The sequence below is a fragment of the Salmo salar genome, chromosome ssa15 (assembly GCF_905237065.1).
Source record: "Salmo salar chromosome ssa15, Ssal_v3.1, whole genome shotgun sequence".
Classification (NCBI taxonomy): Eukaryota; Metazoa; Chordata; class Actinopteri; order Salmoniformes; family Salmonidae; genus Salmo; species Salmo salar.
In genome coordinates, this window is record NC_059456.1 from 84,117,685 (window position 1) to 84,261,863 (window position 144,179).

Consider the following 144,179-nt stretch of genomic DNA (forward strand, 5'->3'; position numbering starts at 1 on the left):
TAGGGGTTCACATACTTTTTCTAACCTACACTGTGAATATTTAAATGATGTATTCAATATAGGCAAGAAAAATACAATAATTTGTGTAGTATTAGTTTAAGCACACTATGTTTGTCTATTGTTGTGACTTAGATGAAGATCGGGTCAAATTTGATGACCAATTTATGCAGAAATCCAGGTAATTCCAAAGGTTTCACATATTTTTTCTTGCCACTATGTAAATATGATATTTCAGTTTTTATTTTGAATACATTTGCTAAAATAAAAATCAAAAACAGTTTTTGCTTCATCATTATGGGGTACTGTGTGTAGATTGACTAGGAAAAAAATACATTTTAGAATAAGGCTGTAATGTAACAAAATTTGGAAAAAAGTGAAGGGGTTAGTGTTAGGTTTAAACAAACATGGTTTCCATATGTTTGATGTGTTTGATACCATTCCATTTATTCCATTCCATACATCACAATAGTTACTTCCACCAGCCTCCTCTGGCGTGTGCGTGTGCGTGTGCGTGTGTGGGTGTGGGTGTGTGTTTTCACAGGTGTGTCTGAGATGTAGTTTGTAAGCTGCTTTTTCTGTGCAAACAGTGATATACAGACATACTGTATGAATACCATAACACTGTAGCGATCCAAAGAACCTCCAGCTGTGGTTCTGTTCTCTTGCAGATCATGGCTCGCCTCCTGCTGCCTCATCACATCTGATATGGCACCGTTGAATAGGCTGGGTAACACTATATCCAGGAAAAAGACAAACAAATATTTATGTGGTGTAAATTACTGTGGTAATTTGTGCTGGTAAGGACGGTTATTTAGAGAAAAAAAACCCCCCAAAACAAACAAAGTACACTCTATAGCAAGTGTCAAACTCATTCCACGAAGAGCCTAGTGTCTGTGGTTTTTCGCTCCACCCTTGTACTTGATTGATGAATTAAGGTCACTAATTAGTAAGTAACCCTCACCTGGTTGTCTAGGTCTTAATTGAAAGGAAAAAACAAAAACCTGCAGACATTCGACCCCGTGGAATGAGTTTGACACCCCTGCTCTATTGGCTTTATACTCCAAAATATTGAAAGGAGAGAAATATACTGTATATGTAGAGAGTTTGTGACTTTCTTAATTTTTTTCTCAAATTCACCTTAAATGGCAAAAAGTAGAAAGCTTGTATGTCAAAAATCAGTGCATATTGTAATTGCTCATTTGGTAGACAAATGTGTTGTTACCTGCCTCTTATTAAGACAATGCAGCCTGATTCATTATCCCCATTTTTAAGTGATGAGAATTCTTCGAAAAATCCCCTCAGGCCAATGGAATGTTGTCTTATTCACAAATCACAAACATTGTATAGATTATAACAAATACTGAAGGGAACACTTTTAGAAAACTCGTCCTTTCACTATGAGAAGCCATGGTTGACAGCAAAGAGTTAACTGCCACTCTTCTTAAGAGGGGAGGAAAGCTACAGATGTCATCACAGAGTTGCTCATTCACCTGTGGCTAGGCAGAACCACATTATTCATACTGTTTACATAGGGTAAAATGTCTCCTTATAAATATGACTTGAAGTCACATTGAAGCAAGTATTCCTAGGCACACACTTGCTTGGGCACACACCCTCCTCTGGCATGAATTTGTCAGTATTGTGAGAACTTTATTACAGATAAGGCTGGCCGGCAATGACCAATAACCTCGCCTTACACTCAACCAATCAAGCCAGCTGAGGACTCCCTCACAACTGTCAGAGCATCAGACAGAGCTCCGACCACCTGAACGTTTTTGAGACACGGCTCCAGGCATCCTAATGACCCTCTCTTTGACACATCACTGCCTCATGACCTGAGGGCCACCATCATCTGTTACAACCTGACGACTGCGACAGCCAACCAGAGAGGATCACTGAGGTAAAGCCTACATATTAGACTCATCCACCACCAGAGGAGCTTGGGACTTGAGCTTCTGACTGCTATCTGTATTGTGACTCACTGTGGAACGCCTCAGCACTTTGACAAGAAGACAGTCCTTTGACAGACGCTCAGACAGATATCCAGAGTGACAGTCTCAGCTCAGACAGAATCAGCAGCCTACACCCCTGACCAGGTAAGTCTACGGGCACACCTGGGCTTGGGAGAGATGTTTATCATTTTGTAATTTTTTTATTTAACCTTTTATTTAACTAGGCAAGTTAGTTAAGAACAAATGTTTATTCACAATGACAGCCTAGGAACAGTGGGTTAACTGCCTTGTTCACGGGCAGAACGACAGATTTGTACCTTTTCAGCTCGGGGATTCGATCCAGCAACCTTTCAGTTACTGGCCCAACGCTCTAACCACTAGGTGGATTTTTAATGATGAAGTGGTAGACTTGCTTGAACTATGTAAGGATGTAGAGGTGGTGATTTTGATCAGTGTGATTTAAAAGGAGTTATATTCATGAGGATAGCAAACTATGGAACCAGTTTGATAGGATGTGTTTCAGCCAGGGATTGAGACTGTTGCAGTGGACTATTGGTGTTGTAGCTACAGTACCAGGCCATTCTTTACAGAAGGGGTCACAGTTCAAGACACTGATGATGCATGTTTGAAGGAAACACTAAGTTTATATTCACTTTTTCACTCTGTTACAGTTTTTGAGCACTTACAGATTCCCTTGTTTTTACTCTTGTGTTGCAATATCAGAGGTGATTCTCTTTTTTATGGCGTTTTCATTCCCCTCAGATATAAAGTGCAGGTGATTTTCTTTCCTTTTGATGCATTGACATTTCCTGATCTTTTCTGCATCCATGGCAAGTGCACAAAACTGCTTGTTAGTAATCACTCACTAGCAACGTTTTTCATTTTTATTAACAATGCCCCAAGGGGAACCAAAGCAGTTCAACAGGTTGCCATGAGAGTTTAACCACTCTCTGCTAATGATAATGTGTGCCTGAATTCTGATTGAAAGTTTAGAAGAATACAAACACACTCCGATTTTTTTTATGCTGGTAAAGTAGCTAGATAAAGAAATAGGTGTGCATTTTAAAGTAGCCCTCCCTTTGATTAATGTGTGGGAGAATGCAATGAGTAATACATGACCAAATATCTTCATATCGACTGAATTCCTCTGATATCAGTTTACCATTGTTATCCAGCAAGGTATATTTTTGGAGCCAGTGCTTTGTTCTAAAGCAATATTTCTTTCATGTGTAGTACAATAGTCACACATGCATGCACACATACCCACAAAGGAAAACATAGAAATGGAGCATGACTGTAAGACACTTCAATAAAGGGAAAGTATTCTTTAAGTATAACAGCATGTACAAATCATTAATGTTTTAATAGTTTTGAGAATCAATTGAGATGTATTCATTCTAATGAACTATTTCATTTTCCATAGAAGATGAAAGGCCCCCATTTTACAGTATTTAGTCAATTAACTTCCCTGTAATAACTCACCAATTATGTTACACTTAGTCTTGGAAACGATAAGCCATATGATCTGACCAAACCCCTCAAGCACTAAATAGTAATAAAACCTAGCGGTGTAAAGTACTTAAGTAAAAATACTTTTAAGTACTACTTAAGTAGTTTTTGGGGTATGTGTACTTTACTTTACTATTTATATTTTTGACAACTTTTACTTTAACTCCACTACATTCCTAAAGAAAATTATGTATTTTTACCCGATACATTTTCCCTGACACCCAAAAGTACTCGTTACATTTGAATGCTTAGCAGGACAGGAAAACAGTCCAATTCATGCACTTATCAAGAGAACATCCCTGGTCATCCCAACTGCCTTTGATCTGCCGGACTCACTAAACACAAATGCTTTGTTTTTAAATGATGTCTGAGTGTTGGAGTGTACCCCTGGCTATCGGTATATAAATAAAAAAGCTAAAATATCGTGCAGTCTGGTTTGCTTATTAGAAGTAATTTGAAATTATTTTTTACTTTTACTTATGTTTTAGCAATTACATTTACTTTTGATACTTAATTATTTTTAAACCAAATCATTTTTTACTTTTACTTATGTAGTATTTTACTGGGTGACATTTTCTATGAAGGTATCTTTACTTTAACTCAAGTATGACAAGTGGTTACTTTTTCCACCACTGTAAAAACCTAAAAGTCTTTCCCATGTGATATCTGGAAGGGCAGGTATTTTAACAAGCCATGTTGTCAGCAGTAAAATTTTATTTTATGTGATATGGATTTTCTAAGATAATTGGCATGAAAACGTCTCATGGTCTTGCGTGCCTAGTCCATCACCCAAAGACAAAAGCACCTGAAAACACACACCTAGGGGTAAGTATCTCTTCCATGATAATCTCTCTCAACTCTAGTCATCTTGGGAGGAAACGCTCCTAGGCTCAAACAGCTGCACTATACTGTCGTTTGTACACCTTAGTGTCAATGGCAACAGTACAAGATACAGCATAAGTCATACATAAGGATGGTGCATTCTGGTTTTGGTGCCCAGAGGCACAGCACTTCTCAGCAGTGTAATCCCTCCCGCTACATGAGCATGGCCAGGGCAGCATTATGAGCTGTTGCGGTCACACCATGGATATGGGCTGGGTTATTCATTATCCACCTTTTATCTAATATGCCATGAGGGCAGGGACTTTCCTTTTTACAATTAAGCTCAAATCAATCTTGGTGCCTAAAAAACTTAACCCTGTCAGTGTCCACCAGCACATGAGCAACCAGCCAGACATCCTAGGCCTAAGGCCTCAGTTTATAAGTGCTGATTCAGCTGTCATTGATACAGTATTGCATGACGTTATTACTTGACATTACAATATGTCTGTTACCTCAGGGTAAGATAAGAGGGCCCCCCCACCGTAGAATTAACTGTCACTCTGGTATCCAACTGAACTGTCGTTTCACCTGCAGGGTTTCATCCTATAGGGTTACTAATAACATGACAAAAAGTCACACCACACTCAAACGTGCTACTCTACATAATGAAATGATGTTTTTATGAAAAGAGATTGTTTAATTCAACATTTTGAAGAAGGTGCCAACAGACCAAAGAAAATGTATGAAATGTCATATTTGCTTTAGGATTACTACTGTTTAAATATTTGGGCATTTGGTCATGGTTTAAATGCAGAATAAAGACAGTACTGTCTGAGAGAATATAATTCCATGTGAATTGAAGGAAAATAAAACAGTCAAACAAAGTGACTAGAAAAGTGTAAATAGAAAGTGTCACTCATGGATGGCAGTTTCTGTTCTTCATCAGATATGATTACAAAAAAAGTTTGTTCTTACACATCTCATTTACTATGTCAATATATGAACAGTTTGCCATTGAGTTCGCTATTGTCTCCAATTGAGCCTCATGAGATACCGAAATTATATTTAGGTGTATCCAGTATAAATCCCTTTATACAACATGACTGATGAAAGTCTTCCTTTGTTTTCTCCAGCACTGTTGAAGCTATGGGGAGTCCAGGCTGTGACCGCATGAGAAGCACAGTGCACCTACCCCTGATGAGTTTCAGTGATTACTCCCACAGTGGGTCTGCCCTGAGGGCCTGGGAGGAGGAGGAGGACACCAAGCCGCCCCGGGGACTGATAAGTGTGCCTAAACACACCGCTCCTGAATGCAGCCTGCAAGGGGTCTTCCTGCCCTGCTTCGACATGCTCCTCACTGAAAACAGCTCGTGGCTGTTGAAGAAGTCTGAAGCAGCGCCCCCTGTGCCCCCCTGTAAGGCCCTGGAACAGTGCCCTGTCATCAACAGCCAGGGCCTGGGGCTCCCCTCTGGGCTAGAGGGACAGGTTGAGGAATGCTGTCTGGAGCAGGTTCAGAGCATGGTGTTGGGAGAGGTACTGAAGGACATAGAGACTGCCTGCATACTGCTCAACATTACTCCAGGTAGGAAAACTGTTAAATTACCAAGCTATTGTTTGCCTATAATTTGTTACAATACCATGTTATTACCACCTTATCCTGTCCTATAAACTGTGTTACCGTTTCATATGTTAAGTTCTCCAAAAGGTATAGACCTCATGCCTCTATCAGTCTCATGGTCTATTATGTTCACTACAGTTGAGCATGTGACCTGTCACTGTCAGTAGATTGGCTGAGGATAAGGACAAAAGAGCACAGAGAAAAGAGCACCTTTCATGCACTACTTTAACAGTTGAAGTACCCCCTTATGCACTATTGGATCTTACTTACAGCAAAGCAAACAAAACAGTGAAGGTCACCATTTAGGTTGGTCTTTCTTTATGTGACACTCTGACTTTATGGCAATGCCACTGACGATAGGCTAAACTCAATGAAAGGAAGTGTCTGGGGCCTCCCCGCCCTGTGCAAATGGCTCTGTTGACAATTCATCATTTCACACACTCACCAACTCGGTACCTGTCAAAAAGAAAATAAACAAATATGAGTTCAGAAATTGCGTACAGTACAATGCACACACACACACCTCATCTCCTTCTCCTCAAAGGCTCCTTAAAGATGCACTAGCTCACATTTGAATAGGTAACCTATGCATTTGCATGAGTGCCAACCAGTGATTTATATATAGACTAGATGACTGCAGGGGTGCTGTTTTGAAGCTTCTGCGACTCCATCTTGGCACTCCCCCACCATTGTTAAGCTATAGAAATGCATTTGTTCATGTTTACATTTGTTTTTGCCACATTTATTATATTACAGACACCTTAATGCATACATTTAAATTATATTATGTCAGCTAAACATACAAATAAAACATGAAAATACAGTGGGGGAAAAAAGTATTTGATCCCCTGCTGATTTTGTACGTTTGCCCACTGATAAAGAAAGGATCAGTCTATAATTTTAATGGTAGGTTTATTTGAACAGTGAGAGACAAAATAACAACAAAAATATCCAGAAAAATGCATGTCAAAAATGTTATAAATTGATTTGCATTTTAATGAGGGAAATAAGTATTTGACCCCCTCTCAATCAGAAAGATTTCTGGCTCCCTGGCTCCCAGGTGTCTTTTATACAGGTAACGAGCTGAGATTAGGAGCATACTCTTAAAGGGAGTGCTCCTAATCTCAGCTTGTTACCTGTATAAAAGACATCTGTCCACAGAAGCAATCAATCAATCTGATTCCAAACTCTCCACCATGGCCAAGACCAAAGAGCTCTCCAAGGATGTCAGGGACAAGATTGTAGACCTACATAAGGCTGGAATGGGCTACAAGACCATCGCCAAGCAGCTTGGTGAGAAGGTGACAACATTTTGTGCGATTATTCGCAAATGGAAGAAACACAAAAGAACTGTCAATCTCCCTCGGCCTGGGGCTCCATGCAAGATCTCATCTCGTGGGGTTGCAATGATCATGAGAACGGTGAGGAATCAGCCTAGAACTACACGGGAGGATCTTGTCAATGATCTCAAGGCAGCTGGGACCATAGTCACCAAGAAAACAATTGGTAACACACTACGCCGTGAAGGACTGAAATCCTGCAGCGCCCGCAAGGTCCCCCTGCTCAAGGACAACTGGTGAAAGTGTTGTGGTCTGATGAGACCAAAATGGAGCTCTTTGGCATCAACTCAACTCGCCGTGTTTGGAGGAATGCTGCCTATGACCCCAAGAACACCATCTCCACCGTCAAACATGGAGGTGGAAACATTATGCTTTGGGGGTGTTTTTCTGCTAAGGGGACAGGACAACTTCACCGCATCATTTTGACCGGGCCATGTACTGTCAAATTTTGGGTGAGAACCTCCTTCCCTCAGCCAGGGCATTGAAAATGGGTCGTGGATGGGTATTCCAGCATGACAATGACCCAAAACACACGGCCAAGGCAACAAAGGAGTGGCTCAAGAAGAAGCACATTAAGGTCCTGGAGTGGCCTAGCCAGTCTCCAGAACTTAATCAAATCAAATCAAATGTATTTATATAGCCCTTCGTACATCAGCTGATATCTCAAAGTGCTGTACAGAACCCAGCCTAAAACCCCAAACAGCAAGCAATGCATGTGAAAGAAGCACGGTGGCTAGGAAAACTCCCTAGGAAAAACTCCCTAGAAAGGCCAAAAACCTAGGAAGAAACCTAGAGAGGAACCAGGCTATGAGGGGTGGCCAGTCCTCTTCTGGCTGTGCAGGGTGGATATTATAACAGAACATGGTCAAGATGTTAAAATGTTCATAAATGACCAGCATGGTCAAATAATAATAATCATAGTAGTTGTCGAGGGTGCAACAAGCACGTCCGGTGAACAGGTCAGGGTTCCATAGCCGCAGGCAGAACAGTTGAAACTGGAGCAGCAGCACAGCCAGGTGGACTGGGGACAGCAAGGAGTCATCATCCCAGGTAGTCCTGAGGCATGGTCCAAGGGCTCAGGTCCTCCGAGAGAAAGACAGAAAGAGAGAAAGAGAGAATTAGAGAGAGCATATTTAAATTCACACAGGACACCGGATAAGACGAGAAATACTCCAAATGTAACAGACTGACCCTAGCCCCCCGACACATAAACTACTGCAGCATAATGCCATAGAAAATCTGTGGAGGGAGCTTAAGGTTTGATTTGTCAAAACATTAGCCTCGAAACCTTAATGACTTGGAGAAGATCTGCAAAGAGGAGTGGGACAAAATCCCTCCTGAGATGTGTGCAAACCTGGTGGCCAACTAAAAGAAACGTCTGACCTCTGTGACTGCCAAAAAGGGTTTTGCCACCAAGTACTAAGTCATGTTTTGCAGAGGGGTCAAATACTTATTTCCCTCATTAAAATGCAAATCATTTTATAACATTTTTGACATGCGTTTTTCTGGTTTTTTGTTGTTATTCTGTCTCTCACTGTTCAAATAAACCTACCATTAAAATTATAGACTGATCATTTCTTTGTAAGTGGGCAAACGTACAAAATCAGCAGGGGATCAAATACTTTCCCCCCCCCACTGTATATATATACAGTTGAAGTCGGAAGTTAACATACACTTAGGTTGGAGTCATTAAAACAAGTTTTTCAACCACCCCAAATTTCTTGTTAACTATAGTTTTGGCAAGTCGGTTAGTACATCTACTTTGTGCATGACATAATTGTTGATACAACAATTTTCCAGCAATTGATTACAGACAGATTATTTCACTTATAATTCACTGTATCACAATTCCAGTGGGTCAGAAGTGTCACGTCCTGACCAGTAAAAGGGGTTGTTTGTTATTGTAGTTTGGTCAGGGTGTGGCAGGGGGTGTTTGTTTTGTGTGTTTCGAGGTTTTTGGCTTATGTTCTATATTTTCTATTTTGGTTCTAGTTTTCTATTTCTATGTTTCTTTTTCCATGTTTAGCCGAGTATGGTTTCAAATCAGAGGCAGGTGTTTTTCGTTGTCTCTGATTGGAAGCCATACTTAGGCAGCATGTTTTTTCCTTTGGGTTTGTGGGTGGTTGCTTTCTGTATAGTCTGTGTACCTTGCAGAACTGTTGATTGTTGGTTTGTTGTTTAAGTGTTCACTCTCATTAATAAATTACGAAGATGAGCACTATACCCGCTGCGTTTTGGTCACCTTTCATCAACGCTTGTGACATACATAGCATCAGCAATACAGGGTTTATATACATCATTGGTGCCAACAGTGCCATTGTATTTAACTGTATATATAACTTGCTGTGGATAAATGTTTACCATTATATTGGTCCATCATGAACAACTCATCTCCTGTGCAGACCCCATGGAGTGGAATTGTGGGAACGTCCAGAAGTGGCTGCTGTGGACAGAGCACCTGTACAGACTACCCCAGGTGGGCAAGGTGTTCCAGGAGCTCAGTGGAAAGGATCTGTGCTCCATGACAGAGGAGGACTTCAGGCAGCGCTCGATGCAGTGTGGACACCTGCTGTACGCTCATCTGGACATCTGGAGATCAGGTAGGACAACTGATAACCTTCAATGGGTCCATTTACTTGTACTGTGGTATACATAACATGGCATGTATTTCATCTTCGGTGTGAGTCATTCCATTGTAAAAGTATTGCGTGTTTTATAGCCACAAGCCGAAGGAATACCAGGCTCATTCACCATATAGATTGTGCTGTAGTTTTCAGGTATTTTCTTGTGTCGAGATAACAAATGTGTAATTCTGTTCTATGTTGTTTTTGTCACAGCTGCATGCATGAAGGAGCCCTGCACACCAGGAGATAACAGGTTACATGGTGCTGAGGAGTCGTGGCCAAAGGCAGACTCCTCCTGCTCAGGCCAGCCCATCCACCTGTGGCAGTTTCTTAGAGAGCTGCTCCTCAAGCCGCACAACTACGGACACTGCATCCGCTGGCTCAACAAGGAGAAAGGTGAGTGGGCAGGGAGAAGCCATAAGGGTGGAGTGCATGCGGGTGTATGGTGTACATTTCAGGCAACCCTCCTAGGTTTGAGGCTGAGGGTGTCCTAAAATGTACACAGTACGGGTGAGAAAAGTTTGCCATGGGAGCTGACTTGGGTTATTCAACATTGGGGCTTATTGTGCATTGGTTGCTGAAAAAGGTTAAATGTTCCATCTCTCAAAAATAGTTTTTCTTATAATCATCAGGAATCTTCAAAATAGAAGACTCGGCTTATGTGTCCAGGTTATGGGGCATCAGGAAGAACCGTCCAGCTATGAACTATGACAAGCTGAGTCGCTCTATCCGACAGTACTACAAGAAAGGCATCATCCGCAAGCCTGATGTGTCCCAGAGACTGGTCTACCAGTTTGTCCACCCTGTATGAACCTGTGGGGCAGCCAGCCAGAAGAGAAGATTAGTGTTGATGATGACTGGAGACCACTATCTAGCCAAACAGGTTTTGGCAAAAGTGTTGTTTTAGCTCCAGCAACGCAATGTATAGACTGCCTCCTGCATTGTGCACTCCTGCCTAATTCCAATATTATTAGGTAAACTGATTGGATATGGGGTTTTGTCATTTTTTATTGCCACATTGCATTAGATATGCAAAGTTTTACATTTCCAATATTTCCAATACTATTTGTCCAATATTTCATTTTCACGAAGGTCAAAAACATATGTCTGTATTCTTTTTCTCTGATTGTGACTTCACATTACTGTAACCACCATTATTGACTTTAAGGTGGTTTCTCTTTCATTTACATTACACAATGTCCCTCGGATATAAAAGCATTGGTACAGTCCATGGCATTTTGTTACAGGCCGGGTGAATATTGGAGTGAATGTGTGCAATGTGGTTACTACTGATCTGTAGTGGTATTCCCATGTATGGGGCTCTTCACGAGTCACAAGTAAGCACAGCTGTTAACCACACAGATCTGATGTTTACGTTGGTAATTTCATTTAAGAATAGAGAAATGATTTGACTCCGGTGCCCGTTCACTGGCGGAAGAATCAAGTCTAATAGGAATTTGTGAATACAGTAAACTACTGTAATATAAGCATTTCAATACCATTGCCACATTTCAAGTGCTAGAATCCATATGTAGAGACAAACACCAGTGACAGAAGCCCTGTTTATACCTGGTTCTAACATGCTGCCTTTGTCCTGATCTTGTCCACATTCTGATTGTGCCCACATTTTTAGACAAGTGAAGACGATTAAAAGAAACATTGTGATCAAATCTTATAAGTGTAAACAGGCAAGATCAGGTCAAGATCATGACGAAGGACGCGTGTTAATGGCAGGTATAAACAGGGCTAGAGATTATTGACTGAATACATACTGTACACATGTTAGAACATAATATTGAATATTTATAATGAGAGTGTGAGCAAGATGTCTTTTGTAAATATTGAGGTATAATGACCTAAAGCATACTGTATATCCTTCTATGTGTTTACATACTGAATGTGTCTAAAATAAAATGACACAATGTGTATTTTTCTGCTTTCTCATCAAGCACCCTGAGACTACAATCATAGCATATCACAATGTACAGTCAAAATCCATTCAAGAAACACACAAATGACACAAAACGTTTTGTTTGTATTCTCAACAAACTTGTTTTCCCCTTTCAAACCAATATCGCAATATTGACACCATCACAACAACTTTGATTCAGGATTTTCATTACTATCATAAGTATTATCATAATCATAATCATCTTTATGCATATTTAAATGAACCTTTTGTTACATTAAGATGAACAGGCACTACACCAGTTAGGAGATCAAATTACATCACTAACTATAAACATACATACACTGCTAATACAGGGTTTTCACGACATGAGCCGTGTCGCCCTTGTGTGCATAAGGAAGAGAAAAATCAACATAAAAAAGCATTTACATATACACTGTTTTTTACTGCCTCAACATAGTTAGGTTTCCTTTCCAACTCAACACAGTTGTACAGTTACAATATAATATAATCTTTAAATTACATCATCATATACAAATTTGACAGCGTGGGGTAACGTCACGCTCTGGTACATTGACAATTCCATTGCAATGAAATTCATACGATATGGTACCTATAACGTAATATGCTTTTCCATTGCTGTTATTTTGTTGTAACACATTTACATGTATGACACTACATTTTTCTTAGTATTCGATCACTTGCATTTTTTTCATTTTTTTCTTTACAATTACACAACTCATGATGATAAGGATGTTTGCCCCCAAAATATCTACCCGAGATGTGTGTGTGTGTGTTCCTCTGTGTGTGTGTGTTCTTCTGTGTGTGTGTGTGTGTGTGTGTGTGTGTGTGTGTGTGTGTGTGTGTGTGTGCGTGTTCCTGTGTGTGTGTTCCTCTGTGTGTGTGTGTGTGTGTGTGTGTGTGTGTGTGTGTCAGTGTGTGTTCCTCTGTGTGTGTGTGTGTGTTCCTGTGTGTGTGTGTGTGTGTGTTCCTGTGTGTGTGTGTGTGTGCGTGTGTGTGTGTGTGTGTGTGTGTGTGTGTGTGTGTGTGTGTGTGTGTGTGTGTGTGTGTGTGTGTGTGTGTGTGTGTGTGTGTGTAAACGACATAGGATATCTCGATGATATTAGTTATTTTTGCTAGGCTGGACAGCTTACACTAATACACATTACTTGTGAGCTGGTGATATGATCTCTCAACAGTGATACCAAGACCTGGTGAAGTCTCCTCTTAAGCCTTAACCTAAACACATCCTGTCGTTAGAAAATGTTCTACGACATCAAACTTGAAGAGAGACCTACTGTATAACCTCATGTTCATGAGCATTCTGCTCTCACAACATCATCGCATGTGTGATTTAAATAGCTTACCATTGGCAACAATATTTGCATCGGACAACATCTGATAAGTTAGATTTCTCAACAAGTACTGTAGTGTTTTCTGTATATTTAAGCAATAAGGCACGAGGGGGTGTGGTATATGGCCAATATACCACGGCTAAGGGCTGTTATTACGCACAACGCAACTCGCAGTGCCTGGATACAGACCTTAGCCGTGGTATATTGGCCATATATCACAAACCCCAGAGGTGCCTTATTGCTATTATAAACTGGTTACCAATGTAATTAGAACAGTATAAATAAATGTGTATTCAAAGCAGGGGCTGCATTAGGTGTGAGCATGTGAAGTATACTACTGGGAGCAATCTAAAGTAGAGTTAATTACTGTAGACAAAGAAATGATTTCTGATATACTGTGGTCACTGTTGTATGCAACTGGCCTACCTGGTTAAATAAAGGTGAAATAAAAAATAAAACAAAAATGCTCTTGTCTTCCCCCATGTGGATCGCCTATTGAATGAACACAGAAATATTCAGAGGACAGGAAGCAGTTAGTTGCATGAGTTGCATCTTGACAAGAAAATCCTTGACAGGGTTATGTGATATGTGAGTTATTGCATGGATAGAGAGAGTTTTATACATTTTCGGATTTCGGTCATTCTTTGGCCTAAGTAGGTAAATGGGCTCAAAACCACTTTTTTTCTGGTAGCGTTCTCTATGACAATGGAACAAAACATGCCTAGTTAAACACAGCATGTCTCCTTCCATGCCCCTACAATAGTACATTCATGTCCACGTTTCCATTTTAAGACAAGGATCTGCAGCATGGTACCGTCAAGATTGATGATCCTATTTTACAAGGAGACAACCATCAAACAGTAACATAGTTCAAAACCATTTTTCCTATATGCTGTTTTCCCCCTACAGCAGGAAAACAACTAAATTCACATTAAATATGCCTGAATACATCACCTGAACAATCAAATTGTCCAAAACGTTCTTGTCAGCACTGACAGATTAAATCAAAGCAAGCTGGTGATAATACCTTGCCTACTGACCCTAAAATGCAGAAGTTCCCTCACAGGTATTCTAGATATAACACAGCAATAGATCGAAATGAACAGATATTCTAAAAATACCTCGCAATTAACGGAAATGAGATGTTTGGATTCAATGGTGGTGAAAAAAATCTATCCACCCTCTCCACTTCCGGGTATGAAGGCAGACACAAGCTCATGGTGCTATTCCAATGCTGTGTCTGTGTCTAATGGTGAACTTCGGTCCTCTGCATTGGTCATATCAGGGGATTAGTTGCATCTTGTAGCCTTAATATGGCTTGAAGGTTAAGGGAATGCATGTTGCATAGCACATGCTGCTATTGCAAACCAATTGAGAAACAGAGACAAACAGATACTGTACCACTGCACAACTGGTAAAAGGGATGAGACCAAATCACAAAAGAGAAAATAATCAAATCTAGGATACATTTTGTGGTACTTTTAACACTACACAGCATTCCCAATGTAAGGAGGAGGACTGAACACACACAGCATCGAAACTGCTACACAAAACGGTGTCATATATACACAATGCAGGCTGAGTAGCTTGTTCTGGTTAAACCGGCAGGTAAATAGAATTGGGTACATTATCGTCACACTGTTATAGGAGAATATACTGCAAAAACGTTGAATCATCTGCATGATCTTTATATTGAACACAGCTACACAAATGTGTCCCTGCATTGGCTTGATGTTACAGTATGTTTGAGTGTGTGTACACTGGAATAAATGCTGCTCCTGTTTTAGTGTTTACGTCCTCCTCACTCCAAATACTGGATAAATATAATATACTACTAATATACTAAGATTTTATTTAGGCAAGACTCTGATTGGCGCATCTGTTGGGCAAGGGATGTGTTGCTCGTAAGTCTCTGGCTATGTGCAGTGCGATTGGATGAGACAGTCCGAGCTGCCTCCAATGGCATGTCCTCCTCCTTTGGGGTCATTAGATCTCCTCGACGTAATTGGCCGGGTACAGTCCCTCTCGGCCTGTATCCAGGCGACCTCTACACCAGCCTTGGTCATCTTCATCCTCAGTCTTGGTCAGTTCATCACCTGTGAAGAACATATGTACATTAGTTCTTAATCAACATGCATTCTATGCTCTTTTCCATGGTCAATAGTACATTTGGTCACCTTCATTGTTTCCTTTATCATGTCACTATTAGCAAAGATCAGGCAGGATGTGCATCATGTTGTTAGGAAGGCCCTACTAACACCATCTAACATAGGGATTTTCAGAAGACAATTGCTAATAACTAGCAGGTGCCTGTAATTGAAGGAAGTGGAATGTGGCCATCATTGACTAACCACTACTATCTTCCTCCAGGAATAGAGGAGCTTCGAAATGGGATGAACAGAGATAGCGGGACATTTCCTGTGACCTCATCTCCACCCCCCTATCAAGCCAGCCTGTTCATGATATACCATGTGATACTGATAGTGTCAGTTCCAGAGTTTGGCTTACACTGTTGGACTCAAGAATAGGCTTTAGCTGCGAATGCATTGTAGACAAATGAAGAGACATTAAAGATGGTGAAGTGTTGTCGTTGCTTACCAGCTTTGAAGGTGAGTTCATCTTGTTCCTGTCCGTCATAATCATACAGAGCACGCACTCGCACCCCGGACGCGGTCCCGGTCCCAGCACCCCCTTTCCCTGCACTGCCAGAGTCTTCCTCGAAGGAGTTACCATTTCCACCCCCGTTGGTCTCACCGCCTGAGTAGGCTGCAGGCGCATCGTCATCGGACCACTCAGTGGAGTAGGCCTGGTTCTTCTCATAGCTGCTCACACTGCAATGGAAGAGTTAGAGAAGATACAGGGGTTTGATAGGGAGAATTTAATCAAAAATACAAACATTACTGTACCGTAGACTAGAGCAACTGTTATTAACAGAGTGAATGAAATACATAAATAATCAACATCAATCCAGTTAATTATATGGAGACTGCAAAAAAAAGTCACGGCATCATGTTAGATCCCAGGGTGTATGATACAATTTAAGTAGTTGGACTAAGGTAGGTCCCGGCGTGGCAGTAGCTGGTGTGTGGCAGTAGCAGGTGTGTGGCAGTAGCTGGTGTGTGGCAGTAGCTGGTGTGTGGCAGTAGCTGGTGTGTGTGGCAGTAGCTGGTGTGTGTGGCAGTAGCTGGTGTGTAGCGGTAGATGGTTTGTGTGGCGGTAGCAGGTGTGTGTGGCGGTAGCTGGTGTGTGGCAGTAGCTGGTGTGTGTGGCAGTAGCTGGTGTGTGTGGCAGTAGCTGGTGTGTGTGGCAGTAGCTGGTGTGTGGCAGTAGCTGGTGTGTGTGGCAGTAGCTGGTGTGTGTGGCAGTAGCTGGTGTGTGTGGCAGTAGCTGGTGTGTGTGGCAGTAGCTGGTGTGTGTGGCAGTAGCAGGTGTGTGGCAGTAGCAGGTGTGTGTGGCAGTAGCTGGTGTGTGTGGCAGTAGCAGGTGTGTGTGGCAGTAGCTGGTGTGTGTGGCAGTAGCTGGTGTGTGTGGCAGTAGCTGGTGTGTGTGCAGTAGCAGGTGTGTGGCAGTAGCAGGTGTGTGGCAGTAGCAGGTGTGTGGCAGTGGTGTTTGATCAGTGTTTTGGTCCTCTCACCTGCCACGGTCACCAGGTGGTGCCACATGATCAGCGCTGATGCTGATCAATTGAAGGAAGACAGAAAAACAAATGATATGGCATCATAGGAGATATCGATATGAACCCTGGCATGTCATTGTGTGTGTGTGTGTGTGTGTGTGTGTTTGTGTCAGTAGTAGTTTGACCAGTGGAGTGGTCCTCTCACCTGCCACGGTCTCCAGGTGGTGCCACATGGTCAGTGCTGGGGGTCGGTGGGGCCCCAGCCGGCTTCTGCACCTTCTCCCTCTTAACAACAGCAGCAGTAGCATCTGGGTTGTACTCCTGGAGGTCAGAGCAGAGGATAAATACTTCTGAAAGTCTATACTGAAGCAGAGCCTCAGATCTGGCCAATGTCCTTCACTTTTCCTTTTAAATCAGAAAGTAGGCTAAATCAACAATCTTACAAATGCATGAAACTGTATTAAGAAGTCGTATCAAAAAGCAATATTTGCATCTGGGGGGAATTAATAAAAAAATACCTGAACCTTTGTTACATGTTGTAAATAATCCTGAAAAGCAAGTATATGGATGAAATGCGGAGAATATAGGCCGCATTACCTCGAACATTGGCCAGTTCATATGCATGCCAGGGCCATGGTGGTTGCTAAACCACTGCAGGTCCTCCTGTGTGTTGGCACCCAGGATGGTGCGCTCCAGTTCTCTGTACACTGTACTATAGCTGGGGAGAGGAGGACAGAGAGCACATTGTGACACGCAGAGAGAGAAGGAGCCTGTTTAATTAAGCAATAAGGCCCGATGGGGTGTGCTATATGACCAATACACCACGGCTAAGGGCTGTTCTTATGCACGACGCAACATGGAGTGCCTGGATACAGCCCTGACTGTTTTGTCATACCCATGGTATACGGTCTGATATACCACGGCTGTCAGCCAATCAGCATTCAGGGCTTGAACCACCCAGTTTTTATGAGACAATAACACATTAGGGCTGCCAGCGCCAACTGTCCAGCACTAATGGTGCTGTTTCCTGTAGAGTTTCTAGTTGTTTATGAAGCTCCACTACTCAGAACAGCGTGGAATGGTTGAAAGACAAAGCCATTCGATCAATTCATAGCATGAGGTGAAGCTACACAGAACACAGACAGTACATTTGCATTCAAATTGGCGTAGTGAGGTAGTCGCGACAGATGGGTATTATTCCACCAGAAGGTGGAGACAAAAACACAGAATAACTGACAGTCAAGCCCTACAAATGACGACATTTCATGGTGATACTGCCAAGAATTGAGGAGTAAGATGCTATAATGGACAATAAAATGGACGATTCAAATGCACCACACCACATAAAAGTTACAAGGGATTTTTCTCTTTTCACCGCTGTCACTGGGACACTGTCTGTATCTGCATAACTGTATTAGAGGGAGCTGAGACCTGGGTTTTTAGTTATTAGCTTACCATTACCCTGTCTATGGTTGATTTATGGGTTATCACCAATACTGTGGTCCAAAAGGCCCATGTTAGTACTCCACACCACACCATAAAAGCCTATACTCATCCTCCATTCAGATCATAAACCAAGACTATGCATCCAGGAAACAGCTTGAATTAACTCCTTATTCCAATCACCATGGAACCTGACTTTGTATCACATGCAATTTGGTCCACAGTCAAGAATATGACAAGAGTTCACTCTGACATGATGCAATTTGGCTGAAATGTCATTAACTGCATCCTCTGTATAATTGGTGTTGTGACTCTGAAAGACTGAAATGTGTTGAAATTAATCTATTTGAAAGGAACTGTAATGAAAGCAACATCATAAGCACATTGGAGTAAATTCCCTCTGAATGTAATATTTCAACTAATCCATAGACTCGACTAATAACATAAAGCAAAGAAGAGATCAATACTGTAATGAAGGTATTCTGACTATATTAGATACACTAATGTAGAACATCTTTTCAAGGCAGATTTGCTGTTGTGTAGATGAGTCCAAGTCGATAATATGTACATACGTATACGTACTGTACCAACTGAAATTGAAGACAGACATGTTTTTCCTCTATAACCTTTCAGTTCAAAGGCCATGTGGGAGGAAAGGTTGATGGAGATGATTTAATACAGCAGGATGGGCTACAGTATGTATGGGACGATAGAGGATAACACCAGTCACTGACCTTTGGTTCTCAGTGAGATTGAGGTGGCGTTTGATGTCCAGCAGGATCTCCTTGAGGAAGGTGAGCCTTTTGACCTCGTGCTGCTGGCACTGGTCAAACACCTGCTCCATGCTCTCCTGGTACGGGGGAGTGACAGCACTCAGCTCCGACAGAGACTTCTCATACTTCTCCTTAGCCTGGAGGATGATAAGGACAATATCAGCTCTGACAGAGACTTCTCATACTTCTCCTTAGCCTGGGGGATGATAAGGACAACACGAGGAGTTGGACACAGTGTATTTCATCCAAAAGAGGTAAGAAGAGCTATGCTACTGCAGATAGATGTAATGTATCATTCTAATCAACAACAGGCAGTGCAAACATTTCTGCTCTTTTTGTTACCAGAGCTCCATGAATAGAGTGGGAGATCCACCTTCATGGATGATTGGGGCAGCAGGTAGACTAGTGGTTAGAGCATGGGACCAGTAACCGAAAGGTTGCTGGATCGAATCCCCTTGTACAAATCTGTCGTTCTGCCCCTGAACAAGGCAGTTAACCCACTGTTCCTAGGCCGTCATTGTAAATAAGAATTTGTTCTTAACTGACTTGCCTAGTTAAATAAAATAAATGTCCTGTCTGATCACGAGAGTAATCTGCCACACTGCATTGATTCTGTTTTTCACAGCTTATTTCACTTAAGCCGCTAACAGAAACAGACTAATGTACTTAGTATACTGCAATAACACACACACCATGGTGTTAATAGCACCATATATATTTTAAAACAGATGGAATGACACTAGATTACATGGAATTTTCTCCTGTTTGATATGTAGAACGTCAAATGGCATCGTGTAAATTCAGCTCGAAGTCTTACCTTTTCATACATTTGTACAGAAAAGGTTGTCTCTCTGGACAGCTTTAAAAATAAAGTAAAAATATGTTTGATGTCTACTGTGCCCATATGAATAACCCCTATGATGTAACCGGAATGATGAGATAGATGTTCTTCTTCTCTGTTTTTGTTTTATTATTTCACTGCCATACTGTGTTCGATCTTGTCTAGCCATCTTGTCTCAAGAGGACCACAATGGAAATAAGTCCCAGACTTTATTGTGCGTTATCCTCCATGATTTTATTCACGTGCATGTATGGCTTTTTGTTTTATGTGTGCTTGTTTTTTTTTAAATGGTCAAATGAATAAACTAAACAAAAAAAAAAAAAATGTGTTGCTCTATCTTCCATTTGTTAGACCCTGAGCCTCTCTGTCTCACCTTCTGCACGTCGTGTTTGCACTTGTCTGTTTTCTCATGGAGTTTCTTCTGCTGGTCAGTTGTGACGGAGGCCTGTGTCTTCCCATCTGCCTCGCGGGTGGCGGCCAGTTTCTCCTCCTTACATGCCATGTGGTATGTTTTCTTAGCAGTCTCCATCTGTGGAAGCACATACAGAATCTTAGTATCCCTATAGATAAACTGTATAAATACTAATACATCTAAGTGACTTAATTGAGTTACTTTCACAAGGCAATGTTGTTCTCTGATGCTAAGCTTGGATGAGTGATGCAGCAAGAGTCATTATGGTACACAAAACAGAACTAACACATATGCCAATAGCTATAGTACCTAGCTGTTTGGCAGAGCAACTTGTATGTTGACTCAGATGTAGGTCAAACGGCCATTGCTTTGAAGATGGCCTCTGTAAACCCTATTAGGCCTGATTCCAGTGGGTTCCAGTCCAAGGACAACTGTGTAGTGTGCGTCACCTATCCTACACCCATACAGTACCTTTGCAGCCAGACACACTCTTCGGAAAAAAGGAGCTATCTAGAACCTTAAAGGGTTCTTCGGCTGTCCCCATAGAAGAACCCGTTGAATTCCCTTTTTCATTTCAGGTAGAACCCTTTTGGTTCCATGTAGAACCCTTTCAACAGAGGGTTCTACCTGGAACCAAAAAGGTGCTCCTATGGGGACCACATTTTTTCTAAGAGTGCAGACTGATGCACAGCCAAATGAACTAATCTAACCAGTTGTGGTCTCAGAGGTCAGTCATGAAGACAGCCAAGTGCATCAAATGCCTACTCACATATCAAATATAGTGTACCCTGTATTGGATTTAAGAATAAAGTGGTTTTCCTGTTAGAAATGCAAGTACACATGGAGGATACAACAGATCCCCTTCCCTAACCCTTCCAGTCAATTTACCTCTTTGAGCTTCTTGGCCCATGGTTTCTGGGCCTTCTTGAAGCCCTCGTCGGCCTCTTTGGCCTCCTTGAAGCCTCCGATCATCTGCTTGTGGTACGCCTCCTTCTGCCAGTTCTTCACCTTCTCCAGGTCTTCGTTGAGCAGGCCGTTCTTCACCTCCTGGTGCAGCTCACTCACCTTCTCAGCCTCGGTCATCACACCCAGCCAGGCCCTCTCCACAGTGCCATACTGGGGTCCTGGGGTTAGAGAATATCACAGGGCAACATTCAATCACAACATATAGGTGACAGAAAAATATGATGGACAATATGAACGTGACTAACTCAGTGTCAGCCCTGAGATTGGAAGGTTGGAAACTTGATCCCTGACCAAGTCATGCCAAAGATTGTAAAAAGAGACCCAATGCACCTGTGCGTGGCACTAAGCATTAAGGAGATAGATTGGGGTTAAGGCCCTGCAATAGACTAACATCCTGTCCAGGGGATGTACTTGTACATCAAGCTGCCTCATGCTACAGAAACAGGAAATAGGCTCCTGCTCCTATGAGGTGTTCCGGCTCGTGCAAGGCTACTTACATTCAATCAAACATATAGGTTTCAGAAAATATGATTGTTGTCATCTTACAGAAAACACTCACAATACAGCTGAGCAGTGAAATGAATCAAATGAATTTAATATGGGATGAAGACCTCAAAACAGACTGCAACAAAAACCACCATATGAGAAGCTTCTAATCCACACAGTAAGGTTTGGTTCATTGATTGAACCTCTCCAATCCCGAAACTGACCTTTCTCGATCAGCTGTCTCCATCTCTTGGACCAGGCGGTCAGCTGGTCACCATAGGCCTTCTCAATCTTGGCACGTTCCTGAAGGCAGCCCATGAGGTCATTGCAGAGCCGGTGGCCGTCGTCAATCCGCTTGACGGCACGCTTGTAGTTCCCCACCTGAGAATAGTGAGAGGTTAGATTAAAGGTCCAAGTTACATAAAATAGGAAAACACAAGGCTTCCCTTGAATTGACATACTGGTATCAAAGATTGAGGAGGAGGATGCAGTCATTTGCACACAAAAAATCTAAAATATGCAAGTGCAATACGCCAAATCTTTAATACCACTAAGACATTTTCAAATGGAAATAACTAATCTGATGGGCCAACATAAACTGTAAATGCATGTTCTTTCTTGAGAGAGTCAAATTAGAAATGTATTCAAATGGAGTTAAATACTACAACTCTGATGTAGTGATGAAAATTATATATTATCTATTAATACCCTTGAGTAACAAAGAATCATCTGTACTCTCTTTCATCATTCTCATACTACCTTAAGAGATGCCACCTTAAGAGATGCCACCTTAAAGACGTCATCCAGTGATTTTGGAACTATTCCTGCTGAAAAGTGATATCCCAAGAATGATGACAGTAAAGTACACACACTAAAGGGTCAAAAAATATGTTTTTAGCAAAATAGTGTTTTTTAGACACCTGCAAACTTCAAGGAGTAGGCCATTCTAGGAGTTGGTCTGATGGTGACTTTGTGATGTCATCGGCCTCCCCCCTTGCTTGAAGAAAAATAGAGGAGCGATAGAGACCAAAATAGGAAAGGCCCACCCCCCACTTGTGCCATGTCATGAGGATACCTGGACCACCTTTTGAGATGTGCCTTTTATTAAGTAAATCAGGTCTTAAATGAGGTGAAAGGGAGACTGGAATAGGACTTTATTATACGCAGTACAGAGATCTGAGGCCCCTCCCCCCTGTGCCTGCAGGGGGCGTGAGCTCATGGTGCATGACGGAGGGAGGGGGGGCTCGTGCCTGTGCATGTGTAGTTATGCAATGGCAGCGGCTTTGTGTGAGTGTGTGTGCGCTCTGTGTGTGTGTGTGTGTGTGTGTGTGTGTGTGTGTGTGTGTGTGTGTGTGTGTGTGTGTGTGTGTGTGTGTGTGTGTCTAATGGCCCGTGCATGTATGTGTGTTTGTCCCTGTGTGTGCGCACGCACGTCTGTGTGTGTGCTTGTGCACTGTGACTGCTATAATCCTGTACTCTGCTCTAATGCAGGCAGACAGATTATCAGGGATAGGACACTGACAGGACGAGGCAGAGACAGGAATGCAGCCCACAGTCACAGACCACTCTGTCCATTCAGACAGGATGGGCCCTGGGCTGGGTGGGACAGGTGTAGGGTACAGGGTACAGTGATTGCATCTGATTGCAGCAACAACAACCTGACACACACAAACTTGAGTTCTCCACTTCAGGTTATCAACAGTGTCTGTAGCCATACATTGTCCTCTATGTAAGATGAAAAACAAAGCCCCTTTGAGCAGAGTTGACAGTATATAGATGATATACAGATTTGTATTTGGTGTGTTTTTTGTCAGATATGTGCTTTTCATATCAAAACATCTAGCCCTGTGAGAGTCATTATGCTATTCACGATGTTGTGTCCAGGGCTTTCTTGGCCACATAGAGATCTATACAGGGCAGGTGCATGTGGGCTGAATGGCTCCCTCAGTGCTGCTTCTAACTGAGAGGCTCTGTCTGTCTGTGTGTCTGTGATCCTCCTCCATACGAAGACACAAAAGGGTCTCTGTGTTCAGTGAATTCATTAGCACTAATTGGATATTTTCTGTGCAACAACAACAATATCAACGCATTGGAATAAGCAACCATATTCCTATGGATCTTCGCGGAAATGAAATGACCTATTGTATCATGTTTGTTTTCTGTTGTCAATAACCTTTTCAAACAGAGAAAAGAAGATGGTGGCCAGTCATGCCTATGTTTAATGTCTCCTAAAGAGGGATTGTTGTGTGTGACTTGGCTTATAAAGGTCGATAGGATTTCCTTCATAGCCCAGAAGAACAGTATGGATGGTGTTTTCTGAAGTACCTCCCAAAAGCTGTCCATAGCGTCGTCAGCAGCAGCAGCAGATTCATCGTAGGACCCCGACATTTTCCTGGTTGTGGCAAAGCAGGCTAAACTCTAAATGTGTCAGCAGCAGAGCTGGGTTCCTCATGCACTGGAAGAGAAAGAGAGAGAGAAAGAGGAGAAAAGGAAGAAAGAGTGAGAATGCATAGATATAATTTCTACATAGTATAAAATGCAATACAGTAGAACATCCTACACTCTTAGAAAAAAAGGTGCTATCTAGAACCTAAAACTATTCTTCGGCTGTCCCTATAAGAAAACCATTTGAAGAACCCTTTTGGTTCTTTTTCGAGTGTACAACATTCATCATTTACGACATGATGTGATATGATATACAATACTTGGGCTCTCTATGGTATTCAGAAACCATATGTTTTCCATAACCACTCAATGAGCAGCACTGATGAAAGGCTTCCTTTGGAGGCTCTGAGATAGCTCTAATAATAAGGTGAAAATAGTATTCTCTCCCCATGAATACTGCTCCCTGGCCCCAGGGGAAAGAAAGGCCATTTTCCACATGCCTGTCCCAGAAACCATAGCACAGACACCACAGGGAACACAGCATCACTGTCATCATGGAGGTATGACCCTGCATTGTACTACATAGTAGATAAGCATAAAGTGTTCCTCTACCCTGACATATTCCATCTGGAAGACTGCAACACTACACACTGACTGCACACAGACATGAAGGCATACTAACACACATGCACGTGTGCAAACGCACGCAAGGCGTGAGCACATTGACACAAGCACACACATGGACACACACAGACACACACACGGGCACTCGTGCACGCATGCACACACACACACGCACAACTGGATTTCCGTTTGGAAAATGTGGCGCCAGATAACGTGACCTGGAAGATTTTAATTTACCTGCCATTTGAGAAATTTACCGGACCCATATGCATTGAGTGCATAACCCATTAGTTCGTCCATCCACAGAGCTCAGAATGATAGAAATCCCATTTAGATTATGGAAATATTTCTAACAGAACATGCAACTCATGTAATGAAGCAGCCAATAAAACGTCATTTTCAAATATTAGCCGAAATACAATTCGCGGGAAAACACCATTCTAAACAGCGCACATGATAGCGGTTCCATATGTGACATACCGGGGAATCTGAAGATGCAAGGTAGGTTGGGTTGCTATTATGACTAGGATTGTACTTTCGGATTCTGGACAACGGAAGAAAGAATGATACTAAAACCAATAGAACAGAAGAGAAATGGCAAAGCGGTGGGTCCAACAGGGAAGTAAATTGAAATACATTTGACAAAAGAATATAATTACTCCTGTCTATACTAAAATAAAGAAATAATTTAAAATACTTCACCAGAAAGGAAGACCTAGCAACAGAAGAATCATCATTAGCTTATTATGATTTATTTTGGGCTGTGGATTGTTTCAAATCACAAGCTCGTAGGCCTATGCCTATTAGGAAAAACCCAAAATTGGGCAATAGGCCAAGTTGATTATTTAGCTGTGGCTGTCAGTGAAAAGTATCTAAAATATGTCTGAAGATAATGTGTCTTGAGTATAATTTCAAATGTTGAGACAAGAAGGGAGGGGGGTGTGGCAAAGATACAGGCGAGTCTCTCTCCAGAATGGCTCAACTGTCTCTTGCCAATTCTTGCACATTCATTGTTTCATTGTGAATTGTTTGCCCTTTGATAAACATGTTTTATAAATTCCCCATTACATACAGTACCAGTCAAAAGTTTCGACACACCTACCCATTCAAGGGTTTTACTTTATTTTGACTATTTTCTACATTGTAGAATAACAATAAAGACATCAAAACTATGAAATAACACATATGGAATCATGTAATAACCAAAAAAGTGTTAAACAAATCAAAATATATTTTATATTTGAGATTCTTTAAATAGCCACCCTTTGTCTTGATGACAGATTTGCACACTCTGTGGTAGTCTCAATCCTATAGAAAATTTGTGGGCAGAACTGAAAAAGCGTGTGCGAGCAAGGAGGTCTACAACCCTGACTCAGTTACACCAGCTCTGTCAGGAGGAATGGGCCAAAATTCACCCAACTTATTGTGGGAAGCTTGTGGAAGGCTACCTGAAATGTTTGACCCAAATTAAACAATATAAAGGCAATGCTACCAAATACTAATTGAGTGTATGTAAACTTCTGACCCACTGGGAATGTGCTGAAAGAAATAAAAGCTGAAATAAATCATTCTCTCTACTATTATTCTGACATTTCACATTCTTAAAATAAAGTTGTGATCCTAACTGACCTAAAACAGAGAATTTTTACTAGAATTAAATGTCAGGAATTGTGAAAACTGAGTTTAAATGTATTTGGCTAAGGTGTATGTAAACTTCCGACTTCAACTGTATGTTATTTCATAGTTTTGATGTCTTCACTATTATTGTACAATGTAGAAAATAGTAAAAATAAAGAAAAACCCTTGAATGAGTAGGCGTGTCAACTTTTGACTGGTACTGTATGTCACCAGTTGTCACGGCCTGACCTTAGAGATCCTTTTATGTCTCTATTTTGGTTGGTCAGGGCGTGAGTTGGGGTGGGCATTCTATGTCCTTTTTCTATGTTTGGTATTTCTTTGTTTCGGCCGGGTATGGCTCTCAATCAGGGACAGCTGTATATCGTTGTTGCTGATTGGGAGCCATACTTACGCAGCCTGTTTTCCTTTGGGTTTTGTGGGTGGTTAATTTCTGTTTAGTGTTTTGTTATACCTGACAGAACGGTTTGGCTGTCATTTTCTTGTTTTGTTCAAAGTGTCTCGATTACAATTAAATATGAGCACTCAACACGCTGCGCCTTGGTCTACTCCTTCAGACAGCTGTTACACCAGTAGTAAATGTACTATTAATCCCTGTCATTTGGTTACATACATTTATGTTAATACATGTTTTAATTACAGTAATTTACCATTCTCAGAGTGTAAACATTGTTTGCAGAGTTCGCAATCTGGTAGACGTGTGAGAAACAAGTTTTGGTTTATTTCATAACCATAATTTATTAGATTTGACTTTTTTTCATTTGTCTTTTGTTTGGAGTGCTCCATGTGAGCAATGAGAATGTGTCTGTTTTCTCCTTCCTGATGATGTTGCAGGAGTACACCCACCTGAGCACACATACGAGGTCCTGGCCTGCTGTGCAGAAATGTAGGGAAATGTATATATACATTTGTTTTACATCAATTACAAATTATAACATTAAAACTATAGTTCCTCACAGTAAGCTATTTGAAAAATCTTTCCAACAATCTCCCCCTCAGTAATCCCCAATCCTCGGTGTGATATAGCAATGGAAGTTAAAGCATTTTTTTGGCTTTTTTTCCCTCCAGGTCATTTTGGCCAGCAACAGTTTTATTTATCGCCTTTTCATTTTTTTAATCGCCCAAAAGCCGGCTATTGCCGACTAATGGAAACCCTGATGCACACACTGTATATCCGTTCTCTGAAAAGTCTACAAGAAGTTATACAGCCCAGATATCAGAAGGTAAAAGAGACCAAAAAAGACATTTATTTCACATTAACATCTAGTGTAAGTTTATACAACTGTAGGTGCCCTCTAACAATGTGATTCAACTGCCAATTACTTTGTAAACCTTTCCACTTTCTAAAAAATATAGTGCTTCCTGGCTTTCCTCCAAGATTTGAGATGAATAGACGATTAGTATCTATTCCTTTGACGGCTGGTCGATGTTTCCCTGCGAATAATAAAATAGCACAGACTGGTTGGCGCTATTCTTGTATTGAGCTCTAATTGAAACCTAATCTATTTTGCTCTCCTTTCCTGTCTCAATGAACTATTTATTAGTGGCACCTCCTTCAGGCCTAGAAGTCTCCACAACTACCCAGTGCAAAATATCAAGCACATGGAGGGATACACTACATACAACAACGTTAAATGTTCCCTAAACAAGGAAGGACATGTCTTAAAGACAGAATCCTGAGCATGTGTGCCAGCCCAACAACAGCCCCAATACTTGGTTTGAAACAGAACAAGCTACATAACAAGCTTTGGTTTATTTACAAAAACATAAATGACAAAACATAAACAATGGAACAATACAATCTCGGATTTGGGTTGATCGTAGAGGAAGACGCTAAGTTAGTAAGCCATTTAGACATTATATTTTTCTCTGGTAATGCTCCCTAAGAGGACAGAAGTAAAGGTGGCATGTCTGTTCGGTCTTAGGCTGTCTTTGCCATCTAGCATCTGTGTCACAGGGAATCACCAGGTGAACTAACTTACACACTGACCATGTTCAGTAAATCCTTAGAGGGACCAACATAAGGTGAGTGTTGTGATCAGTTTGAGCCAACTTGACATATTAGTGTCTTTAACACCTTCAGATGAGGATTGGTGGAACTCAGAAGCCAAGTTGTATGCACATGATAGATAACAGCTACACATTTTCAGCCTTAATCTGTTACAAGGCCACCATAATCATGAACAGTCTACATTAAGACAGAAATTGTGTGGTTTGTGTGGTTGTGCCTGGGATTCTATAGCAGTGGTTCCTAACTCCGCTCCTCAAGTACCCCCAACAGTACACATTTTTGTTGTAGCCCTGGATAAACTCACTTGATTCAACTTAACAGGACTTGGTGATTAGTTGACAAGTTGAATCAGGTGTACTTGTCCAGGGCTACAATAAAAATGTGTGCTGTTCGGGGTACTCGAGGAGTGGAGTTGGGAAACACTTGTCTATAGGCTACTTGATATAGTATGCAATAGAGAGGCAATATAGATAGACAGTAGAGGTCGACCGATTAAGCAGAATGGCCGATTAATTAGGACCGATTTCAAGTTTTCATAACAATCGGAAATCGGTATTTTTGGACGCCGATTTGGCCGATTTAAAACATTTTTTTAGCATTTATTTTTTTAAGACCTTTATTTAACTAGGCAAGTCAGTTAAGAACACATTCTTATTTTCAATGACGGCCTAGGAACGGTGGGTTAACTGCCTTGTTCAGGGGCAGAAAGACAGATTTTTACCTTGTCAGCTCAGGGATTCAATCTTGCAACCTTACGGTTAACTAGTCCAACGCTCTAAACACCTGCTTTACATTGCACTCCACGAGGTTACGCGAATGCAGTAAGAAGCCAAGGTAAGTTGCTAGCTAGCATTAAACTTATCTTATAAAAAACAATCAATCAATCATAGTCACTAGTTAACTACACATGGTTGATGATATTACTAGTTTATCTAGCCTGTCCTGCGTTGCATATAATCGCTTAGGTACACGTTGCTCCAACCATAAACATCAATGCCTTTCTTAAAATCAATACACAAGTATATATTTTTAAACCTGCATATTTAGTTAATATTGCCTGCTAACATGAATTTCTTTTAACTAGGGAAAATGTGTCACTTCTCTTGCAAACAGAGTCAGGGTATATGCAGCAGTTTGGGCCGCCTGGCTCGTTGCGAACTTAGAAGACTATTTCTTCCTAACAAAGACAGCTGACTTCGCCAAACGGGGGATGATTTAACAAAAGCGCATTTGCGAAAAAAGCACAATCGTTGCACGACTGTACCTAACCATAAACATCAATGCCTTTCTTAAAATCAATACACAGAAGTATATATTTTTAAACCTGCATATTTAGCTAAAAGAAATCCAGGTTAGCAGGCAATATTAACCAGGTGAAATTGTGTCATTTTGCGTTCATTGCACGCAGTCAGGGTATATGCAACAGTTTGGGCCGCCTGGCTCGTTGCGAACTAATTTGCCAGAATTTTACGTAATTATGACATAACACTGAAGGTTGTGCAATGTAACAGAAATAACGTTTTGTTTTCGAGATGATAGTTTCCGGATTCGACCATATTAATGACCTAAGGCTCGTGTTTCTGTGTGTTATTATGTTATAATTAAGTCTATGATTTGATAGAGCAGTCTGACTGAGCGGTGGTAGGCAGCAGCAGGCTCGTAAGCATTCATTCAAAACAGCACTTTTGTGCGTTTTGCCAGCAGCCCTTCGCAATGCATTGCGCTGTTTATGACTTCAAGCCTATCAACTCCCAAGATGAGGCTGGTGTAACCGATGTGAAATGGCTAGCTAGTTAGCCGGGTGCGCACTAATAGCATTTCAAACGTGACTTGCTCTGAGACTTGGAGTAGTTGTTTCCCCTTGCTCTACATGGGTAACGCTGCATCGAGGGTGGCTTTCGTCGATGTGTTCCTGGTTCAAGCCCAGGTAGGAGCGAGGAGAGGGACGGAAGCTATACTGTTACACTGGCAATACTAAAGTGCCTATAAGAACATCCAATAGTCAAAGGTATATGAAATACAAATCGTATAGAGAGAAATAGTCCTATAATAACTACAACCTAAAACATCTTACCTGGGAATATTGAAGACTCATGTTAAAAGGAACCACCAGCTTTCATATGTTCTCATGTTCTGAGCAAGGAACTTAAACGTTAGCTTTTTTACATGGCACATATTGCACTTTTACTTTCTTCTCTAACACTTTGTTTTTGCATTATTTAAACCAAATTGAACATGTTTCATTATTTATTTCAGGCTAAATTGATTTTATTGATGTATTATATTAAGTTAAAATAAGTGTTCATTCAGTATTGTTGTAATTGTCATTATTACAAATAAATAAACGTTTAAAAAAATCGGGCGATTTTAATCGTCCTCCAATAATCGGTATCGGTGTTGAAAAATCATAGTCGGTCGACCTCTAATAGACAGTGTGTTTACTTCTTCAAACACATTTCTGCAGTATATGACCTCGAAGCCTTGATGATGGGCTACTCATCTCAATCGGAACCCTGGAACATTTTGTACCCTGTGTGATGAATCGTGACTAGAAGGAGCGCCGAGCAGCACAGGCAGGGCAGCTATACCATAGTTACAGGACAGCAATGTCTGCATCAGCCCCGCAGTAATACAAACACAACAGTTATCGTCACTGCGCATCACACTGTCTTGCGTAAACCCAAGGCAGTTACACTACTGGTCAAAGGTTTTAGAACACCTACTCATTCGAGGATTTTTCTTTATTTTTACTATTTTCTACATTGTAGAATAATAGTGAAGACATCAAAACTATGAAATAACACATATGGAATCATATAGTAACCAAAAAAGTTTTAATATTTTATATTTGAGATTCTTCAAATAGCCACTCTTTGCCTTGATGACATATTTGCACATATTTGCACACACATATTTGCACACTACTCATGAGCTAGTCACCTGGAATGCATTTCAATTAACAGGTGTGCCTTCTTAAAAGTTCATTTGTGGAATTTCTTTCCTTCTTGATGCGTTTGAGCCAATCAGTTGTGTTGTGACAAGGTAGGGGGATATACAGAAGATAGCCAAATTTGGTAAAAGACCAAGTCCATATTATGGCAAGAACAGCTCAAATAAGCAAGGAGAAACGACAGTCCATCATTACTTTAAGACATAAAGGTCAGTCAATATTGAACTTTTCTAGAACTCTTCACAGAGTTCAAGTAACAGACACATCTCAACATCAACTGTTCAGAGGAGACTGTGTGAGTCAGGCCTTCATGCACGAATTGCTGCAAAGACACCATTACTAAAGGACACGAATAAGAAGAAGAGACTTGCTTGGGCCAAGAAACATGAGCAATGGACATTAGACTGGTGGAAATCTGTCCTTTGGTCTGGAGTCCAAATTGGAAAGTTTTAGTTCCAACTGCCATGTCTTTGTGAAACACGGTGTGGGTGAACGGATGATCTCCGCATGTGTATATCCCACCGTAAAACACGGAGAAGGTGTCATGGTGCTTTGCTGGTGACGCTGTCAGATTTATTTAGAATTGAAGGCACACTTAACCAGCATGGCTACCACAGCATTCTGCAGCAATATGCCATCCCATCTGGATTGGGCTTAGTGGGACTATCATTTGCTTTTCAACTGGACAATGACCCAACATACCTCCAGGCTGTGTAAGGGCTATTTTACCAAGGAGAGTGATGGAGTGCTGCATCAGATGACCTGGCCTCCACAATCCCCCGACCTCAACCAAATTGAGATGGTTTTGGATGAGTTGGACTGCAGACTGAAGGAAAAGCAGCCAACCAGTGCTCAGCATATGTGAGAACTCCTTCAAGACTGTTGAAAAAGCATTCCAGGTGAAGCTGGTTGAGAGAATGCCAAGAGTGTGCAAAGCTGTCATCGAGGCAAAGGGTGGCTATTTGAAGAATCTCAAATATAAAATATATTTTGATTTGTTTTTTAACTATGTACTCTGAGAGTCGGGAAGGAAGTTCAGGGAGTGAATACAGAAGCGGACCGGTCACCCCTGCTAAGGCGCGGGAGCATGATGACCTAGAGCACCAGAAAGAGAGCATATGTGACAGTACCCCCCTCGGCACGTTCGGCTCCAGCCGCAGGACGCCAACCACAGGGACGATCCCGGGGATCCAGAGCGGACCGGTTGCCTCCGCTGTTTACTGTTTACTGTCACAGAGTTATTGCCTTGTAGTTTTATGAGCAATAAGATCTATACCAGGCATGGTCATCAGAAGTCGTGACTCAGCAAGGCATTAAATCTGTTTGATATGCTGCAGACAATGTTTCAGCCAGGGGAACCAAGACATTTCACACTTTGACCCGCTGGTCAGGTTCTCTAGATAACCTCAACCACAAGCTAGGACCCGGCCATTATTATTGGTGCGCTTCTCATTTCAGTGAAATCATAGGTCCAACTACCTGTCTGTCAGTCTGGCCCTCCAATTAGCCTCTGGATCCCTGGCTAAGAGGCATGCTGTCCTCCAGAGCCGGCTAAGCCCCTGCAAGACTCTAAAAGCTGAGCTCATGAAGAAACCCACATGGCTCTATACCGCACACTACTATAATATAGTTATAAAACCATAGTGAGGCAGTTTCTAAATGTGAATAAAGCTAGATTATGCTTTCAACATTCATTCATTTGGGTGAAGAATGTGAATGTGAAATGTCATTGTCAAACATGCTCCATTTTGCAGGCATTTCCATACATTGAATTCTATTGGATAAACACTCAACCACACCTAAACATAACTTTATACTCTTTGAATAAACTGTATAAAACCTTAGCTTTTGCATTAAGTTATTTACTGTATTTTTGTGCAAAAACAAAAAACATTTTACATTATCAACGCTAATACTGTATATTTACATGTAAACACGCTTGTGACATTGAAAGGCTAACTAAGCACACCTAACCTTCAGCAGCATTACCATTATTGTGAAATAACAAGGGAAAAACAGAACTCATACCATTCCAAAATCATCTTGTGAGACAAGCTACACGGAAGGTCACAGTCCTTTCATGCATGGTTACTGGCACAATGTTTGTTGATACTAAAGGATAATGTGGACACAAAGGTCCTCAGGCTCAGATGGTCACACAACAGAATGAGAATACATCATCCTCCGGTACTCAGGGTTGTAAAGTGGCATGTGCCACAAACAAAAGTGATCATCACTTGAGGGGATGTGTACCCCTGCACATTGAATCGGTACCGGTACCCCCTGTATATAGACTCTTCATTGTTATTTTATTGTGTTACTTTTTTTAAACTTCAGTTTATTTAGCAAATATTCTCTTACATAAAAAATACAAAATACAAAAAAGTAAGCATTTCACTGTTGTATTCGGCGCATGTGACAAATACAATTTGATTTCATTTAATTTAATTTGGGGGGTAGGGAGACATGCTGCTTAGTTATTTTGGTCAATCCGCCAGTAGATTGTCTTCCTTTGCAATGCGTGGTAAGAAGGAGATGAGAAAGACAGAGAATAGCCTAATTGATTGAAACATCAATTGATGTTCAGTATGACAGGTGTCAAATCTAAACATGAAAATAGCTATATCAAAGTTTCAATATATTGCACATAATTTTCATGTTGCTTGTGGTTTCAAGGCCACTAAATGTGCCAGTCCAAACAGATTCTACTTCTCCTTTTCAGAACAAGACTCAAAAGGTTATTTTCACTTACTGTACCTAAAACTGATACAGTAAGCTGATCTTAGTATCAAGCCTTTTCCACCATAAAAAATGATTGAGTATCTTTTGCTCAATGAGGAGAATATGCCTATAAAAATGATCCAAACAGTTCTAATAGGCTACTACGATTTCTTGACAATTTATCAAACCATATCTCTAATATAAACTTGGTGCCCATATAAAAAACACGACCAGTACACAGTCTCTCCCTCAATAACTAGAGGATAGACGATTTGACCAACTGAAGGCAAATTTAAATGACTTGGATAAGAGACATACATCCGAATGTCATATAATTGGGTCCATTAGAGTTTTGATCCAATCCTTGGGCAATTAATGAATCACCGACCGCTCTTGAAGACATAGCTTGCAGGATATTGCACTGTACAATCAACATACTAGGATCTGTCTAACAGCACAGCCAGAAGGAAATAAAGGCAAAGGTCAAAGCCATTATGGCTCAGAAATGAGCAACAATATTAATGATTTTCGCTTACCCTATTTGCACCCATGAAAACAGATTGAAGGACACTATCAAAAAGAAAAGTATATCCACAAGCCCTTGTGGGAACCATACACAGGCTACTCCCTCTTCAAGTCTTATTTTGTAGTCCAGATTTGGCTTCTGTTTGAATTCATTAGCAGGGAGAACAGTGGGCTCTGTTGAATTTCTTTGTTTTTGGCCGTCTTAGCCAGACCCAATGTGAACAAGCCAGTGTTTCTCAATGGTGGACAGATAATCCTGCAATGTTCCAATTGAATGGCTTAGAAGGGGAGGGAGGGTGAAGAAGAGGATAGGAGAAGATAGGAGGAGCAATAGAATATAAATGCATTGCAGAGAGTGTGAGAGAGAGAAGGATGCAATGAAGGAGTCTGAGATTACACTAACTACCAGGATGTGATTATGTATTGACAGGCTAGCTAGCTAAACGTGCAAGGCATCCCAAATGTGTGTGTGTGTGAGAGAGAGAGATATATTGAGGCTGTGCTCAGTGTGTGTGATTGTGTATGCAAAAAAGCAGCATGCAAACCTACTGCCTGAATACAGATGGTTTATGCTTAGATGAGGCGACTGGTGTGGAATAATGAAATAAGGAGTGGTATTGTTAAACATGATGATGTATTATCTATGACTTCGTATATTGTGTAGCATGGGAGACCATGTTCATACCTTCGTCAAAGGGCTGTTCGTCGCTCTTCTAAAGCCTTGTGAGTGAGAACCACAAAACACTTGTAAACCTATTACAGTAATCAGATTTCAGTCAGGTTCTAACTTCATTCTCTCACACCTTACCATCCCCCTTTCTGACACTTTTTAGAAATGAGGCTGATTACCAAACCAGGTAGCTTACTCAAATACGCCTGAATCCATCTTTAACTCACTCATCCAAACAATATGAATTCCATGAACACTGGTGGTTGTCTGGCACCCCAATACAACTACAGTATCTGTTATGTTCTTTCTAGAATGATCCACTCTACCTGTCATGGCTACTGTTGGACAGAAATACACTCTGAGAAGACCTTCAACTGAGAAGCTGATAGGGAGGACACTCAAGGAGAGAGAGGAGGAAAGAGGAGGAACTGGCGAGAGAAAGTGATAGGGAGGGGGAGAGTGAGGCTTCTGAAGGAGAGAGAGAGAGCGAGAGAGTGAGAGAGAGACAGCGAGGAAGGGAGGTAGGGAGATGAGACTTGGTGGAGCAGGTGCATAGAGCAATGGAAGCTGTTGTGAGAAAACAGTTGGTGAGCGGAATAGAGAGTGCCACCGGGTCAGAGTGGTAGCTAAATAGATCAGGATAGAGACGTGATTCATCTCCGGGCGTGCGGGCGCTGCGGTTACAGCGGCAGGGTGGAATAAACAGGCTGTTGAATGTTGCTAGGAGACTGACAGAGCTACAGCGCTGTGTGCACGGGCCTTGCATCATCACAGTGGAGATGAGATGAGGGTGGGAAGCTGGCCATTATCCACATTCAGGCGAAAACATAAGGGGTGGTTAGGTGGATGAGTGTCGTCAGGTGACTCTGCAATCAACTCCTATAGGGTCTCCTCATATCCATAACAGCACAGCACCTGCACTCCAGTGAAAATGAGCAGGCTATATCGGTAAAAACATCAGGCATTCAGCGGTGTGTGTAGAGGGAGGATGGGTGTTTGGAAAAGAGTGTTAGAAAGGGAGGGGCAGAGGGTGAATGTGAAGGGGGGTATTGTTGTATTTATTCAGTGGAATGTGTTCTGCAGTGGGCCCTGTGCTCTGCTCTGCTCGCTGGGCCATGGATTGTGAGAGTCAAATCAGAGCTGACATGGCCATCCAGATGGGGAGACTGCAGCAGCATCTGAAAAATAGCCTCCCTCTCCCCATGTACCGTCTCCCCTGTCACACAGACAACAGAAGATGTTCATAGCCTCCCTCTCCTCTATACCTGTACTCCTATACCCAGACAACAGAAGATGTTCATAGCCTCCCTCTCCTCTATACAGTACCTGTACTGCTATATCCAGACAACAGAAAATGTTCCTTGAAACGATTCAGGGGAAAACTGGACAACAAATGTATTTTGGGTCAAAAATATCTGTCTCTCAATCATGTACAGTTCTATGCAATGGCTGCTTACAGTAGTCTCGTGTTGCCATACCTCCAAAACCACATTGTTGTCACGCCTCCCTTTGAGGTTTGGAGAATGTTGTATTGCAAAAAATTGTTTGAATGGTCTGCTGGTACCAGCGGCACAATTTTGATTGTATGTTTCATTTCAAGACCCCTCCCTTGACACGCCCATAAAAGGGGTGCTGTAAACGTTACTGTTTTCCTGTCGGGGTAGTTGCTGCCTATGCTAGTTTCAAGTGCTAGTTTTCAAATTATAAAGTGTGGGCGACAGTCTGTGATTTAAATTTATTGAAAGTTAATTATGCTGCTAAAGCCAAACGTCACAACACGTTCTAAATCGCTCTAGCGACACTTTATTTTCCATTCACCATTCAATGTGAGCAAGACAAAGGAGCTGATCGTGGACTACAGGAAAAGGCGGGCCAAACAGGCCCCCATTAACGACGGGGCTGTAGTGGAGCGGGTTGAGAGTTTCAAGTTCCTTGGTGTCCACATCACCAATGAACTATCATGGTCCAAACACACCATGACAGTCGTGAAGGCACGACGACACCTTTTCCCCCTCAGGAGACTGAAAAGATTTGGCATGGGTCCCCAGATCCTCAAAAAGTTATACAGCTGCATCATCAAGAGCATTCTGACCAGTTGCATCACCGCCTGGTATGGTAACTGCTCTGCTGATCACACTGCTCATGTCGCGTGCGCTCGCGTTGCAAAATACATTTCCACACGTAATTCAATCATTGCACCCACGCTGCTCGCGCATGCCAACGAGCGTCTGCATTGCCAGGCGCTAAAATAGAAGTTGCTTCTATTTGTGACGCAGATTGCGCTGCAAGTCCTGCCTCTCCCATCTCCTCATTAGTTATACCCACGTGGGTGATTGAAAGACGAACTGAGGTCGGTCGTCGTCATGGTAATAGTATTAGATGCCAATCGCCATATAAAGTCCAAAGAAGAAAAAGCCTGGAAGGAGGAGAGATGACTAGAAACAATTCAGTTGACCGTTTTATGTGTGGATTAATTGTCGGAGTAGAGGACCTTGTGCATTTCAGGTAAAACAACAACTCAACGTTTATATCCCAAGACAAATTAGCTAGCAATGGCAAGCTAGCTAAATAGGACAAATTAGCTATCAACTGCAAGCTAGCTAGCTAAATTGCCATACATTTTTTATGCTTTTCGACCTGTCCCCAAATTAATATAATTGGTTCAGAGTTTTGTTTTGATATTTTAACCTGCGTGTTGTGATCGCGTTTGGTGTGGGGGGACAAAATCTATTTGCGCATGATGGCGCACGCACAAGGCCGGTTTGGGTACGGTGTAAAGTGCTACAGAGGGTAGTAACCAAATGGCCACCGGATTATTTATTATTGACAACCCCCCATTTGTTTTTTACACTGCTGCTTCTCTCTGTTTATTATCTATGCATAGTCAGTTCACCACATGTACAAATGACCTCGACTAACCTGTACCCCCACACTATATAGCCTCGTTATTGTTATTTTATTGTGTTACTTTTTAGAATTTTTTACTTTAGTTTATTTGGTAAATATTTTCTTAACTCTTTCTTGAACTGCACTGTTGGTTAAGGGCTTGTAAGTAAGCATTTCACGGTAAGGTCTACACTTGTTGTATTCGGCGCATGTGACAAAAAGTTTGCTTTGATTTTGATTTGATCCATATGGTTGCTGGCTGCGCTTTGCTACAACCAAAAATATTGTGAAGATTGTCCATTATTTCGTTTTTGTAAGAACCCAAAAAACAGAGGCAGTGGGAGAACCTATTCAAGTGAGTAAATACATTTTTTCAATAAAAAACTATGTATTATACGATAGATAGCTAGCTAGCTGGCTACAGTAGGCCACTTTGTAGGCTAACTCATCTAAGCTGCTAGCTAGCTAACTAACTAACTTTACACGCTGTTTAGCTAAGTGAATTAAATGTCATCAGCTAGCTAACTTCCTATTAGTTAGGTATCTTGATGTAATCAATGTAAATAACAAATGCAGTCTCCAAATGCATTTGTAGATAATAGCCATGGAAGAGGGTGAAATTGCAGCTCCAGCTGTCAGTAAAGGGAGAGTGTAGCCTACTGGATAAGGGAGGTCATTTTTTGGAAGGACATTTTTAAAAGATTCTCCAGTTCCAGTCCCTAGAGGGGAAAACTTTGAGCACAGAGAGATAATAGCAACATAATGTTAAGTGCTGTCTAATTTGAGTATAATGAAACCAGTTTCTTTGTGATGTTTTCTGTCCTCAGATATGGAAAGCTGTGAAAGCCTGTTTGCAAATGAAGAGAGAGGTCCCAATGAATGTCCTAAGAGACTAATGGTATATCCTAAATGCCATGGGTTATATGTGTAGGCCTACCTATGTTAGCAAATGTTGTATACAAAAATACAGTTAATCACTCACAATGTATAAACCTATTACAATTGGAGCAGGCCAACCTTGCTGGAGGTCTGCTGGGTGTGCAGGGTTCTGTTTCAGCCCAGCAATAACACACCTGATTCAACTCAAATCAAATCTAATGAGTTGATAATCAAGTGTGCTATTGCTGAGCTGGAATAGAAGTCTGCTCACCCAGTAGATTAGGGATCAGTGGAGCAAGGTTGGCCACTGCTGGTATGGAGTTTTCTATTTACCTGAAATTATGCTTTAGTAATAATAGCCTACTTGTTACTACTCAATTATCTATTGTTGTTTAGACTAAGATGTTTAATCTTTACATACAAGTTAGCTTATTTGTACATTTTGAAGTGATGAAGTGTTGATTCTTTGAAGTGAAGTGTTTATACTATTATTCAAAATGAACTAGTGTCAATGTTGATTAATCACCTATCACAATCCTGCAATAAAGAGGGGAAGGGGTTCTGTCTGTAATGGGTCCGTGTTTCTGTGTTGTGTTCTCAAATCAACATTTCCTTTTTGTCTAGTTCTAAGATCTCCAATCTGTTTTATTTGATTGTCACACTCTCTCATTATATCAACGATGTGAATCCATTTTGCAGCTTATATGGCATGCATCGCCAATGCAGCTGTAGGCCTATAGTATGACAGCATTACTGGCTTTATGGGCATCTGTCATCTGAAGCAGAGAATAGCTAAACTCACACATGTTGAGCTCTATGTTCTCAATTCAAAATGATACCAGTAGACAATGTATATGAGGCAAACCATATACCAGATGTTTTACATGCCTTTTAAGTGCTGAGAAATACAATTGTTTAGTGCAAATCCAACCCTTGTAATTTAGGTAGAGTATGAAAATAAGGAGATGACAATTAGGCTACAGGAGATGAGCATTACAAGGCATTAACATTTTATGAGGTTCATTTTTTTAAATTCATTACAATAATGTCGCTTGCAAAATGATTGCAGTTGTTCCCATAGATACTGTAGACAGTACATGGTGTCTCTATGTATCACTGTCTCTGGATAAGCTAGAGACACAGCTAACCTTCTAGGTCAATAATATGCTGTTTTTATTCACATTTTGTTGGCTTTATAATCGTGAGAGAAATTGAACTAGCTATTAAGCTATACCTAGGTAGCTAACAAGGTCAGCAGACTTTTCTCAAAACTAACCTGTGTTGGTCCAAGAAAGTGCATTCGGAAAGTATTCAGACCCCATGACTTTTTACACAATTTGTTATATTACAGCCTTATTCTAAAATGTATTTCATTTTCCTCATCAATCTACACACAATACCACATAATGACAATGCAAAAACTGTTTTTTAGAAATGTTTGCAAATGTATTAAAAAAAACTATTCAGACCCTTTACTCAGTACTTTGTTAAAGCACCTTGGGCAGCATTGAGTCTTCTTGGGTATGCCACTACAATCTTGGCACACCTGTATTTGGGGAGTTTCTCCCATTATTCTCTGCAGATCCTCTCAAGCTCTGTCAGGTTGGTTGGGAATGTTGCTGTACAGCTTTTTTCAGGTCTCTCCAGAGATGTTCGATCTGGTTCAAGTCCGGGCTCTGGCTGGGCCACTCAAGGACATTCAGAGACTTGTCCAGAAGCCACTCCTGCGTTGTCTCGGCTGTGTGCTAGGGTCGTTATCCTGTTGATTGGTGGAGTGCTGCAGAGATGGTAGTCCTTCTGGAAGGTTCTCCCATCTCCACAGAGGAACTCTGGAGCTCTATCAAATTGACCATCGGGTTCTTGGTCACCTCCCTGACCGAGGCCTTTCTCCCCCAATTGCTCAGTTTCGCCAGGCAGCCAGCTCTAGGAAGAGTCTTGGTGGTTCCAAACTTCTTTAATTTAAGAATGATGGAAGCCACTGTGTTCTGCAATGCTGCAGAAATGTGTTGGTACCCTTCCCCAGAACTTACGTAAATGTAATATTTCAGTTTTTAATTGTTTATAAATTAGCAAAAATGTCTAAACCTGTTTTTGCTTTGTCCATATTGGGTATAATAAAATGACCCCGGAAGAAATGGAAGCACTTTTACAGGCGCCCAACCAATTGTGCTATTATGTATTTTTTTTTGCGTTATTTGTAACTTATTTTGTAAGAGCTTCTGGATATCAGGACAGCGATCACTCACCTCGGATTAGACGAAGATTTTTTCTACAACAAAAACGATGCACAAGACATTCTCCAAACACCCCACAGGACCGACATCCCGTTATTTGCAAGAGGAAGCGACGCAGGTACAGAGGACAAAGAGCCGGATGCCTGGTCAGGACCCGGAGAAGGTGACTGGGAAAGCTGCCGTTACCGTCAATACTACTCGCCAACGAGCAATCATTGGACAATAAATTACACGAGGTACGATCACGAATATCCTACTATCCTATCCTACTACTATCCACGACTATCCTACCAACGGGACATCAAAAACTGTAATATCCTATGTTTCACTGAATGACGACATGGATATTCAGCTAGCGGGATATACGCTGCACCGGTAAGCTAGAACAGCACACTCCGATAAGACGGGGGGGGGTCTGTGCATATTTGTAAACAACAGCTGGTGCAAGAAATCTATGGAAGTCTCTAGATTTTGCTCGCCTGAAGTAGAGTATATTGTGATAAATTGCAGGCCACACTACTTGCCTAGAAAGTTTCATGCAGGAAATCAGTTCTACCAAATTTCTATCAACATGTTAAATGTGCAACCAGAGGGAAAAATATTCTAGATCACCTGTACTCCACACACAGAGACGCGTACAAAGCTCTTCTCCGCCCTCCATTTGGTAAATCCGACCACAACTCTATCCTCCTGATTCCTACTTACAAGCAAAAATTAAAGCAGGAAGCACCAGTGACTCGGTCTTATAAAAAAGTGGTCAGATGCTAAACTACAGGACAGTTTTGCTATCACACACTGGAACATGTTCCGGGATTCTTCCGATGGCATTGAGGAGTACACCACATCAGTCACTGGCTTTATCAATAAGTGCATCGAGGACGTTGTCCCCACAGTGACAGGTACATACCACAACCAGAAGCCATGGATTACAGGCAACATTCGCACTGAGCTATAGGGTAGAGCTGCCGCTTTCAAGGTGCGGGACTCTAACCCGGAAGCTTACAAGAAATCCTGCTATGCCCTGCGACGAACCATCAAACAGGAAAAGCGTCAATACAGGGCTAAGAATGAATCATACTACACCGGCTCCGACCCTCGTCTTATGTGGCAGGGCTTGCAAACTATTACAGACTACAAAGGGAAGCACAGCTGCGAGCTGCCCAGTGACACGAGCGTACCAGACGAGCTAAATCACTTCTATGCTCGCTTCGAGGCAAGCAACACTGAGGCATGCATGAGAGCATCAGCTGTTCCAGATGACTGTGTGATCACACTCCGTAGCCGACGTGAGTAAGACCTTTAAATAGGTCAACATACACAAGGCTGCGGGGCCAGATGGATTACCAGGACGTGTGCTCCGGGCATGTGCTGACCAACTGGCAGCTGTCTTCACTGACATTTTCAACATGTCCCTGTCTGAGTCTGTAATACCAACATGTTTCAAGCAGACCACCATAGTCCCTGTGCTCAAGAACACAAAGGCAACCTGCCTAAATGACTACAGACCCGTAGCACTCACGTCCATAGCCATGAAGTGCTTTGAAAGGTTGGTAATGGCTCACATCAACACCATTATCCCAGAAACCCTAGACCCACTCCAATTTGCATACCGCCCAAACAGATCCACCGATGATGCAATCTCTATTGCACTCCACACTGCCCTTTCCCACCTGGACAAAATAAGCACTTATGTGAGAATGCTATTCATTGACTACAGCTCAGCGTTCAACACCATAGTACCCTCAAAGCTCATCACTAAGCTAAGGATCCTGGGACTTAACACCTCCCTCTGCAACTGGATCCTGGACTTCCTGACGGGCCGCCCCCAGGTGGTGAGGGTAGGTAGCAACACATCTGCCACACTGATCCTCAACACTGGAGCTCCACAGGGGTGCGTGCTCAGTCCCCTCCTGTACTCCCTGTTCACCCACGACTGCATGGCCAGGCACGACTCCAACGCCATCATTAAGTTTGCAGATGACATAACAGTGGTAGGCCTGATCACAGACAACGACGAGACAGCCTATAGGGAGGAGGTCAGAGATCTGGCCGTGTGGTGCCAGAATAACAACCTATCCCTCAATGTAACCAAGACTAAGGAGATAATTGTGAACTAAAGGAAAAGGAGGACCGAGCACGCCCCCATTCTCATTGACGGGGCTGTAGTGGAGCAGGTTGAGAGCTTCAAGTTCCTCGGTGTCCACATCAACAACAAACTAGAATGGTCCAAACACACCAAGACAGTTGTGAAGAGGGCACGACAAAGCCTATTCCCCTCAGGAAATTAAAACGATTTGGCATGGGTCCTGAGATCCTCAAAAGGTTCTACAGCTGCAACATCGAGAACATCCTGACTGGTTGCATCACTGCCTGGTATGGCAATTGCACGGCCTCTGACCGCAAGGCACTACAGAGGGTAGTGCGTATGGCCCAGTACATCACTGGGGCTAAGCTGCCTGCCATCCAGGACCTCTACACCAGGCGGTGTCAGAGGAAGGCCCTAAAAATGGTCAAAGACCCCAGCCACCCCAGTCTTAGACTGTTCTCTCTACTACTGCATGGCAAGCGGTACCGGAGTGCCAAGTCTAGGACAAAAAGCCTTCTCAACAGTTTTTACCCCCAAGCCATAAGACTCCTGAACAGGTAATCAAATGGCTACCCAGACTATTTGCATTGTGTGCCCCCCCCATCCTCCCCAAACCCTCTTATTACGCTGCTGCTACTCTCTGTTTATCATATATGCATAGTCACTTTAACTATACATTCATGTACATACTACCTCAATTGGGCCGACCAACCAGTGCTCCCGCACATTGGCTAACCAGGCTATCTGCATTGTGTCCCGCCAACCCCTCTTTTACACTACTGCTACTCTCTGTTCATCATATATGCATAGTCACTTTAACCATATCTACATGTACATACTACCTCAATCAGCCTGACTAACCGGTGTCTGTATGTAGCCTCGCTACGTTTATAGCCTCGCTACTCTATATAGCCTGTCTTTTTACTGTTGTTTTATTTCTTTACATACCTATTGTTCACCTAACACCTTTTTTGCGCTATTGATTAGAGTCTGTAAGTAAGCATTTCACTGTAAGGTCTACACCTGTTGTATTCGGCGCACTTGACAAATAAACTTTGATTTGATTTGATTGTGTGTAGATTGATGAGGACATTTTTTAACCAATTTTAGAATAAGGCTGTAATGTAACAACATTTGGAAAAAGTCGAGGGGAATACTTTCCAAATGCACTGTATATTCTATTTGTTGAGATTGACAGTCTATTTATTGTGCTATTGGTTGTGTGGAGCATTGGCACACAAACCTATTGGTGGATTTTTTTGGCATATATTTTATATACTTATAAATATGGCATCAAAATGTTGAAAATCTAATTTTTCCCAAGCCGATTATTGTCTGATTGTAGTGTAGGCCTCAATGAAACAGGCAGGGAGAGTAAGCTCGTTCGTTGTGGTCAGTGAACCCTCAACCTTCTGGCCCGTAGCCCTGAGGGGCATTGACTTTACCACAAAAGCATGTTGAATTGGCAAAGTCGATATCCACGTTTATAAACACAAGATCGCTACAGTTATTGTCATTTGTGGTCATAAACATTATTTTGAGTTAATTCTATGAAGGGGAAGGGTGTGCTCATTTTTTACAGTACAAGGGGAGAGTCATGTGAAAATACTTTTTATCTTGGGGAGGGGGATGCACTTTTTTGACACCTTCAATTGGGCCAGTCCCTATGACACCTTCAATTGGGCCAGTCCTTATGACACCTTCAATTGGACCAGTCCCTATGACACCTTCAATTGGACCAGTCCCTATGACACCTTCAATTGGACCAGTCCCTATGACACCTTCAATTGGGCCAGTCCTTATGACACCTTCAATTGGACCAGTCCCTATGACACCTTCAAATGGGCCAGTCCCTATGACACCTTCAATTGGGCCAGTCCCTATGACACCTTCAATTGGACCAGTCCCTATGACACCTTCAATTGGACCAGTCCCTATGACACCTTCAATTGGACCAGTCCCTATGACACCTTCAATTTCTAACTTTCTCTAATCTGGTGCACACCTTCAGAGCTCCGCCCAAGCAAGGCATTTCATTGGTTTGACGTGTTGCGAGGTGTCACTGATTTACATCGGGTTCCGACCCATCTTTTTAGCTGATTTCTGCCATGGAAGTTCCCAGCAATATAAGGAGGGAGAAACGTCATATGAGGACGACGATGTCAAATGTCCTCTCAGAGACAAGGGAATAAAGAGAGGGAATGAAGAGAGGGAATGAAGGGGCTGCAGCACTGAGTGAGATATAAGTTCTACAGGCTGCTCTTTGGAAGCTCTTTCAAGAAAGGACTGGATCATTGACTGGAAGCAAACCTAATCCAAGGCAGAATCTGAGCAGTATTGAGCATAATGTGAATGCACTGCAGTTTGTGTGCGTGGGATGCATTCCTCCTCGTGTGAGTGGGAGGGAAACCAGTATGGTGCAGAAATGCATGTGGGCGGGACTGCGCTATACACCATCACAATGATCATAATGAACTCAGCCAGAGTGATTCAGTACAAATACACCAGTAACCATTGCATTCACATTGCCCCTAAATGTCTACTCAGATCTGGCCTTAACAAACAGACACACAGATGTAATACATCCTGCTCATACAACTAATCTCTGTCATCATGTATACACACACCCTCTCTCTCGCTAACTCACATAGGAAAAACAAATGAATTACCATTAGTAAATATTTGATTTTTCTCTTTCGTTACTGCAAAATATTAAAACATGTTTTAAAGCTGCCTAAGTTGTCTGTCTGCACAGAGCAGTCTGGCTGGATGGGATCACTATTTGGGGAGACAAACGTGTGACTCAGTCCTCTGATTCAGAGGTGGCCTACAGTACAGTCGTGGCCAAAGGTTTTGAGAATGACAAATATTAATTTTCACGAAGTCTGCTGTCTCAGTTTGTATGATGGCAATTTGCATATACTTCAGAATGTTATGAAGAGTGATCAGATGAATTGCAATTAATTGCAAAGTCCCTCTTCACCATGCAAATGAACTGAATCCCCCAAAAACATTTCCACTGCATTTCAGCCCTGCCACAAAAGGACCAGCTGACATCATGTCAGTGATTCCCTCGTTAACACAGGTGTGAGTGTTGACGAGGACAAGGCTGGAGATCATTCTGTCATGCTGATTGAGTTCAACAGACCCGAAGCTTCAAAAGGAGGGTGGTGCTTGGAATCATTGTTCTTCCTCTGCAATCATGGTTACCTGCAAGGAAACATGTGCCGTCATCATTGCTTTGCACAAAAAGGGCTTCACAGGCAAGGATATTGCTGCCAGTAAGATTGCACCTAAATCAACCATTTATCGGATCATCAAGAACTTCAAGGAGAGCAGTTCAATTGTTGTGAAGAAGGCTTCAGGGCACCCAAGAAAGTCCAGCAAGCGCCAGGACCGTCTCCTAAAGTTGATTCAGCTGTGGGATCGGGGCACCACCAGTGACCTGGTGTCAAGAAGGGCAGCGAAGAAGCCACTTCTCTCCAGGAAAAACATCAGGGACAGACTGATATTCTGCAAATGGTACAAGGATTGGACTGCTGAGGACTGGGTAAAGTCATTTTCTCTGATGAATCTCCTTTCTGATTGTTTGGGGCATCCGGAAAAAAACTTGTCCGGAGAAGACAAGGTGAGCGCTACCATCAGTCCTGTGTCATGCCAACAGTAAAGCATCCTGAGACCATTTATGTGTGGGGTTGCTTCTCATCCAAGGGAGTGGGCTCACTCACAATTTTGCCTAAGAACACAGCCATGAATAAAGAATGGTACCAACACATCCTCCGAGAGCAACTTCTCTCAACCATCCAGGAACAGTTTGGTGATGAACAATGTCTTTTCCAGCATGATGGAGCACCTTGCCATAAGGCAAAAGTGCCAGGAAACGTGGCCAGGAAACTCCCCAGACCTTAATCCCATTGAGAACTTGTGGTCAATCCTCAAGAGGTGGGTGGACAAACAAAACCCCACAAATTCTGACAAACTCCAAGCATTGATTATGCAAGAATGGGATACCATCAGTCAGGATGTGGCCCAGAAGTTAATTGACAGCATGCCAGGGCGGATTGCAGAGGTCTTGAAAAAGAAGGGTCAACACTGCAAATATTGACTCTTTGCATCAACTTCATGTAATTGTCAATAAAAGCTTTTGACACTTATGAAATGTTTGTAATTATACTTCAGTATTCCATAGTAACATCTGACAAAAATATCTAAAGACATTGAAGCAGCAAACTTTGTGGAAATTAATATTTGTGCCATTCTCAAAACTTTTGGCCACGACTGTAGATAACAGAGCTCTAGGGCTTGCTGCAGGGCCAGGTCTTCTGCCTCTCCATCTCTCTCTGGATGGTGGAGGAACAAAACCACCACACCCAGCCCCCTCACATCTTTCCCTGCTTCCCTCCCCATTACGATGAGCTCTCATGCTAGATATTTCATCCTAGCCTGCCCAGCCCAGGCCCAGCATTCCGTTAGAGTACAGCAGGAACAGCTGCTGATGTCCTTGCTCCAGCAGGCAAGAGCCACTGACCTGGTCACATGGGACAAGCTTAGCCTGGTCAGTATTGGGCTCTGTGGTCTTGTTAAGATTCCAGGGACAGACAGATTTGGCCCTCTGTCCCTGTCAAAAGACTCTCTGCCTTTCTTTCTCATTATGTCTTTCTTTTCTTTCTCCTTAGAAGATGAAGATGGGTAAAGCAGATTCAACCCATGTTCTCAGGGGGACTTGATTAATTTCCCACCTTCACACCACATACTAAATCACTCCTGTCAAATCAACAAGAGTCAATACACAGTGTCAACAAAGAGCTGATCCAGCCCTGAGCATGGTACTGAGAACAAACACAGCTACAGGATGAGTATAATAGCCACAGTAAATGTCTATATGCTACAAGACAGGCCAGAGCCAAGTAGACTAGCCATGCAGCAAAGCCAAAACCTTGCCATAATGTTAGAATAGCAATATCGGAATATATCCCTCACGACGCCAGGACAGCGGAGTCAATCACCACCTTCCGGAGTCACCTGAAACCCCACCTCTTTAAGGAATACCTGGGATAGGATAAAGTAATCCTTCTAACCCCCCCTTGAAGATTTAGATGCACTATTGTAAAGTGGTTGTTCCACTGGATATTATAAGGTGAATGCACCAATTTGTAAGTCGCTCTGGATAAGAGCGTCTGCTAAATGACTTAAATGTAAATGTAAATGGAATAAGCAGCTTTGAGTTTTTTTATGTGATTTTATTAGGATCCCCATTAGCCGACGCCAATGGCAACAGATAGTCTTACTTGGATCTGACGCGTAACAAAAAAGACATTACAGACAAAAGCCTTCACAATTTACATGCATTTATGAAACTTAGCAGAAGCTCTTATCCAGGAGAAATTAGAGGTAAGTGCCTTGGTCAATGGCACAGGCAGATTTTTTTACCTAGTCGGCTCGGGGATTCAAACCAGCGACCTTTCGGTTACTGGCCCAACACTCTTAACCGCTAGGCTACCTGCCGCCCTAGCATCTGGGCCAACGCGGGAACAATGAGCTACTTCTCTGGAGCAATATAGACATACTATCATTCCCTGTTAAACATTGAACGCCGTACACCTTAGTGTGATGTTTTATGTGGAAAATGATTTTGTTAATTCATGAGCTACAAGATACCATTTTCTATTAGAATGTTATATTTAAGTACCATTGCATACTCCATAATCCCTGAGGGGCCATTGACTGACTGGTCCGTTGTGAAAAAGCTCTTAAAAGAAAAGGAGAAAAAAAAAAGAGAATGTACATAAAATAACTCACAGTCAGTCTATCTTGGAGCTGTAAGATGGAGGAATGTCACAATTACAACATGAAGAGATCAAAGTCAAGGTATACTGAACATTGTTCCATTCAATGTAATTGAGAGATTAATAGAGCTTAATGCAAGGTTTGAATAGCAGTTTTCTATCAAGAGCCTCAGAATTTACAGGTATGAATTCCCTGTGCACATACTGCATTACACATTTCTTTCTGTCTTGAAAGTCCTCACTGCACACACTGCATTATGATTAGCATTCATTTTCATTACAAAGCTTCAAGGAGAGCAAAATGTTGATGCAAATTTAGAGCAGAGTACAATGGAGCAGCGTGGTTTTCATTATTCTGTTGGCGGCTCTGTTGCTGGCTGTGTGTGCAATTTAAGGACTGCATGTCCCCAATATTACAGAAGCATTATTAAGCAGCCACTGTGTAGCATCATACTCATATTCTACAGCCCTGTCCAGGTAACAGAGAGAAAGAAAGACAGAGAGAAAGAAAAAGAGAGAGGTGTTGAATGGATAGTGTGCAGATCCCCAGGCTTGGCACTGCTGATATCGCACAGTAGGCAAGCTTTGTTCAAGGCACAAATTGCAGAGTGCACATACGTTGGACACACACACACACACACACACACCCTTAGCACATGTGACTCCTAGTCCTGATTTAACACACCCCTGTCCAGATAGTGCTGCTGCAATGCTTATGTAACCCACAAGCCTCCTGGTGACATTGAGTGTGGTAAAGAGATAAACCCATGGAGGGAGGGAAGAGAGTAGGATGGAGAGCCGAGGAGGATAAAGAGAGAGGAGGAGGAAGACTGAGATATTTTAAATGGTTTTAAAGGAAGGGAAGAAAATGAGCTGCACCAAAGATGATCTCGCCTCTTCCTCTTTGGCTGCACTGTACAGGAAGCAGCAACGGCTGTCCGCTCCACCACTTCCTTCTAACTGGGAGAGAGATAGTGAATGTGGACAGGGCTCTCATGGCCCTTCGCACCGGTCCAGGTTTTCCCAGAGCCGGGGCTGAGATACAGAGACAGAGGGAGCAGGGAAAGGAGTGAAAGGAAGGAGGCGATAGTAAATCTGTGAGCGGAGCTCTTCAAACACCAGCCTTCTTCTTCCTTCTCTACGTTTAACTGCCTGTCGCTCCCCAGAATACTGATGGGGGCTCTTCAAAGGCACGGTAAATACTGCCAAAGTGTGTGTGTGTGTATATTTACATTTACATTACATTTAAGTCATTTAGCAGACGCTCTTATCCAGAGCGACTTACAAAATGGTGCATTCACCTTATGATATCCAGTGGAACAACCACTTTACAATAGTGCATCTAAATATTTTAAGGGGGGGGTTAGAAGGATTACTTTATCCTATCCTAGGTATTCCTTAAAGAGGTGGGGTTTCAGGTGTCTCCGGAAGGTGGTGATTGACTCCGCTGTCCTGGCGTCGTGAGGGAGCTTGTTCCACCATTGGGGTGCCAGAGCAGCGAACAGTTTTGACTGGGCTGAGCGGGAACTGTGCTTCCTCAGAGGTAGGGGGGCCAGCAGGCCAGTGGTGGATGAACGCAGTGCCCTTGTTTGGGTGTAGGGCCTGATCAGAGCCTGAAGGTATGGAGGTGCCGTTCCCTTCACAGCTCCGTAGGCAATCACCATGGTCTTGTAGCGGATGCGAGCTTCAACTGGAAGCCAGTGGAGAGAGCGGAGCGGGGTGACGTGAGAGAACTTGGGAAGGTTGAACACCAGACGGGCTGCGGCGTTCTGGATGAGTTGTAGGGGTTTAATGGCACAGGCAGGGAGCCCAGCCAACAGCGAGTTGCAGTAATCCAGACGGGAGATGACAAGTGCCTGGATTAGGACCTGCGCCGCTTCCTGTGTGAGGCAGGGTCGTACTCTGCGAATGTTGTAGAGCATGAACCTACAGGATCGGGTCACCGCCTTGATGTTAGTGGAGAACGACAGGGTGTTGTCCAGGATCACGCCAAGGTTCTTAGCACTCTGGGAGGATGACACAAGGGAGTTGTCAACCGTGATGGCGAGATCATGGAACGGGCAGTCCTTCCCCGGGAGGAAGAGCAGCTCCGTCTTGCCGAGGTTCAGCTTGAGCTGGTGATCCGTCATCCACACTGATATGTCTGACAGACATGCAGAGATGTGATTCGCCGCCTGGTTATCAGAAGGGGGAAAGGAGAAGATTAATTGTGTGTCGTCTGCATAGCAATGATAGGAGAGACCATGTGAGGATATGACAGAGCCAAGTGACTTGGTGTATAGCGAGAATAGGAGAGGGCCTAGAACAGAGCCCTGGGGGACACCAGTGGTGAGAGCGCATGGTGCGGAGACAGATTCTCGCCACGCCACCTGGTAGGAGCGACCTGTCAGGTAGGACGCAATCCAAGCGTGGGCCGCGCCGGAGATGCCCAACTCGGAGAGGGTGGAGAGGAGGATCTGATGGTTCACAGTATATATATATGTGTGTGTGTGATTCGTTTAACATGGCTGAATTAGGATTTTCATTCATTCTAAGTGAGACAGCTTCAATAGTGAATTTCTCCATTTTGTTCTCAGAGTTCCCACCTTCTCTCAAATGTTCCCCTGGCTTCAATAGGTCTTAATAACCTGAATACATGTCTGTAATAAGAGGATATAGAGAATCTAAAAATGTTTGTGGAATAGCATACATGATGGATGGTTAACAGCGCTGAGGTGCAAATTGACGTTGTGATAACCAAGCAGAGACATTACATACCTTGACATGCTCTCACAATAATCCCATGTTAATCTAGAATTATCACAGACACGGTATGTCAACGGAGTCCCTGCCCATCTTCCAAAAACATCTGAGACCCTACTTATTCAAAGAGTATCTTAAAAAAGACATCTCAGTCTTAGCCCCCCTTCTTCTTTTCCTACTGGCACTGACTTTGCTGATTACTTCTTTATTGAGGAAAAATGTGCTTACTACGACTGTGATATGTGGTTGTCTCACCTAGCTGTTAGATTAATGCACTAACTGTAACTTGCTCTGGATAAGTGTGTCTGCTAAACAACTAAAATGTAAAAATAACTCAATGTAAATGGAGGGTAAAAATAAAACGGCAGAAGCCCTAATTCAATTTTTGTAAATATTTTTCTTTTCTTTCTTTTACTTTTCTAATTTGTTAATTCGTTTTTTTTTTCAGAAGGACTAATGATGACTGACATTAATCTACATGCTATCTAACACCATGTTTAAACTACTGACAATCTACATGCTAACTACCGATATTAATCTACATGCTAACTACTGACATTAATCTACATGCTAACTACCGATATTAATCTACATGCTAACTACCGATATTAATCTACATGCTAACTACTGACATTAATCTACATGCTAACTACTGACATTAATCTACATGCTAACTACCGACATTAATCTACATGCTAACTACCGACATTAATCTACATGCTAACTACTGACATTAATCTACATGCTAACTACTGACATGAATCTACATGCTAACTACTGACATGAATCTACATGCTAACTACTGACATTAATCTACATGCTATCTAACACCATGTTTAAACTACTGGCATTAATCTACATGCTATCTAACACCATGTCTAAACTGCTGACATGAATCTACAGCTTAGTCTTTGTAACACCTATACATAACACCTACATAACTGCCTTACTACAATGATTATGTTGTGTCAGAGAGAGTTTAGCAGATGCATACATACAGAGCAAAGTGTACGGGATCTACTACGGGTTTGGTCGTATCACTCCAATCACAACCTCAAGTCAATCAAGGCAGTATATGAGCAGCACTAAACAGACATGACCAACCATGCCTGACAGTTGAGATACAAAGACAGGAGCTCTGTCTAAATGTGCAGACCATAAGCATCTTATGCTTCTATTAATACACAACTCTTAAGTCCACAGAGAGATCAGTCACTTTAAGGTCTAAGGTCTTGGTTGATCAAGGTTAATCTGACTATCGTTTACAGTCAGTGTATGCATTATGACTCCAAAAGAACAATGGGTAACTTGACTAACTATTTTCATTCTTGCAGTTTGTGCATTTGATGGATCGCACGCTATTGATTTACAGGACTTCATGCATGTACATGCACAAACACAATTCCTAGAGTCCCTATTTTCCCACCAACACAGATCAGTATGCGTGAGTAGTTTGGAGTGTGCAGGTTAGGTCCCCTGTGTTTGTTCTAGGCTCCAGTTTGCTCCCATGCAGCTCCCTTCTATTACCCAGCCCAGACAGCTGTGCTTCCTGGAGTAGAGTAGACCCACAGAACCGGGCCACGATGTGTTGATGATGAGCAGAGAATCCACTCTAACAACCCTGCATATGCAAACAACATGTCTGTGCTAACCAAACACAGCCTACTCTCATCACCTCCCGGGAGTGGGAAGGAAGGTGCTCTCTTACAGACCACAAAGAGCAAGTGATCAAACAAGGAACTCTGTAATTATTCCAGAATTATTGTTTGACGGTGTTTGTGCTATTCTAGGGGATATGATGAAAGCACTTGTGAATGTATAATTTACTTTGCCTGCAAAACTGCAAGGGGAAGTCAGCAGTAAAGGCTTGAACTGCAATCCATAGACCAGGTGAGACCAAATTTGGAATGAAGGGTTAAATACTAGAGGACACCAAGGCCAAGTCAGAGAAGGCCTAGGGTATGTGGACATAGGTAAGTATTTACTGTATGTCACAGGTTACATTGGATGGAATAGAATGGACAGGAAATAGAATGGCCTGTTTATCTGAGTGCAGTGCCCTCTTACAGGAAACCCCCAGTGACCCCGGGGCTATAACGGAATGACCTCCTCATGAAATATTAGTGGGGTTGCTGATGTGCTTTTTATTAGCCCAATGGGAGCGCTTACTTAGTTAAAGATTCATGACCCAAACGGCCATTAGAACAATGCTTCAGAGACTAAATGACAGCCAACAACATGTGGTTCCTCTGATAAGCCTGATGACCACTGCAGTGCTATCCCATGTAAACAGACAATCATACTAAATCCTACAGAGAATTAGACAAAGAGGACAAGGTTGAAGACTCACCTTCACCGCTGGATGAGAAATCAGGTTTCCATAAACCCTGGAGAGAGCTGCTGTCCTTTACAGGAGGTCACCTACACAGAGAGACAGACAGAGAGACAGGTTCAGGGATACGTGTAGCAGACGCCTTCTATTTTCTGCAGTCTTATTTGAATAAAGCTGATCTGACCACGATTCAGCATGTGGAAGATAAGATGGCAGTGTGTCACCTTGGCCAAACACAAGACCACCAGACACAGCACAAAGGATGGGATGGACAGTCTATGGATCTGAGCCAATGACCAGCTCTTATAATTCACCAACACAAGAATTGTTACTGACCATGATATTTTCTTCACTCTCCTACACTCACACTCTTTCCATGCATTTTAGCAAAACTGTGGAAATGCATTTTTCTGTTTTTTTTAAGTCACATTCAGCTCCCTGGAGTAAATTCTAATTGTTCCTGAAACCGAGAGGCAAAGTTTTCAAAGTGATACTTTGAAGCCGATAACAGTCATTTTGGTAGTTACAACAGTAAGCCCATACCCTCCAATTGCTCCTCCTTGACTGTGGAGCCATGAGTTACAAATCCTTTAAAAGGGTAACACAGCCCATTATTTCTCCCTTGTGCCCTCCATGTTCCTCTCTAATGTGTGACTGCATGTCTAGTCTGCTTACTTACATTTTGGAGGACACAGTCTGTGTGTTTGACTCTGTGGCAGGCCAGGAACCTTCTGGGAAAAGGAATTATGTGAGGCTATAAAAATATGCAGTGCCTCTGATATCATACCACTCCATGTGCATCCCACACAGACCTAGTGAGAGGGAACCGACCATAGCCAGGATTCTAAGCAGCACAGTTGATCAAACATTTAAAGAGACACTGCCTCTGATATACGATGTCAGTGTGGGCATCACTATGAAAACCCCACATCCACACACATATAGGCTGCTCATGCCTCTCACGCTGAACTGAGGACACACAAAGGCAACATTACATTATGGGAAAAATATCTGGAACATTTGAAGAGAAGCTAATGCACACATATGCAAACAGATACACCTCAAATGTTGACCAGTTCAAATGGTGAGGCCTACATTAATGAGGAATACAACCCCTAGTGTTCAGAATGACACACCTGATACCCAACCCTTCAGTGTGTAACCAACCCTGGGTGGTTACAGTATTACCACCATAGACAAATGTGTTTATATACATCCTTGATTACCATCCATCCGAAATTAAATGAAATAAAATAAACAAACCAAAGCCAGGAGAAAATGCTGATCGTTGAATGTGACAGACGGGCCATGTAGGTGAGACAAACAGGCCATGTAGGTCGCCATTATGGGAAGCCCAAAGCCACTTGTATGACAAACTGAGTCAGTCCATCCCTTCACGCTGGGGCTGAAGCTGAGTCATCCAGTCCATCCCTGCAGGCTGGGGCTGAAGCTGGGTCAGTCCAGCCCATCCCTGCAGGCTGGGGCTGAAGCTGGGTCAGTCCAGCCCATCCCTGCAGGCTGGGGCTGAAGCTGGGTCAGTCCAGCCCATCCCTGCAGGCTGGGGCTGAAGCTGGGTCAGTCCAGTCCATCCCTGCAGGCTGGGGCTGAAGCTGGGTCAGTCCAGCCCATCCCTGCAGGCTGGGGCTGAAGCTGGGTCAGTCCAGTCCATCCCTGCAGGCTGGGGCTGAAGCTGGGTCAGTCCAGTCCATCCCTGCAGGCTGGGGCTGAAGCTGGGTCAGTCCAGTCCATCCCTTCAGGCTGGGGCTGAAGCTGGGTCAGTCCAGTCCATCCCTGCAGGCTGGGGCTGGAGCTGGGTCAGTCCAGTCCATCCCTGCAGGCTGGGGCTGAAGCTGAGTCATTCAGTCCATCCCTACAGGCTGGGGCTGAAGCTGGGTCAGTCCAGTCCATCCCTGCAGGCTGGGGCTGAAGCTGAATCATTGTCATCTTTTTCACAATGGCCAACGATCATGTTAAGATAAAATGTCAGAGGTTGGAAGATAAAGCATTTTGTCTTAAGCACAGACAAGAGAATAATGATTATTAGCTGTGCCTCAGCTACCTATTGGTGAAGGCCTTCATCCAGCCAATAAAGGGAGATGTCACATTATTACTTCCTTCCTGTTCTCCCCGCAGCCTGGAGAGATAAGACAGCCGGGCTATCCTTCAGACTCACCATTCTCACATTCCCTCCTTTCCCTCTTCCACTTTCACAGGTTGTCAGACACCACCGCCTGCTCTGAGAACATGACAACTCCATACAGTCACAGCAACAGCAAATTACTATCACCTCCCACTAACAGATTGGCTCTCACGGTGGGACCCCTTGGACCCGCACCATTCCAGAGCTTCTCTCTTGGTAACACTATCACATAGATCATGTCCACACACATTATATTATGTACAAAACATTAAGAACACCTGCTCTTTCCATGACATAGACAGCCCAGGTGAACCCAAGTGAAAGCTATGATCCCTTATTGATGTCACTTGGTAAATCCAGTTCAATCAATGTAGATGAATGGGAGGAGATAGCTTAATAAAGAAGGATTTTTAAGCTTTGATACAATTGAGACATGGATTGTGTATGTGTGCCATTCAGAGGGTGAATGGGCAAGACAAAATATTTAAGTGCCTTTGAATGGGGTATTGTAGTAGGTGCCAGGTACACCGGTTTGTCTCAAGAACGGCAACACTGCTGGGTTTTTCCATGCTCAAAAGTTTATTGTGTGTACCACCACCCAAAGGACATCCAGCCAACTTGACACAACTGTGGGATGCATTGGAGTGAACCTGGGCCATCATCCCTGTGGAATGCTTTCGACACCTTGGAGAGTCCGTTCTCCAATGAATTGAGGCTATTCTGAGGGCAAAAGGGGGGGTGTTTCTAATGTTAGGTATACTCAGTTTGTATGTGACAAAAATGAGAGCTGTAACAAGATAGAGAGACACTCAATAACAGCATGCCTGTCCTGTGAAAGGTCACCACTACCGTGGCTTTTAAAATAAAATAAAATAAAAATGTAACCTTTACTTAACTAGGAAAGTCAGTTACGGACAAATGCTTATTTACAATGACGGCCTACCGGGGAACAGTGGGTTAACTGCCTTGTTCAGGGGCAGAATGACAGATTTTTACCTTGTCAGCTTGGGGATTCAATCCAGCAACCTTTCAGTTACTGGCTCAACACTCTAACCACTAGGGTACCTGTCGCCCCGGCTTTGAAGCTGCAATATGTAACTTTTTGGATGACCGGACCAAATTCACATAGAAATGTGAGTTCTCATTAAAAGCAAGTCTAAGAAGCGGTAGATCTGTTCTATGTGCAGTATTTCTATGATTCCAGTTCTTAAGTTTAGTTTTTGTGTCTTTTACTTTCGGTTTTGTACACCAGCTTCAAACAGATGAAAATACAGTATTTTGGGTTATTGAAAAGATATTACACAGCAGTTTAGATGCTACTGTCACGTATTCTCCCTCTCCGGCCTCTAGGTCATCAAGCTGCTGATTATCCCGCACACCTGTCACCATCGTCTCGCGCACCTGCGCCTCATGACAATCACCTGGACTCCATCACCTCCTTGATTATCTTCCCTGTATCTGTCACTCCTCTTAGTTCTTTCCTCAGGTATTATTGACTCTGTTTGTCGATGCGTTGTTTGTGTCTCGTGTGCATTGTTTCTTTTATTTATTAAAACACTCACTCCCTGAACTTGCTTCCCGACTCTCAGCGCACTCGGTACAGGTACAATGATTCTCTACACTTGCTTGTTTTTTCACATAAACTGAAATTAGGCAAACTATTAGAATTTTAGCAACCAGGAAATGGTAGAGTCATTTCTGCATACTGCACCTTTAATAATAAGGCCTCTGGCTCCAGAGGAGCAAGAGCTCTCTCTCTTCCTCTGGTATTTCAATTAATGAGATCTGAAGTGAACATCAACTGATCAAACCAAAAGATGTTACCTTGGCAACAGATTTCCTAATCTGAGTAAAAGACATAGACAAGACAAACAACTGTATTTGATAAGTAAATCTACAATGGAAGACTTTGCATTTGAAAAAAAAAATGTTAATAACATAATAGTTAATAGTGCAACTTCTTGTTCCACTTTTGGAACTTTAATTTTGGATGATTACAGAGGAAGGCGAGACAATGATGCCTGTGAGTCATGGCAAATGTGAAAGAAAATATAATGTCAGTGTACCGGGCGTGAATTTGTTATGTTTTTTGAATCACTGGATAATTTGACTGAGACATGAGTAAGACTTCCTAACATTTGGTTGGGAAAGTCAATATGGCCGAATCAGGTTAGCAGGAGTTCTCAGAGGAGCCATTCACCATCCAAGCTCCCAGCTTCCTAGATAGGCCTACTCGAATGGAGGCTGCTGAGGGTAGGACGACTCATAATAATGGATGGAAGCCATGTGTTTGGTGTATTTGATGAAGGTGCCACCAACCTCCTGTGACCTACTCCCCATTATCTTGCTAGAGAGTCTCCTCGGAGCAGAACCTATGAGAGAAAACGGTCGCTGTCTAGGTGCCGAATCTGCTGAACGGCCGCTGTCCATTCTAGTGTCACTGAAACGCTGATAATACTGTTTTGTTTTATAAACAAAAATGTATCCACTCACTATAAGAGCATCTGCTAAATTACTCAAATTTCAATGTAAAAAAATAATATTAATAATACTGTTTGTTAAAGCACCACTGACCCTTCGCTCTTAATCGTGATATAGTCACCACAACAACCTCTTCATGAAAACAAGGTTCAATCTTTGAGGATCATCCAATGTTCTATATTAATGGAGACTGGTATTCTCTTATTCTGTTAGCAAACAAACCCAACATTGTGTTTATATTTGTCCTGTTTCGCACATGTACAACCATGTAACCTATACAAGTGTGTAGTGTGAAAAGTGCATATCCCACGTCGGCTCAGGGATTTGAACTAGCAACCTTCTGCAGCCCACTGGCTGCAGAATTAAAGAGCATTCCATTACTCTCTGGATCAGTGGCATTCAAAGTCGGGGACCTGCAGTGGGGTCGGCAAAATGTAAAACAATCATGTCATTTTTTTAGGAACAAAATTAGTGTATTGGACAATATACAAAAGTTTTTGAGAAAGATGTAAATGTAGTTATTGGTTTAGTTTCATTTTGATAAGAGATACTAACATCAAGGCGGTGACCCGATCCTGTAGGTTCATGCTCTACAACATTCGCAGAGTACGACCCTGCCTCACACAGGAAGCGGCGCAGGTCCTAATCCAGGCACTTGTCATCTCCCGTCTGGATTACTGCAACTCGCTGTTGGCTGGGCTCCCTGCCTGTGCCATTAAACCCCTACAACTCATCCAGAACGCCGCAGCCCGTCTGGTGTTCAACCTTCCCAAGTTCTCTCACGTCACCCCGCTCCTCCGCTCTCTCCACTGGCTTCCAGTTGAAGCTCGCATCCGCTACAAGACCATGGTGATTGCCTACGGAGCTGTGAAGGGAACGGCACCTCCATACCTTCAGGCTCTGATCAGGCCCTACACCCAAACAAGGGCACTGCGTTCATCCACCTCTGGCCTGCTGGCCCCCCTACCTCTGAGGAAGCACAGTTCCCGCTCAGCCCAGTCAAAACTGTTCGCTGCTCTGGCACCCCAATGGTGGAACAAGCTCCCTCACGACGCCAGGACAGCGGAGTCAATCACCACCTTCCGGAGACACCTGAAACCCCACCTCTTTAAGGAATACCTAGGATAGGATAAAGTAATCCTTCTAACCCCCCCCAAAAAATATTTAGATGCACTATTGTAAAGTGGTTGTTCCACTGGATATCATAAGGTGAATGCACCATTTTGTAAGTCGCTCTGGATAAGAGCGTCTGCTAAATGACTTAAATGTAAATGTAAAAATGTAGATATAAATGCAAGGTATTGAAGGTTATTTGTTGATGTAAAACATTTTTTTTACTGATTGTGTCATTAGATTTGGGGTGGGGTCGCAAGTATTTTTTTGGGGGAAAATGGTGTCCCCCAAAAAATTGGGTCCTTGCTGAAAAAGCTTGAATACCACTGCTCTGGATGATAACTACAGTGATGTGGTAGAGCCGTTTGGATGCATGAGCGCAAATCATAATTGAATGCTAAAAAACAAACTTTCAAGCTCTAAGCAGCAGCAGTTTCCACAACCACACTGAGAAGCAAGAAAAGTGAAGCATATTATTATACCTACCTACACAGTGCTTGACTTGGACTGAAATAAGTGCCGATACTCATTTTCGGTGCCGGTACTGTTTATATTTAGGTGCAGTAGCTCCAGAATACTTTTGAGCAAATTTTCTACAAGAGGAACAGGAGCTCAAGCAGTAGGACATTTGAGGTGCCGGTACTCAGCTCCGGTGAACTCTTGTCCAAGTCAAGCACTGGACATACAAAAAAAACACAAATGTGATTGTGGATAAAACTCACATACATACAGTACCAGTCAAAAGTTTGGACACACCTACTCATTCAAGGGGTTTTCTTTATTTTTTACTATTTTCTACATTGTAGAATAATAGTGAAGACAGCAAAACTATGAAATAACATATATGGAATCATGAGGTAACCAAAAAAGTGTTAAACAAATCAAAATATACTTTATATTTTAGATTCTTCAAAGTAGCCACCCTTTGCCTTGATGACAGCTTTGCACACTCTTGGCATTCTCTCAACCAGCTTCATGAGGAATGCTTTTCCAACAGTCTTGAAGGAGTTCCCACATATGCTAAGCACTTGTTGGCTGCTTTTCCTTCACTCTGCGGTCCAACTCATCCCAAACCATCTCAATTGGGTTGAGGTCGGGTGATTGTGGAGGCCAGGTCATCTGATGTAGCACTCCATCACTCTCCTTGGTCAAATAGCCCTTACACAGCCTGGAGGTGTGTTTTAGGTCATTGTCCAGTTGAAAAACAAATGATAGTCCCACTAAGCGCAAACCAGATGGGATGGTGTATCGCTGCAGAATGCTGTGGTAGCCATGCTAGTTAAGTGTGCCTTGAATTCTAAATAAATCACAGACAGTGTCACAAGCAAAGCACCCCCACACCATCACACCTCCTCCATGCTTCACGGTGGGAACCACACATGCAGAGATCATCTGTTCACATACTCTGCGTCTCACTAAGACACGGCGGTTGGAACCAAAAATCTCAAATTTGGAATCATCAGACCAGAGAACAGATTTCCACCGGTCTATTGTCCATTGCTCGTGTTCCTTGGCCCAAGCAAGTCTCTTCTTCTTATTGGTGTCCTTTAGTAGTGGTTTCTTTGCAGCAATTCGAACATGAAGGCCATGAAGGCCACACAGTCTCCTCTGAACATTTGATGTTGAGATGTGTCTTTTACTTGAACTCTGTGAAGCATTTATTTGAACGAGATATGGTGCAGGTAACTCTAATGAATGTATCCTCTGCAGCAGAGGGAACTCTGGATCTTCCTTTCCTGTGGTGGTCCTCATGAGAGCCAGTTTCATCATAGCGCTTGATGGTTTTTGCGACTGCACTTGAAGAAACTTTAAAAGTTATTGAATTGTTCCACATTTACTGACTTTAATGTCTTAAAGTAATGATGGACTGTTGTTTCTCTTTGCTTATTTGAGCTGTTCTTACCATAATAAAGACTTGGTTTTTTACCAAATAGGGCTATCTTCTGTATATCCCTCTACCTTGTCACAACACAACTGATTGGCTGAAACGCATTAAGAAGGAAAGAAATTCCACAAACACAATTTTAACAAGGCACACCTGTTAATTGAAATGCATTCCAGGTGACTATGTCATGAACCTGGTTGAGAGAATTCCAAGAGTGTGCAAAGCTGTCATCAAGGCAAAGGGTGGCTTCTTTGAAGAATCTCAAATATTAAATAATGTAGGCTATTGAAGATAGTGTGAGCTAGGGAAAACAGGCAAAGGTTAGAAAGGCCTACCGGGATGCAATGGCCATGTGGATTGTGCAGATATTATAATTGCCCACCACACACTTCTCTGATCTCAGTTACTATATGTCATTACAAGAAAAAATGAATTGCAACAGGTTCTCAGAAACTAAGAGCACAATACAAGTCCAGAAATCAATGGCAGTTGTGTTTGCCTCTGACAAGCTTTGTGTTGAGGCCCGGTGCCCCATTTTTATTAACGCCTCCTTCCATCACAACAGAGACGCATAGACACATTTTCCAGATGACTCATATTGCATGATGGGCCCTTGGCACACATGGCACTTGTAGCAGTTGGCTTTTGAATCGTGCAATCATGTCACTGCGGGGGCTTCCCTGTCTGCTTCCATTTTAGGAAGTTATAGGAACTGAGCATCTCACCCACAGACATGTAATTTTGGTTAACCAAGAACTAAAGTATCACGTAATTGGTCATATGTAGTCTTCCTACAAGAGATTAACAGACATGACACTGAGAATCTCAACTAATCCAAGATCAGTGACAAACTGACATTGTCTGAGAGAACAAACAAATGGGTGAAGGCAGGACACAGTTTATGTCAAGAGACTTGGATGCAGTGCATGACCTCTTTGAATGTTGGCGCCAGCTTTAGACTAGCTTTCCCTCCAAGAGATTGTGTGGGCACTTGGAACACTGCAAGTGCGTTTTTGCAATGCACAATGAATAAAGAAAAGATTCAAGATTAATCCAAGCATGGACTCAGTTTCAATCAACAAGAGAGATTCCTTTTAGTCAACTGATATTGAAGGGTTCCTGTTGAAAGACTCCACTCCAAGGTATAGGAGAGTGCATGGAGTCAGCTAATTAAAAGAAAACCCTCTACAACTGCTTATGGCGCACTACAATTGGATTATTCCCCTCACTGCATCATGTCCATCCTCTCCCTCTGCAGCCATATCTCGTTCACTCAGGGGCACTGGCACCTTTGCTGACAGGTTTACAGACAGCGCGGTCCACCAGAGCTCAATTTCAGCACCATGGACAGCTCCCAAGAGACAACGGACAGAACAGATGGCGGTAATAGGCTACCTTCCCTTCCTCAGCATCAATAAACTATGCTGAGGCAGTCACTCCCCTCATGGACAGTGTTGACACCCTGATGAGCGAGGCATAAACAACCCGTTTCTCTAAAGGGCCTGACATCCCCTTATTCACACAGCCAGTTCTCAGTTGTAGGCTATCTCCTACAGCCATCACTAGTGGTGCAGAAGAATCACTAATGATATAAACATCTCCAAACTGCATAAATGTTTAGGCATGTGCATTCTACCAGACTATCTTCTGTTTTGACTGTACTGAGATATATTTCCTTAAGACACACGATAGGAAATACAATTCCATGAATGGCAATAATGTTATTGATACGTGAGGCGAGCAGCAGTGCTTCCGCCGAGAAAAACAATGTCGATAGAGTAACGAAGGCTCCTCACTGTGCTATGACAGGCTATTACATAACAGCAGACCGGAATGCCCTCATTAGTATTCAATACCCTATTCTGCATTACGATTTTCTGGCATTACACATTACAAATGTTGCACCTGATAGGCTACTAAACAATAAATATAGACTACTATTCGTCGTTGGTCGACTGCTTTATTAAATAGTTTTCAGAAGCATCGTCGCGACCTTGCTTATTCGTCCAGGCTACCTCAATTGTCTAGTTTCTCTCACTGTTCGTGCTAGGAGGGGGCATAAACGGCAATCTCACAACCTTGGTCAGTCAGTTTTTAAAAGGACGTGTGGTGATAGCATCTGCAGAAGATAGGATAAAAGACTACAGGCTAAATTAATTCTATTCATACACAGGTTAGGTTACGTTGTTACAATTACCCCCAGAAAACGCTTAGCCATGCTTCAATTTCTCAAGGAAAACATGAGCCTATATAGCACATATAAGGTCAAAACTCAGGAATAACCAGGCAATCTAACTTAATAGTGACAGTATATGATCAAAGAGGAAAACATATGCATGGTGGAAAACATAATCTCTCGTAGAATCTCATAAAATAAAAAATTGTAATTAAAAAAACATTTACGGAGCCAAAAGCAATAAGACAATTGCCAAATATGTTACAATTTAGCACAACCACATTTTTGATATGACATGTGAAACATAAAAGTCTACAACATACAAAATAACATACCTGGCATAAGATAGGCTATATCAAGGTCTTGACAACAATACATTAGAGTATTCATTTCATAATTATGAAGAATACGTCGTTTAGAGATCGAAAACACAACTGGATTGCAATCTGACGCGGTCGAGAAAAATGTATGGGAAGGAACCATGCGAGAGATTCCTTCATCCCTGTGTTGCCCTAGCGTTATATAACCATGGACAGATACTATGTAACGCCAACAATGGACGAACATGCACGGCTGACTTACCAGGGTGTAGGCTAAGCGTGTTATCCAAATATATTCTAAATGTTTATCAGCTCTCTTTTTGGAATGACAGAAGGTGACCCTGCTTCTTCTGCAAGAGGCTCTGCATCTGCGAGATCACGATGCACGCAGCAAGGGGGAGCTGCAAAGCACTCGCGCACATTGGGGGATGGTCCAACAAAAAGCTATCGCTTGTATCTTTAAATGCTTCAATATTGTCCACCATCAGAGTTCTGTCATGAACTTAATACGATGGATTGGAAACATTTTGGTCTGGTCATACAGTTATTTCGATATAGTCACATTGTAGGCTATGGTGTGATATGATTGGCGAATGCTGCGGCGAGGCTGTAGCCCACTATGGGTCATGGGCCATTTCTATGGGCCCACTCCTATAATTAAAAGTGCAATCAAGATGTCCTGCTACATATTGGTAATTGCAAATGTTTTGAATACCCCTTGAATATGACATAAATGTCTCAATGGGCGGTAGTACAACTCATACAAGGCTATGTCTGCCTAATTAGACATACACAAAAGTAAATGCTATTCATGTGTAATTACATGATTCTGACACTTAGTACATCTGGAAAGAAGACATCTGGGAGTTTGTGAGGAAATTATCAGAAGATAGATAGCAGTTACATAATTCAGAATACATAACATCAAGCACACATAAAATACTTTTTTGTTTGTTTTTTAAGTCATCTTTCATTGACAAGCTATAAGTGAATTATTGATGCCCAAAGCTGGAAACACATCAGATGGCTTGCACAACATGTGAATGATATCAGAAAAAATGGGATTGACAGACCTAACAACTAGAAATGGACAGATGTTTTAGTAAGTGGTATCAGGTGTGATCATGAGATGTTTCCAAGCCAGATAGCAATAGTTCGCATTACATATAAGTTATGTGGCTTGCTTTGTCCCACCCAGGTCAACTGCATATCCCTGGAAAGCTTATCTCATTGGCTACAAGACTGTCAAGGTGCCATAGTAGCCAATCCCCTGTGTAATGGATGCCTACAGCGCTTAAGCAGGCAACATCAAATACATAGTCACTCATTGGACATTCGATGTTGCTATTAAGTCATAGATCATCAGATAACATTGACAATAGGCTAGATTTGTTCCTACCAACCGAAGGATTAATTTGAAGTAGCTATAGCTCAAACACAGACCAAATCGAAGCTTACCTTGTAAGATGTGTGCTGTTTGGTGAAAACAATGTGTAAAATAAACATTTTAACTCTTGGGGCTGGTGATCAATAATGGTAGGTCACAGGCAGACAAATAAGATATAATCATGATCTGTGGAGTCCAGGCTTTCGGTGTATATCAACGTATTCCGTGTTTAATTTGTTTATGCTTCACAACCTTAACCGGAATGTAGGTAGCAGCCATCTAGAAAGGAGGTCATCTGCTCTGCCTGCCCTTATTCATTCGTATGCCCATATATGGTAGTAAGTCACACGAAAGATATGAAGACACCAATCAATAGCCAAGATACTCAGCTTTCCACATACACCCTGCTTTTGCAGATAGAACGGTAGCCCCTCATACCAGACTGAATTGAATAAAACAAATCTAATAGGGTCCCCAAATATGGGGACTTTACATTTAAGAGGTTAAAAGTGCAATCAAGATTTCCTGCTACATATTGGTAATTGCAAATGTTTTGAATACCCCTTGAAAATGACTTAAATGTCTCAATGGGCATAGCATACTAGTACTAGGCTATATTTGTAAGTGTAAACAACAGGTTTACGGGTTTACATCTGACATAACACAACATAACAGATAAACTACACTGTGTGTTGCTCTCTGACAGTTAAAGTGCCTTCAGGGAGTATTCACACCCCTTGACTTTTTCCACATGTTGTCATGTTACAGCCTGAATTTAACATTGATTAAATAGAGATTTTTTTTGTCACTGGCCTACAAACAACATCCCATAATGTCAAAGTGGAATTATGTTTTTAGAAATGTTTACAAATTCATTAAAAAAGGACAAGCTGAAATGTCTTGAGTCAATAAGTATTCAACCCCTTTATTATGACAAGCCTAAATAAGTTCAGGAGTAAAAATGTGCTTAACAAGTTACATAATAACTTGCATGGAATAACTCTGTGTGCAATAATAGTGTATAACATGATTTTTGAATGACTACCTCATCTCTGTACCCCACACATAGAATTATCTTTAAGGTCCCTCAGTCGAGCAGTGAATTTCAAACAAATATTCAATCACAAAGACCAGGGAGGTTTGCCAATGCCTCACAAAGTAGGGCACCTATTGGTAGATGGGTAAAAATAAAGCAGACATTGAATATCATTTTGAGCATGGTGTTATTCATTACACTTTGGATGGTGTATCAATACATGCAGTCACTACAAAGATATAGGCGTCCTTCCTAACTCAGTTGCAGGAGAGGAAGGATTTCACCATGAGGCCAATGGTGACTTTAAAACAGTTACAGAGTTTAATGGCTGTGATAGGAGAACACTGAAGATGGGGTCAACATTGTAGTTACTCCACAACACTAAGTTAATTGACAGAGTGAAAAGAAGGAAGCCTCTACAGAATACAAATATTCCAAAACATGAATCCTGTTTGCAACAAGGCACTAAGTCAAACTGCAAAAATGTTTCCAAAGAAATTCACTTTATATCCTGAATGCAAAGTGTTATCTTTGGGCCAAATCAAACACAACACATCACTGAGTACCACTCTTCATATTTTCAAGCAGGATGGTGGCTGCATCATGTTATGGGTATGCTTGTCATCAGAAAGGACTAAGGAGTTTTTTATGATAAAAAGAAACGGAATAGAGCTAAGCAGAGGCAAAATCCTAGAGGAAAACCTGGTTCAGTCTGCTTTCCAACAGACACTGGGAGACAAATTTACCTTTCAGCAAGTCAATAACCTAAAACACAAGGCTAAATATACACTGGAATTGCTTACCAAGACGACATTGAATGCTCTTGAGTGGCCAAGTTACAGTTTTGACTAAATCGTCTTGAAAATATATGGCAAGACTTGAAAAGGGCTGTTTAGCCATGATCAACAACCAACTTGACAGAGCTTGAAGAATTAAAATAATAATAATGTGCAAATATTGTACAATCCAGATGTGCAAAGCTCTTTGAGACTTACCCAGAAAGACTCACAGCTGTAATCGCTGCCAAAAGGGGTTCTAACATGTATTCACTCATGGGGTTAAATACTTATCTAATCAAGACATTGTTTTATTTTTCATACTTTTTTTGTACAAATCTCAGAATTTCTTCCACTGACATTACAGAGTATTTTGTGTAACTCATTGAAAAAAAAAGAAAAAAGAAGACAATTAAATCCATTTTAATCCCACTTTGTGACACAACAAAATGTGGAAAAAGCCAAGGGGTGTGAATACTTTCTGAAGGCACTAATGGCTGGGGTGGGGCCATCTTCTTTAGCTTATCATTGCCTTGGCAAAAGCTGATCAGGCTGGTATTCCGGTTGTCCACTCACAACAGGCATTTCGATATTTGCTAATATCATAAAGTACATTACATAATTAATTTCCTATGAAATGTAGCCTAATCATGAGTGCTGCTGATGCTACTGATGTGACGTCACCACAGCTCTCAGTATCCCTCGCTCCCTCCCTCCCTCCTTGTCCTGTACCTGGCTGAAAAATAAATGTAAAATATAGACAACCATAACACCCAAACAAAATGCCATAGGCACACCTGCACAAAAATATATGAATGTTGAATAATGCATTGACAGTTCGATAATCAGGGATGTTTTCATTTATCATGGCTGTGCTGCATAAAATCACATCAATACGCATGCATCGGTCTCTCCGTCTCCGGTCTCAAAACACGCATTCAAGGTACAAAAGCAGCTTACTTTAATCATCCTGTATGATCCCAAACATCATGAGACATGGCGTTGTCATAACTGAAAGTAGTGTCTGAATTGTGCTTCTTGGAACAGTCTAACATTTACGCTTAAATGTTATTTTATGGCCCTTAATGACTGTCTTACGAATACTAAAGCGTTAGCTGCACTACTTATAACTATGCATGGCGGCTGCTAGCTAGTTGGCTTGCCCTGCTGTATTCGTTCCACTGATACAATAATACAATTTAGCATAGTCTTGGTTTTATAACAAGCTAATTGTAACGTTATCGCCTATATCGGTGTATGCCTTAAACATTGTGTCTGATGTTTAAAAAAAGTGTTATAGGGACCCAGGCATTATGTAGCTAGCTAGTTGGGTAACGTTAGCAAAGCGAGTAGTTAACTAGTTAGTTGTAACTACCAGTTAGCTAACTAGGCATACTTGCCATGATTAAGAGACACTGACAAGTGTTCAACCTTTCTGCCATATTTGGTTAATCTCTTCTATGTGGTCAATTTTAGGTTAGAAGTGTTTGCTGCCGGCTAGTTAGTGTTAGCTAGCTCACTACTAGCGGACTGAACTCGCTCATGGTGAAGGAAGTTCCCGATGTCCAACCGAGACCAGGCAGCAGGCTTTGTGGAATCTTCTGACTACATGATTCGCCCAAGGTCAATATTTAAAAAATAATTATGGAACGCTTAATAAACCTTGTACAGATGTTTATCTGTAGTTGCATGCCTTTATTAGCTGACATCCATACTTTTTCAATAAACGTTCATGAACTACAAGACTGTCCTTGTTGAGATTCAATTGGCATTTGAGCTGAGTTGTCATCTTATAGCAACAGAAATTAGCAGTCAGTTGTATTTGATTGTTTATTGAAAAAGTATGGATTTCAGCAAGCTGCTTCAGAGGACAAACATGGGCACATGACATGGTAGGTGATTCATAATTACACATTTTGTAAGTATTGACATTGGGCAAATCGATGTAGTTGGAGATAGATTCCACAAAGCCTGGTCTCTGCTCCACTGTTGGAGTCATCAGAAACTTCCTTCGCTGTGTAGTTTAGTCAGCTAGCTAACTACAAATCCTGCATTTTTGGATACACACCCAGAATCAGACATTTATTTGATTCACCCTGTGGGTCAATTCAGTTGAGGTAGCCAGCATTCCAAGTATCTTTAGCTGCCATATGACCATTATCTTACACGCCATGGAGGAAGTCTCAACAGCACAGCTGATGCCTGTTGACCTTTCTTGCATGTAACGTAAACTTGAGCGTAGTTAAACAGCTGACGGCCATGTATTTCTCCGCCCCTCCAGATGCTGATGCCCAAGAAGAATCGTATAGCCATCTACGAGCTCCTCTTCAAGGAGGGAGTGATGGTGGCAAAAAAGGATGTGCATCTGGCTAAGCACCCGGAGCTGGCCGATAAGAATGTGCCCAACCTTCACGTTATGAAGGCCATGCAGGTTAGATTTTGTACTCTATTCTGGTGCCTCATATAGTGTCACATGATTGAAAATGAAACCAGGATAGGATCAACTTTATTGTCCCTAAGGGGAAATTTGTCTTTGACACCCAGTATTGTAGCTGTAAAAAAATTATACTGGTTAGTTGGTAAAATGTCCAACTGAATGTGACCCTCCCTCTGCAGTCTTTGAAGTCAACTGGGTATGTGAAGGAGCAGTTTGCCTGGCGCCACTTCTACTGGTACCTGACCAATGAGGGCATCCAGTACCTGAGGGACTTCCTGCATCTGCCCCCAGAGATTGTTCCTGCCACTCTGCGTCGCCAGATGCGCCCTGAGACCGCTCGGCCCAGGCCTAAAGGTAGGCTGCATATCATGACTGTGGCCTTTTCTCATTTGGGGAAAAAGTCTTTCCTCCATGACCCGGAAACCGATAAGTGGTTGAGGAGAGTTTCCACATTCAAAACAACTGGGAACTCAGAAAAATACGAAGTCATGTCAGTGATCTTCAGGTCGGAAAGACGGAGTTCAAGAAAGAGGCCCCAGTTGGATGACCATTTTTCCCAGTCGGAGCTTGTTTTTTTCCCCTTGGTTCCAAGTTGTTTTGAACGCACTAAAGTTGGAGATTTTCGAGTTCCCAGTTTTGAATGCGGCAGGTGTCAATTCGTTATTAGGCAAACGGAAGACTGTTCTCCATTCCGATAGCCTCCTTTTGGCAAGGAAGCACAACTGTATCCTACCAGAGTCCTTTGTGGAAGAGTTTTCAAATCTGCCACAACCTTTGAATCTGCTTTTGTTTTCTTGAAGGTGAAAAGCATGCAAACATTTAAAAACAATACGCTATTTAAATCTATAAAATGTATTGCATAACTAGCCAAATGTTTATCACTTTATACATTTATTTTGGGATTCCAACCTGTAAATGTAATTTGTCTGACGCGTGATTAGAGGAGTCTCATTTTATACAAGCGCATTTTCATCCACTTGCCCTCTCCGCCACTCCTCAATTGCCTTTGACCTTTTTCCAATTGTGAAAAGGCCCATCTGCGTGAACATGCCTTTGGCATGCTGCAAGGAGGCATGAGGACTGCAGATGTGACCAGGGCAATAAATTGCGATGTCTGTACTGTGAGACGCCTAAGACGGCGCTACAGGACGGACAGCTGATCATCCTCGCAGTGGTAGACCACGTGTAACAACACATGCACAGGATCGGTACATCCGAACATCACACCTGCGGGACAGGTACAGGATGGCAACAACAACTGTCCGAGTTACACCAGGAACGCACAATCCCTCCATCAGTTAACCTTTGCGAGGCTGCCGGCCCAGATGGCATCCCTAGCCGCGTCCTCAGAGCATGCGCAGACCAGCTGGCTGGTGTGTTTACGGACATATTCAATCAATCCCTATCCCAGTCTACTGTTCCCACATGCTTCAAGAGGGCCACCATTGTTCCTGTTCCCAAGAAAGCTAAAGATAACTGAGCTAAACGACTATCGCACCGTAGCGCTCACTTCCGTCATTATGAAGTGATTTGAGAAACTAGTCAATGATCATATCACCTCCACCCTACCTGACACCCTAGACCCGCTCCAATTTGCTTACCGCCCCAATAGGTACACAGACGACGCAATCACACTGCCCTAACCCATCTGGACAAGAGGAATACCTATGTAAGAATGCTGTTCATCGATTACAGCTCAGCATTTAACACCATAGTACCCTCCAAACTTGTCATTAAGCTTGAGACCCTGGGTCTCGACCCCAACCTGTGCAACTGGGTCCTGGACTTTGACGGGCCGCCCCCAGGTGGTGAGGGTAGGAAACAACATCTCCACCCCGCTGATCCTCAACACTGGGGCCCCACAAGGGTGCGTTCTCAGCCCTCTCCTGTACTCCCTGTTCACCCATGACTGCGTGGCTATGCACGCCTCCAACTCAATCATCAAGTTTGCAGATGACACTACAGCGGTAGGCTTGATTACCAACAATGACGAGATGGCCTACAGGGAGGAGGTGAGGGCCCTCAGAGTGTGGTGTCAGGAAAATAACCTCACACTCAATGTCAACAAAACAAAGGAGACGATCGTGGACTTCAGGAAACAGCAGAGGGAGCACCCCCCTATCCACATCGACGGGACAGTAGTGGAGAAGGTGGAAAGGTAAGTTCCTCGGTGTACATATCACAGACAAACTGAAATGGTCCACCCACACAGACAGCGTGGTGAAGAAGGCACAACAGCGCCTCTTCAACCTCAGGAGGCTGAAAAAATGTTGGCTTGTCACCAAAAACAAACTTTTACAGATGCGCAATCGAGAGCATCCTGTCTGGCTGTATCACAGCCTGGTACGGCAACTGCTCCGCCCAAAACCGTAAGGCTCTCCAGAGGGTAGTGAGGTCTACACAACGCATCACCGGGGGCAAACTACCTGCCCTCCAGGACACCTATACCACCCGATGTCACAGGAAGGCCAAAAAGAACATCAAGGACAACAACCACCTGAGTCACTGCCTGTTCACCCCGCTATCATCCAGAAGGCGAGGTCAGTACAGGTGCATCAAAGCTGGGACCGAGAGAGAGAAGCTGTTTTTCAATCTCAAGGCCAGACTGTTAAACAGCCATCACTAACATTGAGTGGCTGCTGCCAACATACTGACTCAAATCTAGGGCCTCTTTAATAATTAAAAATTGGATGTAATAAATGTATCAATAGTCACTTTAAACAATGCCACTTTATATAATGTTTACATACCCTACATTACTCATCTCATATGTATATATTATACCATCTACTGCATCTTGCCATGCCGTTTGGCCATCACTCATCCATATTAATATGTACATATTCTTATTCATTCCTTTACACGTGTGTATAAGATAGTTGTTGTGAAATTGTTAGATATTACTGCACGGTCGGAACTAGAAGCACAAGCATTTCGCTACACTCGCATTAACATCTGCTAACCATGTGTATGTGACCAATAAAATTTGATTTGATTTCAGTGCTCAGACTGTCCGCAATAGGCTAAGAGAGGCTGGACTGAGGGCTTGTAGGCCTGTTGTAAGGCAGGTCCTCACCAGACATCACCGGCAACAACGTCGCCTATGGGCACAAACCCACTCCACTGTTACTGGACCAGACAGGACTGGCAAAAAGTGCTCTTCACTGACGGGTCGCGGTTTTGTCTCATCAGGGGTGATGGTCGGATTCGTGTTTATCGTCGAAGGAATGAGCGTTATACCGAGGCCTGTACTCTGGAGCGGGATCGAGTTGGAGGTGGAGGGTCCGTCATGGTCTAGGGGCGTTGTGTCACAGCGTCATCGGACTGAGCTTGTTGTCATTGCAGGCAATCTCAACGCTGTGCGTTACAGGGAAGACATCCTCCTCCCTCATGTGGTAGCCTTCCTGCAGGCTCATCCTGACATGACCCTCCAGCATGACAATGCCACCAGCCATACTGCTCATTTTGTGTGTGATTTTCTGCAAGATAGGGATGTCAGTGTTCTGCCAGGGCCAGCGAAAAGCCCAATCTCAATCCCATTGAGCATGTCTGGGACCTGTTGGATCTGAGGGTGAGGGCTTGGGCCATAAATGTCCGGGAACTTGCAGGTACTTTGGTGGGGTAACATCTCACCGCAAGAACTGGCAAATATGGTGCAGTCCATGAGATACACTGCAGTACTTAATGCAGCTGGTGGCCACACCAGATACTTTTACTTTTGACCCCCCCCCCCTTTGTTCTGGGACACATTATTCAATTTCTGTTAGTCACATGTCTATGGAACTTGTTCAGTTTATTTCTCAGTTGAATCTTATGTTCATACAAATATTTACACATGTTAAGTTTGCTGAAAATAAACAGTTGACAGTGAGGACTTTTTTTTTAACTTCCAATCAGTAATAGAGGGTTGACTGATTCCTTTACTTAGCATGTTTCCTTCATGGATGTATAGTGTGGTGAACATTGCAGGTGTTATGCCTGTTGTATGGAGATGAGTAGTGTAAAATGTCCTCCTGTTTCAGGTATGGAGGGTGAGAGAGCTGAGAGGCCAGCCAGGTTTAACCGTGAAGGAGGAGACCGAGACAACTACAGACGTTCTGTTGCACCACGTGAGTACCCAAATCACCTGTTTTATGTTCGATAAGCATGCGTCAATATGGAAACATTGGGCCAATACCAATATTTGCCATGGTGGCTAACCTACGTTGCAACACATGGTAATCTGAATGAAAGTTACCTAATTCTTTACTTGTCTGATGATCATACTTTGTCCTTTTAGCTGGTGCAGACAAGAAGGCTGAAGCAGGTGCTGGTGCAGCTACTGAGTTCCAATTTGTAAGTAAATACTTTTCCAAGCATTTGAATCAAGGATGGGTGCCATGCTATATTGTAGCCCAATAGAGATCTTCAAGGACCGAAAACATACCAACTTTGTGTTGCAGAGAGGCGGTTTTGGACGTGGCAGAGGACAGCAACCACCACAGGAGTAAAGCAGACTGTTCTTGTACAGTATAATAATAATAGGTGATTGAGATTACACCAATGTGTCATGACTTTAATTGCATGAGACGTCAGTGAATCATTATCATGATGTATACACTTGAATTTGAAAGTAAGCTTAGTCATTACCACCTACAAAGTAGGTTAGTTTACCAACATATTGCTCCATCAGCTGAAAGAAACCCAAAGAAAAGAGAACACTGAAATACTGGTGTTTTTATTAATTGGCACAATTCATTTTACATTCAGGCTTACACTTTGTACCCATTGAAGAAATCTGAGTTGACAACATGGAGATGTTTAGCCATTTAATTGCAAGGCCAATTGAACAAATGCCTGTCTGATTTGCCTGATTGGACCATTGCATGTAATGACAAAATTTCTGAACACCAGTCTTCAAGAAATATTTCCTCATTTGATTTATCCTGTTAAGACCCTTAACCTTACCATTAAACTGAAGTAATTATGAATGGGGGAAACACTGCGATAACTACCATCACCTGGTTAGATTACCCATAGCCAGTAGATGGCACAACCTCATGACAGGCCTCAGACATGGGCATACTGAGGAAAATAATGAAATTCCTACTGGCCCTATAGTGGGGAAATAAAGCCATGTATGTCATTACGTCCTGGTGCGATATTATGACTTTAGGCCTAACCCTTTCTATTTTTACATGTGCCATAGGCAAGTAGTCAAAAGATATTAAAATGCAGTTCACATGCAAACATCACATTCTTATGTTCAGGGTCAATGTTGAAAGGAACCAAAACTCCACATGATAGGCATTAAACATTGGCAAGAGACAGTTCAAAGATGAACAAAAGGAGGCTGAAAACTGAACAGCTCTTTGTACCAGATCAGTTGGGTCAATGTGTACATTTTGACCAATGCAGCTCAGCAAGAATATTCAAATTCTTGCCTAAATGCTCAGTGGCACAAGCTGTTCTGCCAGAGCCAGTCAGTTTCTCACACCATGGACAACATGACACCTTACATTGTTTGTTCTTGGCAGGGTAACTTGGGGGGCCTGAAACAATCACATACCTAGCCCATCAGGGTTTTGAGCTGTTTATCACAGAGGTCTCAGGAGTAAGTACTTCATCAAAACCAGCTAGCAACTACAAGATGACAAGTGTGAGCGAAGAAGAATCTACACATTCATTTGTGGGCCAGGGAGACGAGCAAACTACAGTACCAAACTCCAGGGTCAGTAGCAGAGTTTGCTCTCTGCATTGACAGACTATAGCTCATTAACATATCTACCAATCCCAGTTATTTGTTCCCAAGTCCTGACAAGGCCAGAATCACTATGGTTCTGAGACTCGGCATCCATCCATTCGTCAGAAATACGGCTTTTAAAATATTTAAATGATTAATTTGAACAACCAATGAACATACCAAAAGTAGACATAATATATTAAGACCTGTTAAAGTATTTTTAAAGAAACAAAAAAAACAAATCTCACTGACAAAAAACAAGTCCAGTGTTAATTTAAGGGAAAATGCAGAACTACATCACAGTGTAAACATTTGTTAGGAATACAATTTAGAATTGATGAAATCACGAGTGTAAATGTACTCACCAACGTGCAGGTGATTTACCTTGGCATTGCATCTCAGGTTGTGCAACCTCTTTTCCTGCATCACACACTGGCTGCATTTTGACAGACAGCCCAATTCTGATCTTTTTCCACTAATTGGTCTTTTGACCAATCAGATCAGCTCTGAAAAAGATCTGTGACTGGTCAAAAGACCAATTAGTGGAAAACAAATATCAGAATTGGACTGCCTGTCTAAATGCAGCCATAGTCACACACGCAAATACACACCAATCAGCCCTCAACTTACACAATACACACACAGAAAGGCTATAAGTACAGACTGATAAATGTCCATCTGCAATCAATCACCATGATAACATAGGAAAATAAATATGAATATTAACAAAGTAAATTGATAAGATTATCGAATAAAGTGGAAACCATAACATCAATGAGTGGGGTCTAGAGTGGGGTCCACATGTTTTGCAGCAGTGGCATAATCTTCCTAGTGCCATTTTAAATTAGCCTTACTATTCAAGCACAAACAACGACATCACTCCCCACCTCCTGATACACAACCAGATTCAAAAGACTGGTCTGGGTCCTTGTTCCTTTCCCCTGAGGATCAGATAACATGCACAATTCTGTCTTTCTGGTCATTGAATTATAAAACCAATCAATAAATCATCTTCATAGTCTGAAATAGACTGACAAGATGTGAGACAGCAGATTACTTAGATTTCAATGTTCTGGTTAGATGTGCCCCAGTGTGGTTAAAGGCCCAAGCTACTGTGGGAGTAGTTTTTCTTGTCAGCCCCTAATCAAAGCTTCTCTTTCAAAACACCAAACGCTTGTGCTACCTTCACAATGTAATACAAAGGGAGACTGTTTGTACCAGATAATTCCATTCCTACAGATTGCGTCACACAAGACACACCCATGTAGCTTTACCACACATGCAAAACAAGAAACTTTCCCACAAGCCTATCTAACCTAAAGCCATTCATTCTTAAGGGATTAGGAAATATGAAAAAAAAATAACAATAGAAAATGTCACACTGAAATAGACTGTCATACTTTATAACTCTTAACACAGTTGGGAGTAGGTATTACACTAATGATCTGTCACGGTATATGGTGAGAGGTTGTCATTCTTATGAATGCCATATAAAAAGGGGTGTGGCAACTTCAAGTAGTGTTAGCAAAACAAGACCATGGAAAGCCTGTTTTCTTCTGTAAACACATTCAATACCAATACTTTACGTCGCCAAAGCAGAAAGTTTCATTCATCAAACCTCAGATTTATGAGAGAGGAACCGAGGTAAAGGAGGACAAGAGTTTGGGAATATCTCATGCAATCACTAGTAAAAAGCAACAAAAAAAACATTCAAATTACAAAGTGTTATATCTTCTTCGCCCAACACTTGTCAAGTCTGTACCTCCACTCTGGCACAAGAAGGCTGGCAAGGCAAACATTTCTGTTGATATTTTGAAGGTAAAAAAAAAAGGTAGTAGGAGCAGGATTAAGTAAGAAAAAGAAGCAGGTAAAAGATGTGGAGAAGTCTCCAGGAGTTTCTGTGTTTTAGTTATCTTATACTCGATCTGGAGCTCTGGTTGATATTGTAGGTAGGGGAGTGCTCTTCTCCCCCTATCATGGTCACCAGGGGTGTCCCGTTGCTGCTCAGGCTGCCCTGTTGTAGGGCCTCAAAGTACGAGGCCTGCACAGGCTTGTGGCACTGCAACACTCTTCTGGCATCCTGAGTATTAAACCATTCCCTTTTTCTCCCTGTCAACAGAGGGATAAAGACCAAAGGGGAGTCAGGAAGGGGGCAAAAAAAAACAACAAAAAAACAGGTTTAGTCTAGATTAACTCAGGGATGAAACATGACTATGAAGAATCTACAATAGTAGTAGGATCTACTGGCTAATCCATGTGTCAATGAATCAATTTGATAATAAAAATGATTGTCCAGTCAACATAGCTTTCACAAACCACAAAAACAACATACCAATATTCACAGAGTCCTCCCAGTCTTCCAACATCTCTGTAACGATGAGGACATAGACATATGTTCTGTGCTTCCTGTCTGTGTTCTGAGTAAGAGTAAATCGAGAAATTCTCAGTGCTCAAGGTTAGGAGGCAAACAGTGGAAATAAATGAGCAGTTACTCCCACCCAAAGTTTAAAGACAACCACACAGACATGAAAAAAATGGCATTATGTAAAATCTTCAACTTTTTCAGCTCACCTCGAAAATTCCTAGTAGACGCCCCAATGTCCCCTTGACACCAGCCTGGAAAGACAACATGGCCAGTGGGAATGAAACAGCAGATAAAATCATTATTCTTAGTAAAAGCTGGACACTTGTGATAATGTTTTTGCATTTTCACCCGATGAGACCTGGGGATTCTGAGAATTGATGCCATTTTCAGTCACGGGGTGGGGGGAGGCCATGGTTGTGTATGGTCATGAAGGAGAGGGAGAGATCAGTTCCTATTAACATGGCGTCATCGTAGTACTTTCTTCTTCAGGTTACAGTTTCTCTATTTATAAACATGGACTCTCAATCAAGAGGCTCCTCCATCCCCATTTACTCCATAGCTTCCATAGAGGAACATCTAGACTCAAAGAACGCATAGATTTTTCAGGCTTGAAATAAGGGCTGCCAAGGTAACGGGTATAAACTTGGTACACTCACAAAACCCCCAAATCCTGCAAGAACATTTGGCAAAGACAACAATACATCAGATTGTGTTTCACTGACAAATGAGCTCAATATCAATCACAAGGAACTCACAAAAGAGGCTGAATACACTTAATGGAAAAGCAATAAACTTAAAATGACAGGAAGATCCCATTTGTTATAAGAGAAAACACTAACTTCAGTTAGGGAGAAGTCAAATACGTTATATACCCTCCTTAAGAGCTTTAGGCAACACTTTAGTATGAGCGTAACCCTTCTAGAAAATGTTGCTGAGGGACAGGATTTTGGGGGAAATCGGATCAGATTAATAAGCCTATACCAAACCATTTAAAGGCCACCTGTGCAAAAGTGAAATTATACTTCCCATGAGCTCCTTGCTTAATAAAAACTCTGAATGCACAAGTCAAGTTGACAAGTAATTCAGCCTACCTCTTCACACACCTCTCGAACAGCAGCAACATTGGGCTCTTCCTCCGGCTCCATCCCTCCACCAGGGACGATCCACTTGCCTGGATGCCGGATACTACTCACCAACAACACCTGTATGATTGACAGTTATTGAAATTCAGATAATATGCCCCTACCTTCACAAGATTGAGTTGCTCTAATTGAATACCATTACTTGAGCACTAATATAGGCATATAAGAGAAATCAAGCACTTGAGCCCCCAGGTGTTATAATACCCACAAAAAACCTAGCAGTCAAACAGGGAAATGGTTCCAATAATTTTCCACCTTTCATTTTCTCATAGGGAATTTTAGAAACACTTAAAATAAGGGCTGCGTTTCATGTAGGATTACCCTGGCATGATGTTTTGATAACCAGGCAAATCTCTCTCAGACAAGGTGACTTTTATCAATATACTTCAGCTACATTTACTCTCAGATTCGAAAATTCCAATTAGCATCAAAGTAGACATCAAGCAAGACTACAAATCCCTGCAAGTCATCTCCAGCTGCCACCTTTGCTAACAGGTATTGTGTCAATTTAAATATTGCACAAGACAGTTCACAGAAATGTAAATTTAAGAAATGTAGCCAATTTCTTCATGACTACATTTAGCTAACATTAGATAGTTAATCCATAGATTTTTATTTTTGCCTTCATTGGGCAGTCTCACCCAGGTCATCATGACATTTGCAGTTCTTTGTGATAGCCACATTAGCAGCTAATTAGCGGTTCATTTTTTTGGGGGGGGGGGGACACAGACGAATATATTGATACATATCACCTTGTCCGAGAGATTTACATGTTTATCATCAAAACGTCACACAAGGGTAAGCATACACGAAACACAGCCCTTATTTTAAGTGTTTCTAAAATCCCATTTGGGATAAATTAATGGTGGAAAAACGATTGGAACCATTTCCTTGTTTGACCACTAGGTTTTATGGGTATTATGACTCATACTGTGGTACTCTATTTGCATAAGCCATGTCATGGAAGCATTTGCGCCATGCCTTACATTTTTTGTTGGCCCACTCCTTTGATGATATGCACACATTGCAGAATTTGTTGCAATGGCCCAAAACTAAATGGAAACTGCATTGCATAAACTCACTGACAACTCTGGGGAAATACAATTATATTATATTTAGTCTAGGCGTCTACGGTTAATGTCAGTTTGAGAATTGAAATAGTTTTTGACACAAAAACATGGCAACCATGTTGTTGCCATCAATTCTATTTAGGCCTTCTCGCCACCAAATATATGCCTTTCGTTGACAACTCGCCCTCTTCTCTTCATTCGGAATCGCTACCCCCAGACTATCTGCTGGCAACGTGGCAAACTGTTTATTCACAAGGCCCGTTCCACCACACCACTCCAGCCTCGGACTTACCTCCTCCTCACTCTCGTTTCTGAAGCACAGACAGGCGGCGCGCTTCTTGTAGCCATCCCCGTCATATGTCCGCGTTTGATTCGATTTGATCTTCATCATTTCGGGGTCTCAAAAAAGAAAAAAGTGAACAAAATCACTGGAAGACGTTCACAGCCCACTTACTGAAACCCTGTATAAGTCTCAATTTCTAGAATAGACTTCTTCTCCGCTTCATTTTTGAAGACCTGGTCGCATCTCTCGTACAGACGCCATTATTAAAAAGCTGCGTAAATTACGCACCACCGGAGATAGAATAGTCAAACGTAGCATAGGCTACACATTTCGGTATTCACGTTTCAATATTTGAGAATAAGCGCAGTTGTGATGTTTCTGGTTGGTCTAGTTTTACCTGGTTTGTATTGTATTCTGAGTCCAGGAGCCACACCCGGCTTCCCCCTAGCCCCTCTCCATCATCCGCCTTCTTAGACTGCGCACCTAGGTGCCTCCTTTATTTTATTTAACTAGATAAGTCAGTTAAGAACAAATTCTTATTTACAATGACGGCCTAACCAGGACGACGCTGGGCCAATTGTGCGCAGCCCTGTGGGACTCCCAATCACGGCTGGTTGTGATACAGCCTGGAATCGAACCAGGGTCTGTAGTGACGCCTCTACCACGGAGACATTTTATGCACAGATTTGATTGTACTGTACGTTCAAATCCACGCCAACGTTGGAATTTATCAACCTTGAATTTGGCATTAATTTTTTATGTTTTTTTTTTTCATAAAAAAAAACATAGAAAAAAGCAAGTAGGCAATAAAAAGAGGGTTTTGTAACAAATAATATGGCAAGGATCCTGTTCCAACCCTCAAATAAGATAAACAAACCTTTAGGTACCAAAGAAGGCTGATGGGAGGAGTTATGAGGACAGGCTCATTGTATTGTCTTCAATGGTATAAAACATACGGAAACCACATGTTCTACTCCATTAGAATACTCCATTCCAGCCATTACAATGAGCCCATCCTCATATGGCTCCCCCCACTGGCTTCCAAGTCGTGTTTATCCTCTATATACAAGCACAAAATAGCCTATGGTATAGGCCTATTACCATGAAAAAAGAATAGCATTATAGCCTACTGAAATTAAAGAGATCTGGCCAATTTACAAATAATGTTTTCATTATGAGTAAATAGGCTATGCATTGTAAGCATGTTATTGCCACTATTCCGAGCTATGATGTAAAGTCATATCGCACATTTTACGGAATGCACCTGTCAGTGGGGCCGAAACCCTTTTCCGTTCGCTCCACTGTGGATGACTTCATTGTCTGTGCCATGGATTGCTGGAACGGTGCCAGACCAAATCACACACACGTGACCGGTCTTTCTGGGAATGTTCCTGGAAAGACGTGCGCTCGATCAACAATTACAACTAGAGAAGGAAACATTGTAAAAAATAAAAAACTAAGCGCCCAGACCCCTACTGGTACAGACTGATAGAGGGTCAAGTCGTGCGTTTAGACGGCAGCTCGTGGGGAACATTGTGGATTATTTGTTGATTATATTCGTGAAATGTTCTGATTATACAGCAGGAAACAAAACAAGCGCTCCAGACCAGATCTTTCCATCGTTGTGTCCGCTCAAGGCTTCAATCATGAATTTCGGAGGACATGACCTGTTCAACCAGTGCAGGTAAAATTAATGATCAGTTGTAGCAGCCAAACATATATCTTCTGTGTTATTGAATGTATGTTGGCCAAACAGGAGTAACTGCCATGCGATTTCTATGACAGGACATGGCTTCATGCCTCAAGAAGACGTGAGTTGAGATTCAGCATAATATTTTGTTTGCAGCATTAACATGAATACTCTTCCAGTTCAATCCCATCACACTTTACGCAGAATATTCATTAGTATATTCGTAAGCATGTTCTATATTGCCAATTGACAATGTAGGCTATATAGAGCCTATGTATCCAGCCTAACCGTTTCGCAAACTACACAATTTTCATGTAAAATTGTGAAACGTTGAAATAAACTGTGAAAAACGTGAAAAGTTGTCATTTGGTTCTAGGAGTTAGAGAAGATCTTCTGAGTAGGCTATTTCAAGGGTTGAACCACAGAACAATGAGATTTAGTTACTTATAAAAAAAATATTGGGTTGGCCCTTTGGGGTCTTCCAAGAACGCACTTAGTAGGTGAGAAATAGCACACTTTCAAATGCCGATATATAGGACTATGTATGTATGTATGTATGTATGTATGCATGTATGTATGTATGTATGTATGTATGTATGTATGTATGTATGTATGTATGTATGTATGTATGTATGTTAGCCTACAAGTTTAGTCTAAGATTTGTCCAACGACCATACTATTCAATATAGTGAGTGGAATTATTAGGACACATGTAGGACGCATGTACAGTGCCTTTAGGGAGTATTCACACCCCTTGACTTTTTACACATTTAGTTTTTACAAAGTGGGATTCAAATTGATTTAATTTACATTTTGTCAACGATCTACACACAATACTAATGTCAAAGCGGATTTTTTTTTGAACATTTGTAAAACATTTATGAAAAATAAAACACTAATATATCTTGATTAGATAAGTATTCAACCCCCTGAGTAAATACATGTTAGAATCACCTTTGGCAGTGATCACAGCTGTGAGTCTTCCTGGGTAAGTCTCTAAGAGGAAAATTCACTGTCTTATTGGTAAACAACTCCAGTGTAGATTTGGCTTGTGTTTTAGGTTATTGTCCTGCTGAAAGGTGGATTAATCTCCCAGTGTCTGTTGGAAACCGTTAATTTTTTTATCCTTAAAAACACCCCAGTCCTTAACGATTACAAGCATAGTCATAACACGATGCAGCCACCACTATGTTTGACGACATGGAGAGTGGTACTCAGTAATGTGTTGTATTGGATTTGCCCCAAACTTAACATTTTGTATTTAGGACAAAACGTTAATTGCTTTGCCATATTTTTTTTGCAGTACAACATTAGTGCCTTGTTGCAAGCAGGATGCATGTTTTGGAATATTTCTATTCTGTACAGGCTTCCTTCTTTACACACTGTCAATTAGGTTAGTATTGTGTAGTAACTTGAATGTTGTTGATCGATCCTCAATTTTCTCCTATCACAGCCATTAAACTCTGTAACTGTTTTAAAGTCACCATTGGCCTCATGGTAAAATCCCCAAGTTGTTTCCTTCCTCTCCGGCAACTGAGTTAGGAAGGACGCCTTTATTTTTGTAGTGACTGGGTGTATTGATACACCATCCAAAGTGTATTTAATAACTTCACTATTATCAAAGGGATATTCAATGTCTGCCCTTCTTTGAGAGGCATTAGAAAACCTCCCTGGTCTTTGTGGTTGAATATGTGTTTGAAATTCACTGCTCGACTGAGGGACCTTACAGATAGTTGTATGTGTGGGAGAGAGAATAAAGTAGACGGCATCGGTCAAAATCCTGATTTATGACCCTATGTCCAGATGGCGCCTACATCTGGTCAGGACATGATGGCGGGAAGGTGTCACGTGGTTAGGGCCATATAGTTGCATCCTGTTCTGTCACGTGTTAGAGTGTGTGTTATTTTATATCTATATTGCATCTATTCCTTTGAAGTTGTCATGATGATTGATGTGTAGGGACCTCGTTGAACTGGGGGGTTGTGTTTGAACATTTCAAAGAGGATGACCCCACACCCCACCTATTTTATAGCTCTTAGGGTTGTTGTCTATAAAGTAGGAATGTGGGGGGGGGGGATTGTGTTGGAGGCAGACGACTTATAAATAAGACCCAGAACAACACAGAACACTAAACAAGATTTTAAAAATAAAACCCTGAACATTAAACAGAAAATTATGTTTCCTAAGCCAATTCTCGGGGTACTATGCGCCTCTTGTCGCGAACCCAATGATAAAAGCATCGAGGATCTTTTGGGTGAGGCCCCAGAATGTTTTAAAGCGTTTTTGGATACCAGTGATGGCCATATGACTTACATATTCAACTGTGAAGATTTTCACAGACAGCGGCCCCAGCCCCCTTTATCAAGCAAAACCCGGGAGTTTTTCTCCTGCACTGCGTATGAGAGAATGGCTTAAGATACGGCTAGCACTCTGTCAAATTGAACAGGCCCTGAGTGGTACAAACGTGCCAGGCTATGCATTGGAAGAGCTTGTGGGTGGGCGCAATGATTTGAAAGCCATAAGGATCTCTTCAATGGCTTATAGTCCCGACTCCAAAAAGACAATTTTACCATGTGAACAATTTGATAGTACACATGCAACAAAGTCTGTCAGTTCATATGTATTTCCCAAAGCCTGCAAGGATGTCAACTTTTTTATGCCTGTGTTTAGCTTTAAATGGATTGATTACCCTATATTCATAACCCTGATGAATAAGCTGGACAGTCTTTTCCAAAATCGTGAACAATTACGTTGCTGGCCGCTTCTATCCTTAAGACATACACAGACTCTACATGCAAGATGTTTGATCTATCCATGGAGTGAAAACTTACGGAGTCTTGACACGGGAGAATTGGAAACAGACAGTGGGTGGGGTCAGTGACAACCCTATAACCTGGGGGCCTTTGTCTGTAAGAAAGGAACAGTAAAATGTTTTTTTAAAAGGTCTGTACTAAAGATTTACAATTAAATAAAGGGTATTAATGCTACCCCTTAACGAACGGGAATCTGTCATTTCTCTCTCGCCCCGGTCTGTCGCAAAGAAATGCAATGTCTTATTTCATACGAATAGTCTTTCCTACAACAACATGTCTTTCCTACATTACATGTGCCCGGTAATGGTGGCTGACCTGCTGTACAAACATTGTTTATACATAAAAAACATTATTGCCTGTTTCAATATTGCGCAGTAAACATGTAATAATTACTTAAACATGTTTAAAATGGTCTGTACTAAATATTATGAATTAAATAAATGGTTTTAAAGCTGTATCTCACCTTTAACGAAGGGGCGGTGCATTTTCAAGCCATCCACAAGCCTGTCCCAAAAGGATTCCTGAAAGACTTGTGCGTGCGCGGGGGTGTGTGTGCGTGTGCGGGAGTGTAGGTGTGTGTGTGTTTCAAAACAAATAGGGGGTGGGGGTTTGTGTCTCTGCATGGGTGGCTTTTGAAACCAGAAAAAGTGTGTGTGAGTTTGTTTAGGATTGTGTGCGTCTCTTCAATGGGGCTTGGGCACTTTCGATTTTATTACCACACAAGCCTTTCAAATGCGTATTTATCTCACCCCCAAGGATGTGGGGCCTAAAAAGTCAAACAGCCCAGTCAGAATATATCTTGTCTAGACAACCTCCTACGGTTTAAAACACATGTTATTTCTAATCAGCGCAAATACTAACGGTCCCCCCACCCCGGGATATACATTTACAACGGACACCCCCAAGCGGTGCTATGAAGCATAAATACAGTACTTGCATACAGAATATGTCGAGATATGGTTTTTGGGTCTCTAGACATTCGTGGGTACTTTATATGACCCTTTTATGCATACAGGATGTCGCCTGAAAAAACGGCACCCCCGCTCTGTAAGCTCATTACAGAATATTTCTCGTTAGAGACACGACCTCGGAGCGAGGCTAGGGAAACAGATAATAGCCATTCTGTACGACAGACAAAAGCGCAACTCCAGACATCAGGCCAACAGCCCCGAAGAGTTAGCACCCCCGGACAGCTAAAAGATCATCTGTGAATCCGTCCTAATGGAGCTTTCTGAAGGTGAGTTAGTGAAAATAATATATTAGATTTGGAGAAGTATTGTAAGGATATTTAAAATTTGAAAACTTTCTGAACATCAAGATTGTGGTTTTGTACCACAGTAGAGCTAATGCAGCTCTCTTGAAATTCCAAAACAACCCAAAACCTCATACTCAGATTCTGTACTTTTATGTGCAAAACGACCATTATTATGCTGTTACCAACATCTGCGCGTTTTTAGGCGCACCTTATGTGTCCAGCCTGTCATACCGGCTACACCCGAAAGGGGGGGCACTCGTGCCGTTATAACTGTTACGTATGTCTGGATGAAAATTGTCCGATGCAGCCCTTAAACCTGACACCCTGTGAGGATTGTCACAAGACATGTCGTTCAGCCTACTGTTACGAAAAACACAAAATTGAAACATGGCACCCCAAGGTCTGTAAATCTGTAAGCAGTTGTGACATTAACAAGAAATGTCCAAAATGCCATTGCAATTACAACCTTAAAATAGACAGCCCTAAACCTCGTGTGTGGAATCATACATTGCCCAATCTGTAAAGGGCCTTTAAAAAGCAGAGACTCTGAAGTGGTTCAAGAAGTGCCACACGAACGTTATATTCAACCCTTGGCTGAAGATGAACATTCAGAGAAATACGTTTTTTATGATTTTGAGACTAATCAACAATCGGGGGTTCATTTGCCTATTTTTGTATCTACCCTGACTTTCAAGGGTGATAAGTGGTCAGCAGAGGGACACAATTGTGCACTCCTCTTTCTAAAACACTTCAGAAAACCCCAGTACAGAAACTTCACATTTATAGCGCACAATTCTAGAGCATATGATTCATACCTTCTTTTGAACCCTCTGATACAGCAAGGCGTTGCACCCAGTGTCATAGCTCAAGGTAGTAAAATCTTGTGTTTTGTAGACCCCGCTTTCAACCAGAGATACATTGACAGTTTAAGCTTCTTACCCATGAGATTGGCTCAAATGCCTGAGGCCTTGGGTTTTGAGAACTCTGTGAAAGGTTGGTTTCCCCATTTTTTTACATCTGAGGAGAATCTACATTATATTGGCTCTTATCCGAGACCCGAAATGTACGGGTGTGATCAAATGTCTCCCAAAGAGCGAGAGAGATTCATAACATGGTACGAGACAGTATGTCACAGCACTTTTGATTTCCACAAAGAGATGGAGTCATACTGTGACAACGATGTAGTTATACTTCGTGAAGGATGCCTCAGATTCAGAGAAGAGGTAATCAAAGATGCAGGCATTGACCCCTGGAGTTGTACAACTATTGCATCGGCATGCATGAAAACCTATCGTACACACTTTCTACCTACAGCATCTATAGCTATCCCCTCACCTGACAACTACCGACGCCAATTCAAGTCATACTCTAGTGGCTCCATTCAGTGGTTGGAGTACTTGACCCAGGATAAAGACATTTTTATTCAACATGCTTTGAATAGGGGTGAGAAGGCGTTTGGGGCTTATCATATAGATGGATACACACAGATTGACGGTGTTGAGACCGTGTTTGAGTACAACGGTTGTTTCTTCCATGGTTGTAAATCTTGTTTTGAGCCACAGGCCATGCGTGTCCTAACCCAAAATACTTTTGGGGAAATGTACCAAGAGTTTCAAGACAAATTGGAATCTTTACAGGCTACTTACGGTTTGAAAGTGAATGTTATGTGGGAGCATGAGTGGATCGCACTCAAAAAGTCTGATCTTCATGTTCGAGCTTTCCTTTTCAGCTTTGACACATCAGAACCCTTGGAACCACGACAGGCCTTGTATGGAGGCCGTACCAATGCTTTGACCTTGCGGTATGTAGCGCAACCAGACGAGACAATAGGATATGTAGATTTTACATCTCTTTATCCTCATGTAATGAGTTCCTCATGCTATCCTATGGGGCATCCTGAAATTATTCACCGCAACTTTGACTTACCCCAAAACTATTTTGGTCTGATCAAAGCAACTGTCTACCCTCCTAGGGGTTTGTTTATAACAGTGTTGCCTTACAAGGGACCTCAAGGAAAACTTTTCTTTCCCCTATGTCGCACCTGCAGTGAAAACAACAACCTGGAAAAGCCTTGTGATCACTCAGATCAGGAAAGAGCCCTGACAGGAGTATGGGTCACGGTTGAATTCTCTAAGGCTCTGGAGATGGGGTATTGTGTGGCCAAAATCTTTGAAGTGTGGAACTTTTCCAGGAAATCAGACACTCTTTTTAAAGAGTACATCAAGACCTTCTTGAGATGCAAGAAAATGGCTTCAGGCTATCCGGCATCGGTCACAGATCAAGAGAGCAAAGACAAGTACATTCAAGACTATCACGACAGAGAAGGCATACTTCTTGACCTGGACAGAATAGAGGTCAACAAGACCAAACGAAATGTGTCGAAATTGTACTTAAACTCGCTATGGGGGAAGCTTTCGCAGAGATGCGATATGCTAACAACGTCGATCATTAAAGACCCCGAAGAATCTTTGGAATTTGTTTTTTCGGAACAATACGAAATGTCACATTTTTCATTTTTGAGTCAAGACATTGCCCTGGTGCAATGGAGACATAACAAGAAGTGGGTTCTACCCCGGGGTAATGTAAATGTGTTTCTTGCAGCATTTACCACGGCCTATGGCCGACTTGAACTGTACGCCCTCATGGAGCAGCTTTCAGAGGTGGGTTCTTTACCATGACACAGACTCTGTGGTCTATGTAAGCAAACAGGGTGACTGGAGCCCCCCACTTAGCAACTATCTGGGTGGTTTAACAAGTGAACTCAAAGATGGTGACCATATCACAGAATGGTCCTCCTGTGGGCCCAAAAGCTATGCTTTTAGGACTAAAGACAATCACGTGGTGTTGAAAGCCAAAGGCGTGACTCAAAACTACGAAAATGCCCCGCGTGTAAACTTGGAATCAATCACAAGCTTGGTCGAGGGGTTCATAAACGATCGGAATAGTGACTTGGAGATTTTGAGCTCCTACAAAAAATTGTTAGGGATAAAAAGGGCTTCCATCTCAGGATTGCCCCACTTACTAAAAGATTCAGGGTAGTCTATGACAAGAGACTGCTTTTACCTAACGGGACCACATTGCCCTTTGGCTACTGACTTATGCTGCAAGCCCCAGTGTGTCTTAAAGCTTAAGATATAATGGCTGCTGTAGAAGGTTTTGACCCCCGGTTGCAACTACCATTTTCGGCCTTAATCGCAGGCCCCTCCAACAGTCGTAAAACTTGTTTTGTAAAAAGTATTTTAGAGAATTCTGAACATGTGTTATCTCAGAAGCCTGACAATATTGTGTGGTGTTATTTGTGTTATCAACCTTTTGTATGATGGATTGTTGAAGAAAATAAAAATCAAGTTTGTTGAAGGAATACCTGAATCCCTGTCTGATGATGAACTTTTACCTCCTCATAAAAACAATCTGCTGGTTTTGGACGATATGCTATTTGCAGGTAGCGAACATCCTGAAATTGCACAAGCTCTTTTACCCAATATACTCATCATAGAAACCTGTCCGTGCTTTACTTGGTGCAGAATGTGTTTCACCAAGATAAAAACAGCCGTACCATTAGTTTGAACGCCAATTACATGGTTTTGTTCAAAAACCCTAGAGACAAACTACAAATTGACACTCTAGCTCAGCAGATGTATCCGGGAAGGAAATCCTACTTTATGGAGAGCTATGAGGACGCTACCAAAGCGCCATTTTCTTATTTAATCGTGGATTTAAAAGCAAATACTCCAGAACACCTGAGGCTCCAAACCGGCCTGTTCCCGTGGGAGTGGCCGGCTGTGTACATTCCTAAAAAGTAACCGCTATGTCGCTGCGTTTAAAAAGAAACCTGCCCCTCTTGAGAAGCCTAGTTGGGGCTACAGCTAAAGAATGGAAGGCCATCTTGGGTCACTGTTCTTCAGATCTCATATTAACCCTATGTGAGATTGCTTTAAATCTTCTCAAAGGGCGCATTCCACTCACCCTGACCCAATTAAAAAAATTAAAGAGACAAAAGACCACGATCAAACTCTTTGCCAATAAAAGAGCCAGTCTTCAAAAGAAAAGACACAGCCTACAACAGTCTGGGGGGTTTTCTTCTGCCGTTGCTAACTATAGCTGTGCCCTTCATCACCAGCCTTATTGCTGCCAGACGTGGGGGTTGAACACATAGTGTGATGGCAAATAAAATATACTTGGTGCCTCAACAAGAGTTGGATAGACTAAAAAAACAAATGCAGGGTCCTGAAAATATCAGACAAACAGCGGAAAATGATTTGGATACAGCCATGAAGGATATTTTGAACCGAAAAGGATTGGACCCCTATGATAAGGTCCAAAAATACACAAACCTCTTGCAAAGGTATTTGGCCTTGGTAAAACAAGGTGAGAGAGATACCAACCGTTTAACGCTTTCCCTACAGGAACCTTTAAAAGATGACGCGCCTAGAGAGACCCAAGCCCCTGTAATGCCTGTACCGGCGATCTTACCGGCTGAAGATCAAATGCGTGTTGAAGATAATGTTATGCATGACATGTTGACATGTTCCGGCACGTAACAGGAAAAATGTTAGATACATTATGAACAAGATAAAAGACTCAAAGGGGACCGTTACTTGGAATGACAAAGGAGAGTTTATCCTTCAGGGCGCTGTTGTCAAGGGTTCACATATGCTTGACTTGCTTAAAAGTACCACGGCAGCCCACAAGGTTGCTGATGACAGAAGACCACCAGGGTGGCGTCAGTTTCTTAAAGCCCTGGTGTAACCGATGTGAAATGGCTAGTTAGTTAGCGGTGGTGCGCGCTAATAGCATTTCAATCAGTGACGTCACTGATTGAAACTGTTACATTGATGCTGTTGACCCGAATCATTGGTTGCTGCGGAAAAGGAGGAGGTCAAAGGGGGGTGAGTGTAACCGATGTGAAATGGCTAGTTAGTTAGCGGTGGTGCGCGCTAATAGCATTTCAATCAGTGATGTCACTCTCTCTGAGACTTGAAGTAGGGTTTCCCCTTGCACACATCAACAAGGGCCACGGCTTTTGTGGCGCGATGGGTAACGATGCTTCGAACCTGGGTCCCTGGTTCGAGCCCGGGTTGGGGCGAAGAGAGGGACGGAACCTACACTGTTACATTGATGCTGTTGACCCAAATCATTGGTTGCTGCGGAAAAGGAGGAGGTCAAAGGGGGGTGAGTGTAACCGATGTGAAATGGCTAGTTAGTTAGCGGTGGTGCGCGCTAATAGCATTTCAATCAGTGATGTCACTCTCTCTGAGACTTGAAGTAGGGTTTCCCCTTGCACACATCAACAAGGGCCACGGCTTTTGTGGCGCGATGGGTAACGATGCTTCGTGGGGTGTCAGTTGTTGATGTGTGCAAGGGTCCCTGGTTCGAGCCCGGGTTGGGGCGAAGAGAGGGACGGAACCTACACTGTTACACTGGCAATCCTCAACATTCCCCTCTCGGGGGTACCCAACCATAAGCTTCGTCACTAGATTCAAGCTTTAAAACAAAAACCTTCACCGAGCTACAGCACCCCTAAAGATGTCCCAACAACCCCTCCCCCCTATGAAGGGGATGATGATGACTCATTTACCCCCATGAACTAATCCCGATCTCTCGGGGTGGTTAGACTTTTGAATGACTTTTGAATGACTTTTGAACGACTATGATTAAATTCAATAAATGTTATTTAAAAAATTAAGCAAATTAACATTTGTGGCATTCTTGAAACATTTGATGTGAGCATACACCTTGAATACACGGTCTTAAAGGACACATATTTGAACACTTTTGATATTTTCTAACAAAACAAGCTACAACGGTATCATTACTTATTAAATCATCATTATAATGAGACATAACATCTTCAAAAGAAACTCCACGGGCTCTTTGGCATAGGTAGAATACACAGAGTTGACCACATGTAGTGGAAAGGTTATCTTGCACTTGTTTGATGCTGAAGTAGATCTTTAATCCGTTTTTGGTCAAAGATTCTTTAATAGATTTGGGAAAATGTGAAAAACCGGGGGGAACGCCGTAGGAATCAAAAAAAGTTGAGATTTTTCTTCCTCCTTCATCTTCTAGTGTTACAGCTATCCAATGTTCAACCGGCATGTGTTTTAGGATGGGTATTGACAATAAACATGGCCGGCCGCTCAGGCCATTTCTCAATAGGTAATTCATCACAAGCCCACACTCCATAAAATTGTTTTCCAATCAAGCGGGTCATGAGCCCTTCCAACTCTTGGGTATTCATGTCTTTGCTCAACGATCCTTAATAATAATCCACTAAGACCTGTCTTCGGGCATTCACTTCCAAGATTGAATCAGAGCATGCATAAACAATCATGCTAACTGTACAGGCTAAACGTGTACGGAAACGCATTTCCAGCCTGAGGTTACCTTGGGACACCACTGACAGGTTTCCTGAGGTGTCATCATCAGGGGATAAATTGAAAGCATACAATGTGTAACCCTCTGCAAAATCATTTCTGTCAATAGGTAAAGAGAGATCTTTTAGATGCCTCCCGGTAGCCAGGAATAGATTGTAAAATTCTTGCACAGATATGTTGTTATTAAATTGCGGTTGGAAAGCCTTAGCAGGGACCTGACGTCCGTCCTGACAGAGAGCTACATACTCTGCATTGAAGTGTTGAAAATTAAATGGGTTTTTATGTAAGCTGCCCGTATTAGAGGCGTGATCAACCAATCTTACAACCACGTAGCGGGTTAAAGGGCCTAGAAAAAGGTTTTCTTGACTGCAGATTCTACTGCCCACAGGTATGCTAAAGGTTTTCATAGTAATTCTTTGGAGAGGGTAAAGGGCATTTCCTTTCATCAAAGCCTGTGTGTGACCCAGACGAACTGCCGGAGATACAGACACTTTTTTAAATAAAAAGCGTTGCCCCCAAAACCTTTAAACTAAAGTCACCGTCTTGGGCAGACATCAGACAAAACTCATCCTTAGCCCTGGTTAATTTTAGTCTTAAATCAACCGAATTTAAGAGTAAACGTTCTTGAAAGAAAATGTCAGTGTATAGGCCCTAGCAGATGAAACTCTCGAGATTCGGCACAGTAGCGAGCGCGCGTGCCTCCAGTCCTTTGTTTGCAACAGTGGAATGGTCTATCGATTCCATAGAGACTCCTGCAGTATCCTTGCTAAATAGCCCGGCGCTAAATTGTGTCTTGAGAGTGTCTTCGGAGTAGTTGAGTAAACACTCCATGATGGCCCTATAGGGGTATGTGGCACTGCTTTGACTGATTAGGCGTTCACCCAAAGTCACATTCACTTGGGAGAAGATGGTGGCCAAGGGGTAATTAATGAGACTCACTTTGGCATCGTTTGCAATATTAGTACCATCTCTTTTGGTCACTTTTAGACGTAAATGCACCAAGGTGTTGTTGAGGTCCAGATAGTTGTCACCATGGCCTGGTATGAAAAAATCTATAGGACCGTTGTCGGTAATGGCAGAGAGTGGGGCTATCTCCACATAACTGGACCTATCTATTGAATGTTGGGTTAAGGGGGCCGTGAAAAGATCGAGCTCTGTCTTTATAGCTTCAGAGGACATGCGGCGTAAAAGAGACATGTTGCTTGTTCTTTTAGAAAATACTTCAGAGTATTCTTTTTGCCGTTTTTGGTCCAGACCTCCTCACTTTACCACGTCTTTGAGTTACTGAGTTTCTTTTAACGGTTAACCTCCGCTTTTTAGCGGCAGGCCTGCGCCTTATACCCAGAGGTCTCTTTTTTGGTCTTCGAGACAACATCATAAGCCCCGAGCCTTCTTGATGCTCGGCATCTGGTGGGTCATAGCATTGGCTACAACCTCACTTACTATATTTTTAGCCGCTGATTTTAAAATGGGGTTTGGCTATGCTGAGGCCTCTCTTCATAAACGGTAAAACCATCCTAAAGAGGTTACGAAATATACCTCCGGATCCATGATAGCCGGGTAACCCATTACCCACTTGATCAACATAGTATGAGACATAGCGGTTAGGGTCGAGATGGTGGTTGTGTTCCATAACCATTTTAATTTATTTGTATTATGTTTATAAAAAATGTAAATAATAATTATATCGGGGGGTAATAGTTATGCATGCTTAAGTTTTCAGTTTTTTTGTCTTATTTCTTGTTTGTTTCACAATAAGAATATTTTGCATCTTCAAAGTGGTAAAAATCTATTTTAATTCCAGATTGTAAGGCAACAAAATAGGAAAAATGCCAAGGGGGGTGAATACTTTTGCAAGCCACTGTATAAAAAAATGTATGTAAATATTAAATTTACATAAGTATTCAGACCCTTTACTCACTACTTTGTTGAAGCACCTTTTGGCAGCGATTACAGCCTGAGTCTTATTGGGTATGATGCGACAAGCTTGGCACACCTGTATTTGGGGAATTTCTCCTGTTCTTCTCTGCAGATCCTCTCAAACTCTGTCAGGTTGGATGGCACAGCTATTTTCGGGTCTCTCCAGAGATGTTCGATCAGGTTCAAGTCCTGAGCTCTGGCTGGGCCACTCAAGGACATTCAGAGAATTGTCCCGAAGCCACTCATGCGTTGTCTTGGCTGTGTGCTTAGGGTCGTTGTCCTGTTGGAAGGTGAACCTTTGCCCCATCTGAGGTCCTGAGCACTCTGGAGCAGGTTTCCATCAAGGATCTCTCTGTGCTTTCCCTCGATCCTGACTAGTCTCGCAGTCCTTGCCGCTGAAAAACATCCGCACAGCATGATGCTACCACCGCCGTGCTTCACTGTAGGGATGGTGCCAGGTTTCCTCCAGATGTGACAATTGACATTCAGGACAAAGACTTCAATCTTGGTTTCATCAGACCAGAGAATCTGGTTTCTCGTGGTCTTAGAGTCTTTAGGTGCCTTTTGGTATTCTCCAAGCGGGCTGTAATGTGCCGTTTACTGAGGATTGTCTTCCGTCTGGCCACTCTACCATAAAGGCCTGATTGGTGGAGTGCTGCAGAGATGGTTGTCCATCTGGAAGGTTTTCCCATATTCACAGAGGAACTCTGGAGCTCTGTCAGAGTGACCATCGGATTCTTGGTCACTTCCCTGACTAAGGCCCTTCTCCCCCGATTGCTCAGTGCGGCCAGCTCTAGGACGAGTCTTGGTGGTTCCAAACTTTTTCCATTGAAGAATGATAAAGGCCAATGTGTTCTTGGGGACCTTCAATGCTGCAGAAATGTTTTGGTACCTTTCCCCAGATCTGTGCCTCGACACAATCCTGTCTCGGAGCTCTACGGACAATTCCTTCGACCTCATGGCTTGGTTTTTGCTTTGACATGCACTGTCAACAGTGGGACCTTATATAGACAGGTGTCTGCCTTTCCAAATCATGTCCAATCAATTAAATTTGCCTCAGGTGGACTCCAATCAAGTTGTAGAAACATCTCAAGAATGATCAGTGGAAACAGGATGCACTTGATCTCAAATTCGAGTCTCATAGCAAAGGGTCTGAATACTTATGTAAATGAGGTATGTTTTATTTATTTTAATACATTTGCTAACGTTTCTAAAAACATGTTTTTGCTTTGTCATTATGGTGTATTGTGTGTAGATTGATGAGGAAAAACTATTATTTAATCAATTTTAGAATAAGGCTGTAACGTAACAAAATGAATACTTTCTGAATGCACTTTAGATGATTTGTGTGTCTGTTTGCGTTCTTAGTGCGTGTCTAAAATAGCAGACAGTGACTCCTACCAGACCTCGGGTCAACAAACAAATTGAGAACCATTGGATGCTCAAATCCTCAAGTGTTCCATTGCTGTCATGCCCAATGATTATACCGACCAGTGCCCCCGATAAATACCTCAACGCAATCTGGCTAAAGGACTGCAAGCTGGAGTCATGTCGAAGTGCGTCAAGACTAAGAGAGGATGCCGCACGGTTGCAAAGAGCCATGTCTCACCTTCGGGAGTCAGGTTAGCATATTTTCATTATTGTAGGCCGACATTTCGATTAATGGACTATTTCAGTTGCTGTGTAAGGACTCTGAACACATTTTCCATTTTATTAGAATATTCAGACTACATTGAATTACAACAGATTGAAATGTCTTTTTTTTAATAAGCAGAATTGAAACTTTATAGCCTGCTATATCTGACATGAATGTAGCCTAACATTTAAATTCAGATGACATTATGTAAAGAATATTTGCCAGCCTAAACGTATTGCACACTTATGAATCTAATATTTTCAGCCGCATGTCCCTCTCCCTCTTGCTCATGCTCCCCTCTCTCGGTGTTCTTCAGGCTGGTACTGGGGCCCCCTGACAGCTACTCAGGCTAAACAAGTTCTGATTAAAGCTCCAGAGGGGACTTTCCTGTTGTGGGACAGCTCCTACCAGGGCTACCTCCTCACCCTGTCTGTGAAGACCAGCCTTGGCCCCACACACCTCCGCATAGAGCATGGCACTGGCATGTTTGTCTTCGACTCTGTGATTGTGGCATGGCCACGAATGCAGAGGTTTGAGGGGGCTGTAGATCTGGTGCAGCACTATGCCTTGACTTTATAAGCATCTGGCCAGTCAAAAGGAGAGACTCAGGGCTCAAAAGGAAACAGGAGGGGCAAACCCTTCGCCCCCTGTAGAAAGAACTCTGCAGCTCAAGCTCATCCGCCCCCTGTAGAAAGAACTCTGCAGCTCAAGCTCATCCGCCCCCTCCATAAAGTCTCCCCTAGTCTCCAGCACCTTTGCCGCGTCACTATTAACCAGCATTCTCGCTGTCAGCAGGACTTACCCTTGCCAGGGCGGCTACATGATTTCTTGCTGGAATACCCTTTTATGCTGTAGGAAATGTTCATCTGATGTTTTGATATTCCTGAATTAGACTTAAATTGGACATCAATGATCAATGTCCTAATGTAGTGTTGAAAATTGGCTCTCAGCTGTATACACGCTGGTTCCTAGATGATAATTTAGCAAATCCCTACATGTATTTTTACATTTACACTTGAGTCCTTTAGCAGACGCTCTTATCCAGAGCGACTTACAGGAGCAAAAGGGTTAAGTGCCTTGTTCTAGGGATCATTGACAGATTTTTCACCTAGTCGGCTCTGGGATTCGAACCAGCAGCCTTTTGGTTACTGGTCCAACGCTGTTAACTGCTATGTATCAGAGACTAAATTCACCTACTTATCACCATCTTAGGTTAGTTAAAATAAATGAACAATGAGAGTACTGAAATGGAATGCTGAAATAAATAACCGTTAGAAGAACATGACAAGCGGGAATAGATAAAAGCTTTGTTATTGTTCTATAAACAGTATAAAAGAAAGATTATTTCATAATGGACCACATTCATTAAAAACACTATACAGTATTCAACCAATTCACCTGATGTACCATGGCTTTTATTATGGGGGATTTTTTTATGCTGATGTGAAAAGGGCTTTATAAATAAATTGGATTGAATTTGATTGATGTGGATTCCAGACCATCGTCTTGCCTTAGTTGTCTTATAGTGGACATGTCTTTATGCTGCAAAGGTGGTTGATCTGAGTGTCCTATCCATTCCCATTTTCTCTGAATCCTTTAGTGTAACTTGGTCATTATCAAGGTTGTATAGTTTCAGCTGATCACACTTTTAGTTGTTTTTTAAGACTGTCAATGTGTTACTCAATTTCAGGTCTAAATTGGGGTTCCTTTATAGATCTTCGAGATGCTGAAATAACCATCTCTTGAAATGAGCAAAAATACTTCCAAAATCCTTCTACACCTCCTTATGTACAGTGTAAATGAGCCGCTTATGGTATTTGCAACCATTTGGCAGAGCCATTGGGATATGGCATTGATCTGTTTTCATGTGTGACAGAAGCTAAAGTAAAACATTTTTTTTTAGATAAGCCATAGAAATTTGATATTTTATAACTGCCTATTTTATAACTGTTTCTGTATCTGCCACTTGAGAATGATTGAGAATAGCAAAAGTACATTTTAACCGTATTTTGCTTACCGTAATTTCCGGACTATTAAGCGCACCTGAATATAAGCCGCACCCACAGAATTTTTACAAAATTATTATTTTGAACATAAATAAGCCGCACATGTCTGTAAGCCGCAGGTGCCTACCGGTACATTGAAACAAATTAACTTTACACAGGCTTTAACGAAGGCTTGTAACAAAAATAAATAGGCTTTAACGAAACACGGCTTGTAACAAAAATAAATAGGCTTTAACGAAGGCTTGTAACAAAAATAAATAGGCTTTAACGAAGCACGGCTTGTAACAAAAATAAATAGGCTTTAACGAAACACGGCTTGTAACAAAAAATAAAACATTTGCAGTAAACAGTAGCCTACCAAGAAAGTCATTGGTCACCATCTTCCTTCTCCTGTGCACTGAAACCATCTCCTTCGGTGTCGGAGTTGAATAGCCTCAGAATTGCTTCATCCGATATTGGATCGTTTTCATTGTCGCTCTCGTCACTTTCATCCGGAGGCAAATCCCCCGCTGAGCCCTCTTAAACATGCAGCAGTCCAGCCTTTCGAAACCCGTTGATGATAGTGGATTTTTTGACAATGCTCCACGCTGTCAGGACCCACTGGCAGACTTGACCATAAGTTGCTCTTCATTTACATTTACATTTAAGTCATTTAGCAGACGCTCTTATCCAGAGCGACTTACAAATTGGTGCATTCACCTTATGATATCCAGTGGAACAGCCACTTTACAATAGTGCATCTAAATCTTTTAGGGGGGTTAGAAGGATTATTTTATCCTATCCTAGGTATTCCTTAAAGAGGTGGGGTTTCAGGTGTCTCCGGAAGGTGGTGATTGACTCCGCTGTCCTGGCGTCGTGAGGGAGCTTGTTCCACCATAGGGGTGCCAGAGCAGCGAACAGTTTTGACTGGGCTGAGCGGGAACTGTGCTTCCTCAGAGGTAGGGAGGCGAGCAGGCCAGAGGTGGATGAGCGCTGTGCCCTCGTTTGGGTGTAGGGACTGATCAGAGCCTGAAGGTACGGAGGTGCCGTTCCCTTCACGGCTCCGTAGGCAAGCACCATGGTCTTGTAGCGGATGCGAGCTTCAACTGGAAGCCAGTGGAGAGAGTGGAGGAGCGGGGTGACGTGAGAGAACTTGGGAAGGTTGAACACCAGACGGGCTGCGGCGTTCTGGATGAGTTGTAGGGGTTTAATGGCACAGGCAGGGAGCCCAGCCAACAGCGAGTTGCAGTAATCCAGACAGGAGATGACAAGTGCCTGGATTAGGACCTGCGCCGCTTCCTGTGTGAGGCAGGGTCGTACTCTGCGAATGTTGTAGAGCATGAACCTACAGGATCGGGTCACCGCCTTGATGTTAGTGGAGAACGACAGGGTGTTGTCCAGGGTCACGCCAAGGTTCTTAACACTCTGGGAGGAGGACACAATGGAGTTGTCAACCGTGATGGCGAGATCATGGAACGGGCAGTCCTTTCGCATGCGGCCCGTTTTAGTGAAGGATTTCTCCCCACTTGTCATCCAAGCCTCCCGCTGAACACGGAGCACCACCTTAAATGCACGATTTACACTGATGTCGAGTGGCTGCAAATACTTTGTTGTGCCCCCAGGAATCAGGGTGACAAAATGACTCCCGTAATCAGAATGATGGGAAGTTTGAGAGCGCTTGATTTAATCTAAACAGTAAACAAAAAAGACGTTTGACCTTAACCCGTTCGGCAATTTCATTGGTCTAATGAAAGCTTCATGCCGCCAAAAAACTGAGCACGTCTGTTAAAGGAATTTTATATCTTGATGATAATAATCAATAATCAATTCGCCTTGACTAATGCCCAAGGTTTGTAAGACAATGGGTTAAATAATTAGGCAAGGACTCAGCTTTCTGCAAAAGGTTTCTGTAGCTTTATTCAGAGAACGTTCTGGCGTCAGGATAACAAAACAGTCATTTTATAGTTCTTGCTTACTTACGCACATGCATTTACACACAAACTGTTGGTGACCTGCATCCCCCATTGACTTCACACACACTGTTTATCACCATCTAGCTCAGCCTGTTCCTTTCCCTCAAGGTTAGGAACCCTTTGAAGTTTTACTCCCTTTACCATCTGTCCCCTGCTCTCTATACTAATTGCATACACACATTTCTTTCCCTCTCCAGTGGTTCCTGGACTTTCTGGAACTAATCAGAACAATCGATCACTACATTGATCATTACATTGATTATTCATTAACCATGCTGTATGACTAATAATTCATCATGGTTTATTGATTCATTTACCTTTATTAGATAATTCTCTTATCAACGTCACAGAATGTGTTTTTTTTTGGAAAAAAAAATTGAAAGCGGGAAAAATCCATATATTAGCCTCGTCATTGTTTAAGCCGCTACGTTAAAAGCGTGGGGAAAAAGTTGCGGCTTATAGTCCGGAAATTACGGTAATCCCTTGATGTTTACTTAGCTCAGTTTGAGCTCACCGCTCTTTCTAGGAAAATAAAGACAGGGAAAATGCAGTGCTCTTTGAGGAAACCATAGAAACTGAGAGAGAGCGTGTGTTGCAGGGAGTGGGGGAGTCTTTTACCTTTCCCAGAATGATTAACCCTGTTTCTGTTTGACTCCAGTTCAACCACAGACTCTTTGTGAAGTGTCTAATTTCAATGTGGACATTCATTGATTATTGTACAAAAACAATCTCCCCCTCGTAGCTTACATCATTGCAGAAAGATGCTGTGAGTGTGCACAGAGAAGGTTGGGGCTTATGCTGTAGTAATATGGTATTTTACTAAGGCAGAGGTGTGTATGTGTCTGAGTGAGTCTGTGTGTTTATTTGTTGAGCCGATTGAATGACTCAGTTCCTGGAATGAGGATTCCTGGAGGCTGCTGCACAACTCACCCACACCGGATTCCCACTCAAAGACCCAACTACAGAAAAAGAGAGAAAGAGAAAAATAGACAGAAAGAGAGGGGGTGGGTTAAGATAATTTTGAACAATGACTTTTCATGCCTTTTTTCACAATAATTTGCCATATTCATTCTTGTCTCATCAAACATCTTTATTACAGTTCTTTATAGCTTTACTACACATTCTTATCTACTGCTTACTTACCAGTAAGTGACTGTCCTTGAACAAAACACTGTAAATTATTGAAATAGCAGGTATGATTAATGTAAACACATTTCTTATTTTTTTTAAATTATAGATTGAATAAACACCTCTTTTTTTCAGAGTTCATGCTCTTACTCCGCTGTAGATAGGCTCTTTATAACTGCCCAAATAATCAAAATGTTCTAGGTTCAAATCACGCATAACCAGCAGAGCAACCAGTCGATGTACAGTAAATGCCCATGCCTTAATGTAGGTTTACATAGACCCACAAGTACAAAGATGATTTCATCTCCCAAGCACCAACATGAGTGGAGGTCTCCCACCAGTACAAACTTTCTCAGTGCCAAATATGATTGCTCTTTACTTTGTCCATCCTCTCCATACCTGAGCAAGGACTCATCTTTTTTTCTTACGTTTACCATAAGTCACCATGGTCTACTTAGTGTATGGTTCACACTGTACATGTTTGTTTCCCCCCCAATTTGACCAAGCGTGGTCCATTATCCGCCCTGGGCCTTCTCTCATTGTGTCTGCCTGCAGTTCTTGGTATTGAACTTCGTATTGAACTGGCTGCCTATGTGCCAGACAGAGTCATCTGTTTACATGAGCTATGTTTTCGAGGGCCTAGTGAGGGGAAGGGATTGGTGGTGCAGAGCTTAATGGGGAGAGGGATGCGGAAAAGAGTTGCTCTGAGAAAAAATGTAATTGCAATTCCATCTGTCTATATTCATGGAAGGAGAGTCAACCCTCTCACTGCATGGACTACCTCTTCCTCCATACAATAGGCCCACTAAAATACCAGAGTATTTGGTAAATTGATACGACAGTCCTTAATAAATGGTGTACAGTATGAGTTTGGCGACACGTACCGACGCATCAGGTGCATAGCACTCAGCTTCTCTGTTCCAGAGACGCTTCATTGGCTGCATTCCTCCGTCTCCCATTCCTTGCTTTCGTGAGTTGGCTTGTCAATCAAAGGGCTATTATGTTTTCATCCTGGTTAGCTGCAAAGTGAAAGAGGAGTAACGTTCGGTGAGTGTTCATTACAACCACTTTCCTGATTAAGGTAAATTGGACAAATAATTTAGAGCGAGCAATATGGTTATCCGCAGAGGTACTCTTCTAAGACACTTGCAATACGCCAAAGTGAAAAATAAATTGAGCTGCGCTACCAGGTTGGTCTGTGACAACGTTAGCTGGAGCTGTTCATTTCAGCAAGCTAAACACACGATGCATGACATTGCTTGCGTAGCAACTTTAACGAGCCAAGTAATACAGCTAGTTACTAGGTTACCTAACATCGGGTTAAGCCCGGTTTGACCTACACGGTTTTGGCCACCCAAAGCCATCATACAACCAAGTGTAGTGGTGGCCAGCATATTTCATGTATGCTATTCACGTGCGTCGGCCTGGGTGATGCGCACATTCGCTAAATCGGAATCTTTTAAATTTATTTGTAATAATTTAGCTCGAAATTTGAGTATTAGTTTGCTAAAGCTAAATCAGATAGTCCAATCTGAGCAGCATTTTACCCGAGCCCACACATGTGAATAATATGGACATTGTTGTGTGGACCACATGATTACTTGGTAAAAATGTAGGACATATCCAAAAATGTTACGTCAATTATGGGTCATGCTCTCTACTATTACCGTTTCATGTGGAAACGGGTGGCTAGAAAGCAGATTAGAGGCCCCCATAAAAAAGCTTGCCATCATAGCTAGCTGTTAGTGAAACTATTTACTCCGTGCACTTTGATCTATCTGTATCAAATTTGTGTGAAGATTTCTCTGCCATTTTTCCTCTTTCTCGTATGCTTAACCATGTGATTTCTACTTGTTTTGTCTTTTGGCCCTCTCAGGCATATTTCACACTGATTAGTGAAAGGGGAGAGACCATGTGGAAGTCACATGAGCGACAAGGATGAGGAAAAAACAACTGGGAGAGGACTGCTCCGCCTAACTTCTCAATCGGACTGGGGATTTGCTGATTCCGAAGCTTGGCTGGGACAGCCTAGCAGCCCCTGACTCACCCTCTACCCACACATATGCAATGAACAGCACTACTCAGCCCCCTGCCCCCATAGACAGGGATGTGGCAGTCAGCTCCGTGTTGGTACCATTCTTCCTGATCACCTTCATCGGGATAGCAGCAGCTGTGGTGAGTGGCTAACAGGAACATCACATGTTGGCCTACAGTGATACAGTTAAGAAGTACTACTTTGATGAGCTAAAGCTCTTGATTTAATAACCTTTAAAATGACCACATAACAACTCCTGCATTTTATTTGAACCAGCTAAACTAGTCATCTTTTTTTTATTGCAGGTGCTGTATGTGCGCAAGAAGAGAAGGTAACTTCCTTTTATTCTCTTCCTTATTGCTCTCAGCAGGTGTATGGTTACTTATTAAAGCTACATTATGTAACTTTTTGGGTGACCTGGCCAAATTCACATAGAAATGTTTGTTATAGGTCTTTCATTCTCATTGAAAGTCAGTCTAAGAAGAGGTAGATCTGTTCTATGGGTGCTATTTCTATGCCTTCCTTAAGTTTTTAGTTTTTGTGTGTTTTGCTTTTGATACTGTACACCAGCTTTAAACAGCTGAAAATAAAATATTTTTGGTTATGGAAAATATATTTCACAGCAGTTTAGATGGTACAAGGATTCTCTACACAATGTCTGCTTGTTTTGTCACATAAACTGAAATTAGGCAAACTATTATAATTTTAACAACCGGAAAATGGTGGAGTGATTTATGCATAGTGCACCTTTAAATTGGCCAATTCCTTTTGAACAATACACAGAAATCTTACAATAATGTCAAAAAATGGTCGTCTTGCATTGGTCACCATGTCACAGTGTCCTTTCCTATTGTGTGTTTCAGAATTGACAGGCTCCGGCACCAGTTGCTTCCAGTCTATACTTACGACCCCTCTGAAGAATTACATGAAGTTGAACAGGAAATGCTGTGGAAAGAGGAAGATACTAAGGTATGATTTCACCCTCGTCTTTGTCTATGAATCAATTGATAGACTACAGTAACATCTGAGCTCCTTCCCTATGTGGCACTTTTACAAACACTAGATGGCGACATTGGCTACGTATAAATAAAGGCCTTTTTATGTAATGTAGTAGTATCAAATGGAGCCGCTTTGTAAAAAAATAAAAGACCAGTTCTGAAAGTGGAGCTGTAGGATAATCAGTGCTGCCTTTTAAAAATATTTTATGAATGAAGATATTAACGAATGTAGACATTTGAGAACTTGGTCAACCGGATAAGTGTGTCTGCTAAATGACTATAATGTAAAGGTAGGTTTATTTTGCGGAGATGCGGTACGACTATGTACCCTCGCGCGTCGGATGCCTATCTAACTTTCCCAGAGAGTCTTGTCACCCGACTTGGTATCACTTTACGTTTCTGCTCGGTATAAATTGCGTATCGGCCGCGTGGGGAAAACTCCCCTAGCTGGATTTGTTGGAGCTTGAGCTGTCGTTTCCAACTTTGGTGTAAGTCAATTCAGCTTTAGGCACACCTAGTGGGTCACATAAGATATTTGCACACAGTGTTTATTTCAAATGCATGCCATATACAACAGTAATGAAGAAAAACTCAGGCGACAGTCAGATTATCTGAAAGCTAGTATGTCACTTTGTGTCTGCAGGTGGTGAAGGGTTGGGCACGATCATACCAGCAGCAACGTCCCCTGTTGATGAAAGATACCCACGCATGAGTGTGTTGGAGCAGGACATAGATCTGTGACGACATACAGATCAGTGGAGTTAACCCTTGAGATGCCAGATTTGTCAGTCATTCAACGTAAAGGGGTTTTAGGAAAAGCATGGACAAGCATGGAGAACAGCCTGTCAAGCATTCCGCATCATGCACCTCCTCAGTCATCATCATCTCTGTTGGAGCATTTACTTTGTACAGCGTCAGCCTCCAAGCTAAGAGGAGGTTGGTTATTATGTGATTGTGAACCTCTGATGCCATGCCCCTGTGCCCGAAAGCTGTGGCATACCCGAAACCACGACATGTTGGCTAACTACTGGTGGACATTTATTTATTTGAGATTATTTATTCAAGTTTTTTTAGTTTTTTTTACTGTGTTTGTGTGTGTCATAATGTGGGCGTTACTGAAACTAAGATGGTGCCATCCATCCAAACTAGACACTGGTGTTACATTTGCCTTAAATGTCTGTTTTAAGTAGGCGTATACCAGCGAGGTTAGCGAAGCCTTGACCTTGGGTGGGATGCTTACCGTTGTACTACTAGTTTTAGTGGTGTAAAATTAGGTTACTATGTCCCGCACCTCATTCAATGTAATAGAAGTTACACAGAAGGTATGCAGTCAATCAATTTTAGTTCTTATGTTGCTGTTTTGTTTCCCTGTTTGTGGCACCTTGAATGCCATTATGAAAGCAACCATCATCATACAGATACTGTATGTTATGATGAAAAGGTGGTGAAATCAGAAGGAGGATGTATAGAGAGAGAAGAGATGGCAAATTAATGTAACTAGTCAACCAACCTACCCCACCCACTCCTCTTCACTATTTAGCTGTGACTACTGCCCTAAAAATGTCCTGTTGGGAAGACAGGGCACCAGGAGGATTGTTCTTCTAGCAGAAGAATCTCTTTCGAAGAATGCCATAGGCCTGACTGTATACAGTACTCAGGAAACCTCAGCCACCCATATCTTTAAAGAAACAAGTGACCAGTGATTCATCCTTGAATGAATTATATGTGCTCTAAGTTTACCCCCCCTTTCCTCCTTGCATTTGTGAATGTCATGTATTCAGGATGAGAAGGATGAAGGCTTCCATTGAAATCAATCAACTTATCAGCGCATGTATATGTACAGTATGTTGGAATCCACTTGATAAGAATTTAAACATAGCTATATACACTGTACAAAGCATTAACAAGACCTTCCTAATATTGAGTTGCACCTTCTCAGAACAGCCTCTATTCGCCGGCGCATGGACTCTGCAATGTGTCGCAAGCGTTTCACCGGGATGCTAGCCCATGTTGACTCAAATGCTTCCCACAGTTGTGTCAAGTTGGCTAGATGTCTTTTGGGTGGTGGACCATTCTTGATATACACGGGAAACTGTTGTGTGAAGAACTCAGCAGCGCTGCAGTTCTTGACACACTGGTGCGCCTGGCACCCACTACCATACCCCATTCAAAGGCACTTAAATCTTTTGTCTTGCCCATTCACCCTATGAATGGCACACATACACAATCCATGTCTCCAGGCTTAAAAATCCTTCTTTAACCTGTCTCCTTCCCTTCATCTACACTGATTGAAGTGGATTTAACAAGTGACATCAGTAGGGATCGTAGCTTTCACCTGGATTCACCTGGTCAGTCGATGTCATGGAAAGAGCAGGTGTTCATAATGTTTTGTACACGCATTGTAGATCAGGTATTTCCATTTATTTTAATGTGGAATTGAAACTTTTGACATGAATAGTTGACTTTCTCCTGAATGCGAACTGCTACATATTACTCTCTACTATTTATAAAGTCTATGATTTAATTCCCATGGACATTAAACATATACAGTTGAAGTGGGAAGTTTACATACACCTTAGCCAAATACATTTAATTTCAGTTTTTCACAATTCCTGACATTTAATCCTAGTAAAAATTCCCTGTTTTAGGTCCGTTAGGATCACAACTTTATTTTAAGAATGTGAAGTGTCAGAATAATAGTAGAGCGAATCTTTTATTTCTTTCATCACATTCCCAGTGGGTGAGAAGTTTACATACACTCAATTAGTATTTGGTAGCATTGCCTTTAAATTGTTTAACTTGGGTCAAATGTTTTGGGTAGCCTTCTACAAGCTTCCCACAATAAGTTGGGTGAATTTTGGCCCATTCCTCCTGATAGAGCTGGTGTAACTGAGTCAGGTTTGTAGGCCTCCTTGCTGGCACACGCTTTTTCAGTTCTCCCCACAAATTTTCTATAGGATTGAGGGCAGGGCTTTGTGATGGCCACTCCATCTTTGTTGTCCTTAAGCCATTTTACTACAACTTTGGAAATATGCTTGGAGTCATTGTCCATTTGGAAGACCCATTTGCGACCAAGCTTTAACTTCCTGACTGATGTCTTGAGATGTTGCTTCAATATATCCACATCATTTTCCATCCTCATGATGACATCTATTTTGTGAAGTGCACAGTCCCTCCTGCAGCAAAGCACCCACACAACATGATGCTGCCACCCCTGTGCTTCACGGTTGGGATGGTGTTCTTCAGCTTGCAAGCATCCCTCTTTTTCCTCCAAACATAACAATGGTCATTATGGCCAAACAGTTCTATTTTTGTTTCATCAGACCAGAGGACATTTCTCCAAAAAGTACAATCTTTGTCCCCATGTGCGGTTTCAAACCGTAGTCTGGCCTTTTTATGGCGGTTTTGGAGCAGTGGCTTCTTCCTTGCTGAGCGGCCTTTCAGGTTATGTCGATATAGGACTCGTTTTACTGTGGATCTAGATACTTTTGTACCTGTTTCCTCTAGCATCTTCACAAGGTCCTTTGCTGTTGTTCTGGGATTGATTTGCACTTTTCACACTAAAGTACGCTCACCTCTAGGAGACAGCGTCTCCTTACTGAGCGGTATGACGGCTGCGTGGTCCCATGGTGTTTTTACTTGTGTACTATTGTTTGAACAGATGAACGTGGTCCCTTCAGGCGTTTTGGAAATGGCTCCCAAGGATGAACCAGACTTGTGGAGGTCTTGGCTGATTTATTTTGATTTTCCCATGATGTCAAGCAAAGAGGCACTGAGTTTGAAGGTAGTCTTTGAAATACATCCACAGGTTCACCTCCAATTGACTCAAATTATGTCAATTGGCCTATCAGAAGCTTCTAAAGCCATGACATAATTTTCTGGGGTTTTCCAAGCTGTTTATAGGCACAGACATCTTAGTGTATGCAAACTTCTGACCCACTGAAATTGTGATAGTTAATTATAAGTGAAATAATCTGTCTGTAAACAATTGTTGGAAAAATGTCTTGTCATGCACAAAGTAGATGTCCTAACCGACTTAACAAAACTATAGTTTGTTAACAAGAAATTTGTGGAGTGGTTGAAAAATGAGTTTTAATGACTCCAACCTAAGTGTATGTAAACTTCTGACTTCAACTGTAATAATGCATTTGATTAAAATGCATTGCACTGTTCCAAACATGGCAACCCTGCTTGCTATTAACAGTTTATTTGGGGAATTGCAGTGGCGAATTCTGAAGAAATACAGGATATAAACTACTGATGAAAATAAATTTTTTTAAATGTAATTTTGACTGTTATCAAGGTTTCACACACTTGTTAAAAGACTGATTGTGTTGCTTGATTGTACTGTCCATGAGGTAAACTTGTATATATCTTAGAGTGAGATTATGGACTTTTTATGGATGGTTTGGTTGTAAAGCAAAAATAAAATGGAAAGAGTACATATCCAGGCTTTGTAATCATTTGATAACGTCAGTGACAATTGGGAGAAACTGGGAAAGAGCTGCAATAAGCCAAGGATAAACTATGTGTAATAGATCTATACATTAGTCTAGCTTTTGTTAGTCTCACAACATAGGCCTATATATTTTAAGTGAAGAGGATACAGGACAAGACAACCGAACAAATTATACATTCTTGTATTTATTGACCATTTCTGGATACAAATTGTCATAGGGCACAATAGAAATATAGACATTGTACATTTATAGACAGTGTACATTTAAAGAACGATCCCATCTCAACTTTGCATGAATTAATGTACATGGATGATGTTGGTACATAAGGGCATTGTACATTGTCAAAATAGTTGCAGCTGTGATTGGATATATTTCATTACCGGAGTTCCACATGAACATGATGCCCCTCAAATGGTACCCTATTCCCTATATAGTGCACTACTTTTGAACAGGGCTCTGGTCTAAAGTAGTGCACTATAAAGGGAATAGGGTGCCATTAGGGACTTATAATGGAAAGGAGCACGGTGCCAAAGCCGTACGAGGCCTACAACGGAATTACAAGCTGGAGAGAACACCCAGTTTTTGTCACTAAACACACACATGACAATCTGAACAACCTGAACCAAGCTAACATTTCAGTGCACCAGAAGTAAGATTTATTAAAAAGATAGAACACGCTGGCTAATCGACTACAGTCAGCGAACACAGTTTGCAAAACTGCCAGATCTCCCTGACTTTACACATCGGCTTAGTGACCTGTCTAAGCTAGGTTTAAAAACGGGGTGGTGGGGGCAAATGAGCACACTTTCACTAGTAGCTAGGCAGTTGTCTTTAAAATACCAAGCTACAGTCAGATTAAAAAAGACAGAAAATACACAGACTATGTAATACAAACATTTCTCAAACACTTGCAAGAGGTTACATTGTACATTTGAAACCAGTTGAAGAATGCAATATGGGAAAGTTAAGTGAGTATGAGATTCTGGGCCTTGTCAGGCACAATGCAGTTTTACGGGTTTTTATAACTGAGTTTGTAGCAGCTTGTAGGTTTGAGGAGAGACCCAGTAACTGGACTGTGATCTAGAGATCCCTGACACTGAGAAACACAACGAAACAACAACAAAAAACAGTTTTTCTAGAGTAGACAGCAGACACTGACTGTATCCTCACAGACAGAGCAGAGTATTTCAACATCCTGTACAAAGTGATGATGACACAGAACGGGCCTTGGGCATGTAAAGAGGTGAAATGGAATGATCAGCTATTATACAGACCCATTGGATAAAACAGTGCCACAACAGTAACAATCCAGCTCCTAGTTTGGGCAACCACAGTTTGTTTCACCTAGAACTGACCAAATGGCGATGGGTCGCAACAAGTACTGTAGACTGGAGGACCACATTAAGAGGAACAGCAGATGCCAGAGTTAAATAAAAGCTCCCTGGAGTGATGAGAGAATGTAGCTCCCCACTCAATGAATGCCTACCCATCCTTAAGCCATTATGACATTACTATGTTGAGTTTTCGTAGACGTCAAAGCAGCACAATTCCTCAGGTATTTGAGGACATGTAATGACCCGGAGGAACACGATAAAAAACAGTCTGATCAGATCTTTGATTAATAACAGTACACTTTAGTTTACACAAGCCTTTTCCAGTGGCGCCCCAAAGAGGCTATAGGGAGACAAGCACAAGTCACACCAGAGAGACTAGTAAGGGACAGCTTATTTTGGGTGGGAGGGAGGAACAATTCTGCACAATCAGGAGTAACAGGGAGATGTCTACTACAGAGATTATACATGAATAACATTGCTATAACCATATATTTAATGATCATACTGTATATCCTCGAGATCACTGGTAAGTAGGTGTAATGGATAGATTAACCACTTCACACTTAAAAAGCAAGTATAGGCAAAACTCACCTTTTGTCCAATAGAAAACCTGGAAATAAGTGTATATGCCATACCAGCTCAAGATACCGGTGTTAAGGAAAAAATAGTACCGCTAAGCCGAGAGAATGTCCTATACACTAGTCTTTTGAAAGATGTGTGTCCAAAAACTCATCATCAGAGCATACTTTAGTCCAATATAAAAGACTTGCAATACCATGACATACCCACAGAGAAAGTGTTGTCTGTCACCTGTCCTGTGATTCTTTGATAGATATATGCTTGTCGAGAAACATCCATTGGTTTTCCAGTGCATTTGCAGATAGAGGTTGGATGAACTGTGTTGTTGACCTTCCTTTGGCTAGAAGGCAAGAAAGTGAACAGTAGAACAGGGGTTGGGGTGGCACCAGTATTGGAGATTCAGTCCAGCTCTGGTTGACAGGAAGTCAGTATGTTGAGTGAGGTAGCAAGTTTACTGGTCTTCCTCCTCCTCTCCTTCTTCAGATGATGATTCCTTCGCTGTCTGTTCCTCCTTTTCCTGAAAAGACACCAAACACAGACCGGTCAACCCATGTTTCTCCTGGTTCACACCAACGACAAAACGGAATTGGATTTAATATACTCTAAGTCACCAGCAGACAGTGCATCAATCTTTCAACTACAATAACTGATTTGCAATACAAACAACAGTATCTATTAGGAGTCAATTATACTAATCGGGTCAAAGACTCACTCAAGACAAACATTTTCAGTGCATGTTTTATTCTCAATTAACTTAACATACATTTGTGCAAAAAAAATAGTAACAACAACAAAAAGGGTTGGATGTGTAAATATGTAGAAAATAGTATGTACATAATACAAAGCAGATACAATACAATATGAATGAAGTAAAATTAAAGACCAGCTGATCTGTGTTTCAGACAAGTAACAGTGGTTCACTCTAGTGCACTATCGACTCAATAAAAGCATGTCTGTAAGGCAAAGACACATTTTCTTTCTTTGTAAATAAAATGGCTGATAAAGTTTTGAATTTGACAGTTCCTCAATAGCTCTATAACAGAACATACAGTTCAAGTCGAAAGTTTACATACACCTTAACCAAATACATTTAAACTCAGTTTTCATCATTCCTGACATTTAATCCTAGTAAAAATTTCAGTTTTAGGTCAGTTAGGATCAGCACTTTATTTTAAGAATGTGAAATGTCAGAATTATAGTAGAGAGAATTATTTATTTCAGCTTTTATTTCTTTCATCACATTCCCAGTGGGTAAGAAGTTTACATACACTCAATTAGTATTTGGTAGCATTGCCTTTAAATTGTTTAACTTGGGTCAAACATTTCGGGTAGCCTTCCACAAGCTTCTCACAATAAGTTGGGTGAATTTTGGCCCGTTCCTCCTGACAGAGCTGGTGTAACTGAGTCAGGTTTCTAGGCCTCCTTGCTCGCACACGCTTTTTCAGTTCTGCCCACAAATTTTCTATAGGATTGGGGTCAGGGCTTTGTGATGGTCACTCCAATACCTTGACTTTGTTGTCCTTAAGCCATTTTGCCACAACTTTGGAAGTGTGCTTGGGGTCATTGTCCATTTGGAAGACCCATTTGCGACCAAGCTTTAACTTCCTAACAGATGTCTTGAGATGTTGCTTCAATATGTCCACATAATTTTCCATCCTCATGATGACATCTATTTTGTGAAGTGCACCAGTCCCTCCTGCAGCAAAGCACCCACACAACATGATGCTGCCACCCCCGTGCTTCACGGTTGGGATGGTGTTCTTCGGCTTGCAAGCCTCCCCCTTTGTCCTCCAAACATAACGATGGTCATTATGGCCAAACAGTTCTATTTTTGTTTCATCAGACCAGAGGACGTTTCTCCAAAAAGTACAATCTTTCTTCCCATGTGCAGTTGCAAACCGTAGTCTGGCTTTTTTATTGCAGTTTTTAAGCAGTGGCTTCTTCCTTGCTGAATGGCCTTTCAGGTTATGTCGCTATAGGACTCGTTTTACTGTGGATATAGATACTTTTGTACCTGTTTCCTCCAGCATCTTCACAAGGTCCTTTGCTGGGATTGATCTGCACTTTTTGCACTAAAGTACATTCATCTCTAGGAGACAGAATGTGTCTTCTTCCTGAGCGGTATGATGGCTGCGTGGTCCCATGGTGTTTATACTTGCGTACTATTGTTTGTACTGATGAATCTGGTACCTTCAGGCATTTGGAAATTGCTCCCAAGGATGAACCAGACTGGTGGAGGTCTACAAATTCTTTTCTGAGGTCTTGGCTGATTTCTTTTGATGTTCCCATGATATCAAGCAAAGAGGCACTGAGTTTGAAGGTAGGCCTTGAAATACATCCATAGGTACACCTCCAATTGACTCAAATGATGTCAATTATCCTATCAGAAGCTTCTAAAGCCATTACATTTTCTGGAATTTTCCACGCTGTTTATAGGCACAGTGTATGTAAACTTCTGACCCACTGGAATTGTGATACAGCGAATTATAAGTGAAATAATCTGTCTGTAAACAATTGTTGGAACAATTACTTGTGTCATGCACAAGGTAGATGTCCTGACCGACTTGCCAAAACTATAGTTTGTTAACAAGAAATTTGTGGAGTGGTTGAAAAACGAGTTTTAATGACTCCAACCTAACTGTATTTAAACTTCCGACTTCAACTGTACATAGTGATGCATAGCACGCCTTAATAAGTCTCTCAGTCCAGTGCAGGCTTGCCAAGAGTTCCTTGAGCTCTTTCCGCTGGCGCTCAATCAAGCCCGGGAGATATACAGACTTAAAACATTCGCACATCTCTGGCGTACAACTGGCCACTAGTTGCATCATAGCTTCCACCATATCCCTTGCATAAGAACTATTTCCTAGCCTCCATCCCTCCTGCTCCAGCTCTTTGTCCTGACATAAATACAGAGCAAGCATTTTGCCGCTGGCAAGACGATGCTCATATTTCTCTCCAGAGTCCCAGGTCTCCACCAGTGTTTGTTCCCCCTTAAAGATAAATAAAGAGTTATGACATGAGATATCATGAAAGGATAGTTATCTACAGTTAGGTACAGCTAAAGGTTTAGGTTTAATCAACAACAAATTCAATACCACAAAACATCTAGTGAACACATTCCCCTTAATGCAAAACACAACTACTTCAAAACAAGCAAAACTATATTGTCATATATGTAAGTCTTAAATAGTTTTATTTTACATAGAGTGTTGAGTTTAGAGAATTCAACAATCATTGCTTACCCCGTCCTTACCTGTCTTCAGAATCGCATGAAGACGAGTCCCACAGGTCAGCTTTAGGTCAAAATGTGTCAATTCCTCATCAGAACTATCTGTGTTTGTTGCAAAAAAGTCATCCTGAATGTTTCTTCAATGCAAGTTGTCTGGAATATTTATTGTTTCAAATCAAGCACTATACACCAGGTGTAGTTGACTTCACATCTGGTAGCTGGTTGTTGCAAACAGAAAATGTTAAGTTGAATGTTTTAATTTACACACAATAGCTGCCATGTTTTTTTGTTGATGGCTGAATATCAGTGGAAGATAAGCAGCAGCCACGGAAAACCCTCCCCCAACTTAATTCAACCAATCACAGGGGTGGTGGGTTTGGAGTTCACCTGGAATGAGTTTGCTAGGTTACAAAATTGTGTCTGTTTAGGACACGCCAGGGAACAGGCCGGATGACGAGTTTGATTGTTCGTTGTACATAATTTTGTTTGTATGAACTAGGCATAAGCATTCTAACCTTTGGGATTTCTGGCAGCAGTGAGCATGTGGAGGGGAACAGTGGCGACTTAAAGGAAAAATCCATTCAAAAACTATTAGTCCACTGTTGATACAGTCCCAAAATGTTTTGCATGTCAGCAGTTTTTAAGATTTTCAAGAAGCAAAGTGTCACTTGCCACATTATCATGACTATGTGTTTTGCAGCACCATGATGATGTGTTTTGCAGCATCATGATGTGGTACGTGAAACTTTGCTTCTTGAAAGTCCAATATCTTAAAAACGTAGCTACTAACATGCAAAACATTACAGAACTGCAATAACAGTGGACCGATGAAAAAAAAAGAGTGTGTCAGAGTCAAGGGACATTACTGAGGGAGGCATTAGTTAACCATAATATTAAGACCTATGATAATAAGAATTACTCTTACCTCCTTCTTAGGTCTTCCCCTGCGTTTCATCCCTGCAGTTGAGGCTGCTGGTGTCTTCTGTAGAAACCGAGGGAAGAAAAACAAACAATTAATCTAACTGCACAGAAACCTGCTAATCTACTGTCACTAGAGGGCACTAATACTCCTATAAGAAAGCAGATGGCTTGAGGGCATCAGGTTCATTGGCTATTATCTTGGAAGCTGACAGGAACGGCACACAGGGCACTCCAGTTCGCTGGCCACCTGGTCTGGGGCTCAGAGACAGCTGGTGAAACTGGGCAAGAAGAAACGAGTCCACTTCAGATCTATCCTTGAACCTAAACACACATGCATATATACACATATATCCCTTCCCTGAGCCTACTTCAGATCTATCCTTGAACCTAAACACATATTCATATATACACATATATCCCTTCCCTGAGCCCACTTCAGATCTATCCTTGAACCTAAACACACATGCACATATACATATACACATATATCCCTTCCCTGCACATACACATAGACACACCAACACACAGCGCTTAGAGGAGCGTGGGGGTTGGGGCGAGGAATAGAACTCGCCTGTTGCTATGGTGACAACAGGGAGAAAAGAACTAGGGATGTGTGTTGGGGGGGGGTAATGTCAGCTTGGAAACAGTCTTGCAGCCTGCTGCACCTGCACCACACTGTGCATGACAAGCTACAGGAAGCTGGAGGACAGGAAGCCAGGAGGAAGTATTAACTCAAAACTGAGTGTCTCTTCAAGCGGCCAGTAAACCAAGATCTTAGAAAGGGAAGCTCTGGTCCTGTTATTTTTTACACTTGAGGCGAGAAGGGCCAAAACAGGTACAGTTAACGTATAAATCGTACTTAACAACAGGACATCCTTTGAACCTGATGAGGTTAGCTACCCTTGTGACAACAAAAGGGTCATCAACCGTCATAGGGACATGAAAGTTACTTAGTGCTTGACTATGAGGATGAGAGTGAAAACTCAGGTAATATCAAGTTAAAACCATAGGGGCAGCTAAAACTATAGGGGCTTGTGACAGCTGCTCCATCTGACCCTAATGGTAACCTGTGGTCAACAGGGGCCTGCAGGTTTCGGCAGGATGACTGCTAAGCGTAAGTGACAGTAGCAGGTCACATTCTCTCAGTTGTGTAAAAATAGGGCTACCAAATTGCCTTACCTTGCCCTTGGTGACAGTCTTGTTCTTGCTGCCTTTTGGCCTTCCCCTGGGCCTCTTTGGGGTAGGGGACCCACTGGGTTCCTGAAAGAAAAATATGGGAAATGGTCAGGCATTGTGCACAACATTACAGCCAAAGATGAAAACATGTAAATGGTGGTTCTATAGATGTTGCATCCCAAGGTTTGACACTATGGGCGCAACAATAAATGAAGTGTCTTTTTTTGGAGGGCAAACACAACATGGTATATGATGTGAAGCACACACCTTCTTAAATTGAATACTTTATTATTCAAGACACAAAGAGTGTGCTGTTCAAGGTCAGTGCAACTGACACCCGTTGCTACTTTAGGACTAACAGGTGGTCACAGCCACAGGCTGCCAAGTTCTATTAACTGTAACAAGCTCTAGAGAAATGACAGTGGTTTAAATCAGACCATACAACAAGAGGTATGTAGGAAGTAGTGGCTTACTATAACGCAACAATAATATAGCTTTATGAAGACCAGTGAAGACTGCTACAGGAAAACATTGCTTCTACTTTGCTTACATAAACCGATCAGTTAGAAGCAGAGGGAGCGTATGTGGGTTACTACTGGTTTAAGGGGTTCAGGTTACACATCACGGACAACCTGCCAGAACACATGATGACCATTACAGATGTACACAGCCATGGCTGGTGGAGGGGGGGACTGGTTAATTACCTAACCAGGAAAACCCGGGGCTCGAGTTGGGTGGTCATAGCCAGGCCTGGGAGCCATAACCAACTAGGGCCCTTAGTTTATCCTCGGCAGGCAAACTCCAGGGCCTACACATGATCTATCATACACAGAGAAACTAATGTTGTGTTACAAAGACACTTACATCAGAACCACTTTTCACCGGTGGCTGTTTCCTTGGCCTTCCACGTCCCCTCTTCTCTGCTCCCTCTTTTGTTGAGATGGTGCCCTTATCACTCATGTTGAGGTGTAATCCTAAGAAGAAGAAGAATAATAGTGTCTATTTTCACAATGCATGTAAATTGCATATACTACAATCTCTATTGGTGAATGTAAAACTGACACTTTACCGTAGGGTTCTTATTAGTGTTATTACATAGTAAGTACAGTGACATAAGCATTTGACACGTCCCAATGTATTTGCAGCACTATTTGTGTCTCATCTGCGCTGTATTCGTGGACTACTGATAAATAAACGGGGGTGACATCAACCGGTTGTATATAACACTACATACAGCCGGAGTACGCGCACAATGGAGACAGTCTACCAAGGAAATCTTTATTTAAGCGAAAACAATGTGATGAATGAAATTGCCACAATTCAAGAACCGCACAAATAGCAATAATTTAGAAATACAAATTGCATGCGAGGCTACAGCAGAGTGAAATGTCCTAGTTTGGTATAGGCTGAATGTTTAAAGCCCAGTCGCTACGGGTGCCCCGTTGCTCCATGAAGCACAATACTCAAACGAAAACAAAAAGAGGAAATTCAATCGGAATAAGACTGTATGCAATATCGTTATTTTAGTCCAAAAAATCGGCACCACTATGTTATCGAAGCACATTTACAACATTTACGCTTCCAGCCTATCGAATCCTATGTCAAAATAGCATGAAAACGTGACCGAATGCAAGGTCAGTTTTGTGTTCGTTGCAATAGGTTGGATTGCTCCTACCTTGATCCCTTGAAGATTATGGCCCTCCGCCGAATTATAACGAATGGTTCACCCACAAGCCAGTCGCTTGTTTTACCGGTTAAATCCTTTTGCTAAAGCTCTTGTTTTATTCGACAGACTAGGCTACACAAAATCCGCCCCTTTAAATTCCAGTGTGCAGCACAGCTAATATAAGTATGCTATACAAGAGAATCCCTAGACAAGAGAAAGTAAAAAATATTTTAGGATTGTTTAAAATTACCTTATTTAAAATGAAGCAGGCGAAAGTGCAGATCCAAAGCGTGCTAAAAATAGCTGTCTGTCTTTCTCCAAGATAAAGAAAATGCGCCAGTCTCAAGGAGTTTAGGGCAATTTAAAGAGGCGTCCTCACAGGAGCTATAACATTGGAGGGCGGAGATATGATAAGTGGGCCACCATCATCAACCCAACACCCCAGCCCCTTCATCCATCCCCAACTCCCATTCACATCCAGATGTATTGTTTCAGTGTCCAGGTGGCTAACCTGTAGTCTGACATTTCTTTATGCCTCTATTCCTACAGCCAGGTTAAAGCTGCAGTCTGTAGTGTTCCCACAGCAATATTAAATAATGAAATATTTCCCTTGGTTTGAAAGAAATGATGTACCTTGAAATCACGTTTTTACAAAGTTTTGCTTTCATGGAAAGTAATTACTGGATGACTACATATAATAGAAACCAAGGAAAAAGTTGTATTGTAAGTAGGCCTAGTAGGCTTGTAGCCTATCACATTTAGCATGTTCTCCATTTATAAAATTAAAAATGGTGTCCCACTCTTTGAGTGTATCCATACATTAAGGAGTTTGCTTTAATAGTGTGGTTAATGGTTTCAATTCATTCAGGACTGTGTGCCATTAAATAGCTTCTTTTTTTAAGTCCTTTTTTAGCTTAAGGATTCATATCATGAGCTATAAACTTGGCTTAAGGTGCATTCTGTGAACTGTAACAAGAGATTTAAATCTATGAGATAGACAAGCTAGATAAGAAAACATTAAATGAAAAGAAACAAAGGAAACCTCTGTCTGTTATCAGATAGATTATGTTTACTGGCGTGATTACTGCATGACGTAACTGCCACCGTACTGTATGCATAGTCACCCTCCTCCATTGGTAGACCTCTCGACTAGACCTATAGCTTTACTTGAATGTAAATCTCCCCCCAACCTGGAGTTGATGGGTTCACAATGAATGTGAGAGAGATAGGTGTCAAACCATTAACTGATGTCCCATTGGAACACACATTTTTAGCGGCAAATGGCTCCACATCCCCCACTCTGCCCAAACATAGAATAAGGGACAGATGACAATGAGCCATCTACTGTGGTGAAGTGTATTATACCTGGCCATCTTTCCCCCAGACACACACCTCCCATCCTCCTAAGCCGGAACAGGAACACTTCCCAATCCCCCCCGCTCAACAAATGCTTTCCATGTGCCTGCTAGGCTGCTATATAGTTATCTTTGGTTCCATCTGACTGTCTAGGACTCAGTTTCACACCAATAAGCACAAATAAAACAACAATTATTGCTGGAATGTACATTTGCTTAAATGTACTATGTGTTGCTCAAGTAGGCATTTTAAAGAAACAGTGAACAGCGAAGTAAAATGTAGTAATGCAGTAATTACAACCATCAGTGTGATATTTTTATTTAGCAATTGACACATTATTGAATAATTTCAGTAATAGCTGGTACAACTGAAACATTAAAACAAAAAGCCGTTTCACAGGATACTTTTAACACATTTTCTGACCCAGTTTCAGTTTGTTTTTAAAAGTATCTTGTTTAAAGAAATTGTGTTAGTTTCAAAGGTAAATAGTTAGGTGAACAAAATAGTTAGGTAAATAGAGATTTTAGTTTATGGTGAATTGCTTAGTACAGGGGCTTCAGAGTATGAGCCTGTGTGTACAGTATCTGGTGAGATATACAGTGTATGTATACTACTGTACATGGTGGTCAGACAGGATGAGTGGGTAATGGGGGAGATTAGATGGGGAATGAATGGAGAGAAGTTCTCTTTTTCTGAATGAATCAAATGTTCTGCTCAGCATGTGCTTGCCTGGCACGCCAGCTCCCCCTCTCATTTCCTTCCTCTCTTTTTTCCCCCAGTCCCCCTAACTCATCCACCCGCACCCCCCCCCCCCCCCCCATCCTCCCCAAGCCGCTGCCATGCTCTCTATACTGATGAACACAGGGCAAACAGCCCAGTGAGTGTGTGTCTAAGGAATGTCCTCCACCCAAAGATGGGATGAGCCTTGCTGCTTAAAGACTCACTATTTCTTTACCTTTCCTGTTGAAAAACAATATCCCATGTATAAATACAATAATTTACACTCTTTTTTTTTTTTTCTTCATGGAGTAAGCCAACTCAAGGAGTTGGTCTGATGGTGCACTCTGATGTCATCAGCCCCCCCCTTGCTTGAGGAACAATAGAGAACAAAAGAGGAAAGGCCCTAGCTGTTAGCTGTAACTATAGACTTCCAGTTAGCAATTGCGCTAACGCTAGTTAGCAACTTCCTTAAACTGCACGAAGAGTCGCAGAGACATACAAATCCACGAGTTCATCTGACTCTGGGGATGTAGATATTGCCAAAATCCTGAAGTATCCCTTGAAGTAAATAAGGTGATAAATGAGCTGAAAAGAAGACTGGAGTAGGACTTTAACCATGCAGCATGTACAGCCTGGAGCAGGAAGGGGTGATGATGGGCAGTAGCTGATGTACTTTTGCTATAAAACATTTTTTTAGATTAGACATGGCAGAACTGAGTAAAAGTGTAGTCCATAACGGAACTGTGTTCAAATAATATGTTTTCACAAAAAATGTATTCTCAAATACCTTTTTCAAAAACTTTTCCTCAGTAAAGCATTTGAAATACATACCCCAAATAGTATTTCACTGCAAGTAGACAACACCTGTATTCTAATTGTGAGTTGGGTTGCATTAAAAAGCAGTCTGTTGACAGTTAACACGCAAGCTTGAATATAAATACTTTCATTTCAATGGATAAATAATCATGCAGAATTCAGCATTACAAAGTGATAAGGAAACTCTCCTAGTTGCAGCTGAACAAAAAACAAATGGCTTTCTTATCACCAACCAGTTCAAATTCAGCAAAAACACACAATGTAACACACCAAAAAGCCAATCACTTCCATTCCAGACTTAAAGCACTCTCTGGAGAACCGTCTCCTGGCCTGTGGACGATCACAGGCAGTTCTAGGCTATGGGAATCCTAATAAACTCTGGGGGGGTCTTGGCCCACTTTGGCATGCTAACCCCCTTTCTCCTATCTTTCTTCCTCCTTTAGGCTCTGTGCAAACCACAGAGCTCTGCAGCCAGACCGACTAACAGATGTGGACCAAAACATCCTATTCCTGCCTGCGCCTTGGTTTCCCCCTGCGTGTGCGGCTAGTATTGTCCCAGGCTGGATCTGGAAATGACTCATACTACGCACACACTCGTCCTGCAAGAGGGAAATACAGAAAGAGGGAGAGTGAGAAGGAGTCAGAGAGAGGGATAAAGAGAGAGAAAAGAGGGATACATATAAACATACACTTAGCACAGTTCTCCAGACAGGACCTCGGGAGGGGTGAACGAGAGAACAGGGCATGCAGAGGCAAGGCAAGGTGGGCGGGGATGGGAGAGAGGGTCATTTTTCTAAGCGGAAGGGGCGGGTGGAGGTGAGGTGGCAACGGATGGGGGCTGATTCACTGAAGTTCATGATGAGTAATGGCTGACTCACACAAACACAGGAAGTGGCGTGTGCTGCTCATTTAATGAATAAAGTGCTGGTATTTATTTGAAACTGAAATAACATATCGCACTACCTAATTTCACCGTGATGCATCATTCAGAAAAATAACTTCCTGTGCTAGTCAGAGCTCCACTTTAATTTTCACATCCTGAACCCTCTAGGTAAGGATCCTCTGGGTGACATTCCAGGGTCAGACTTTGGTGCCAGATAGGCATAGCCCTACATCTAATGCTCTTTATTATGCAAAGGCTATCATTTCCAAAACTTTACAATAAAATTGGGTTGACTCGCAATTACTCTGACTGATATGTGAATCCTTTCTGATGTAAGTATAATAACAGCAATAACAAAATGCATCTTTGAATCTAAAATTGAATTTGAATTGCATTCAAATCTCACCGCCTATACCAAATCAACCCCTGCCCCTCCTCTACTCTTCTATGCACTATGGTAGATCTGAAAGGATTGGATAAATGTAAGCAATATGTAGTATTGGGGAGTAATGAACTACATGTAGCTCAACTAGTCATTTGCAGAAACCTGGTGGTTGTTGAGCTAAAATTACATTTTGGTAGTGTTTTCAGTAGTTCAAGACTTATTTTTGCCATGCAGTGATGTAACTAACTACTGAAACCACACACTACTTTTTTTAGCAAAAATGTAATAAAATATGGGTGAAGTAGGCAATAATTTATTTGCATTTCCGGCATCAGACCTGCTTGACCTGCTTGAAACCAGTGAAGGCTGCTGAGGGGAGGACGGCTCACAATAATGGCTGCAATGGAGTAAACGGAATGGTATCTAACACATCAAAGATGTGGTTTCCATGTGGTTGATACCACTCCATTGACCCCATTTTAGCCATTACTATGAGCCTTCCTCCCCTCGGGAGCCTCCACTGCTTGAAACATAGTTTTTGTGTTTAATGGGCTAAATTAAACATTCTGTTAACATCTGACTCCAGAGTGATATGTTCTTGCAATTTTTAATCTATGACATTTCAGATTTCAATATGATAATTTATCACGAAGTAGTTTGAATGTGGTGAACTACTTTTTCAAAGTAACTTTAGTTAAGTAAACTATATTTAGCTTTAGTGTATAGCTTAACTTCTTCCAGCATGAAGGAATTGCTAGCTTGGTAAATTATATTTTCAGAGTAGCTTTCCCCAACACTGGCAATATGGCAGACAATCTACTGAGCCTATCAGAGGCCATGGTGGAACTATTAGCATATTGCTTATACCTATACAATCCTTTCAGATCAATAGAAATACATACACTACATAACCAAAAGTATGTGGACACCTGCTCGTCGAACACCTCATTCCAAAATCATGGGCATTAATAGTGAGTTGGTCCCCCCTTTGCTGCTATAACATCCTCCACTCTTCTGGGAAGGCTTTCAACTAGATGTTGGAACATTGCGGTGGGGACTTGCTTCCATTCAGTCACAAATGCATTAGTGAGGTCGGGCACTGCTGTTGAGTGATTAGGTCTGGTTCGCAGTCGGCGTTCCAATTCATCCCAAATGTGTTTGATGGGGTTGAGGTCAGGGCTCTGTGCAGGCCAGTCAAGTTCTTCCACACCAATCTTAACAAACCATTTCAGTGTGGACCTTGCTTTGTGCACGGGGGCATTGTCATTTGGGCCTTCCCCAAACTGTTGCCACAAAGTTGGAAGCACAGAATTGTCTAGAATGTCACTGTAGCATTAACATTTCCCTTCACTGGAGCTAAGGGGCCAAGCCCGAACAATGAAAAACATCCCCAGACCATTATTCCTCCTCCACCAAACTTTACAGTTGGTACTATGCATTGGGGCAGGTAGCGTTCTCCTGGCATCTGCCAAAATCAGATTTGTCCTTTGGACTGCAAGATGGTGAAGTGTGATTCATCACTCCAGAGAACGCATTTCCACTGCTCCAGAGTCCAATGGCAGTGAACTTTTCATAGGCTTGTGTGTGGCTGCTTGGCCATGGAAACACATTTCATGAAGCTCCCGATGAACAGTTCTTGTGCTGACATTGCTTCCTGAGGCAATTTGGAACTCGATAGTGAGTGTTGCAACCGAGGACAGACGATTTTTACGTGGTATGAGCACTCAGCGGTCCTGTTCTGTGAGCTTGTGTGGCCTACCACTTCACAATAACAGCACTTACAGTTGACCAGGGCAGCTTTAGCGCGGCAGAAATTTGACAAACTGACTTGTTGGAAAGATGGCATCCTATGACATTGACGGGGCGGCAGGTAGCCTAGTGGTTAGAGCGTTGGACCAGTAACCAAAAGGTTGCTGGATCAAACCCCCAAGCTGACAAGATAAAAATCTGTCGTTCTGCCCCTGAACAAGGCAGTTAACCCACTGTTCCCCGGTAGGCCGTCATTGTAAATAAGAATGTGTTCTTAACTGACTTGCCTAGTTTAAAAAAAATGATATTGCCACGTTGAAAGTCACTGAGCTCTTCAGTATGGGTCATTTTACTGCCAATGTTTGTCTATAGAGATTGCATGGCTGTGTGCTCGATTTTATACACTGTCAGTAACGGGTGTAGCTGAAATAGCCAAATCCACTCATCTGAAGGGGTGTCCACATATTTTTGGCCATGTAGTGTACATGGCTGAGTAAGGGCTTGAGTCTGGCGACAGTATGGTGTATGGCACCGTCTTGTGGACGTAGTAGCACAGTGGGAAGCAAGACGTTTCAGGACCCTTGTAGGTATAAAAAATATTAAACAATTATTTGATAAAATCTTGAATTTGTCCCATATGAACGCACTGAATAACACATTAATAAATGGCACAACAGACAGTCAAAGAGCGATCAAATGTGATGAAAATCTGACCAAGGAAATATTTTTGGTTGGTATCAGGGAATTTAAAACAGTTAGGAAGGGAGACATTGAAAACCGGATTAAGTGAATTAGCAGCAAATATGTTAAACGAGCAACTAATGAGCATGGAGAGCCTCACATGTTTGACAAAATCTAATATGTCTAATATAGTTATTTATTTACTTTCGTAGCTCTTATGCCAAAAGCATATTTTTTTTAACTGCCCTCCAAGTTTAGCTGGAATTTAGACCGAAAGGATTTTACAAACGTGATCGGTTGGTGAATATAACATTGGTTGACATATCACCTGCGCTGCACAGAATATCAGATCTCAACAACGAATGGAGAAGTGTTTAACATCACCAGTATCATCCTTATGATTTATATACTTTCAAAATAGCAACGTTACTGCAAACAGAGATCTGCACATAATGACGAGATGCTCATGTCTCCACCCTAACAAGGAGCCGTCGTCACAAAGGCGGGAAGGCGGTCAAAAAGCTTAGGTCCAAAATAAACCCAGAGAAACGCATTGGGTTTATTTTGGACAGATTTTGGCGAGAGAAATTTTTCGCTTCGCCTCGTGCGCTCTGCTGCAAAAGAGACAGGCTGGCATGCCTGACTGAAATACGAAACAAATGCACCTTTTTTTGTAAATGAGTGGTGTTAGAATATTTTTAATAAAATGTGGGACATCATTGTTTGGTTGCGGGATAAAGGGCCCGCACAATCCGGGACATGTAGTCACCCTAACCAGCACCGGGTTACCTTCAGACGAGTCCCGTGACACTTGTAGGGGTCATAGAGTAAAACGTGTTCGTGACAATCTCATATGTTCATAGAGTGGTAATATTAGTTTGTAGCCCAAATGGTTCGGATGCTTTAATTGAAATTACGTGGAAACAATGTTGATTCAACCAGTGTGTGCCCAGTGGGATTGTGCATATCTCTCTTCGCCACCATCAACACCAACAATCTCTGCAACCCTCCCCATGCCGTCTGATTTAGTCTCTGTATTCTAGCAAAGCAACATCATATAGAATTGGAAAACCAGACATGGCCAAAAGAATCACTCTGATTAACTCTTTAGTCATATCCCAGTTAACCTATTTGCTTATGGCCCCACCTAACGACTGTTTAAAAAAAAATATATATAAATGAGCAAAAAATATTACATTTTATTTGGAATGGAAAACCAGACAAAATTAAACTGGCCTATTTATATGTAGCTTGTTTTTGGTCACAGGTTCTGGAATTGCTGAAGAATTGCAACATTTACCTGGAGCTAACTGCAAATAGCTCTGCTGGGTGATTTAAAAAGTCATAGTCAATTGATCAATAATATAATAATACTCTTAACAAAAATATTTTTCTTTAATTTATAATCAGTAAAAACTATGAGAATAGAAAGGTTCAGAACTTTTGTAAAACATCACAGCACAGTTGAAAAATATATGGCAAATAGAAATCAAAACTATATGGTATTCAGCGATAGATGGGAGGGGATGAGGAGAGCTGAATGGTGGGAGAAAAAATAAATAAAAAAACAAGATAGATTACGAATGTATAATATACTGTGTCTGTAAAATGTACAGTACATTTGGAAAGTATTCAGACCGCTTGACCTTTTCCACATTTTGTTATGTTACAGCCTTATTCTAAAATGGATGAAATTTGGAAAGTATTCAGACCGCTTGACCTTTTCCACATTTTGTTATGTTACAGCCTTATTCTAAAATGGATGACATTTTTGCAAATGTCTAAAAAAAAAACTTCAATATTACATTTACATATTGCTGCCACCACCATGCTTCACCATAGGGATGGTGCCAGGTTTCCTCCAGACGTCTCATAGCAAAGGGTCTGAATATTTATGTAAATAAGGTATACCTGTTTTTTTTATTTTTAATCAATTTGAAAACATTTCTAAAAACCTGTTTCCACTTTGTCATTATGGGGTATTGTGTGTAGATTAATGTGGAAAAAAACCAAGGGGTCTGAATACTTTCCGAATGCACTCTTTGTGTAAATGTATTTTGCAACGCACTCAACGTGGCCGGTGAGGTTTGCATGTTAGAGTGGTCGCTGCCATTACTCTACAGATACTAGAGCAGAGATATTGGATATAATGACGAGACGCTTGTGTCTCCACCCATTGTCCACAGAGCGAGACGGCGGTCTGTCAAGCTCCAAGCCCATTCTTCTATTTGTGTTGGTGGATACGTCTCGTTATTTTAAGTCTTTTTTGAATATTCAATGAAGGGTGTTGACGTTAACCGCCTGTATTCAATGATGAGTGATGTGCTACGCTAGCCTCATGAATACCCAATGACCGTCTCGATTCTCAATAGGACCACCACGATATGAAGTGTTTTTTTTCTAAAAGTTTCCGGGATGTCACGTGCATCACAATTATATCAGTACACTCGTAACAACCTAAGCATTGCGAAACTTCTATTAGATCAAATAAGCCTCACGTATCAAAATAGCAATTCATTTTTATTTTGACTAAATTCAACACTCTCTCATTGCCCCCATACTAAAACTCTTCGTTTGCGTAATAATTAATTATCTGCTTAACTTGGACAGATTTTGGATGGAGTAAACCCTCTTGCTTCACCTCTGGAGACAGACATACTAGAGTGCTCTTTACATGAACTCCAGCAGAGGGTAGTCTTGCCTTGATAAAGATAGTGTGATCAGTTTTAGCAGCGGGACTTGTGTGATTAGGGAAGCCCTTAGGCCTAAATCGTTTTTACATTAAAAATACAAAAACAATAAAACAACAACCAAAAATTGTGCTGAGGAAAATTAATCACACCTTAACCTGCATTTGTTGTGGCACCCGCACATATTGCAAAACTTACATGACCTTCAGTTTTGTGAAAATCTTGAACACCTTTGAAACTACAATCAAGGGCCTAAATAAGGTAATCTGTTTATCTAGGCTAAATTACTTTGAGCCAGTCTACACCAAACCCGAGGAGGGATATGGAACTCAGACAACATCAATGACTCTGACGAGTTTATGTTCAGCTCTGTTTGGAGCTTTAATGGATGAGAGTCACCTTGGCGACAGTACATCTGGAGTTTTAGAATTCCTCCTATCCTTCTCACCTGATTGATCGAAGGTGAGAGGGTGCCCGCCTGTCGCCTCCCTCCGTGGCAGCTGTAGACACAGGGGAGGGAGGGGGTGGTGGTGGTGTGCTGCATCTGTGCTGCTGGTTACTTACTGACGCAGTTCGTGCTCGGATTTATCATAGCCTTTATCTTCTACCAGAACAGACAGCAGGTTATCTCTACAGAGGGCTGTGATAAGACACATTTGAGCCAGACTCAACAGCATAGAGATACATGGAATACAAATATGTTTTACAAAGGTGACTGAGTTGCAGGTGCAACTTTTAACATTTGTTCCTCTGCATTGAAATCCCTGCAAACAAAGTAGAAGAGGGGTGAATATCTAAACAGACAGTTTAATACTGGAGTTCCTCTAAATGCAGATAAGGAAGGTTGGCAGACACTTCCTCCTTTCTTTTGGTCTGAAGAGGCACTCTGTCTGGGAAAGAGAAGAACGTCAATCACAAGCTGAAGTCAATACAGTTTTCCTTTACTGGCATCAATCGTGAGGAGATTGCCAAGTGTAGTATGGACCCTCCCAAGAAATCCAGCTGTAATCATCAGGCCAGTATCTGGAGTGATATCAGTTGTCAGATCAGACCCCCCCCCTCTCTCTCTGACACCAGGCAGCCGGTCTCTAGCCTTGACCACATCACAGTGCTCAGTGTCTCCTGGGCTGTCTTCCAAATGGTGCTCTATTCCCTACATAATGTACTACTTTTGACCAGAGGCCTATGGGCCCTGGTCCCTGGTCAAAAGTAGGGTACTATTTGAGGAATAGGGTGCCGTTTGGGACGTAACCCCGTACCCTGGTGTCAGATTGCTGTCTATCGATGAATGTTTAGGGTTTCTGTCTGAAAACAGACTGTGGTGCTACTGCCTGGCCTGCAGGGCTCTGGGCAAGACGGATGGCTACATTTGTAATTCAGATGGGGGCCGCACAGCTCCATTAACTATTAAAGTGTGGTTATCTCTGGGTAATGGGACCGCAGTATCTGAGAGAGAAAACCCTGCCAGAGATTGCGTAGTCTGAGCTTTGATGTATGAGCCTTCCCACTCTACATTATAGGCTCCTCTCTGCACCATACTCTGACTGACTGTAAGTAATCATGATATGTGTGGTGTCATTGTGATGAAAGATTTATGGGCGACATACAGTATAACATGTCAGGTGATATAGGCTCTTGATAGGGCGTCAGGTAGCCTAGCGGTTAAGAGCGTCTAGGTGAAAAATCTGTCAATGTGCCCTTGAACAAGGCACATAACCCTACGTGTTCCTGTAAGTCACTCTTAAAATGTAATGTAAAATGAGACAATCATTCTGGATACAGGCACACTTAAGGAAATAACCAGAATAACTCTCCTATTTGTGATGACTTAGTATGAGACGCTTTGATCAAATCAAGACCAGCTTTTGCCTTTTATAACCCTACAGACAAAAAATTACAGCTTTCTCATTGCTTAGTATTGCTACGTGTCATGGCGGAGCATAGCTGTACCCATCTGAAATTCAAGGCATTTTAGACAGAGTACTAATTATACAAATCATCACCAGGCCTGTACCCAATAATGGGATCACACCATCATTAGTAAGCATATTTGGCAAGTGTCTTCACTTATATTTTCAACCTATCCCTTACCCGGTCTGTAATACCAACTTGTTCCAAGCAGACCACCATAGTCCCCGTGCCCAAGAACGTCAACATAACCTGCCTAAAGGACCATCACCCCATAGTACTCACACCTACAGTATAGCCATGAAATGCTTTGAAAGGCTGGACATGGGTCACATCAACACCATCATCCCAGACACCCTGCACCCACACCAATTTGCATACTGCCCCAACAGATCCGCAGATGACGCAATCTCTATTGCACTCCACACTGCCCTCATCCACCTGTGCAAAATGAATACCCATGTAAGAATGCTGTTCATTGATTACAATGCGTTCAACACCATAGTGTCCTCCAAGCTCAGGATCCTGGGACTGAACACCTCCCTCTGCAACTGTATCCTGGACTTCCAGATGGTCCGCCCCGAGGTGGTGAGGGTAGGCAACAACACTTCCTCCAAGCTGACCATCAACACGGGGGCAGCTCAGGGGTGTGTGCTTAGTCCCCTCCTGTACTCCCTATTCACCCAAATCTGCGAGGCCATGCACGACTCCAACACCATTATCAAGTTTGCTGACGACACGGCGGTGGTAGGACTGATCACGACAATAAGGCAGCCTACAGGGAAGTCAAGTTGGGAACTTGAGTCGATTTACAGTGGCGTCCATAATTCGAACCTTCAGAAATGAGAACAGGTATGCAACTATCTAATGACTATTTTAGCATTACAGTAATGTACTGTAAAATACGTATGACTGCATAGTATTGCATAAACATTTGTAACTCTAAGCCATCCATTTACTGCACTGCATTGAATGAATGAGGTTGGTTATCATGCTGTACTACATTTTTTTGTACATTGTTTACAGTTCCTATGCTGAACACATACTGTGTTTGAATTCTGTACTGAGTGGAAAGGCAAAGACATCATGGAGGACGAGGACGCTTGTTTACAGATGTACAAGAAACTGCAATTATAAATATGGTTTTGGCCAACAATGCAATTAGGATTCGAGAGATAAGAGAGCATATCTTGAATAATGACACCATATTTAACAACATCGATGCTGGAAGTCTGTCGACCATACAACGCATCCTCCAACGGCACCGAGTGACGATGAAACAACTTTACAAGGTGCCATTTGAGAGAAACTCTGTCAGAGTCAAGAATATGCGACATGACTTTGTAGAGATATGTATGCCAACACTACTTCCAGTACTTTAGACATACCATATTTACTCATCTGTATATCCTTTTGTCTGTTACAGAGAGTATTGGAGCTGGATGCCCATGTAATTCGCCATGAATTTATTTATGTGGATGAGGTTGGCTTCAATCTCACCAAAACCAGGCGCCGCGGAAGAAATGTAATAGGACAGAGGGCAATTACCAATGTCCCTGGACAGCGTGGGGGTAATATAACTATGTGTGCTGCCATCACTCAAAACGGGGTCCTCCATCACAATGCCACACTGGGTCCGTACAACACTGGCCATATGCTCACTTTTCTGGATGCAATTTACACAATGCTTGTCCCTGATCCAGATCAGGAGCCTGCTAGATTTGTGGTTTTATGGGACAATGTTAGTTTTCACCGGGCTGTTCTGGTCCAAAACTGGTTTGCCACCCATCCACAATTTGTAGTTTTGTACCTACCCCCATATTCACCTTTTCTAAATCCCATAGAGGAATTCTTCTCAGCCTGGCACTGGAAAGTGTATAATCGCCAACACTATGCCCGCATGCCGCTTCTCCAGGCAATGGAGGGGGGGACATAGAGGTTGCCTCTGTCCAAGGTTGGATACGCCATGCTAGGAGATACTTCCCTCGATGTTTGGCAAGAGAAAACTTATCTTGTGATGTGGACGAAGTATTGTGGCCAGACCCAGCCCGGAGAAGAGATGAAGCGTAACTTAGCACTGGTGACTGCCGCCCCCCTACCAATTCCTGGACTGCCCCCCCGGGACCCCACACACACAATTGTGTTCTTTACTGTATTCTAAAGAATATACTTTTGATTTACATATGTTTATGGTTTTGTTGTATGCTACTGTATACAACAGTAATGTTTGGCCTAATAAATATTTTCTGTTTCTACATTGCATTGGTGTTTACAGTGTACTTGTTACCCCTCTCAGCAGATTACTTTCACTGTAGAACATTGTATTGAAATGTAGATATAAGCCTATGAAAGACCAAAGAGCTTTAGATTTAGAACAACAGTGTTTTCATGGTATATCCAAAAATGTACTATTATGAAAGCAGTGTTTGCCATTTGATGCAAATGCTTCATTCTGACATGTGTTTATGGCATTTTGAATGCAGTGTTACATTTTGAAGGAGATGTGAGGCATTTTGCATTTTGTGTGTGCAGTTTTGGGAATTGTGTGTAGAGTTTTGAAAAAATTAGACCGTTTTGAAAACGTGTGTAAGCAGTTGGAAAAAACTGTAAAGCTGACAGTCTGCACTTTAACCTCATTGTCATTATATCATTAAAAATAAAAAATGTGTCACTGTCCCAATACTGTTGGAGCTCACTGTATAGCTACTGTACCTCAATCACCTCATACGCACATCAACACTGTACTTACTGGTACTACCTGTACAGTGACTATACAAAACATTAAGAACACCTGCTTTTTCCATGACATAGACTGACTGGGCGAATCCAGCTGAAAGCTCCTGTATAATCACTTATTGATGTCACTTGTTAAATCCACTTCAATCAGTGTAGATAAAGGGGAGGAGACAGGTTAAAGGAAGATTTTAAGCCTTGAGACAATTGAGACATGGATTGTGTATGTGTGCCATTCAGAAGGTGGGCAAGCTAAAATATTTTATTCCCTTTGAATGGGGTATGGTAGTAACTGCCAGGCACACCGGTTTGTGTGAAGAACTGCAATGCTGCTGGGTTCTTCACGCTCAACAGTTTCCTGTGTATCAAGAACGGTCCACCACCGAAAGGACATCCAGTCAACTTGACACAACTGTGGGAACCAATGGAGTCAACATTGGCCAGCATCCCTGTGGATCGCTTTTGACACCTTGTAGAGTCCATGCCCCAATGAATTGAGGCTTTTCTATGGGCAAAAGGGATACTCAGTGTATATAGCCATGTTATTTTTACTCGTTATTGTTATTCATTATTCACTGTGTATTTATTCCTTGTCATTATTTCCTTTTTTTCCTTATTTTTTTTACTCTGCATTTTTGAAAAAGGACCCATAAGTAAGTATTTCACTGTTAGTCTACACCCATTGTTTAAGAAGCATGTGACAAATACAATTTGATTTGATCTGTCTCGAACCCTCAACTGTCCAGAGCAGGCCAGGATCATGTACAGGAATCACACCATCAATGGCTCTCCCTTACTGTTCTACTCTCCTCTGGACCCTCCTAAGTGTATCTGGGGAGTGTGACCTTTCAGTTGGTCGGCCTTAGGGGATGCAGGAGTAGCTGGGGTAGCGAGTAGCAGGGAGAAGCTGGGGTACAGGAGGGAACCATCCATCCAGCCAAGTAACCGGGCATGCGGTTGAGTACCTGGGGGCAGGGTGGCATTCCACCTGGCTGGCTAGATGCATACATCATGCCATTATGCTATTCTGCAGCTGCAGTCCAATTAACCTACGGGGACCCTGTGAATGTAGTTACAGCCAGTGATTAATTACACTGCACTGACAACAGACCAGAGCTCACACACTCCCAAAGGGCAGTTTCATGGCTTCATTCTGGAGTTTTTAGTTTCTCAATGAAGTACTGAGCTGTTGTTATAATGTGTTGTCGTGTTTTGGTGCGAGGGTTCTCTGCCTTCCATGTCTTAAAATGTTATTGATTTCTACCTGAGTAAGTGGTGGGTAGTGAGATGGCACAATATACTGTACACAGACACACAGACAGGCAGGCTGCAGGTACACGTACTCACTAACACCACCAAGCATACACAATCAAGAGTATTGAAAGCAGTTTGCAATAAAAACAACATACTCTGCAACTTATTAAAAACTATCCATACAAAGAACCTCCACCTCTTGATAGCACACCTATCAGGATACAGTTAGGTGCAATTATTTCCTTAAACATGATCTAAGACAAAGCCGCTGTTCTCCCCTCTCCCTACTAATTTGAATGGTGGCCTTAATTGAACATGAAAAGGCAGGGAATGAGGTGGAAGAGAAAGGTTAATGGGACTGACACAAAGGGCAGAACAGACAGCAGAGAAGGACTAGCCTTAACTGTCACATCCAGACTGTTTCACAGTCTGTGCCGTATCACAGTCTCCAGGAGCCAATTAAAGCCAGGGCTCCATCCAAAATGGCACTGTATTCCATATATAGCGCAATACTTTTGACCAGGGCCCAACCTTTGTTTTCTCTGAAAGTACAGACCCTCTCTGAGAGCAGAGCTTGTAATGACCTCTAGCTTTCTCTCAATGATGTGTACACTCAGGGTGAAGTCTGACTGCCTCCACATCCAATAGAAAGGTCACGGATGATGTAACAGAGGAGAGGGGTGGAGGGAACAGACAAGTTCTTGGGATTTAATAACAAGAGGGCAGTGGATTGGGGACCCGTGTCTATTCTTTGGTTTGTGGCTTGGGTTGGAATCAAAAGCTCTATAAGCACTGAATCAATATGTTTTTGTTTTGAAGGAGTGAGATGGCGGGTCATTGCAAGTACAAAATCAAAGAAGAGGCACAGGTGCCTTGATTGGTGTACGTCACACAATGTTTTTGTCAGTGTGTGTGAGTTTGTTTTGTTTTCATCATGATTGTGTATGCATTTGGCTATGTCTGCAAATCCTTATGCAGAAAAACATCTTACATTCCATGTTTCCATGTTTCCATGTTTGAATGGTTTTATTATGTGGTTTATAGTTTTTACCACTTTGCTTCTTAGAGGCTCATCCAACTTAAATTGAATGTATTGTTGTTGTTGTTTTTCGACTAGCACTGCTTGAATTGAGATTAAAACCACATACTACTCATGCCTGATCCTGCTTCAATAGCAGAGCTGCCTTGGTATACCCAATAGGTAGGGTCATGGAATACATACAGTAACAATAACACTCAGCTGCTGCACCACATACTTCTGTAAATTAGATTATGTTCACACAATGTGGTAATAATTTGGTACTGTATACGTACACCCCTCTCTAAGATGAGCTGCAGAGACTGATAAAGGAGAAGCACTGAGGAAGCTCCATGGATATCTCATGAACTACAATACATTTTCAACATTGTAGCTTACAGAAGGTATAAGAGCCCGTGTCACTTCCTGCTTCCAGCCCATGGTATTGTTTGTGTTTCTAGAGCTACAGGGGAAATATGAAAAACTGCAATGCATACCCAATGTGGTAAGTTTCAAGTTTTAATGTCACGTGCACAAGTACAGTGAAATGCCTTTCTTGCAAGCTCCAAACCCAACAATGCAGTAACGAACATCAATGTAGCACTAAAAATAACAAGCTACATCAAAACACAATAAATAAAAATAAGAAATAAGAAGAACACGAGAAAGTAAGAAAGCTATATACAGGATCAGTTCCAATACTCTTCACATGAAGCTCCTCTTATACCTGGGTAATAACAATGCAATTACCCATACTCCCAAAATCCAAATAGTGAATTGTCTTCAATACGTGTAATGGCCACTCATGTAAACCTGAGGACTTTACGTAAAGTCACACCCGTTTTCTTTACCTGCCCTATTATTTTCAGCTACTGCGAATGGTGTGCCCGCCATACATCGATCAATATGCTTTACAAATGTGCACTTTACTTGTTTTGCTAGTTGTCAGGAACAGTATTTAGTATATGGGTTGATAACATACAGTAGTTTCCAATAACAATGTTGACTGTCTGGATTATAGATGATGGTCCTCACTTATTTAGTAGTCAGGTTTGATAGAATAAAGTCTAATGTAAAAGGAAGCAGTGTTTAGGAAAGGCCACCTGCAGCCAATTGGCATGGGAGGTGATCCACGGTGCCAAGGTAGGGCTTCCTCGTGGGCAGGGCTCGGTGGCGCAGCTCTGCAGACAACCTGGCATGTCCCTGATTTGGTGTCCAGAACCCTACTCTGAGTCATTGGGCTTAGCACTCGTCTATCAGTTCCTGGGGGTCACACTTTCCCTACAGCACCGAACAAAAGAAACATCTCCACCTCCTCTGTGAGGTGGGTGTAGTTAATGTGTGTGTGTGTGTGTGTGTGTGTGTGTGTATACACTGCCTTCGGAAAGTATTCAGACCCCTTGACTTTGTCCACATTTTGTTACGTTACAGCCTTTATTCTAAAATTGATAAAAAAATTATATAATAATCATCATTAGCAACCTACACACAATACCCCATAATGACATAGCGAAAACAGGTTTTTAGAAATGTTTGCAAATGTATTAAAAATAAAAAACAGAAATACAAAAAGTATTCATACCCTTTGCTATGAGATTCAAAATTGAGCTCAGGTGCATCCTGTTTCCATTGATCATCCTCAAGATGTTTCTTGGAGTCCACCTGTCCACCTGTGGTAAATTCAATTGATTGGACATGATTTGGAAAGGCCCACATCTGTGTATATAAGATCCCACAGTTGGCAGTGCATGTCAGAGCAAAAACCAAGTCACGAGGTCAAAGGAATTGTCCATAGAGCTCCGAGACAGGATTGTGTCGAGGCACAGATCTGGGGAAGGGTACCGAAACATTGCAGCATTGAAAGTCCCCAAGAACACAGTGGCCTCCATCATTCTTAAATGGAAGAGTTTGGAACCACCAAGACTCTTCCTAGAGCTGGCAGACCGGCTAACCTGAGCAATCAGGGGAGAAGGGCCTTGGTCAGGGAGGTGACCAAGAACCCGATGGTCACTCTGACAAAGCTCTAGAGTTCCTCTGTGGAGATGGAAGAACCTTCCAGAAGGACAGCCATCTCTGCAGCACTCCACCAATCAGGCCATTATGGTAGAGTGGCCAGACGGAAGACATTCCTCAGTAAAAGGCACATGACAGCCCGCTTGGTGTTTGCCAAAAGGCACCTAAAGGACTCTCAGACCATGAGAAACAGGATTCTCTGGTCTGATGAAACCAAGATTGAACTCTGTCCTGAATGCCAAGCGTCACGTCTGGAGGAAACCTGACACCTTCCCTACGGTGAACTATGGTGGTGACAGCATCATGCTGTGGGGATGTTTATCAGCGGTAGGGTCGGGGCAAAGACGAACAGAGCAAAGTACAGAGAGATCCTTGCTCCAGAGCGCTCAGGACCTCAGACTGGAGTGAAGGTTCACCTTCCAATAGGACAACGACCCTGACCACAAAGCCAAGACAACGCAGGAGTGACTTCAGGACAAGACTCTGAATGTCCTTGAGTTGCCCAGCCAGTGCCCAGACTTGAAACCGATCGAACATCTCTGGAGAGACCTGAAAATAGCTGTGCAGCGACGCTCCCCATCCAACCTGACAGAGCTTGAGAGGATATGCAGAGAAGAATGGGAGAAACTCCCCAAATACAGGTGTGCCAAGCTTGTAGTGTCATACCAAAGAAGACTCAAGGCTGTAATAGTTGCCAAAAGGGCTTCAACAAAGTAATGAGTAAAGGGTCTGAATACTTATGTAAATAGAATATTTCAGATATTAAAAAAATGTGCAACATTTTTAAAAATGTTGTTTTTGTCATTATGGGGTATTGCGTGTAGATTGATGATGAAACCTAGTTTTTGGGGGGAAAAGGTCAAGGGGTCTGTATATACAGTTCCGGTCAAAAGTTTGGACACACCTACTCATTCAAGGGTTTTTATTTTTGTTTTACTATTTTCTACATTGTAGAATAATAGTGAAGACATGAAAACTATGAAATAAAACATGGAATGATGTGGTAACCAAAAAAGTGTTAAACAATTCAAAATATATTTTAGATTTGAGATTGTTCAAAGTAGCCACCCTTTGCATTCCAGGTGACTACCTCATGAAGCTGGCTGAAAATATGTCAAGAGTGTGCAAAGCTGTCATCAAGGCAAAGGGTGGATCATTTGAAGAATCTCAAATATAAAATATATTTTAATTTGTTTAACACTTTTTTGGTTACTAAATGATTTCATATGTGTCAGGTATGCGTAAATGGCTGTACGGGAGTCAGGCGCAGGAGAGCAGATATTGGGTAGTAAAATGAGCCTTTTATTTAGGCGAACAAAAAACACACGGCACAACGAACACGAAATACAATACGGGTTGACATAACCCAGCGCAACCAGTCTAACGTGCGCATACATGAAACAATAAACAATCCCACACAAAGACATGGGGGGAACAGAGGGTTAAATACACAACAAGTGATTGAGGGGATTGAAACCAGGTGTGAGGAAAACAAGACAAAACAAATTGAAAATGAAAAGTGGATCGATGATGGCTAGAAGACCGGCAACGCTGAGCGCCGAGCGCCGTCCGAACAAGGAGAGGACCCGACCTCGGCGGAAGTCATGACAAGTCATGACAATATGTGTTACTACTTTCTACAATGTAGAAAGTAGTAAAAATAAAGAAAAACCCTTGAATGAGTAGGTCTGTCCAAACTTTTGACTGGTACTATATGTGAATGGGCTTTTGTAAGAATCACCAGCAATAAGGCTTGAAACATATTGTGAAGATACCCTATTTTTATGGTGGGGATTAAAGACAGAGAATCACATTAGAAGTCGTAATAGTTAGGAAAGTTTGATAAAAATGTTCTTGAACAAAAGAGCTTGTACTCTCTCTGGTTCTCTCTCTGTGAGTAAAAGTGACAGGTTATGCCGCAAAATATGAAAAACCCTCTTTTTACAACTATTAGATCATCAGTAATAGATTGCTTTTCTTGAATCAAGAATTATGAATGGCATGTTATGAGATCTTTGCTGCTGGGTTTCCTGGCCATCCTTAGCACCTTGACCTCGAGATGTGGAAATCAGTGACCCGGCTATATGGAATGATTCTGTAGCCCTTCGGCACCACAAATCCTTGCTCTGACCCTGCTGGGTAAGGGAGATGGGTTCTGCTCTACCAGTCTCTTTCCAACATGCAGAGATAAGTTCTATGTTAGGAAGTCTCAACTATCCACGTACAAGTACAAGCGAGTTGAGTGGCGACGAATGTGGGTGGACTGGAGCTCCAACATTGAGTCGCTTTCAGTTGATACTTGTACAATTTTCCATCTTAAACCATTACCGTGTACCTATGTTTGTTCTGTGATAATCTGAATCGTGAAAGTAGTGAAAGGATTGGTAGTGAAAGGCTTGGAGTGCAAAAAAGATGCACAGCTTCCTAAACTATTGCTGGTAGACTCACAGGTAGTATCTGAGAAAATCTCTATTCTTTTAATCAGCATTTTCATGATGCAGGTCGATTATTTGATAGGGTTAAAGGTCAAATTTAACCCCCTGCAAAATTACATGACACTCCCGAGCACTTCTTCTACTGGTTCTCCTTCTCTCCCTTCTCTTAATGAAATCCTCAAGTTGTGGAAACAGCCTTTGTCCTACTTCTTTTTAAAGGAGGTGATCCCACTCCACTGATCAACTTTTGGCCCATATCTAAATTGCCTGTTTTGGCAAAAGTATTGGAGTCCCTAGTCAATAATCAGTTTAAAGACTACATCCAAGAAAACAATAGTTTGAGTGGTTTGCAATCAGGTTTCAGGTCAAGTCACAGCACTGTTACAGCAACTTTGAAGGTTTTGGATGATATTCACTGTGCCCTGGATAAGAAGTTGCATTGTGTATCTGTGTTTATAGACTTGTCATCGGCATTTGACACTGTGGACCATACTGTCTTGGTGCAGAGACCGAAGTGTATTGGGATTACTGGTCATGCTCTGGAGTGGTTTGTGAACTACCTGTCAAATAGAACCCAGTGTGTAAAGTCTGACATCATGGAGCTGCACTCTGGTGTGCATCAAGGATCCATTTTAGGTCCGCTGTTGTTTATTGTCTAGAACAGGTATTCCCAAATTTGGGGGCTGGGGGTACGTGCAATGACGTTTCTTCAGATTTTCAAACAGTCCATTTATATTTTCCAACGGAGTTATACATTTGGGTGAGGTTTTTTTCTCACCTGAGTAGCCTCGTTTCACTGCCAAAAATAAAATTAAACCATCTAATGTTCAGCGAAATAACATCACAATGTCAAATACAGGTAGCCTAGTCAAATTATTAACATCCAATCACATTAACCGTTACTCTCTCGCGGGAATTCCACTAACGGTCCGTATGTAGCCAAACGTAGCTGCTGCTCATTCCGTTTGCTTGAAAATTTATAAATTGTTAAAAAAAGTAAGGCCTGCATCCATAGAGACACATACCAGCTCTACTGGTAGTACTGCTACTACCAGCAGAACTACACCTGCACCTGTCGACGACACAAGTTATTCTGCTTCCACGAGCACATCCAATGCTAGCATCAGTAATTCTACATTTGTTGTTAGCCCAGCTAGCATGGACACTGACAGTTGTGAATCTGATGCAGCCAAAGAGCTAATTCCCACTTACCCGGGAAAGCACCGAACAACAGACAGGGACGTTGGACCATCGCAGAGGTGCAAATATGATGAGAACTACATTGATTTGGGTTCACTTATATTGGGAGTAGTGCCTTTCCTCAGCCACAGTGTGTTATATGTGCAAAAGTACTATCTCACAACTCGATGAAACCTTCACTCTTGCGCAGACATTTAGAAACAAAACATGCTATTTTGAAAAATAAGCCACGGGAGTTTTTTCAGTGTGAATTAAGAAGACTTTCGAGTAGTATGACATGTAATAAAAGCAACAGATACCATTAATAAGAAGGGGCTAGAAGCGTCTTATATTGAGCTACCGAGTGGCTAACACAGGCAAGCCACATACTATTGTGGAGGACTTAATTCTTCCTGCTGCCGGGGATATGGCTGGGACAATGCTGGGGTAAAAGGCCCAAAAAACTATACAGGCAATGGCTTCATCAAACAACACTTTTTCACAACACATCAGTGACATGGCAGGAGATGTTTCAAAATAATTACTGCTTCGCATACAAGCCAGTGAATTCTTTGCGTTACAGCTGGATGAGTCAACAGACGTGGCGGGCCTAGCACAGCTCCTAGTGTCACGCCCTGACCTGAGAGAGCCGTTTTTTTCTGTTTAGTTAGGTCAGGGTGTGATATGGGGTGGGCGTCTATGTATTTTATTTCTATGTTTTGGCCAGGTATGGTTTCCAATCAGAGGCAGCTGTCTATCGTTGTCTCTGATTGGGAACCATACTTAGGCAGCCCTTTTTCCCTCCTTGAGTTGTGGGATCTTGTTTTTGTGTAGCTGCCTTTGAGCAGCCCCAGAACGTCACGTTTCTTTCTGTTTATCCTGTTTATTGTTTTGTTCGGTTTCACTTCTATATAAAGGATGTGGAATTACCGGCATGCTGCGCCTTGGCTTATTTATGACAGGGAGTTCGAGGACAGTGATCGTGACACCTAGTATATGTCCGTTATGTTTATGGGGGGTCAATTAAGGAAGACATCCTCTTCTGGAAACCAGGACAACAGGAGAGGATATTTTTTAAGTACTGGACAGCTTTGTGACATCAAATGGACTTTGGTAGTCAAGATGTGTTAGTATCTGTACTGATGGCGCAAAAGCCATGACAGGGAGACATAGTGGAGGGGTAACGCACGTGCAAGCAGTTGCTCCCAACGCCACTTGGGTACACCGAGAGGCTCTTGCTGCCAAGGGAATGCCTGACAGCTTGAAAGACGTTTTGGACGCTACAGTGAAAATGGTTAACTTTGTTAAAGCAAGGCCCCTGAACTCTCATGTATTTTCTGCACCATGCAATGATATGGGCAGCAACCACGTAATGCTTTTACAACATACAGAAGTATTGACACATTTTTTTGAATTGAGAGACAAGCTTAAAGTTTTCTTTACTGACAATCGTTTCACTTGTCTGAACGCTTGAATGATGACGAGTTTCTCACACGACTGGCCTATCTGAATGATAAAATTGAGGCTATGATTAAGAAGTTGGAGCTCTTCTCTGTCTGCATTAACAAGGGAAACACAGGTCTTTCCATCATTGTATGATTGTTTGTGTGCCCTTTATCCCTTTCATGCCCTGCCTCCAGTCCACTTACCAATATCTGAACAAGAGAGCCTCATCAAAATTGCAACAAGCAGTTCTATGGAAATGTTATTTAATCAGAAAGTCAAACAGTAGTTTGACTTTGGCTTTTGAAAAAGCTCGGGCAGCTTTTAACATCATACATTTATGAGAGGTATTGACATGTTCAATGCACCGAGCTGTCTGTCTAAACTACTGGCACACAGCTCAGACACCCATGCATACCCCACAAGACATGCCACAAGAGGTCTCTTCACAGTCCCCAAGTCCAGAACAGGCTATGGGAGGCACACAGTACTACATAGATCCATGAACTCTATTCCACATCAAGTAACTGACGCAAGCAGTAGAATTAGATTTAAAAAACAGATAAAAAAACACCTTATGGAACAGCGGGGACTGTGAAGCAACACAAACATTGGCACAGACACATGCACACACACACACACGCACGCACGCATGTTCACATGCACGCACGCACACACACACACACACACACACACACACACACACACACACACACACACACACACACATGATTACATACGCACTATACATACACATGGATTTAGTACTGTAGATATGTGGTAGTGGTGGAGTAGGGGCCTGAGTGCACACACTGTGTTGTGAGATCTGTGAATGTATTGTAATGTTTTTAAAATGATATAAACTGCCTTAATTTTGCTGGACCCCAGGAAGAGTAGCTACTGTTTTGGCAGCAGCTAATGGGGATCTATAATAAATACAAATACAATAGAATCTGTATGGTTGAAGCTTGTTGGAATTCCTCAAAAACAAAGTGCATGGTGTTTTCCAACACTCTGATAACCATGTCATTGCTACCTTGGAAGGAAATTCCAAGTCAAAACCTACAAATATCTGGGAGTTTGGATGGATGAGAAGCTGAGCTTCACTAATCAGCCTGAGAACCTGGTAAAGAAGCTCAAGTTGAAAATAGGTTTTTATTACCGGCATAAGGCTTGTTTTTCTTCGGAGGCCAGAAAATAGCTGGTACGGTGTACATTCCTGTGTGTCTTAAGACTTTATATGCAGACCTCAAGTACTACCCTGAAGGCACTTGATTACATATATCATGCAGCCCTTAAGTTTATTACCAACCAAAAGGATTTGACACATCACTGTGATCTCTATAGTGCTGTTGGCTGGTCTTGGTTGACTCTATGTAGGCTTAAATATTGGTATACTATGATCTATAAGAACATTTTGGGAAAACTGCTGCTTTATCTCTGTCAGAAAATAAATAACAGTTACGGTCTCACGCCTACTTACTTTAATGGTTTCTAAAATCAGAATGGATCATGGGAAAAAGTGTTTTAGTTACTCAGCTCCATAATATTGAGATTCTCTCCAGACCAGCTAAAAACTCCAGGATCTTGTTTCCTTGGAGGAGTTTTAAAGTTTGGTAGACTCACATGTTACTGAGGAATGTTATTGTCATTAGGATATCATGTGGTGGTACATATGATAGATTTTCTATCAACGACGCTTGTATGTTTCTGTAATATTAATGTATGTGTGTCTACATAAAAAAAAATGGTGGGTATATGTCTGTAAGTTGTCTATGTCTGTATTTGTCTGAAACACTGTTATCCTCTGCTACTGTCTTGGTTGGACCAGGTTTGTCTTGAAAAATATACAGTTGAAGTCGAAAGTTACATAGACTTAGATTGGAGTCATTAAAACTCGTTTTTCAACCACTCCACAAACTTCTTGTTAACAAATTAAAGTTTTGGCAAATCAGTTAGGACATCTACTTTGTGCATGACACAAGTAATTTTTCCAACAATTGTTTACAGACAGATTATTTCATTTATAATTCACTGTATCACAATTCCAGTGGGTCAGAAGTTTACATACACTAAGTTGACTGTGCCTTGGAAAATTCCAGAAAATTATGTCATGGCGTTAGAAGCATCTGATAGGCTAATTGACATAATTTGAGTCAATTGGAGGTGTACCTGTGGATGTATTTCATGGCCTACCTTCAAACTCAGTGCCTCTTTGCTTGACATCATGGGAAAATCAAAAGAAATCAGCCAAGACCTCAGAAAAGAAATTGTGGACCTCCACAAGTCTGGTTCTTCCTTGGGAGAAATTTCCAAAATGTCCGAAGGTACCACATTAATCTGTACAAACAATAGTACGCAAGTATAAACACCAATGGACCACGCAGCCGTCATACCACTCAGGAAGGAGACGTATTCTGTCTCCTAGAGATGAACGTACTTTGGTACGAAAAGTGCAAATCAATCCCAGAAAAACAACAAAGGACCTTGTGAAGATGCTGGAGAAAACAGGTACAAAAGTATCTATATCCACAGTAAAACGAGTCCTATATCGACATAACCTAAAAGGCCGCTCAGCAAGGAAGAAGCCACTGCTCCAAAACCGCCATAAAAAAGCCAGACTACGGTTTGCAACTACACATGGGGACAAAGATTGTACTTTTTGGAGAAATGTCCTCTGGTCTGATGAAACAAAAATAGAACTGTTTGTCCATAATGACCATCGTTATGTTTGGAGGAAAAAGGGTGATGCTTGCAAGCTGAAGAACACCATCCCAACCGTGAAGCACGGGGGTGGCAGCATCATGTTGTGGGGTTTGCTTTGCTGCAGGAGGGACTGGTGCACTTCACAAAATAGATGGCATTATGAGGGAAGAAAATTAGGTGGATACATTGAAGCAACATCTCAAGACATCAGTCAGGAAGTTAAAGCTTGGTCGCAAATGGGTCTTCTAAATGGACAAGGACTCCAAGCATACTTACGAGGTTGTGGCAAAATGGCTTAAGGACAACGAAGTCAAGGTATTGGAGTGACCATCACAAAGCCCTGACCTCAATCCTATGGAATATTTGTGGGCAGAACTGAAAAAGCGTGTGCGAGCAAGGAGGCCTACAAACCTGACTCAGTTACAGCTCTGTCAGGAGGAATGGGCCAAAATTCACTTAACTTATTGTGGGAAGGCTACCCGAAACGTTTGACCCAAGTTAAACAATTTAAAGGCAATGCTACCAAATACTAATTGAGTGTATGTAAACTTCTGACCCACTGGGAATGTG

The 144,179-nt window shown here is 42.1% G+C and overlaps 6 protein-coding genes and 1 pseudogene across 13 annotated transcripts; 4 read left to right on the forward strand and 3 right to left on the reverse strand.

Annotated features, from left to right (window-relative positions):
• Positions 1 to 1,596: 1,596 nt before the first annotated feature.
• LOC106572345 (SAM pointed domain-containing Ets transcription factor) lies at positions 1,597 to 11,793 on the forward strand. The gene is made up of 5 exons (XM_014146390.1): positions 1,597 to 2,096; positions 5,417 to 5,865; positions 9,644 to 9,841; positions 10,079 to 10,261; positions 10,498 to 11,793. Exons 2-5 carry the CDS (start codon positions 5,430 to 5,432, stop codon positions 10,674 to 10,676), a joined length of 996 nt encoding a protein of 331 aa, XP_014001865.1. The 5' UTR covers positions 1,597 to 2,096; positions 5,417 to 5,429; the 3' UTR covers positions 10,677 to 11,793.
• A 1,104-nt stretch (positions 11,794 to 12,897) lies between these two features.
• LOC106572344 (protein kinase C and casein kinase substrate in neurons protein 1) lies at positions 12,898 to 64,644 on the reverse strand. 3 transcript variants are annotated; one of them, XM_014146386.2, is made up of 12 exons: positions 64,510 to 64,644; positions 54,151 to 54,221; positions 23,992 to 24,121; positions 21,891 to 22,047; positions 21,103 to 21,338; positions 20,176 to 20,331; positions 18,923 to 19,098; positions 17,343 to 17,463; positions 16,951 to 17,066; positions 16,764 to 16,805; positions 15,728 to 15,960; positions 12,898 to 15,225 (listed from the first exon to the last, which is right to left on the reverse strand). In XM_014146386.2, the coding sequence occupies exons 3-12, from the start codon at positions 24,052 to 24,054 to the stop codon at positions 15,116 to 15,118; spliced, it is 1,410 nt and encodes a 469-aa protein (XP_014001861.1). In that variant the 5' UTR covers positions 24,055 to 24,121; positions 54,151 to 54,221; positions 64,510 to 64,644; the 3' UTR covers positions 12,898 to 15,115. The 3 variants fall into 3 exon arrangements, with proteins under 3 accessions (XP_014001861.1, XP_014001864.1, XP_014001863.1); XM_014146389.2 differs by lacking the exon at positions 16,764 to 16,805 and having other exon boundaries at positions 64,510 to 64,628; XM_014146388.2 differs by lacking the exons at positions 54,151 to 54,221; positions 64,510 to 64,644 and adding an exon at positions 34,529 to 35,577.
• A 3,517-nt stretch (positions 64,645 to 68,161) lies between these two features.
• On the forward strand, positions 68,162 to 74,420 carry LOC106572342 (40S ribosomal protein S10). Of its 2 annotated transcripts, XM_014146384.2 has the most exons (7): positions 68,302 to 68,389; positions 68,923 to 69,069; positions 69,728 to 69,877; positions 70,063 to 70,237; positions 73,906 to 73,992; positions 74,163 to 74,218; positions 74,326 to 74,420. In XM_014146384.2, exons 3-7 carry the CDS (start codon positions 69,728 to 69,730, stop codon positions 74,371 to 74,373), a joined length of 516 nt encoding a protein of 171 aa, XP_014001859.1. In that variant the 5' UTR covers positions 68,302 to 68,389; positions 68,923 to 69,069; the 3' UTR covers positions 74,374 to 74,420. The 2 variants fall into 2 exon arrangements, with proteins under 2 accessions (XP_014001858.1, XP_014001859.1); XM_014146383.2 differs by lacking the exon at positions 68,923 to 69,069 and having other exon boundaries at positions 68,162 to 68,389.
• A 161-nt stretch (positions 74,421 to 74,581) lies between these two features.
• On the reverse strand, positions 74,582 to 80,942 carry LOC106572341 (diphosphoinositol polyphosphate phosphohydrolase 1). 3 transcript variants are annotated; one of them, XM_014146378.2, is made up of 5 exons: positions 80,475 to 80,942; positions 79,062 to 79,172; positions 78,177 to 78,239; positions 77,938 to 78,022; positions 74,582 to 77,714 (listed from the first exon to the last, which is right to left on the reverse strand). In XM_014146378.2, the coding sequence occupies exons 1-5, from the start codon at positions 80,571 to 80,573 to the stop codon at positions 77,515 to 77,517; spliced, it is 558 nt and encodes a 185-aa protein (XP_014001853.1). In that variant the 5' UTR covers positions 80,574 to 80,942; the 3' UTR covers positions 74,582 to 77,514. The 3 variants fall into 3 exon arrangements, with proteins under 3 accessions (XP_014001853.1, XP_014001857.1, XP_014001856.1); XM_014146382.2 differs by having other exon boundaries at positions 78,177 to 78,221; positions 79,074 to 79,172; positions 80,475 to 80,941; XM_014146381.2 differs by having other exon boundaries at positions 78,177 to 78,221; positions 80,475 to 80,923.
• Positions 80,943 to 81,552: 610 nt separating this feature from the next.
• Positions 81,553 to 98,050, forward strand: LOC106572340 (suppressor of cytokine signaling 2-like; annotated as a pseudogene).
• Positions 98,051 to 102,139: 4,089 nt separating this feature from the next.
• LOC106572343 (small integral membrane protein 29) lies at positions 102,140 to 105,682 on the forward strand. The gene is made up of 5 exons (XM_014146385.2): positions 102,140 to 102,289; positions 103,119 to 103,417; positions 103,583 to 103,608; positions 104,141 to 104,246; positions 104,919 to 105,682. The coding sequence occupies exons 2-5, from the start codon at positions 103,310 to 103,312 to the stop codon at positions 104,985 to 104,987; spliced, it is 309 nt and encodes a 102-aa protein (XP_014001860.1). The 5' UTR covers positions 102,140 to 102,289; positions 103,119 to 103,309; the 3' UTR covers positions 104,988 to 105,682.
• A 3,217-nt stretch (positions 105,683 to 108,899) lies between these two features.
• On the reverse strand, positions 108,900 to 118,047 carry LOC106572339 (high mobility group protein HMG-I/HMG-Y). Of its 3 annotated transcripts, none has more exons than XM_014146375.2 (5): positions 117,891 to 118,047; positions 116,839 to 116,948; positions 115,978 to 116,058; positions 114,803 to 114,859; positions 108,900 to 111,165 (listed from the first exon to the last, which is right to left on the reverse strand). In XM_014146375.2, the coding sequence occupies exons 2-5, from the start codon at positions 116,932 to 116,934 to the stop codon at positions 111,100 to 111,102; spliced, it is 300 nt and encodes a 99-aa protein (XP_014001850.1). In that variant the 5' UTR covers positions 116,935 to 116,948; positions 117,891 to 118,047; the 3' UTR covers positions 108,900 to 111,099. The 3 variants fall into 3 exon arrangements, with proteins under 3 accessions (XP_014001850.1, XP_014001851.1, XP_045552128.1); XM_014146376.2 differs by having other exon boundaries at positions 117,650 to 118,029; XM_045696172.1 differs by lacking the exon at positions 108,900 to 111,165 and adding an exon at positions 113,196 to 113,979.
• Positions 118,048 to 144,179: the final 26,132 nt, after the last annotated feature.

What these genes read in the sequence shown, in the direction of transcription:
- LOC106572345 (XM_014146390.1), top strand. Translation starts at nt 5,430, where the DNA reads ATGGGGAGTCCAGGCTGTGACCGCATGAGAAGCACAGTGCACCTACCC. An exon ending in TCTGGACATCTGGAGATCAG is followed by an intron (nt 9,842 to 10,078) that starts GTAGGACAACTG and finishes TTTTTGTCACAG; the next exon opens with CTGCATGCATGAAGGAGCCC. An exon ending in CTGGCTCAACAAGGAGAAAG is followed by an intron (nt 10,262 to 10,497) that starts GTGAGTGGGCAG and finishes TATAATCATCAG; the next exon opens with GAATCTTCAAAATAGAAGAC.
- LOC106572344 (XM_014146386.2), bottom strand. Translation starts at nt 24,054, where the DNA reads ATGTCGGGGTCCTACGATGAATCTGCTGCTGCTGCTGACGACGCTATG. An exon ending in GCAAACACGACGTGCAGAAG is followed by an intron (nt 19,099 to 20,175) that starts GTGAGACAGAGA and finishes ATCATCCTCCAG; the next exon opens with GCTAAGGAGAAGTATGAGAA. An exon ending in AATCTCACTGAGAACCAAAG is followed by an intron (nt 17,464 to 18,922) that starts GTCAGTGACTGG and finishes TCCTCTCCCCAG; the next exon opens with CTATAGTACAGTGTACAGAG.
- LOC106572342 (XM_014146383.2), top strand. Translation starts at nt 69,728, where the DNA reads ATGCTGATGCCCAAGAAGAATCGTATAGCCATCTACGAGCTCCTCTTC. An exon ending in ACGTTATGAAGGCCATGCAG is followed by an intron (nt 69,878 to 70,062) that starts GTTAGATTTTGT and finishes CTCCCTCTGCAG; the next exon opens with TCTTTGAAGTCAACTGGGTA. An exon ending in CAGACGTTCTGTTGCACCAC is followed by an intron (nt 73,993 to 74,162) that starts GTGAGTACCCAA and finishes TTGTCCTTTTAG; the next exon opens with CTGGTGCAGACAAGAAGGCT.
- LOC106572341 (XM_014146378.2), bottom strand. Translation starts at nt 80,573, where the DNA reads ATGATGAAGATCAAATCGAATCAAACGCGGACATATGACGGGGATGGC. An exon ending in GAAACGAGAGTGAGGAGGAG is followed by an intron (nt 79,173 to 80,474) that starts GTAAGTCCGAGG and finishes TCAATCATACAG; the next exon opens with GTGTTGTTGGTGAGTAGTAT. An exon ending in GGAGGACTCTGTGAATATTG is followed by an intron (nt 77,715 to 77,937) that starts GTATGTTGTTTT and finishes CTCTGTTGACAG; the next exon opens with GGAGAAAAAGGGAATGGTTT.
- LOC106572343 (XM_014146385.2), top strand. Translation starts at nt 103,310, where the DNA reads ATGAACAGCACTACTCAGCCCCCTGCCCCCATAGACAGGGATGTGGCA. An exon ending in TATGTGCGCAAGAAGAGAAG is followed by an intron (nt 103,609 to 104,140) that starts GTAACTTCCTTT and finishes TGTGTGTTTCAG; the next exon opens with AATTGACAGGCTCCGGCACC. An exon ending in GGAAAGAGGAAGATACTAAG is followed by an intron (nt 104,247 to 104,918) that starts GTATGATTTCAC and finishes TTGTGTCTGCAG; the next exon opens with GTGGTGAAGGGTTGGGCACG.
- LOC106572339 (XM_014146375.2), bottom strand. Translation starts at nt 116,934, where the DNA reads ATGAGTGATAAGGGCACCATCTCAACAAAAGAGGGAGCAGAGAAGAGG. An exon ending in CGGTGAAAAGTGGTTCTGAT is followed by an intron (nt 116,059 to 116,838) that starts GTAAGTGTCTTT and finishes TTTTTCTTTCAG; the next exon opens with GAACCCAGTGGGTCCCCTAC. An exon ending in GGGGAAGACCTAAGAAGGAG is followed by an intron (nt 111,166 to 114,802) that starts GTAAGAGTAATT and finishes GTGTCTTTTCAG; the next exon opens with GAAAAGGAGGAACAGACAGC.